The sequence below is a fragment of the Rana temporaria genome, chromosome 9 (assembly GCF_905171775.1).
Source record: "Rana temporaria chromosome 9, aRanTem1.1, whole genome shotgun sequence".
In the NCBI taxonomy this organism is placed as follows: Eukaryota; Metazoa; Chordata; class Amphibia; order Anura; family Ranidae; genus Rana; species Rana temporaria.
The window spans coordinates 31215851-31341062 of record NC_053497.1 but is presented as its reverse complement, the minus strand read 5'-3'; the positions used below and the strand labels follow the sequence as shown (position 1 = coordinate 31341062).

The window sequence follows — 125212 nt, the reverse complement described above, 5'->3', positions numbered from 1 at the left end:
GTGTTTACAACTGTAGGGGGGTGTGGCTGTAGGTGTGACGTCATCGATTGTGTCCCCCTATAAAAGGGATGACACGATCGATGCAGCCGCCACAGTGAAGAACGGGGAAGCCGTGTTTACACACGGCTCTCCCCGTTCTTCAGCTCCGGGGACCGATCCCGGGTCTCCAGCGGCGATGCCGACGTATATGTGCAGGAGGCGGTCCTTAAGTGGTAAAGGGCCCAGAGGTCCCCAGGGCCCCCTTTTAAAAAATAAATAAATATATATTTTTTATGTATCTTTTTCTTTTTATTAAAGGGCCCAGAGGTCCCCTTCTTTTATATATTTTTTTCTTTATTTTTTCTCCCCCCCCCCCCGCTTCTCAATTCGCGGCAGCAAACCCCCCCCCCCCCCCCCCGGTTCTCTGCTCCAGGGGGCCCATGCCTGGAGCTGTGTAAGGGGCCCCATAATTCCTGATGGCGGCCCTACTTGCGGGTTCCGCAAACTCAATGTTCACCGGTGGCCCGCGATTGCGGTGTGGAGAGGCAGAATGGAGAGATGCCTATGTAAACAAGGCATTTCCCATTTCTGCATAGTGACAGGACAGAGATCTACTGCTCCCAGTGATCGGGAGCAGTGATTGCGGTCATTGCTGTCATGTCACTGGTAGCCCCCCCCCCCACAGTTAGAATCACTCCCTAGGATACACTTAACCTCTTGATCGCCCCCTAGTGTTTAACCCCTTCCCTGCCAGTGTCATTTATACAGTAATCAGTGGTCTGCACTGATCTAGTAAATAGAAACAATCCTTATGTGTATAATAATATAAAAGATCTATATAAATATATAAAACAATTAGCGCTGCACAAACTGTTGGCGCTATATAAATCCTGTATAATAATAATAATAATAACAATCAAATCAAGTGTATTGCAATATATGCAGTTTATATATATATATATGTATGTAGCGCCCTGCTAATGATGAACAGGCGCTGCTTAAAATTTAGTGGGGGTCTGAGCTGTTATTTGGCTCAGACCAGAGTGATTAACCACTTAAGCCCCGGACCAATATGCTGCCTAAAGACCCAAGGAGTTTTTACAGTTCAGGACTGGGTCGCTTTAACAGACAATTGCGCGGTCGTGCGACGTGGCTCCCAAACAAAATTGGCGTCCTTTTTTCCCCACAAATAGAGCTTTCTTTTGGTGGTATTTGATCACCTCTGCGGTTTTTATTTTTTGCGCTATAAACAAAAATAGAGCGACAATTTTGAAAAAAATGCAATATTTTTTACTTTTTGCTATAATAAATATCCCCCAAAAACATATATAACATTTTTTTTCCCCTCAGTTTAGGCCGATACGTATTCTTCTACCTATTTTTGGTAAAAAAAAAAAATCGCAATAATCGTTTATCGGTTGGTTTGCGCAAAATTTATAGCGTTTACAAAATAGGGGATAGTCTTATTGTATTTTTATAATTTTTTTTTTTTTACTACTAATGGCGGCGATCAGCAATTTTTTTTCGTGACTGCGACATTATGGCGGACACTTCGGACAATTTTGACACATTTTTGGGACCATTGTCATTTTCACAGCAAAAAAAGCATTTAAATTGCATTCTTTATTGTGAAAATGACAGTTGCAGTTTGGGAGTTAACCACAGGTGGCGCTGTAGGATTTAGTGTACACTTAGTGTGTGTTTACAACTGTAGGGGGGTGTGGCTGTAGGAATGACGTCATCGATTGAGTCTCCCCTATAAAGGGGATCACTCGATCGATGCAGCGCCATAGTGAAGCACGGGGAAGCCGTGTTTACATACGGCTCTCCCCGTTCTTCAGCTCCGGGGAGCGATCGCGACGGAGCGGCTATAAACAAATAGCCGCGCCGTCGTCCCGGATCGCTCCCCGAGGGGACCCGACCGCCGCGTGTAGCGGGGGGGGGGGGGTCCCGATCGGACCCCCGACCCACGTCTAGGCAGGCACGTTGATGTGCCTGTCCGTGCCATTCTGCCGACGTATATCTACATGCGGCGGTCGGGAAGTGGTTAAAGGCAATTTAGCCTCTGTTCCAGCCATGGATGTGCTGGGAGTGATCCACCGTTGATCTCCTGGGGGTGTTAATACCACCCCAGGCCAAGGGTGGCAGCAGCGGGTCATGGTATATTGAGTGTCCCCCTCAGCAACGATTAGTGGGAGTGGTTAGCCTACAATGCATGCTGGGGAGGGGTCCTTAAGGGACAGATGCCATTGGTGCGGGGTTCCATCCGTTCGCGCCTCGTGGCCCGCCTGGCCGGGGGTGCGTGTTGTGAATCCTAGCTCCGGGACCACGTTGGCCCGGGGCTGCGGCTTCGTCTGGTGGGCCCAGTTGGTTGTACTGGATGGACTTGTGTCTTTTTTCAACCTGACTAACTATGTAACTATGCAAGATACTCCTTTATGCAATCTACATCTACAACACTTTGGGGGTTATTTACTAAAGGCAAATCCACTTTGCACTACAAGTGTGTAGTGCCCCCTTTACTTTCAGAAAGGGCACTACGCTAAAGTTAGTGGGAGAATGAGAGAGATAAGTTGCTCTCATTCTTGATTTTGTTAAATTTGGCTGTCGCCAAATCCTGGATTGTCCTGTGGGTCAGTCTGTGCGTCCAGAGATAATGGTCTCATCTCTGGATGGCAGGTGGCGCCAGAAGGATCCAGGCGGAGCCGCTTCTTCCCAGCAGCCAATGAGAGGAGTTGAGCCTCGCTGTGCATGCTAGGAGGGGGTATTTCTGTGGCGGAGGCCGTTGTTCTGGGTTCTTCGCGGGTTCCTGGTTCCAGGTGCAGCACCCACCTTTAGGGTGTGCGCACATCGCGGGCCCCACCACTATGGCCTACCTGGCCTGGGGTCAGACTCTGGACCCTCCTGGCCTGGAGCAACTGATGCCACAAAGGGGCCCCAGTGACCTACTGGGTCCCCACTTCTACTGAGGAGATCCCAGGCTGTATGCCGTTCGGTGGGGGATCGGCTTGAGGAAAACCCAGAGGCAGGTTATCCAAAAGGGCTTGAACGAACCATCAGGGATCTGGTGACTGGACATTGACAGGTACACTTGCACTGTCAACCGGTGACCATAACGTGATCTATTGGGAAGATTCGCTCTGCTGTTCACATTGTCAGCATTGAGCCTGTGGCAGAGGTTTCATCTGGCATCCTAATTTAATCAGAGCCAAGTCGGTGGCAGAGACTTGTTTTTCCCAGCAATCTAAAGTGACATCTCGGCTGCCAGGCCTGTGGCAGAGGTCTGTCCGGGGGCACTTCATCCACTCTGGCTAGAGTGGCGACATATCGTTACAGTTGTAGAGAAGCAGGACTGCTTTTCCTTATCCAAGGCCTGATACCGCAGCGTTCCTTTATTTTATCAACCTTTTCTGTCTACCTCAAGTTGATGTTGGTCGTGTTGGACCAAGAAATAAAGCATTCAGAAAACTTCATCTGCGGACTGGACATTCAATTACTGCTCTACTCACTACCTTCACCCCTAGACATCACATAGAGGTAACTTAATACGCCGATCCCAAAACAATCAGCGGCTCCTGAGGGGGTAGCGCTACAAGTGCACTGAAAGTGCACTTGGAAGTGCAGTTGCTGTAAATCGCTATAGATCTGAGGGGAAGCTCTGAAATGAGGGGAAGCTCTGCTGATTCATGTTCAAGCTAAAATGCTGTTTTTTATTTTCCTTGCATGTCCCCCTCAGATCTACAGTAACTGCACTTCCAAGTGCATTTGTAGTGCAACGTGGATTTGTCTTTCGTAAATAACCCCCTTTGTGTTACTTTCCAAAGGAACTGAAAGTTTTTAATCCTTAAAGTGGTTGTAAACCCACTATTTGGACTTTTATCTACAGGTAAGCCTATAATAAGGCTTACCTGTAGGTAAGGAGAATATCTCCTAAACCTGCACGGTTTAGGAGATATTCCCCCCGCAATGCGGGCGGCGCATGCGCAGGGGGGAATCCACGGCTGAAGGACCGGCATCCGCCGGACCCTGCCGCTTTTAAATCTCCCGCGCGCACGCGCGGGAGTGATGTCATCGCCGCTCCAGCCAATCACAGCGCTGGAGCGGCGATACCCGGAAGACACGCCGGAGCAAGATGACATCCTGCTCGGCGTGGACCAGGTAAGTGGTACACACCTCGTTCCGAGGTAAGTATTTCATAATAGGCTAGTATGCGGTGCATACTAGCCTATTATGCCTTTTGCATTGCAGGTTTGGGGGAAAAAAAAAAGTTTATGCGGTTTACAACCGCTTTAAAGTGATAGTTCTCCTTTACCACAAAACTGCCTATGCAGATAAGGGGCATCTGTATATAAAAACAAACTGTGCATCTCTGACTAAAGTTGAATAAAGCCCTTGCTATAGGTGTGGCATACCTTATGAAATCTGACTAGAATACTCCCAGGACATTGCTAATTGAGGCCTAGTCACTGCTCACCTCCAAATAAGCTCTCAAATGCTGAGCTCTGAGCTACTGCATTATGGGAGAGAATGAGTTGTGTGAGGGGGGTTTGAATCAGAGAAAAAGCTCACTCCTGTGATGGTGGAGGTGAGCAGATGCAACCAGGCCTCACTTAGCAACACTCTGGGAGTAATTAGCAACGTTCGGGGAGTATTTTATTCAGGCTTCATCAGGTATGTAATTTAATTACACCTATAGCAAGGGTAATCAGAGCTGCACAGTTTGATTTAGGGCCAGTTCACACCAGACGCAGTTCCGTTCCATTCTGTGTGCATTTTTTCTGCACAAAATGCATGCACAGTGTTTTCCATGTATTCCAATGGCTCTACTTCACACCATGCAGTCAGTTTCCGGTCAGTTTTTGCACCACAAACTCACTGCATGGTTTGAACTAGAGCCAACGGAATACATGGAAAACTCTGTGCATGCATTTTTAGTGCAGAAAAATGCACACAAAACTTTACGGAACTGCGTCTGGTGTGAACTGGCCCTTAGGGGGCTTTTGCATCTTTCAAATAACAGAGACTGTCAGTGGTCTGGAAGGAGACCAATCTAGAGTTGCACATAGGAAGTTGTCCCTGGTTTTGTTGCTATCCAGTTGGACATCCCATAATTCCTTATTCCAACCAAGTTAATTCCCTGTCTGGAGAAAGTATACAAAATGTTTGTTGCCTGGCTGTGCAGGAGTAAGGAACCCGATAATCTGCAACCCTTGCTGGAGTAATGCTACATATACCGTATTTATCGCGGTATAACGCGCTCCCGCGTATACCGCGCACCCCTAAAGTGGCCCCCAATCCTGTGGAAAAAACGTTTTTTTTGTACTTACAGTTTTGGTGTCTTGCGCGGCGTTCATCGGCGGCCTCGTCGGGTCCGGCATCCTTCTGCGGCTTCGGTTGTCCTCTTCAGCGGGTCCGGTGTCCTCTTCGACGGGTCCAGTGTCCTCTTCGGCGGGTCCGGCGTCCTCGCGTCCTTCCCGCCACGAGTTTGAATACTGCGCCGGCATATACCGAGCGCAGTACACTTGTGAATCTTCGGGCAGGCTCGGTAAACTGTCGCGCTGACGTCCTGTACGTACAGGACGTCAGTGCGAGAGGCGCCGAGACTGCCCGAAGATTCACGAGTGTACTGCGCTCGGTATATGCCGGCGCAGTATTCAAACTCGTGGCGGGAAAGCGGGTATCGGCGTATATCGCGCACCCACGATTTTGCACTGATTTTCAGGGCAAAATAGTGCGCGGTATACGCCGATAAATACGGTACATAGTTACATTGGTCTAAGCTTACTGAACTACGCTGACAATTGTGTATTTTAATGATGCTCCATAATTGGTAGGAAGTCGAAGTGTACAATCTTTGTTACACTTGACTTGGATTATTGCAGATTTACTATTAGCCTGGAGCAATGTTGACCTAAACATGTATTTACCACTATAGGGTATTATGTTTCCCTTCCACTAGGCACTAGGTGTGTACGTGTCGTACGTGTCCCTAACAAACAAGGGGCCCACTTTCCTGCCAAACAAATATTAACTCTACAAAACAATGCTACTGAAGAAAGATGAGGCCCAGAATGGCTCATGCCTCTACAATAGGTAACTGTATTCCTGTATGGAGAAGACTTAAGGTGGATGTGAACTTGTAGCCTAGAATAGATGAAGCCTTCTAATAACATTGCATTATATCATAACTCCCATCACCCCTGAGTTCCAGAATTTGGGGAATGGATTCTGGTATTTTTGTGCCTGGAAACCAATATTTCCGCATTGGGTGGGTTGTGGAGAATAGAATTATTTACAGGCGGTCCCCTACTTACAAACATCCGACTTACAAACGACTCCTACTTACAAACAGAGGGAGACAACAGGAAGTGAGAGGAAATCTACCCCTAGGAGGGGAAATTCTCTCCTGTTATGCCGCATAGACACGATCGGAATTTCCAATGAAAAAAGTCAGACAGAATTTTTTCATCGGATATTTTGACCATGTGTATGCCCCATCGGACTTTTTCCGTCGGAAATTCTGGCGAACATGTTGGGCCAGATTCTCAAAAAAGCACCTATCTATAGGCGGGCGTAGCGTATCTCGGATACACTACGCCGCCGTAACTTAGTGAGGCAGGTCCCGTATTCTCAAAGAACTTGCGGCCAAAGTTACGGCGGCGTAGTGTAACTGTGCCGGCGTAAGCCCGCGTAATTCAAAGTAGGCTAGTGTGGGCGTGTTTTATGTTAATGTATCGTGACCCGACGTGATTGACGTTTTTAACAAACGGCGCATGTGCGCGCATGCTCAGTATTACATCCAATTTTCAAATTAAATTACGCCCGCTCAATGCCTAGTTCACGTGAACGTAACTTACGTCCAGCCCCATTCACGGACGACTTACGCAAACGACGTAAAACACGACGCTGTTTTGACGTTTCCGACGTCCATACCTAACATGACTTACCCCTGCTTTATGAGGGGTAACTTTACGCCGGTGTATGTCTTACGTAAATGACGTATCTTGCTACGCTGGGCGCACGTACGTTCGTGAATCGGCGTATCTAGCTCATTAGCATATTCGACACAGAAATCTACGGAAGCGCCACCTAGCGGCCATCGTAAATATGCAACTAAGATACGACGGTTCAAGAGACTTACGCCTCTCGTATCTTATCCGAAATTATGCGTAACTGATTTTAAGAATCAGCCGCATAGATACGACGGCTCTCATTCGGACTTATGGCGGCGTACATGGCGCTACACCGTCGTAAGTCCTTTGAGAATCTGGGCCGTTCTCTTTTTTTCGTCTGTATGGAATTCCGACGAAGAAAAAAACATGCATGCTTGGAACAATTTGACGCATGCTTGGAAGCATTGAACTTAATTTTTATAGGCTCGTCGTAGTGTTGTACATCACCGCGTTTTTGACGGTGGGAATTTGGTGTGTCCGCGTGTATGCAAGACAGCTTGAGTGGAATTCCGTCGGAAAAACCCATCTGAGTTTATTCCGACAAAAAAAACGGTTGTGTGTACGCGGCATAAGAGTTAATATGGGAAAAAGGTGTCTCCACTGATGCTTTATCACCAATCCTTGTTTCCCTAATAACCCCAAATTTTCTAAATCCAATTGTCATAGGGACAGAAAGTGAGGTGAAATCTTCTGAACAGGGGCACAGACAGTAAAACAAATGTTATAGGGGTGATAACCCTTCCTTATGCTATCCAAAAAGCTTAAAAATAGATTTTTTGGCTGGAGCTACACTTAAAAAATTTACCTGTTCCGATTTACAAACAGATTCAACTTAAAGTGAAGGTTCACCCTATAAAACATTTCTAACAATACATCCAGCCCAGTCCTGCATATAAAATGACACTGACCTTTTTTTTTATTTGCCGTAGATATCGTTTAGCCGTGGAATTCACCGCGGCTTCCGGGTAGGGAATCCCGCGGAGTGGGCGTTCCTATTGTCATGCCAATTGATTGACATGCTAAATGACAGCGCACACAGCGCGTCACGACTTCCCGAAGGAAGCTCGGGTCGGCTCGGCTCTATTCGGCGCCGGTAGAATCTAGGATTACGAGCATAATCAGTTCCAGGAGAATGCTCGTAATCCAAAGTACTTGCATATCAAAGCGAGTTTCCCCATTGAAGTCGATGGAAACTAAAATAATTTGTTCCACATTGACTTCAATGGCATGCAATACCGCATGCAGCCAGAGGTGGGGGGGGGGCGCTGGAGAGCCTCTGAAACAGATAGAAAGGCCCGTGGACAGCATGGCTGAAGTTCAAACCGAGCATCAGAATGGGCATGAAAGGGGAATTTAAAGCCAAGGGGATTCTATTGGACCCTTTCTGTATAACCAATGGGACTAGACTGGGGTGTCCCGTATCCCTGCTACTTTTTGCTCTCTCTCTCTCTCTTGAGCCCTTCATCTGTACAATTTATCTAAACCCGGACATCACTGGTGTTAACTACTTTATTACTGGGCACTTAAACCCCCTTCGTACCCAGACCAATTTTCAGCTTTCAGCGCTGACGCATTTTGAATGACAATTGCGCGGTCATACAACACTGTACCCAAATTATATTTTTATAATTTTTTTCCCACAAATAGAGCTTTCTTTTGGTGGTATTTGATCATCTCTGCGATTTTTATTTTTTTCGCTATAAACAAAAAAAGACAGAAAATTTGGAAAAAAACACAATTTTTTACTTTTTGTTATTTTAATATCCCTATTTTATTTTATTTTTTTAATATTTTTTTCCTCGGTTTAGGCCGATACGTATTCTTCTACATATTTTTGTTAAAAAAAAATTGCAAAAAGCGAATTTGATCGGTTTGCACAAAAGTTATAGCACCTACAAAATAGGGGATAGATTTATGATTTATTTTTTTATTTTTTACTAGTAATGGCGGCGATCTGCGATTTTTTTTTATTTTTTTTTTTTTTTTTTTTTTTTTTTTTTGTCAGGCCTGCGATATTGCAACGGACATATTGGACATTTTTGACACAAATTTGGGACCATTCAAATTTATACAGAGATCAGTGCTATAAAAATGCACTAATTACTGTATAAATGTGACTGGCAGGGAAGGGGTTAACACTAGGGGGTGAGGAAGGGGTTAAATGTATTCCCTGGGTGTGTTCTAACTGTGTGGGGGGAGGGGACTGACTGGGGGAGTTGACCGATGCTGTGTCCCTATGTACAAGAGACACAGATCGGTCTCCTCTCTCCCTGACAGGACGTGGAGCTCTGTGTTTACACACAGAGCTCCACGTCCCTGCTGTCACCGCCGATCGCGTGTACCCGGCGGACATCGCGGCCGCCAGGTACACGCATCGGCTTCCCAGCGATGCGCCGGCACAGTGTTTACCGCTGGGGAGCGCGCGCGGGTAATGCACAGAAAAAGACGTCCACTCGGCACTTGAGAGCCGCGCTGTGGACGTCTTTTGTCTATAGCGCGGATCTCAAGTGGTTAAAGTCAGCGACACATAACATAAAGTATCGGCTATGACTTGCTGATTTTCCCTCTCCAACCTGTCGGTGTCCTTTCCGTGTCCCATGTCTTTAAACTCAATTTCCCCCCTCTCCTGACCAGAGCCCGCGATTGGTTAGAGAGTTGGCATTGGGGCTTGCATTCATGGTTGAGAAGATGTAACCTTCTCAAAATGTGTATTTTACCCAGGGCTTTTTATCGGGGGGAACTTGGTGGAACTCAGTTCCACCACCTCTGGCTTAGACCCTTGGGGGGGGGGGCTGCTCAACACAATCACTTGTAAACACAGAAGTCCAGTTTCTGTGTTTACAAGTGACAGCTCTGCACTCTGTATGTAATGCAATCCTGGCATTCAATGCCTCTTTAAGACTCTCATACTGTTCGTGAAATTTGACTGACCACACCCACTATTTCATGTGATTTGGAGGGTGTGTGTGGGTGGAGGGGTTTTGGGGGGCCGTGGTTGAGTTCCAGCACCTATTAAAAGGAAATAAATATTGCGCTTGTCTAAAAAAAGAAAACAAAAAAATATATGCTGCTACACAACAATGTGACAAAAATTGCAAAAGTGATAAATATAAATGTAGCGCTAATGATTGTGGAGAGACCTCAGTGTCTCACTAGGTACATATAGTCACTGGATGTGAAACAGTGAAACAGATGTAGCGCCCCCTTACTTTTCAGTACGGGCGCTACGCTGAAGTTAGTGGGGAATGGGAGGATTAGTTTACTCCCATTCACAGTTTATGGAAATTTAGGCTGTTGCCAATTTTCAGAATTTGTCCTGTGGGTCAGTCTGCGCTCCGGGGGTGCGTTATCACGCCCCAGGCGGCAGCTGGCGCTAGAGGGTTTCTGACAGACCCACCTTTTCCCAGCAGCCAATCAGAGGAATGCTTCCCTCGTTGGGCAGGGCATGCTGGGAGGGGATATATATCGGTGCAACCGCCTTTGGGCTGTTCTGTTCTGTGCGGGGCCCGAGTTCCAGGTGCGGCATCCACCTTCAGGGTGCGCGCATCCATGGGCCCCGCCACCGTGGCCTGCTTTACTGAGGTCATGCACCATACGGAATCTCATCCCAACCTAGAGAGGGGCCCCAGCGACTGGCTGGGTCCCAACCTTCTGCTGAGAGGATCCTAAGCCGGGAGCTGTACGATGGGGGATTGGCTCGGGAGAACCTAGAACCAGAGGTTGTCCAGGAGGCCTCGATGAACCATCGGGGATCCAGTCACCACACCGTATGATAGGTATGCTGAGCTGTCAGTGGGTGACACTATCTGAACTGACTGGGAGGATTCGCTCAATCTAATTTCACAAATCTCAAATTGTCAAGCCTGTGGCAGAGGCCTGTTCCTCCCAGTGAATCCTTAAGTGGCGCTCCGGCTGCCAGGCCTGTGATAGACGCCTGTCCGGGGGCACTTTACCCACCCTGATTGTGGTGGCGACGAATTGGGTTACATTATTGCTGAGAGCAGGCTTGCTCTCTTTCATATCCAAGGCCTGATACTAAAGTTTCTCTACGCTCATCAACTTTTCTCTATCGTGTGTCATGTTGATGTTGGCCATGTTGGGCCTTGGAATAAAGCATTGAAAACTCAAATTGACGTCTGGACACTTTCTCTTTATTCACACTCACAGCTATCACCCCAAGTCAAGAAGGTAACTTAAATAGGCCGATCCCAAACTAAACAGCGGCCCCCTTCGGGGGTGAGCGCTACACAGATATATACAAAACAATAAAAAAAAATGAATATGAGTGAATGTGCTAATAAGTCCACCAAAAGAAGAAAAATTAAAAACAAGACACCAAGCTGGGCACAGAGCCACGCTGCAAACGTGACATCACAACGTCGCAACTGTCACCTGGAACGCAGCAGTGGAGCAAAATATTGGTCTCATCACCCCAAATGACTTTGTGCCAGAAGGTTTGAGGCTTGTCTCTGTGCTAGTTGGCGTATTGTAAGCGGGATACTTTGTTTGTGGCATTTGTGTAGCAATGGCTTTCTTCTGGCGACTCAAAAGTCGTCAGAAGAAATATAACCTACTTTCCATGCATTTTTTTATGCAGAAAAAAACACACTGGACTGCATGTTATGTAGACTGGTCCTACTGCGAATTTGCCACAATTAGCGTTTTGCGTTATTTATGTTTTTTTTTTTTTTTTTAATGCAAATTTGTTGTTGGGCAGATTGAAATATGCAAAACACAAATCGTGTTAAAAACGCACTACATGTTTTTCTGCAGCTTATCCATTGAAGTCTATTGAACCAAAAAAGCATTGCTAAAAAAAATGGCCCTGACCCTTTAAAAAAAAGGCATTCATGTGAACTTGTTCTAAAGGAACACGCTCGCATCAATACATTTTTGGGTCTGTGCGTTTTTGGAAAGGGTCAGCGATTTTTTTTTTTTAACCACTTAAGACCCGGACCTTTAGGCAGCTAAAGGACCCGGCCAGTTTTTGCGATTCGGCACTGCGTCGCTTTTAATGACAATTGCGCGGTCGTGCGACGTGGCTCCCAAACAAAATTGGCGTCCTTTTTTCCCACAAATAGAGCTTTCTTTTGGTGGTATTTGATCACCTCTGCGGTTTTTATTTTTTGCTCTATTAACAAAAATAGAGCGACAATTTTGAAAAAAAAAATCAATTTTTTACTTTTTGCCATAATAAATATCCCCCAAAAATATATATATGAAAAAAAAAAAATGTGCATTTTTTTTTTTTTTTTTTTTTTTTTTTTTTTTTTTACTACTAATGGCGGCAATCAGCAATTTTTTTCGCGACTGCGACATTATGGCGGACACTTCGGACAATTTTGACACATTTTTGGGACCATTGTCATTTTCACAGCAAAAAATGCATTTAAAATGCATTGTTTACTGTGAAAATGACAATTGCAGTTTGGGAGTTAACCACAAGGGGGCACTGATGGGGTTATGTATGACCTCATCTGTGTTTCTAACTGTAGGGGGTGTGGCTGTAGGTGTGACATCATTGATTGTGATTCCCTATATAAGGGAACACACGATCGATGACGGCGCCACAGTGAAGAACGGGGATGCTGTGTTTACACACAGCTCTCCCCGTTCTTCAGCTCCGGGGACCGATCGCGGGACTCCAGCGGCGATCGTGTCCGCGAGTCCTGTGGTCACGGAGCTTCGGACCAGGTCGTGTGCACGCGCCCGCGGCACGCGACCCCACGGCTGGGCTTAAAGGGCAACGTACAGGTACTTTGATGTGCCCAGCCGTGCCATTCTGCCGACGTATATCGGCGTGAAGGGGTCCTTAAGTGGTTAAACACAAAACGCTGCTTTTTTGGTTCAATAGACTTCATTGGAGAAGGTGCAGAAAAGCATGTAGTGCGTTTTTTTTTTTTACCGCTTGCCGACCGTATACTGTACATACAAAAATAGCCTGGTCATGAAGGGCGGGTACGTTTTCCGGAACTGAAGCGCATTTACACCTCAGGATTTTGAATCTCAGGTGGATGTTTTGTGATTCTGCCTGCGATGTCAAAGCGCCGAAGTGTGAATGACAAATCGCAGAAAGCACATTTGAGATGCTATTCATTTGAATGGCACCTAAAATCGTGGTGCTGCCGTGACTGTCGTGCGATAAATCGAATCACGTGAAGCTTGACGCCCCATAAAAAGTTCAGGAGCTACTTTTGGGCGACATACCTTATGCAATGCGGGTTGCTGCGATTGCAGCTTGATTTATCGCGGCAGAACCGAACCCCCGATTTTCGGTGCCATTCAAATGAACGGCATCTCAAATGTGCTTTCTGCAAGTTGTCATTCACACCTCTGCACTTTGAAATTGCGGGCAGAATCGTGGCAAATCTGCCAGCGATTCAAAACGCTGAGATGTGAATGCAGCCTTTTGCTTTTTGCAGAAATTTTAACCACTTGATTACCGAGCCTGTTTTTCAGATTCAGTGTTTACAAGACTAAAACATTTGATTTGCTAGAAAATTACTTAAAACCCCCAAACATTATATATATATTTTTTTCTAACACCCTAGAGAATAAAATGGCAGTCATTGCAATACTTTTTGTCACACCGTATTTGCGCAACGGTCTTACAAGCGCACTTTTTTTGAAAAAAAAAAAACTTTTTTTGAATTAAAAAATAAGACAACAATAAATTTTGCCCAATTTTTTTATATATTGTGAAAGATAATGTTACGCCGAGTAAAATGATACCCAACATGTCATGCTTAAAAATTGCGCCCGCTCGTGGCATGGCGTCAAACTTTTACCCTTAAAAATCTCGATAGGCGACGTTTAAAAAATTCTACAGGTTGCATTTTTTGAGTGACAGAGTAGGTCTAGGGCTAGAATTATTGCTCTCGCTCTAACGATCGCGGGGATACCTTACTTGTGTGGTTTGAACACCGTTTTCATATGCGGGCGCTACTCGCGTATGCGTTCGCTTCTGTGCGCGAGCTCGTCGGGACAGGGCGTTTTAAAAAAATTTTTTTTTTGTTTTCTTATTTATTTTTATTTTGTTTCATTTTTTTACACTGAAATAAAAAAAAAAAATTATCACTTTTATTCCTATTACAAGGAATGTAAACATCCCTTGTAATAGAAAAAAGCATGACAGATCCTCTTAAATATGAGATCTGGGGTCAAAAAGACCTCAGATCTAATATTTAGACTAAAATGCAAGAAAAAAAAAAAATATTTGAAACTGTCATTTTTTCAAATGACAAAAAAAAAAAACGTTGCTTTAAGACGCTGGGCGGGAGTGACGTTTTGACGTCACTTACGCCCAGCAGAGCTATGGGGACGGGTGAAGGAGATTTTTCCCTCACTCGCAACCCCAGTCAACAGCCGAACAGTCCCGATCGCCTCCGCGCTACCGACGGCTACGGTAAGCGGCGGAGGGCGCGGGAGAGCGGCGGGAGGGGGGGGGCCCCTCTCCCGCCACCGATAACGGCGATCTCGCGGCGAATCCGCCGCGGAGACCGCCGTTATCGTTTACAGGACCGTTGGCACTAAAGATGGATACCTCGGTTGTGGCAGCAGCTGCTGCCATTCCCGAGATATCCATCTTTAAAAACAGGACTATGGGCCAGTAAGCAAGTGGTTAACATGGGTTCCTATGGAACATGGGCACTTTTCATTTGCATTTTTGTGCCTCTGCGTTTCTGGACGCATCAGGCACTTTTTTAAATGCAAATCGCGGCTGCTTTTTTGGTTTAATAGACTTCAATTGAGAAGCATGTAGTGCATTTTTAGCACGTTTTTGATGCATTTTGCATTATTTTATCTGCCCAACAACAACAAAAAAGAATAAAAGCATTGAAAACGCATCAAAAATGTGTCAAAAACATTTGATGCCCAAGGGCCCCATTCACAGACACCAATGCATTTTTTCATGCTTTTTGCCAAAATGCAGGACATTATTTTTAACATGGGTTCCTATGGGACACGTTCACATCAATGCATTTTTGTGCCTCTGCATTTTTGGAAAGGGTTAGGGACTTTTTTCGTCGCAAAGCTTTTTTTGCTTTTTTGGTTTAATACATTTTAATGGAGAAGCTGCAGAAAAGCATGTAGTGCATATTTAGCGTGTTTTTGATGCTTTTTGCATTATTTATTCTGCCCAACAGCAAATTGGCCAAATAAAAAAAAAAGCATATAAACCCCAAACGCATATCGCCTTTTCGGACATGTGTTTTTGATGCAATTTTGATTCTTTTTATTTGGCCAATTTGTTGTTGGGCCGATTAACCACTTAAGGACCAAGCCTATTTTTGACAATACTTTGTCACACAGTATTCTTACAAACGCAATTTATTTGGAAAAAAATACACTTTTTAGAATTAAAAAGTAATAACACAAAAGTTATAGCGTCTACAAAATAGGGGATAGTTTTATGACATTTTTATTAATATTTTTTTTTTTTACTAGTAATGGCGGCGATCAGCGATTTTTATCGTGACTGCGACATTATGGCAGACACATCGGACACTTTTGACACCATTTTGGGACCATTGTCATTTATACAGCGATCAGTGCTATAAAAATGCACTGATTATTGTAATCATTACACTGGCAGTGAAGGGGTTAACCTGTAGGGGCCGCTGAAGGGGTTAAGTGTGTCCTAAGGAGTGATTCTAACAATTAGGGGAGCGTGGCTACAAGTGACATGTCACTGATCGCTGTTCCCTATGAGAGGGAGCAGACGATCAGTGACCTGTCACTAGGAACAACAGGGAGATGTTGGGCCAGATTCAGATACAAGATACGACGGCGTATCTCCTGATACGCCGTTGTATCTCTGAGTGCGGGCCGTCATATCTCTGAATCTGGCCGTCGTATCTATGCGCCTGATTCAGAGAATCAGTTACGCAAAGATATCCCTAAGATCCGACTGGTGTAAGTGTCTTACACCGTCGTACCTTAGGCTGCATAATCACGCTGGCCTCTAGGTGGCGCTTCCGTATAGTTACGCGAGGAATTTGCTAATTAGGTATTTACGCCGATTCAGAAACGTACGTTCCGCCGGCGCATTTTTTTACGTTGTTTACGTTAGGCTTTTTTCGGCGTATAGTTACCCCTGCTATATGAGGCGTAGCTAATGTTAAGTATGGACGTCGTTCCCGTGCCGAGTTTTGAAATTTTTACGTCGTTTGCGTAAGTCGTTCGCGAATAGGGCTGGACGACGTTCACGTCGAATCCAATACGTCCTTGCGGCGTACTTTGGAGCAATGCACACTGGGATATTTCACGAACGGTGCATGCGCCGTTCAAAAAAACTTAAAAAACGCAGGGTCATCCTAAATTTAAATAATACACGCCCACAACATCCCCATTTGAATTAGGCGGGCTTACGCCGCCACACATACGTTACGCTGCCATAACTAAGGGCACAAGTTTTTTCTGCATACAGAACTTGCGCCCAAAGTTACAGCGGCGTAACGTATCTAAGATACGTTACGCTCGCAGAAAGATGCGCTCATCTTTCTGAATCCGGGCCGTTGTGTTTACACTGACATCTCCCCGTTCTTCAGCTCTGTGACCCGATCGAGTCACGGAGCTCGCGACAGGGTCGCGAGTGTGCCGCCGGTGGCGCGTGCACGACCACACAGCGGCAAAGTAAAGGGGACGTATATATACACCCATTTGCGCAGCCCTGCCATTCTGTTGTCGTAAAAACGTATGCGTTGGTCAGCAAGTGGTTAGGTTCGATTCACACCTATGCATGTTGCTTTTGAGCGTTTTTGCGGTGCCTGCTGCGTTTTTCGACACGTGTTATTATTTATATTTTTTTTAGCCAGCAATTTTTATTTTTTACATTTCCTTTAACAACCAGCTATAAACAGGTTAAAAAAAAAAAAAAAACGCAAATCGCGGCAAACTCGCACCGATAAAAGTGATCTTGCAGTGAATCCGCCATTGAGACCACTTTACCACTTTTGTCCCAAAGCGGACCGCCCTCCGTTAGCTACCATAGTCCCAGTTATTTTTTATATCTGCTGCCCTAACAACGGCGTTTTGCTTTTAAAAAAGTCTCTGACCCCAAAAACGCAGAGGCACAAAAATCGGATTGATGTTAACATGTTCCATAGGAACCCATGTTAAAAAGCATGTCCTGCGTTTCTGCAAAAAGCAGGGGAAAAAAACGTGTGAACCGAGCCTTAGCTCTAGTAATCAGCATTACAATCTTTGCTGTGCTTAGTTTGCATTTGAATAGCAGACTGGCTACCAGGCTTGTCCTCCGTGACACACTGCCCCCCTCCGATGCTTGGGACACATAACACAATGGCGGTGGAAGGGTTAACGTCTAGGCTTGTACAATGAAAAGCTTCCCCAGGAGGGTGCAGTGCCCCTTTAAATCCAGCATGCAAGGACAGGAGGGTGGTATGAGAGAGGAAAGGGATAGGAACAGGAAGGGGAGGAGAAAGGACTGGATGGACCTGCGTGTGGGGAGGTAATGTGCCTTTAAATGAAAAGGGGGAACTAGAGAGTGGGGTGACTGGGGCAGAGAGGAGGGGGCCGTAGAAGACGGGTCGGGGGGGTGTCACAAATGAAAACTTTCTGTAGGGTTCAGGTTCAGCCTGGTGACCCTTTCTAGTGCAAGGAGCCATGCTGAGGCCATGCTACGTTCTTAACTACTTCCCAGCTGGCCACTGATGACCCCACTCCGCTATTCGTAGCATAGCCGCCCACGTAACCTCTACTAAGGATGGGTCGGTTTCCTCGTAAGTAAGACTGTAGTGAAGTCGGAGAAATTATTATAAGGTTCAATTAATGTTAGCATCAAACTATAAAGATCTCCTTACCTGTATAAAGGTTTGTTTCTGAATCTGCGTCCCATTAATGGAGATCGCAAAGGATCCGGACTGTCCAAGTCTGCCGAGAAAACTTTGGGTTTTACTGCCCCTTTAAAATATATGTTACCTAATCAATAAATTACATATACGTGTGACGTCCTTTTTTTCCCAAAAATAGAGCTTTTTTTTAGTGGTATTTGATCACCTCTGCGGTTTTTATTTTTTGCGCTAAAAACAAAAATAGAGCGTCAATTTTGAAAAAAACAAAACAATATATTTTACTTTTTGCTATAATAAAGAACTTGGTGTACCTCAGTGTTTCTCAATTCCAGTCCTCAGGCCCCCCCCCCCAACAGGTCAGGTTTTCAGGATTTCCCTCAGATGAAAAGGCTGTGGTGATTACTAAGGCTGGGTTCACACTACTACACTACTTTCATCCTACTTTGCTCTGCTACATTGGTCCTACATTTATCCTACATTGGTCCTACATCCATCCTACTTTCATGAACAGGATACTACTTTGGTCCGACTTCAATGATATTCAATGGGCCTGAAGTAGGATCAATGTAGGACCAAAAGTAGTACAGGGAGCATTTTCAAAGTCGGACCGACTTGTGTAGGACGCTACAAGACGCTCTCATAGGGAAACATTGAACACAGAGCAAAGTAGGATGAAAGTAGTGTAGTAGTGTGAACCCAGCCAAAGGCAGTGAAACTGATCAAATCACCTGTGCAAAATAATGGAAATCCTGAAAACCTGACCTGTTGGGGGGGCCTGAGGACTGGAATTGAGAAACACTGGTGTACCTAAAGTATCTGACACACAGCACAATATTTTTCCTACACCTCCTGATTCATAAGACACAATTATTTACAGTAATAATAATGAAATTAAACAAATAATAATAATAGTCAATGTAGTGTTCCCTCAGACTAGTGGTCAGTGTAGTGCCTCTTACATTAGTGGTCAGTGTAGTACCCCCTAACACTTGTGGCTACTGTAGTTTTCCCCCTTTGCACTAGTGGTCCATATACTGTAGTGTCCCTTTACACCAGTTGTCAGTCTAGTGCCCATTACACTAGTGGTCAGAATAATGCCCCCTTACACTAGTGGTCAGTGTAGTACACCCTAAAACTTGTGGTTAGTGTAGTGCCCACCTAAACTAGTGGTCCATATAGTGCTCTCCTACACTAGTTGCCAGTGTAGTGCCCCCTTACAGTGGTAAACGCCCCCCTTACATTGATGGTCACTGAAGTGTCCCCTTACACTAGTGGTCAGTGTGGTACCCATTACACTAGGTGTCAGTGTACTGCCCCCTTACATTAGTGGTCAGTGTGATACACATTACACTAGTGGTCAGTGTAGTGCCCACTAGTGTACTGATGGCTGGCACTGACGGGGGGCACTGATGGCTGGCACTGACGGGGGGCACTGATGGCTGGCACTGACGGGGGGCACTGATGGCTGGCACTGACGGGGGGCACTGATGGCTGGCACTGACGGGGGGCACTGATGGCTGGCACTGACGGCTGGCTGGCACTGATGGCTGGCACTGACGGCTGGCTGGCACTGATGGCTGGCACTGACGGCTGGCTGGCACTGATGGCTGGCACTGACGGGTGGCTGGCACTGATGGCTGGCACTGACGGGTGGCTGGCACTGATGGCTGGCACTGACGGGTGGCTGGCACTGATGGCTGGCACTGACGGGTGGCTGGCACTGATGGCTGGCACTGACGGGTGGCTGGCACTGATGGCTGGCACTGACGGGTGGCTGGCACTGATGGCTGGCACTGACAGGTGGCTGGCACTGATGGCTGGCACTGACAGGTGGCTGGCACTGATGGCTGGCACTGACAGGTGGCTGGCACTGATGGCTGGCACTGACAGGTGGCTGGCACTGATGGCTGGCACTGACAGGTGGCTGGCACTGATGGCTGGCACTGACAGGTGGCTGGCACTGATGGCTGGCACTGACAGGTGGCTGGCACTGATGGCTGGCACTGACAGGTGGCTGGCACTGATGGCTGGCACTGACAGGTGGCTGGCACTGATGGCTGGCACTGACAGGTGGCTGGCACTGATGGCTGGCACTGACAGGTGGCTGGCACTGATGGCTGGCACTGACAGGTGGCTGGCACTGATAGATGGCACTGATTAAGCAGCACTAATGAGCACTGACGGATATCGGGCACTGACAGATGGCGAGCACTTATAGGCACGAGAGGATTTATTTTTCTATGCTGCCTCTGCGACGCCCACCTTGGTACACCCTGCACTCGGCCTCAATAAAGCAGCAGCGGACATCTTGTTACACCCAACCCGAACTACATGGGCTGGGTGTAACAAGATGTCCGCTGCTGCTTTATTAAAGGCCGAGTGCAGGGTCTACCAAGATGGGCGTTGCAGATTTTCAAGCACTGACAGTGTAACGGCAACACGGAGCGCCACTTCCTTTACCGAATGTGACGGCTCCGGTCGCCGATGGATCATGATGCGGCTGCAAGCTTACCAGCCTGAGGACTCTCCGCTACGCCCCTCGCTTGCTGACTCCGCCCGCTGACTTCTCCCATCCCAGGTATCGGCAAAGGCATCGGGAGCATTTGCGCGAGTACAAGTACTCGCGCAAATGCTCGGTATCAGTCCCGATACTAGTATCGGTATCGGGACAACCCAAGTTTAAATCCACTACAATATACCTAAAGCCCAAACTGTTTGTGTAGTCTTGGATATTTTATTTTTATTTATTAGAGATGCCGCAGGCATCATTCAGATATCCCTGCACAAAGTCAAGGACGTCCATAGACGTAACTTGGGCGGAAAGTGGTTAAAAGAAGAACGTTTATCAGGGGCACATGGAGGATGGTAGAGTAATGTAGGCTATAGATAGCGCATACAATCCAAATTCTAATTTATTTTTATTTTTTTCTGAATCTGCTTTGAACTGTTTCTTTTACTTATGCCTCATAATTTTTCTCTTCTATTCAGGACAAATTGTTACATCTCAGATGACCCCCAACAAACGCAATGGAGCATTGATACGTTGATTCATGTATGAATTATCAAAATACTTATGTTTCCATGACTATCTTTGGCCTTCTTCCCTCAAGTCGAAGTTGCTTTAAGTCACCAAAGAAAAAGAAACTGCGACGTCATCCACTGAAATTGAGGAGCTATTGAACCCACCTTGCTGGCTAAAAGGACTTGATCAAAGATGACATCTGCCGGTGACATTCTGCATTTCCAACTACCCGGCCATGAAGCAGCCACTCTCCGAAGCATGAACCAGTTGCGTTCAGAGGAACGCTTTTGTGACGTGACTATCCTTACTGAAAGCCTTAAATTTAGGGGCCACCGAGTGGTGTTGGCAGCTTGTTCTCCATTCCTCAGAGATCAGTTCCTCCTAAACCCAGGCTCTGAGCTCCCTGTTTCTATCATGCACCGATCCAAAGTGGTGTCAGATCTTCTACTTTCTTGTTACACTGGGTTGCTGGAATTTCCTGTCAGAGAAATCGTCAATTACTTAACTACCGCTAGTTATCTGCAGATGGAACATGTGGTAGAGAAGTGTCGCCAAGCCTTGTGTCAATTTATTGATCCTCAGATAGGCCTGAGGGATGCTATTAATACGAACAGGAGCACACCGGCTCGAAATGCTTCATCTACAACAACGGGCCCAAGTCGTCCAGCTGATAATTCTAGATCTTTGAAATCGGAGGTTAAGACGGCAGAAGACAGTGAAGAGGAAATGTTGATGATGGCGGAAGAAGAAGACGACGAGGAGGAAGACGACGATTCAACCTCAAATCTCTGCATTGTAAAACTGGAATCTGTTTCGAGTGATGGTGGAGGGGAAAGGGAACAGAGGTCTTGGGATAAAGAAGAGCAAAACTTGACAGCGCAGTCAGAGGAAGCCTTGGTCAACTCTACTGTAGAAGGTGGAGAAACAGGAGATGGAGCTATCCAACGAGGTGGTATTATGAAGGCAATCTATAGCGATGAAATGGAAAGTGCAGAGGGGGTACTTATTATTCCAAGTAGCTATCATGAAGATGAGGAAGAGACTATAGAAGGGGGCATGGGTGGCTGCCAAAGCAGTGTTTTGATTGATGGATCTCCAAGAAATGCATTGGGTGGATTGGCATCACTGGGGTCGATGGTCTTGGGAGACTCCCGGATAGGAATCAAACGAACTTTAAGATGCTGCAAATGCGAGGAGACCTTTCAAGGGGTAGAGAAGCTTGTGTTCCACATGCGGGCACAGCACTTTGTCTTCATGTGCCCACGCTGCGGGAAACAGTTCAACCACAGCAGCAACCTTAACCGCCACATGAATGTGCACAGAGGGGTAAAATCTCACACCTGCAACATATGCGGCAAATGCTTCACGCAAAAATCAACGCTCCACGACCACCTTAACCTCCACAGCGGGGAGCGACCATACCGCTGTTCCTACTGTGACGTCAGGTTTGCCCACAAGCCCGCCATAAGACGCCATCTTAAGGAGCAGCATGGAAAGACCACAGCACAGAACATCATGGAAGCTGGTGTGACCGAGATGAACATCATGCTGGGTTGTGGGACTGGATGAGAGGACATTACATGGACCTACGTAGGAAGCAAGTTTGAGCTTTAAAGAAGTTTTGTTCACTTTGTATTTGCACTAATCGACTGCTAGGTGTACCTTTTTTTTAGGCCTAGTGACTTTTTACAACCTCTGTGGACTGCCAGTTTCACATGTTTAGCTCTGTAAAATGGTTACGATGTTGTTTGACTAGGTTTGGCAGCTTCAGGGCCCTCAGCTAGTTTTGGAGAACGATAAAGTCTACCATGCATTGCCAGAAGCTTTCTTGGACCTGCCTTTGTCTATGTTAGAAACTACCACTGCCATCTTGTTAGGTTCTTCTGTAGCAATATTAATAGGAACATTTAAAATGTACGTCCAGCCAAAATGGTTTTAGTTTTGGATAGAGAGGAATGATTAGATCTCCTCTTGAGTTTTACTGCTAGCAAGTGCTCAAGATTTCCTTCATTCTCTTCACTTGCTGCCCTTTTGGCAACAGATTTACCAGACAGGAAGTGAGGGAAAATCTCCACCTGCAACTCAGCCCAGGTTCACACTGGGTACGATTTGCTTCGATTTGAGATGCGATTTCACTTGTGAAATCGCATCTCAAATCGGCGGCATTTGCCGGCAATGACACTGTCCTAATCGGTGCGACGCCGCATCTGCGGCGCTGCACCGATTTCAAAAAGTAGTTCCTGTACTACTTTTTGCGATTTAGGGCCGCGATTTACATAGACATCTGTGCAGAAACCCGCACAGATGTCTCTTAAATCGCGGCCGAAATCGGGACTGGTGTGAACCAGGGCTCAAAGTCACAACTAGAAATGTGAGTAGGGTCTTTGTCCTTGTAGATTCTTCACTTCCTCTCTGGTGACACTGTTGTCACAGGCACGGCAAGTTATGCTGCGTACACACGATTGGATTTTTCGTCGGAAAAACCTTGGATGGTTTTCCTGACGGAATTCCGCTCAAGCTTGGCTTGCATACACACGGTCACACAAAAGTTCTCTGAACTTTCGTCCGTCAACAACGCGGTGACGTACAACACTACGACGACCCGAGGAAAAATAAGTTCAATGCTTTTGAGCGTGCGTCGGAATTTTGCGCGTCGGAATTGCTACAGACGATCAGCTTAAAAAAGTTCGATGTGAGCTTTTGAATGGAAATTCCGACCGTCTGTATGCTCCATCAGACTTTAGCTGTTGGCATTTCTGCCAACAAAAGATTGAGAGCTGGTTCTCAAATTTTCCAACGTCTGGTTCTCAAACCGAACGTCTGTAGCAATTCCGAAGCGCAAAATTATGACGCATGCTCGGAAACAATTTGAAGCATGCTCGGAAGCATTGAACTTAATTTTTTCGACTCGTCGTAGTGTTGTACACCACCGAGTTCTTGATGGACGAAAGTTCAGAGAACTTTTGTGTGACCGTGTGTATGCAAGCCAAGCTCGAGCAGAATCCTGTCGGAAAAACCATCCTAGGTTTTTCCGACGGAAAATCCGCTCGTGTGTACGCGGCATTAGAGGTCAAACAGAGCCCTGAATAGCAGTAAACACCTGGCAGGTATACATATCATTGTGACCCAAATGAAATTTATAGGTGCTGCTTAAGGCTCCACCTGGGTCCTCTTATAGCGGAGGTTCCGCCCAAAATTTTTTTTTTTTTAAAAAGCCAGCAGCTACAAATACTGCAGCTGCTGACTTTTAACAAAAATTGACACTTACCTGTCCAGCGCGCCCGCGATGTCGTCAGCCGAGGACGAGCAATCGCTCCTCCCTCGGCTGCACCCGCCGCCATCCTCCGTTAGGGAATCGGGAAGTCAAGTGTTGCGGTTTCACTGACCGGTTCCCTACTGCGAATGCGCGATTAGCGCATCGCGCCATCACTGGTCCCCGCTCTCTCCTGGGAACAGTGTGTTTCCCAGGAGACAATGGGGGCTGCGGGTAGAGGCGTATTCCCGGAAGTGGGTGCAAATACCTGTCTTAGACAGGTATCTGCATCCCCTCCCCCCTGAAAGGTACCAAATGTGTTTCCGGAGTTGGGGGAGGGTTCCGAAAAGCAGAAGCTCCATTTTTGGGTGGAGCTCCGCTTTATGTAGCAATCGCTTGGCCTGCAGACAAGGACAGAGCTCGTCCCAACTCTAGACATTTTATGGAAAATGGAAAATTCTTGGAAAACCCAAGGTGTATGACAGCCTCAGTCCAGGCTCCAATTAGGTCATGCCCCCAACGCGTTTCACTCTGCCTACGGAGTTCCCCATGACTAAGCTCTGTGGGCAGAGTGAAACACGCTGGGGATGTGGCCTGGTTGGAGCCTGGACTGAGGCGGTCATACACCTTCTTATGATGTTTTGCTGAGATGTGTGACTTCCAGGACTTTTCCCTTTTCCATTAGGTGTATGTATCATTTCATACTCTATCCGTAACGAAAAATCTAAGTTTTTAGCTGGATTTTCACATTAATAAGGCAAAGAATATTGTGCACAGTGAAGCAACCCAAAATAACCAATCAGAATTGTTCTTTTACTGATGATAAGACTCCTGTAACGTGCAATCTGATTGGATGCTATGGGTTGAGAACTGTGAACATCTTTGGTTCTGATACTGCAAAGCTAAAGCCCAACTCCAGCCTAGAGTGGGGACAATTTGTCAAGTTTTTATTTTTTGTCTGTGTCCCCAGTTGAGATATTTCTTTAACGGGGACAAAAACACATTTCTTGTAGAGCGAGAAATGGTGTGAATTTCTGATTTTTTTTTTTTTGCTGCCTGTGCCTTCCTGTCTTGGTGACAACCGTTGTTCCCGTTTCTTGTCCTGGAGTCACATGGACAGGATATGAGGAAAAAACTCCTTAACGAAGTCAAAGACAGAAATAAGAACTTGATACAATTTTTAACTCTTCTCCACTCTCTCCAAAAGTAAATAAAGGCCCGGATTCACATACATCGGCGCATATTTATGCCGCCCGCCGTAGGGTATCTCTTTTACGCTACGCCGGCGCAACGCACAGAGGCAAGCACTGGATTCACAAAGCACTTGCTCCCACTCGCTCTTAAAGTGGAGGTTCACCCTATAAAAAAATTCTAACATTATATCCAGCCCAGTTCTGCAAATAACATGACACTGACCTTTTTCTTTTTTTCCCTGTAGATATCGTTTAGCCATAGAATTCACCGCGGCTTCCGGGTAGGGAATCCCGCAGGAGTGGGCGTTCCTATTGGCATGCTAAACGACGGCGCACACAGCGCGTCACGACTTCCCGAAGGAAGCTCGGGTCGGCTCGGCTCATAGATATAATGTTAGAAATTTTTTATAGGGTGAACCTCCACTTTAAAGATACGCTGGGTTTCCTCGGCGTAAGCCAGTGTAGGTGAAAGTGGGCGTGAGCCATGCTAATGAGGCGTGACCCCATGCAAATGATGGGCCAAGCGCTAAAGAAGTACTTAAAATGAACGGCGAATGCGCCGTCCGGTGGCCGCATCCCAGTGCGCATGTGCAGAATCACCTCGAAACAACTGCCTAAGATACGTCGAATCACTGCCTACGACGTGAACGTAACCTACGCCTAGTCATATACACGTACAACGTAAACGACAAAAGATACGACAGCTTGTGTTCCCTGGTCCATACCTTTTGCATGAGTTGCGCCTCCTATATGGGGAATAACTTCACGCCGGACGTACGACTTACGCAAACCGCCGGGGCGCAACTACGTTTGTGAATCGGCGTATCTCCCTCATTTGCATATGTGCATAGAAAATCTATGGGAGCGGCAAATGCGCCTGGCGTAAAAATATGCGCCCACGATACGACGGCGTAGGCAAGTTACGCCGGTCGTAGGAAGCCTATTTTCAGGCGTATCTAGTATTGTGGGCACGGCGCACAGATACGACGGCGCATATTTGCACTTACGCAGCGTATCTCGAGATACGTCGGCGCAAGTGCTTTGTGAATCCGGGCCAAAATGTCTGGAGTTAGGCTTTGAATCAGTCTGTGAGCTTTTCTATTAAACAGTTCAGTGTGTGAGTGTGTTTTTTTTTTTTTATTAATGACCTTGACATGTGAACTTACTGTATAGTTTGTGTGTTTTTAAATAAAATAAAAAAGTTTGAAATAAAAAGTTGTCAGCTTATAGATAACGATTTCAGAATGTATCATTTAAAAAGCACTTCAGCTCCGCAAGATTTTTGTTGCTATGCGGCACTGCTTTACTTTAACTGAAAATTGCGCGGTCATGCGACGCTGTAACCAAACAAAATTTATATAATTTTTTTTACACAAATAAAGCTTTCTTTTGGTGTTATTTGATCACCTCTGGGTTTTTTATTTATTAATATTAGGGCTGTGGAATTTAAAGATAAATTCCTTGATTAATCGTAAAACATTTTTGATCGATCAAAATTCTTTTGATCGGTACTAGTGGTGCAACGGATCGTAAATGATCCGTGATCCGAACGTGTCACCATATGCGGATCGGCACACCACGTGATCCGCGGAGCTCCGCTGCTGCTTCATGCATAGGAAAGGCCGCGGCTTCGGCCTAGCTCCCGGAGCGGCGGCCATCTTGGTCCACCCGGCGGCGGCCTAGGTGAGCCTAGAGCGGCGCGCTGACATCATCACCCTGCCTCAACTGCTCGTGTTCGGCCGGCTTCTCTGGTAAGACTAAGCAAGCACTAATCTTCCTATACAGTGGGAGAGATTTCTGTGGATTACAGTGGGGAGATGTCTGTGGATTACAGTGGGGGGGATGTCTGTGGATATTACAGTGGGGAGATGTCTGTGGATATTATAGTGGGGGTGATTGTGGATATTACAGTGGGGGAGATGTCTGTGGATAATAAAGACAAGTGTGTGTTGCCTACAGTCAAGCATGGTGGTGGGAGTGTCATGGTCTGGGGCTGCATGAGTGCTGCCGACACAGTTCATTGAGGGAACCATGAATGCCAACATGTACTGTGACATACTGAAGCAGAGCATGATCCCCTCCCTTCCGAGACTGGGCCGCAAGGCAGTATTCCAACATGATAACGATGATAACACACCTCCAAGATGACCACTGGCTTGCTAAAGAAGTTGAGGGTAAAGGTGATGAACAGGCCAAGCATGTCTCCAGACCTAAACCCTATTGAGCATCTGTGGGGCATCCTCAAACGGAAGGTGGTTGAGCGCAAGGTCTCTAACATCCACCAGCTCCGTGATGTCGTCATGGAGGAGTGGAGGAGAACTCCAGTGGCAACCTGTGAAGCTCTGGTGAACTCCATGCCCAAGAGGATTAAGGCAGTGCTGGAAAATAATGGTGACCATACAAAATATTGACACTTTGGGCCCAATTTGGAAATTTTCACTTAGGGGTGTACTCACTTTTGTTGCCAGTGGTTGGACATTAATGGCTGTGTGTTGAGTTATTTTGAGGGGACAGCAAATTTACACTGTTATACAAGCTGTACACTCACTACTTTACATTGTAGCAAAGTGTAACTGAAAAACAACCCCACACCATAATCCCCCCTCCACCGAAATGCTTTGGACCAGTGTACAAAGCAAGGTCCATAATGGATGAGCGAGTTTGGGGTGGAGGAACTTGACTGGCCTGCACAGAATCCTGACCTGAACCCGATAGAACACCTTTGGGATGAATTAGGGCGGAGACTGTGTGCCAGGCCTTCTCGTCCACATCAGCGCCTGACCTCACAAATGCGCTTCTGGAAGAATGGTCAAACATTTCCATAGACACACTCCTAAACCTTGTGGACAGCCTTCCCAGAAGAGTTGAAGCTGTTATAGCTGCAAAGGGTGGTCCAACCCAATACTGAACCCTACAGACTTAGATTGGGATGCCATTAAAGTTCATGTGTGTGTAAAGGCAGGGGTCCCAATACTTTTGACAATATAGTGTATTTATACACTGACCACCAATGATTGACAGGAGAAGGGGTTACATGGTAATATGGGGAAGGGGAGATTAGAATGCCACTGACCACCAATTATGGGGAGGGAGTTTTAGAATACTAATGATGACCAATGATAGAGGAGGGAGATTTGGAATACTAATGATAATCAATGAGGAGAGAGGGAGAGTTGGAATACTAATGATGACCAATGATAGAGGAGGGAGATTTGGAATACTAATGATGACCAATGATAGAGGAGGGAGATTTGGAATACTAATGATAATCAATAAGGAGGGAGGGAGAGTTGGAATACTAATGATGACCAATGATAGAGGAGGGAGATTTGGAATACTAATGATGACCAATGATAGAGGAGGGAGATTTGGAATACTAATGATGATCAATGATAGAGGAGGGAGATTTGGAATACTAATGATGATCCATGAGGAGGGAGGGAGATTTGGAATACTAATGATGACCAATGATAGAGGAGGGAGATTTAGAATACTAATGATGACCAATGATAGAGGAGGGAGATTTGGAATACTAATGATGACCAATGATAGAGGAGGGAGATTTATAACACTAATGATGATCAATGATGGGGGCGGGAAATTTAGAATAAAATTGATCCCCAGTGATGAGCGGTAGGTTAGAATGCCACTGATGGGGAGAGGGGGTTTTAGAATATCACTGACCACCAAACATTGGGAGGGAGATTTAGAATACTAATGATGACCAATAATGAGTGAGAGGTGGTTAGAATGCCGCTGATCACCAATGTTGGGGTAGGAGGTTTATTATGCCACTGATCACCAATGATGGGGTAGAGGGTTTAGAATTGCCCTTGATTACCAATGATGGGGTAGAGGTTTAGAATGGCCCTTGACCAACAATGATGGGGTATGGGGTTTATTATGCCGCTGATCACCAATGATGGGGTAGAGGGTTTATTATGCCACTGATCACCAATGTTGGGGTAGGGGGTTTAATATGCCGCTGATCACCAATGATGGGGTAGAGGGTTTAATATGCCGCTGATCACCAATGATGTGGTAGGGAGTTTAAAATGCCACTGATCACCAATGATGGGGTAGAGGGTTTATTATGCCACTGATCACCAATGATGGGGTAGGGGGTTTAATATGTCGCTGATCACCAATGATGGAGTAGGGGGGTTTAATATGCTGCTGATCACCAATGATGGGGTAGGGGGTTTAATATGCCGCTGATCACCAATGATGGAGTAGAGGGTTTAATATGTCGCTGATTACCAATGATGGGGTAGTGGGTTTAATATGCCGCTGATCACCAATGATGGAGTAGGGCGTTTATTATGCCGCTGATCACCAATGATGGGGTAGGGAGTTTAATATGCCACTGATCACCAATGATGGGGTAGAGGGTTTAGAATGGCCCTTGATCACCAATGATGGGGTAGAGGGTTTATTAATGCCGCTGATCACCAATGATGGGGTTTATTATGCCGCTGATCACCAATGATGGGGTATGGGGTTTATTATGCCGCTGATCACCAATGATGGGGTATGGGGTTTAATATGCCGCTGATCACCAATTATGGGGTATGGGGTTTATTATGCCGCTGATCACCAATGATGGGGTAGAGGGTTTATTATGCCGCTGATCACCAATGATGAGGTAGAGGGTTTATTATGCCGCTGATCACCAATGATGGGGTTTATTATGCCGCTGATCACCAATGATGGGGTATGGGGTTTAATATGCCGCTGATCACCAATGATGGGGTAGAGGGTTTATTATGCCGCTGATCACCAATGATGGGATATGGGGTTCATTATGCCGCTGATCACCAATGATGAGGTAGAGGGTTTATTATGCCGCTGATCACCAATGATGGGGTTTATTATGCCGCTGATCACCAATGATGGGGTTTATTATGCCGCTGATCACCAATGATGGGGTAGATGGTTATTATTCCGCTGATCACCAATGATGGGGTATGGGGTTTATAATGCTGCTGATCACCAATGATGGGGTATGGGGTTCATTATGCCGCTGATCACCAATCATGGGGTTTAATTTAAGGATTTAATGGAATTTTGTTATTGAATTGTTTTGGGACACACAATACACCTGTAAGGTGTACTTTTCATACAATATATTGCTTGTAGACAGGTTTTCCTTCAAACGGTAACAAATCACTAGGATTATTATTATCAGGGACAAGGTTTCCCACCAAGCATGGCGCCTCTGCCCTGTCATCCTTTTATCTGCAGCTCATAGTCACTATCCTGTCTGTCCTACATCGGTATTCCTCCTCGGACCCCACGTGCAGCCTCACATCGGCGTTGCCGCTTTAATGACCTTGTCGAGGTCAGTTTGAGGCTTGGTACGCAAACCGGCCAATCGCGCCGCGCACACGTGATTTTTGAAACGCAAATGTTTACAAAAGAGGTGTTCTGGGCGGCGCGAAACTGCGTATCTCCACGGCAACTTCACGGCCAATAAGGAGGCGGGGAGGATTGTTGTAGCTGGCCCACCCGCTGGTGGGCTCCCCGTCCAATCCGGTGGGGAGGAAGCCGGAAGTGAGGTCAGTGGCCGCACCGGAAGTAGTGTGTGCTGTGCAGCGATGGAGGCGGCGGGAGAGAGAGTGAGAGAAAGAGGGGAGGGATGCCGGGGACAGACATGCGGGGCGAATGGGAGAGCGGAGGGATATGTGGGAAAGGGGAGTCCAGGGGCACCGAGTGTGAATTAAGGAGACCCCCATAATGGTAGATGTGATAGGGGTGGGCAGGTGTCTGGGACCTAGGAGGGGGCCAGCACAGGGCTGCATGCAGTCAATGAGAGGCAGGAAATGGACTGTGAGGGCTGAAAGAGGAAGAATGTAGAGAGTGAGGGGGAGAGAAGAACAGAGTGATGGAGGAATAAGAGGACTGTCTGTGCAAAAGGTGATCAGGAAGAGAGGGGAGGGTATAGGGGTAGTAGAAGGGGGTACGTATGAGGTGGGTTTAGTAGACTGGGTATGAGAAGAGGGGGAGGTGGGTATAGTGGTAGTATAAGGGGTATGAGGAGAGGGGGGTAGTAGAAGGGGGGGATATAGGGGTATGAGGACAGGTGGGTATAGGGACAGTAGAAGGGATATGTGGCAAGGAGGAGGTGGGTATAGGGGTAGTAGAAGGGATATGTGGCAAGGAGGAGGTGGGTATAGGGGTAGTAGAAGGGATATGTGGCAAGGAGGAGGTGGGTATAGGGGTAGTAGAAGGGGCATGAGGAGAGGTGGGTATAGGGGTAGTAGGAGGGTTATAGGGTTGGTAGAAGGGGTATGTGGAAAGGTGGGCGTAGTGGCGGTAGAAGTGTTATGTGGAGAGGAGGAGGTGGCTATAGGGGTGGTATGTAGAGAGGAGGGTGTGGGTATAGGTGTGGTAGAAGTGATATGTGGAGAGGAGGGTGTGGGTATAGGGGTGGTAGAAGGGGTATGTGGAGAGGTGGGTATTAGGGTAGTAGAAGGGTTATGCAGAGAGGATGATGAGGTGGGTATATGGGTTGTAGAAGGGTTATGTGGAGAGGAGGTGGGTATAGGGGTTGTAGAAGGGGTATGTGTAGCGGTGGTTGTATGAGGTGAGGTGGGTATAGGAATGGTAGAAGGGTTATGTGGAGGGGATGATGAGGTGTGTGTATAGGGGTATGTCAAGAGGAGGAGGTTGGTATAGGGGTGGTAGAAGGGTTATGTGGAGGGGATGATGAGGTGGGTATAGGGGTTGTAGAAGGGGTATGTGGAGAGGATGATGAGGTGGGTATAGGGGTAGTAGAAGGGGTATGTGGAGAGGATGATGAGGTGGGTATAGGGGTGGTAGAAGGGGTATGTGGAAAGGAGGAGGTGGGTATAGGGGTGGTAGAAGGGGTATGTGGAGAGGAGGAGGTGGGTATAGGGGTGGTAGAAGGGTTATGTGGAGGGGATGATGAGGTGGGTATAGGGGTGGTAGAAGGGTTATGTGGAGAGGATAATGAGGTGTGTATAGGGGTATGTCGAGAGGAGGTGGGTATAGGGGTGGTAGAAGGGTTATGTGGAGAGGATCAGGAGGTGGGTATAGGGGTTGTAGAAGGGGTATGTGGAGAGGAGGAGGTGGGTATAGGGGTGGTAGAAGGGTTATGTGGAGGGGATGATGAGGTGGGTATAGGGGTGGTAGAAGGGTTATGTGGAGAGGATAATGAGGTGTGTATAGGGGTATGTCGAGAGGAGGTGGGTATAGGGGTGGTAGAAGGGTTATGTGGAGAGGATCAGGAGGTGGGTATAGGGGTTGTAGAAGGGGTATGTGGAGAGGAGGAGGTGGGTATAGTGGTGGTAGAAGGGTTATGTGGTGAGGATGATGAGGTGGGTATAGGGGTGGTAGAAGGGGTATGTGGAGAGGAGGAGGTGGGTATAGGGGTGGTAGAAGGGTTATGTGGAGAGGATGATGAGGTGGGTATAGGGGTGGTAGAAGGGTTATGTGGAGAGGATGATGAGGTGGGTATAGGGGTATGTCGAGAGGAGGTGGGTATAGGGGTGGTAGAAGGGTTATGTGGAGAGGATCAGGAGGTGGGTATAGGGGTTGTAGAAGGGTTATGTGGAGAGGATGATGAGGTGGGTATAGGGGTGGTAGAAGGGTTATGTGGGGAGGATGAGGAGGTGGGTATAGGGGTGGTAGAAGGGTTATGTGGGGAGGATGAGGAGGTGGGTATAGGGGTTGTAGAAGGGGTATGTGGGTATAGGGGTGGTAGAAGGGTTATGTGGAGAGGAGGTGGGTATAGGGGTGGTAGAAGGGTTATGTGGAGAGGAGGAGGGTATAGGGGTGGTAGAAGGGTTATGTGGAGAGGATGAGGTGGGTATAGGGGTGGTAGAAGGGTTATGTGGAGAGGATGAGGTGGGTATAGGGGTGGTAGAAGGGTTATGTGGAGAGGAGGAGGGTATAGGGGTGGTAGAAGGGTTATGTGGAGAGGATGAGGGGGTGGTAGAAGGGTTATGTGGGGAGGATGAGGAGGTGGGTATAGGGGTGGTAGAAGGGTTATGTGGAGAGGATGAGGAGGTGGGTATAGGGGTGGTAGAATGATTATGTGGAGAGGATGAGGAGGTGGGTATAGGGGTTGTAGAAGGGGTATGTGGGTATAGGGGTGGTAGAAGGGTTATGTGGAGAGGAGGTGGGTATAGGGGTGGTAGAAGGGTTATGTGGAGAGGAGGAGGGTATAGGGGTGGTAGAAGGGTTATGTGGAGAGGATGAGGTGGGTATAGGGGTGGTAGAAGGGTTATGTGGAGAGGATGAGGTGGGTATAGGGGTGGTAGAAGGGTTATGTGGAGAGGAGGAGGGTATAGGGGTGGTAGAAGGGTTATGTGGAGGGGATGATGAGGTGGGTATAGGGGTTGTAGAAGGGGTATGTGGAGAGGATGATGAGGTGGGTATAGGGGTGGTAGAAGGGGTATGTGGAGAGGATGATGAGGTGGGTATAGGGGTGGTAGAAGGGGTATGTGGAAAGGAGGAGGTGGGTATAGGGGTGGTAGAAGGGGTATGTGGAGAGGAGGAGGTGGGTATAGGGGTGGTAGAAGGGTTATGTGGAGGGGATGATGAGGTGGGTATAGGGGTGGTAGAAGGGTTATGTGGAGAGGATAATGAGGTGTGTATAGGGGTATGTCGAGAGGAGGTGGGTATAGGGGTGGTAGAAGGGTTATGTGGAGAGGATCAGGAGGTGGGTATAGGGGTTGTAGAAGGGGTATGTGGAGAGGAGGAGGTGGGTATAGGGGTGGTAGAAGGGTTATGTGGAGGGGATGATGAGGTGGGTATAGGGGTGGTAGAAGGGTTATGTGGAGAGGATAATGAGGTGTGTATAGGGGTATGTCGAGAGGAGGTGGGTATAGGGGTGGTAGAAGGGTTATGTGGAGAGGATCAGGAGGTGGGTATAGGGGTTGTAGAAGGGGTATGTGGAGAGGAGGAGGTGGGTATAGTGGTGGTAGAAGGGTTATGTGGTGAGGATGATGAGGTGGGTATAGGGGTGGTAGAAGGGGTATGTGGAGAGGAGGAGGTGGGTATAGGGGTGGTAGAAGGGTTATGTGGAGAGGATGATGAGGTGGGTATAGGGGTGGTAGAAGGGTTATGTGGAGAGGATGATGAGGTGGGTATAGGGGTATGTCGAGAGGAGGTGGGTATAGGGGTGGTAGAAGGGTTATGTGGAGAGGATCAGGAGGTGGGTATAGGGGTTGTAGAAGGGTTATGTGGAGAGGATGATGAGGTGGGTATAGGGGTGGTAGAAGGGTTATGTGGGGAGGATGAGGAGGTGGGTATAGGGGTGGTAGAAGGGTTATGTGGGGAGGATGAGGAGGTGGGTATAGGGGTTGTAGAAGGGGTATGTGGGTATAGGGGTGGTAGAAGGGTTATGTGGAGAGGAGGTGGGTATAGGGGTGGTAGAAGGGTTATGTGGAGAGGAGGAGGGTATAGGGGTGGTAGAAGGGTTATGTGGAGAGGATGAGGTGGGTATAGGGGTGGTAGAAGGGTTATGTGGAGAGGATGAGGTGGGTATAGGGGTGGTAGAAGGGTTATGTGGAGAGGAGGAGGGTATAGGGGTGGTAGAAGGGTTATGTGGAGAGGATGAGGGGGTGGTAGAAGGGTTATGTGGGGAGGATGAGGAGGTGGGTATAGGGGTGGTAGAAGGGTTATGTGGAGAGGATGAGGAGGTGGGTATAGGGGTGGTAGAATGATTATGTGGAGAGGATGAGGAGGTGGGTATAGGGGTTGTAGAAGGGGTATGTGGGTATAGGGGTGGTAGAAGGGTTATGTGGAGAGGAGGTGGGTATAGGGGTGGTAGAAGGGTTATGTGGAGAGGAGGAGGGTATAGGGGTGGTAGAAGGGTTATGTGGAGAGGATGAGGTGGGTATAGGGGTGGTAGAAGGGTTATGTGGAGAGGATGAGGTGGGTATAGGGGTGGTAGAAGGGTTATGTGGAGAGGAGGAGGGTATAGGGGTGGTAGAAGGGTTATGTGGAGAGGATGAGGGGGTGGTAGAAGGGTTATGTGGGGAGGATGAGGAGGTGGGTATAGGGGTGGTAGAAGGGTTATGTGGAGAGGATGAGGAGGTGGGTATAGGGGTGGTAGAAGGGTTATGTGGAGAGGATGAGGAGGTGGATATGTTTGGAACGGGATTGGTTGGAAAGGAGTGTGTAAGGAGTATGATGTATCTATGGAGGAGAGGAGGAAGGATGTATTTGTGTGGGCGATATGAAGGAACGAGAGTGACTTCTAATGGCTTCTACTGCTTCTCATCCAGGCATTGCCTCCAAGAGAGTTGGAAAGAGACAGTCCTCATGAAGAAGGCACCATGGGACTTTCAGGCAGTGCAGACAGAGGTATGTATGAAGTCTGGAACCTACTGAGGGGAATTTACTGCACTTCCCCTTTTCCTTCTATAATGGAGAGGGGAGGTGTTTAGCAGCCTAGGGTGACAACTCCATTCCTCTATAGAAACAGTACAGTGACTTGGCATTGTCACTGGTAGGTTGGGACATTGTACTGTATTTGTTCTGGTGCCCCTTGGTCACAGCACAAGCCAATGCCGGCCTATAGATTTGCGCTGATCGGCTAGGGGGGGATAAACAAGGCAAAGCTCCATTCTGAAGGGGGAAGGTATGGATTTTGTGTCCCTGCATAAAATAAAATCCCTTCCCTTAGCAGCACACATAGTAAACACAAACCGTGGTTAGGCACACATTTAACCCTTTGCTCACCCCAGATGTTGAATCTCTTCCCAGCCAGTGTCCAAATAGTAGTGACAGTGCATATAATTTAGCACCGATTACTGTATTAGTGTCACTGGTTCCCACATGTCCGCCACAATATTGCAGTCCCGCTATAAGTCACTGATTGCTGTCATTACTAGTATAAAAATTCCAATATGTAGCAGAATACATATTGTCTTAAATTGTTAATTTTTTTTATTGGATATGTTTGATAGCAGAAAGTAAAAAAATATAATTTTTTTTTTTCAAAATTTTTATATTTTTTTTTGTTCATAGCGCAAAAAATAAAGAATGCAATGGTGAGCAAATACTAACAAAATTAATCTTGAATTTGTGGGAAAAAAAATATAAATTTTAATTGGGTACATCGTTGCATGACTGCGCAATTGCCAGTTAAATTAAAGTGGAGGTTCACCCAAAATATCAATTTTTAACATTAGATTGAGGCTAATTTTAGTAAGCAGAATCGGGTGTTTTTTTTTTTAAATGAATCTAGTACTTACCGTTTTAGAGATAGATGTTCTCCCGCCGCTTCCGGGTATGGTCTTCGGGACTGGGCGTTCCGATTTGATTGGCAGCCTTCCGACGATCGCATACAGCGCGTCACGAGTTCCCGAAAGTAGCCGAACGTCGGTGCGCAGGCGCCGTATAGAGCCGCACTGACATTCGGCTTCTTTCGGCAACTGGTGACGCGCTGTATGCGACCGTCGGAAGGTTGTCAATCAAATAGGAACGCCCAGTCCCGAAGATCATACCCGGAAGCGGCGGGAGAACATCTATCTCTACAACGGTAAGTACTGCATTTATTTTAAAAAGAACACACAATTCTGCTTAGTAAAATTAGCCTCAATCTAATGTTAACATTTTTTTTTCGGGTGAACTCCCGCTTTAATGCAGTGCCGTATCACAAAAAATGTCCTTGCCATGAAGGGGGGTGGGGGGGCTAAATATTCTGGAGGTCAAATGATTATCCTTTAGTAGATGAGTTTTAAAACAAACCACAGTCCCTGCAGTTAGAGGTCAGTGAGGGAGTCATTCATAGGTAGATATACAGGACTCTGTTATGGGGGGCAGAGGACACTACATTAGGATGCTGGTATGCAGAGGAAGAAGACACTACTGTATTGGGGGGGGGGGGGTGGAAGACACTACTCTGGGGGGTATGATGTGAAGGGGAGCAGAGGACACTACGGGGGGGGGGCATGGGCACAGGACACTATACTCTGTTTTCATTGGGGGCTTGATGGTTTTATTTAATTTTTTTCTAAAAGGGTACTTTTTGCGGTCATTCACTTCACCGCTCCTTGTCTCTAGCTATTGTTTAACCACTTAAGGACCGCCGCATGTACATATACGTCGGCAGAATGGCACGGACAGGCACATCCACGTACCTGTACGTCCCTGCCTAGACGTGGGTCGGGGGTCAGATCGGGACCCCCCCTGGTACATGCGGCGGTTCCCGTGGCTGTCCGAGCGATCCGGGATGAGGGGACGGCTGTTCGTTTTTGTCCGCCCCCTCCGGATCGCTCCCAGCCAATCCGCGCGCTCCCCCGTGTGTCACTTCCTCTGCCTGTGTAAACACAGGAGGAGGAAGTGATGTGATCTCTCCTCTCGGCGGTATTTTCAACCGCCGCTGAGGAGAGATCACATCACACAGTGAGTCTGCACAACACTACACTGACACCAGTACACGCAGGCACATTTAACCCCTTGCGATCACCCCACCCCCCTGTCACAGTGTCACTGAATGCAGTGATTATATATGTACTGATCACTGCATTTAGTGTCAGTGTGACAGGCAGTTAGTGTTAGGTCCAGGATAGCCCCTGTACCCCCCCTAATAAAGTTTTAACCCCTTGATCACCGCCCTAGTTAACCCTTTCACTCCCTATTGCCAGTGTCACTAAGCGATCATTTTTCTGATCGCTGTATTAGTGTCGCTGTTCCCGCTAGGTAGCTATTTTTTTTTACTAAACGCATGTGGCTGAATAAATTTTGGCCTAAATGTTTGACTAACATTTAGTTTATTTGATTTTACTTATAACAAAAAGTAAAAAATATTGATTTTTTTTCAAAAATGTCGCTCTATTTTTGTATATAGCGCAAAAAATAAAAATCGCAGAGGTGATCAAATACCACCAAAAGAAAGCTCTATTTGTGGGAAAAAAAGGACGCAGATTTTGTTTGGGAGCCACGTCACACGACCGCGCAATTGTCTGTTAAAGCGACGCAGTGCCGAATTGTAAAAACCCCTTGGGTCATTCAGCAGCATATTGGTCCTGTCCTAAAGTGGTTAATGCTAGCAGAATCTTGTATTACCGTTTGCTTGAATTTTTAGGTGGTGAGGCTGCTATTGAAGTGACACTGGATGGGACATCGGGAACCCCAACTCCTGAGGAGGTGTCGGTGGTGGTGGCATCAGGGGACACTGAAAAAGAAAACCATGTCTTCTTGCCTGCAGGCCGAGGACTGCCGGGTAAGGCAGGTAAAGTAAATCTTTACTTAAATTGTAGTAGGAGAGTTGTAATTTTCAGCAAGAATTTTAGATTATGAAATGTTAAAGGGGTTGTAAAGGTTTGTTTTTTATTTTCTAAATAGGTTCCTTTAAGCTAGTGCATTGTTGGTTCACTTACCTTTTCCTTCCATTTCCCTTTTTTCTTTGTCTGAATTTCTCACTTCCTGTTCCTCCTTCTGGTAAGTGAACCAACAATGCACTAGCTTTAAGGAACCTATTTAGAAAATAAAAAACAAACCTTTACAACCTGTTGCTATAGTGACTGCTATCCATACTTTGCCCCCTTTGAGGTGATGCTCCAACTAAATATTTTTTTTTTTTTCTGTCTTTTGGATGTTACATTGTTGGAGTAGGCGGGAAAGTAGTCCTGCTTTAATGCAGACCTTCACTCTAAAGATCATGTTGTGCTATCCTGCATCCCCCCCCCCTCTCTTACAAATACAGAATTTTGTTAAAAAAGAAAAATGTCTATTTATGCTGCAAGTCCAAGTTTTTTGCCTAGGTGAGACTTTTCCTCTGCCCCCTGCATGTGTGCATATGTTTGGGACCCCAGAGAGCCCTGGAGCACAGGTGCGGTTTTCCCCTGCCATCTGCCGAGGGAGGGGGGGGAATAGGGGGTCGGAACCATCTGGCTCTGGGATCTGATTTAACATTCTGCTTTAGAGTAAAGGTGGTTTGCATCACAGCAGTGAAGTAGCTTTCATTCTTTGCACCTGTTGTCGTGCAAATTAAAAAACAGACTGTGAGCAATTTATTTTTATATGTGTCAGTCATCTGAAATCTTTTGTGTTTTCTCTGCCAGGCCATGCTTCCAAGTCTTTCCCAGCACCGACTTCCTTGACCTCTTCACCACTGTCCAGCAGAGCCAAAATGTCCCTGACTGGAGGTGCTAAGATGCCGCACACATCACAGAGCCTGGCCATGAGATTGCTGAATATGAACAGAGAGGGAGCAGACAAGGTGCACCGTGCCAGAAAGACCATTCCACGGGCAGGCAACGTGAGTGTCAGGAAATCCCACAGAGCAGCTATTATTTTTTAAATATTCTCTGTCTGTCGGTCTGTTCTTCTCAAGCTACCCAAAAGCATGAGCGTTCTTATTACAAGTCAGAAGATACATTTTGTATGGCATTTAACTGTTAGTCACTTTACCAAGTACGGGCAAATGGGCAGCAAATTTGTAATGGGGTCAATCCCGACCCGCTGATGCTCCCCTTTCCGTTTAAAATCCAAATTAGGTAAGTAGTTTTGTCACCTTCGGTCATATGACACTAGAGGAGCAATGCAAAGAAATGTCACCAGCACACCAATGATTCCTCAAATGGGTCCAAAGCTTTATTATGTGGTCACATGGTACATACAAAGGCAATGTAACGTTGCCTTTGTATGTACCATAAAACCACATAATAAAGCTTTGGACCCATTTGAGGAATCCTTGGTGTGCTGGTGACATTTATTTGCATTAAGTGTCTACGGTTCCCAGCCCAGGGTCACTGCAGCACCCACTAATACTGAAAAGCCACCTTCAGGATTAACCCCTTAGGTTCCACAGTGAGTATAACAAGCATGCTTTACTGCATATACAGACTGATTTTTACTGTTGTGGGTTTAGTAACACTTTAACTCTCACCTGAAGAGCACTTGACTGAGAGACCCGGGGATTGTGGGAGATGTAGTTTCTTTACAGGAAGTGTCAGTTCGCAGACTGTAGACGAAGGAGATGCACTAACCTGTTTAGTGCCTCATGTTTGAGCACAAACTGAAACTTCTGAGAGCAGCATGTGCACGCTTACTGTTCTATAGACTGTGCTACCAGGGCAACAAATGCCAACCTATAGCTATATAACCAATGCAGTTCTTATTCAGGTGAACACAAGGTGCAGGTAGGAATGTTTTTAATGCCTTTACAATTTATCAGGGGACTTTTAAAGCTGCCAAAATATTTATAATCCTGCTTATCCAGTCTAGTAGTTTACACCTCCAAAATTCTGAATAGTCAGGCAGGTGACACCTATTTTTTCTGGTTCACCTTTGTAGCTCCACATATCACTTCTCCAACTGGTGTCTGCTCATTGGACAATAAATCAACATCAGCACACTGTTTTTTATCGAATGATGAGGAAGGTGATACAGAAGGATGTAAAGCCAAAGCAGAAAATAGTGTCAACAGCCTCGCTGTGCATTGTGGCAGAGATGTAGGAATCAAGAGTTGCTGAACAAAATTGCAAGTTCTTTGGCAGATAAAACAGTTTACATTTATCTATTTGAATTGAGTGTTTACCTGTTTGGCTAGAATTTTGGCTTTGAATGAAAACTCCTTTTCTTCTGTCCTTGTATAAAGCCATGTTCCTGTATTTCAGATGGGGGATGGAGGGCATATGACTGATGGAGAAAAGCAGATCCAAAAGAAAGACTCTGATGGTCAGAAGAGGGACAGTCCAGGTATGAAGGATCAGTTCACTAACATATCTGGAGGAGAGCCATGTATGGTTGTAGCACCGTTTTATGATGGTTGTGTTTTTCTCCCCAGATTCTACACAGAAGAGGACCCAGAGCTCTGATACACTCGCCAATAAATCCAAAGAAGGGGAGGTGAGAATATGAAAGTTGTAATGAATGTTGGAAGGCTGGTTGACTAAGAGTAATTGTCCCATCACTATGTGTGCTTTTGAAACGTGGAGCTTGCATCTGTGGAATATTTCTGAGCTCTTACATTGCAGCACGCGTTTGTTGCTGCATCTCGGCACACAATGCTGTTCTGTCAACACAATTTGAAAATTGAGCAACTTGACCCCCAGGCCTTTTGTGGCGTACGTGGGACCAACGCGTGCATTCGCCTTTGCGTGTGAGCAGGGGGGATAGGGGTGCTTTAAAATGATTGTTTTTTTTAATGGCTTTTATTGTTTTTTACTTTTATTTTTTATGGAGAGATTTGGGATCTATAAGACCCCAGATCCCTCCCTGCCATTAAAAGCATTCAAAACACCAAGATCAATATAATCAAATGCTTTTCATTTTTAAAAATGGCACTGTTTACATCTGGGTAACTGGAAGTGATTTATGCTCATTACTTCTGCGTTCCTACAGTCATGCTCGAAATTGTTGGCACCCCAGGAATTTTTGCAGAAAATCAAGTATTTCTCACAGAAAAGTATTGCAGTAACGCATGTTTTGCTATACACATGTTAATTCCCTTTTGTGTGTATTGGAACAAAACAAAAAAAAAAGGGAGGGGGAAAAAAAGCAAATTGGACATAATATCACACAACTCCAAAGACGGGCTGCTCAAAATTCTTGGCACCCTTTCAAAATTGTGCATAAATAAGATTGTTTCAAGCATGAGATGCTCCTTTTAAACTCACCTGGGGCAAGTAACAGGTGTGGGCAATATAAAAATCACACCTGAAAGCAGATAAAAAGAAGAGAAGTTCACTTAGTCTTGGCATTGTGTGTCTGTGTGTGCCATACTAAGCATGGACAAAAAGAGGAGAAGAGAACTGTCTTGAGGACTAGAGAACCAAAATTGAGGAAAAATATCAACACTCTCAAGGTTACAAGTCCATCTCCAGAGATCTAGATTTGCTTTTGTCCATAGTGTGCAACATTATCAAGAAGTTTGCAACCCATGGCACTGTAGCTAATCTCTCTGGGCGTGGATGGAAGAGAAAAATTGATGAAAGGTTGCAACGCAGGATAGTCCGGATGGTGGATAAGCAGCCCCAAACAAGTTCCAAAGAAATTCAAGCTGTCCTGCAGGCTCAGGGAGCATCAGTGTCAGCGTAAACTATCCGCCGACATTTAAATTAAATTAAACGCTATGGCAGAAGACCCAGGAGGACCTCACTGTTGACACAGATATAAAAAAGTAAGACTACAGTTTGCCAAAATGTACTTAAGTAAGCCAAAATCCTTCTGGGAAAACGTCTTGTGGACAGATGAGACCAAGATAGAGCTTTTTGGTAAAGCACATCATTCTACTGTTTACTGAAAACGGAATGAGGCCTACAAAGAGAAGAACACAGTACCTACTGTGAAATATGGTGGAGGTTCAATGTTTTGGGGTTGTTTTTCTGCCTCTGGCACTGGGTGCCTTGAATGTGTGCAAGGCATCATGAAATCCTGAGGATTACCAAAAGATTTTGGTTCGCACTGTAGAGCCCAGTGTCGGAAAGTTGGGTTCGCGTCCGAGATCTTGGGTCTTCCGGCAGGACAATGACCCCAAACGTACGTCAAAAAGCACCCAGAAACGGATGGCAAGAAAGCGCTGGAGAGTTCTAAAGTGGCCAGCAATGAGTCCAGATCTAAATCCCATGAACACCTGTGGAGAGATCTTAAAATTACTGTTGAGAAAAGGCGCCCTTCCAATAAGAGACCTGGAGCAGTTTGCAAAGTAAGAGTGGTCCAAAGTTCCGGGTGAGAGGTGTAAGAAGCTTATTGATGGTTATAGGAAGCAACTGATTTCAGTTATTTTTTTTTGCAAAGGGTGTGCAACCAAATATTAGGTTAAGGGTGCCAAGAACTTTGACCAGCCCATTATTGGAGTTTTTTGTGACATTATGTCCAATTTTGCTTTTTTCCTCCTTTTTTTTTTTTGTTTTGTTTTGTTTTGTTCCAATACACACAAAGGCAATACACATGTGTATAGCAAAACATGTGTTACTGCAATACTTTTCTGTGAGAAATACTTGATTTTCTGCAAAAATTCCTGGGGTGCCGACAATTTCAAGCATGACTGTATATCCTAGATCCGCCTCTGTTTGCCTCTGACTAGCCGGTGGAAGCGCCGGCTGGGTCAATCAGGGCTCCAAGTGGGACGGGAGATCCGTGGAAAACCGCGGAAGGTGGAGAAAGTCCTCTCCCGTAGCTTGTAAAACTGATCCAACATCTAGTTGGCTGCTAGGATTGCTTTTAAAAGAAAGCCGACTGTCGGCTCTAAAATTATGTAGTCTAATAAAAAGCTTTTAGGGGTTATGTGATCACAGATTTACCCCATCCCATCTTTTTTTTTATTGAGGACCAGACACCCTATTAAACATATGATTAGCTGACAACCATGTGAACATGTCCTCCAATTCTCTCTTGGAGCGCTCTCTAGCCGCTTCTGTTCTGTGGGCCAGGGTCAGAAGGACAGGAAGTAAATTTTCCCCCCAGTGTGGATACAGACAGCAACTGACAGCGATCCATCCCTTCTCCATTGTATTCCCCATTTCATTGTCGAAATCTTAGAATAGTCTTCAATAATCCCCATCGCTGGGATGTAAAGTGAGGTTAGGACAAAGAGGCAAAAGCCCTGCCCCTACAAGATGGCCACTTCCACACAGAGGCACAGCCGCAGGGAGACCAAAGGCAATACTTGTAAATCAGTCTTTAGGTCTGCTCATTCATTTCAGAGGGCTACCCTACGTGCGGAAAATGCAGCAAGGAAGTTCAAGTACAGTACGCCCTTGGATTGCGAGCATAATTCGTTCCGGAAGCATGCTTGTAATCCAAAGCACTTGTATATCGAAGCAAATTTTTCCATAGGAAATAATGGAAACTCAAATGATTTGTTTTACCACCATTTATTCAAAGGTCCTTCAGTCTATAGTCCATATAAAAAGATTATAGCAATGTGATAGGTTGTGTAACCATAAAATGTCCATCCACAAGGGGATTAGAAGCAAAATCCAGCAGGAGCTACAGAGTATAAAAGAGAAGAGACGCCTCTAAGTGTAGCAATATGTTTACATTTATTGAAGGTTACTCGCATGGTTGATGATTAAAAGAGGCACATCTAAGTATGCAGGGATCCGGGGTAAAGCGATCCAAATAGACCAACCTCACTGCCAGCTCTCACCGCTATCAGTCTGCAATTGAATGAATGAATGAAAAACTTATATAGCGCGGCACATGCAAACTGAATCGCCTCCGTGACCGGGAAGACTACCCTGCAGTAGAGCGATCTGAAAGCAAGGCTTGAGCCGCTCATGGAAGGGAACGACATCAATGGTGGTGCAGAGGATGGTCTATGGATGGCTTTACCCCAGATTCCTGCATACTTGGATGTGTCTGTTAGTCATCAACCATGTGAGTTTCAAAATGTTGTACCTTCATTGAATGTAACCATATTGCTACACTTAGAGGCTCCTCTCTTCTCTTTTATACTCTGTTGTGACGTGACGCTACTCTTATATCAAGACAAAATGTATTAAAAATGTTGCTTGTTTTGTAAAACACTCTCAAACCAAGTTAGTCTCAAATCAAGGTTTTACTGTATTTTTTCATTTTATTTTTTGATCTTTGTGCATTAAAGGGGCATTTCTTTTCTTTTTTTTGTGCATCTTGTTTGCCGCTTTTGGGGCGCCATTGACGGTGAAATACATAATTTGTGTAGCGCAGGGACATGCAAAAAAAAGTGTGTGCAGGCTGCATTACCAATGTTTTTATTTGTTTTGCTTATTAAGGATCCCTTAGTGGCTTCATCTGCGCCTGGATCGTCCCGGGACCTGGATGGGGCAGAAGTGGAAGACTGGGAGCCAGATGTTGGAGCAGAATTCAGCCTGTTTTATGACAGCCTGTCAGTAGAGGAACAAGGGGACAGCGACAGTAAGGTGAGTGCAGTTAGAATTAGGAAGCTGGAGGAGCATCCATTTTTAGCTGCATACTGACTCTTCTTGCTGTCAACAGGAAGACGAGGAGGAGGAAGAGGATGGTTCTGGGAACCAGTCAGAGAGAGTAAGTAGTGATGTGAGATTTCTGCTTCAGAATGATGTGACACCTGCTCCTTGGTATTCCCAGACTGATATTAGCTCTACTCTGTTCCTTTCTGTACAGAGTACGAGCAGTCTAAAAAAGAAGAGTAAGAAGAAATGGAAGATGGAGAAGGCCTGGCTCAAACCAACAAGGAAAAGGAAGAGGAGAGACCGAGAGAAACCTGGCCCAGGTGAGGACAGGAGAAAGCAGAGGCTTGGATAGGGAAACTTAGGGGATGGGGAAAGTGGTCAGGTGGATTTAGTTTCAAATGTTTTAGGGAGTTTCCAGGGAAAGTATAAGTATTATAGTGGAGAAACCCTCTTCTACAGTGCCTGGATTTCTTTGGGCTGAATTTTTTTTATTTTTTTATATAGAGGTGTTTTTGTGATAAGACTTTCAAGCACTACCACAAGACCGGTATCATGTTTGCTAGTGGCTTGAGGCAAGAGGAGTCTGAGCTCTATTCCTAACCTGATTATATCCAAGGTTACCCCCCCCCCCCCCTTTTTCCCCCTTTTTTTTTTTAAGGCTGAACTCTAGGCAAATTACATGGCTGAAATCCATATGTAATACACTAATAGGAACATGCAGCTTGCAAGCAAACGGTTATTGCACAAATCTCAACAGTGACTATATGCCGTATTTTTCGATCCATAGGACGCACCTGACCATAAGACGCACCTAGGTTTTAGAGGAGGAAAACCAAGAAAAAAAATATTCTGAACCAAATGGTGTACTAAAATATTTTCCAGTGCCCATGAAATGCCGCCTGACCATTGCCATAAATGCAGGGTGACCTGCAGAGTGACCATTGCCATAAATGCAGGGTGACCTGCAGAGTGACCATTGCCATAAATGCAGGGTGACCTGCAGAGTGACCATTGCCATAAATGCAGGGTGACCTGCAGAGTGACCATTGCCATAAATGCAGGGTGACCTTATGTTATCTCATCTGCCTGACAGAAGAGCGGCCGAATGCTCTGTCTTTTGTCGGGCACTGTCAGATTACCTGGCCCCCACGGGGGGTATGGTTGTCTGTCCGCGCTCCCTCCTGTCTCTCTTCCGGCGGGGAACATTGGCGGTGGGGGGGCGGTGCCAACGGCCGTGAGGGGCAGAGCCTGTCATATATTCGCACCATAAGATGCAGAGACATTTTCCCCCCTATTTCGGGGGGGGGGGGGGGGTGTGCAAGTGTGTCTTATGGTGCGGAAAATACGGTAAATCAATATGCAGCGCCACAAATATCATAAATTAAAAATCTATATAAGGTCCATGGAATAGCTAGTGTTATAGATGAAGCAATCATCTTTTGAGGAAAAGAGGAAGCTGTAGGGGCATACAGCGCAAAACGGTGTGATTGAATGAACAGCCTGCTTGCAAATCCTCTGTGTGGGCACACACTGGTTGTACCATTTTATTTATATAAAATTATTATACTCTCACTATATTTCCAAAAGTATTGGGACTCCTGCCTTTACACAAACTTTAATGCTTTTTTAACACAAGGTTTAGGAGTGTGTTTATGGGAATGTTTGACTATTATTCCAAAAGTGCATTTGTGAGGTCAGGCACTGATGTTAGACGAGAAGGCCTGGCTTGCAGTCTCTGCTCTAATTCATCCCAAAGGTTTTCTTTTGGGTTGAGGATAGGACTGCAGGCCAGTCAAGTTCCGCCACCCCAAACTCACTTATACATGTCTTTATGGACCTTACTTGCAAGGAATTCAAGACTAAACCTATTTTTTCAGGGCACTGTTCATGCACTTTTAATCTTTCTAGATGTTTGATGTTGGAGTCAAAGACAAATTGAAGCACTTTCACAGCATTCTTTGTAAAAATACAGTCTGACTTTTTGAATAAATAACATGATTACATTTTTTTTTCTTTTTTTATTGCCTAGAGTTCAGCTTTAAGTGTTTTTTTTTTTTTTTCTTTTTTTTTCAAGTAAATAAAAAATGTGAGATGTCCAAAAGCTAGAGTTGACGCTTTCTGATTTACAAATATAACTGAATTGTTTGATAAGCCGAGGGGGCCTAATACAGCAGTTTTTCTTATACTGGAAGGGGGTGTGGCTAATGTAAATGAGGTTCACAGTCGTAGTGTGTTTGGAAGGGCTAGCAGAAGTACAGAGATATACTGGGTTAATGGTTCTCCACCAAGCTGCAGAATTCTTCTATAACATCTAAAAGCTTATCCTTCACAGCCTTCCCCATGGTGGTTGACAGAACCCTTAGAGCTGTTTTGTGATTGGCTGGCTGAGCTGCCTATCAGCTGGGACATGCCGTTACAGAATGCAGAGAAGGTAGCTTCTGGCTACTGTGCTGTGGAAGTAGGTGCCAAGGGTGACTTTGAACGTTTTTTTAAAGGTTGACTTGTGAAAACTGCAGCAGGGTGAAGTTCCTTTTATAAATTGGTTGAGGGGGTTGGAACAGGTTTATAAGGGCAGTAGGCAAAACCGGTTGTTTCCATCCTAGTCACAGATCTACCGCCCTACTTGTTGCCCCGCTCTTTTAGCTGTCCCTTCCGTTGGGGGATCACAAAGTGAGTACACAGAGGTGCCTCTGGGATCCTTGGATCTGCCCAGCGAGGGGGCTCTGTCTCCCAACCACACAGGTACATTTTTTTTACCCAGTCACCTAACATTCACTTGCTGCTGTGCATGTCAGTGCTACATCTTCACTTATATCCCCCCACCCTGCACCAAAGCTTGCATCAATCCCTGGAATTTCCTCTTCACTGATCCGGTGGCTGTTGCTGAACTTTTTTTCCATTATGTCTTCTGTGCATTGCACTGTTCTTTATGCACTCGGTTGACCTTGGTATCTTCTCTCAGGTGTGTGTAACGAATCAAGCTCCATGGACACTGAACGTTTTGAGGAACTGCCTTTGTGCAGCTGCCGTATGGAAGCTCCCAGTGTGGAGAGGGTGTGCGAGCAGGCCAATAATATGTGTATGGCTACTGAGAGCATAGATGGAGAGGTAAGGTTACCTGTATACTGTACCAGTAGAGGGTAAGCGGTAAGGATGAGCTCCGGCGTGTTCGCACATACCACATGCAGAGCCCCACAGGAAGTCGGCACTGCGCTGTGCTAATCACAGGCAGGGAGACATATATATGAGAGTGGACAGTCCACCTAACAGTCCCGATGCTCAGCTGCAGAGATCAGGAAATGTCTCCCTGCCTGTGATTAGTGCGGCGCTGACTTCCTGGCGGGCTCTGCATGTGGTATGTGCGAACACGCCAGAACTCATCCTTAGTAAGCCAGATAACTGTATTTTTATTTTTTTATTTTATAGTATAGGAATAGCAAAATCTATTCTGCCCGACAGAGGGAGGTTGAAGTAAAAACATCAGATCTCTTTAAGTTTGTCTTCCTTTTTTAATTTCTCTAGCTGAGCGGTTGCAATGCTCCCATTACTAAACGTGAGACAATGCGTCCATCAAGTAGGGTCCCTCTTATGGTGCTCTGTGAAAACCACCGCGCCCGCATGGTCAAACATCATTGCTGCCCAGGCTGTGGCTATTTCTGCACCAGTGTAAGTACCTAGTGATGAATGTGACCACCTCTGCCAGGGGTATGTGTAATGTACAGAATATACTCACATATTTGTCTTCTACAGGGAACATTCTTGGAGTGTCATCCTGACTTCAGGATAAATCATCGCTTTCACAGGGCCTGTGTCTCTCCTCTGAATGGAGTTATCTTCTGCCCTCACTGTGGGGAAGATGCCTCAGAAGCGGAGCAGATTACCATTGCAAAGGCGGACACACCAATCCCAGTACCTGCACCACCCCCGCATGATGGCAGTGCCCCTGGAAGGGCTGACACCACACAGCCCAGGTGAGGATAGTTTTCCATGCATACAATCATGCCTTTTCTTAAAAATCCTCTTAGTGCTGACATTCTTCTGGCATGTAAGTGGGCAGGCGAATCATATCATAGTGTGTTGACTATTTTCCTTACATCATATTTATGTAAAAAAAATGACATTTTAAAGTTATTTTGTAGTTGAAAAAATATTACAAATGCATTTTAAGGTTATTCTAAAGAAAATGTTCTTTATTAAAAAAAAAAAAAAACATGTTCTACTTGCCAGCTCTGTGTGCAATGGTTTTGCACAGAGCAGCCTAGATTTTCTTCTTTTTGGGTCCCCTGCCGGTGGTCTTTGCTCGCTCACTGGAGCCATTCTGTGTGGGGGCACCCAAGCTGAACCGCAGCCCAGTGTGTCCAATCGTACACAGAGCCGCGGCCCCACCTCTCTCTCCCCCTCATTGACTCAATGACTTTGACAGCAGTGGGAGCCAATGGCGCTTTGCTGCTGTCTCAGCCAATGAGGGAGAGTCCTGGACAGCCGAGTCTCTAGTGCACATCACTGGATTGAGATGGGGCTAAGTTAGGTATTAGGGGGCTGCTGCAAACGGAAGGCTTTTTATCTTGATGCATACAGGGAGTGCAGAATTATTAGGCAAGTTGTATTTTTGAGGATTAATTTTATTATTGAACAACAACCATGTTCTCAATGAACCCAAAAAACTCATTAATATCAAAGCTGAATATTTTTGGAAGTAGTTTTTAGTTTTGTTTTTAGTTTTAGCTATTTTAGGGGGATATCTGTGTGTGCAGGTGACTATTACTGTGCATAATTATTAGGCAACTTAACAAAAAAAAATATATACCCATTTCATTTGTTTATTTTTACCAGTGAAACCAATATAACATCTCAACATTCACAAATATACATTTCTGACATTCAAAAACAAAACAAAAACAAATAAGTGACCAATATAGCCACCTTTCTTTGCAAGGACACTCAAAAGCCTGCCATCCATGGATTCTGTCAGTGTTTTGATCTGTTCACCATCAACATTGCGTGCAGCAGCAACCACAGCCTCCCAGACACTGTTCAGAGAGGTGTACTGTTTTCCCTCCTTGTAAATCTCACATTTGATGATGGACCACATGTTCTCAATGGGGTTCAGATCAGGTGAACAAGGAGGCCATGTCATTAGTTTTTCTTCTTTTATACCCTTTCTTGCCAGCCACGCTGTGGAGTACTTGGACGTGTGTGATGGAGCATTGTCCTGCATGAAAATCATGTTTTTCTTGAAGGATGCAGACTTCTTCCTGTACCACTGCTTGAAGAAGGTGTCTTCCAGAAACTGGCAGTAGGACTGGGAGTTGAGCTTGACTCCATCCTCAACCCGAAAAGGCCCCACAAGCTCATCTTTGATGATACCAGCCCAAACCAGTACTCCACCTCCACCTTGCTGGCGTCTGAGTCGGACTGGAGCTCTCTGCCCTTTACCAATCCAGCCACGGCCCATCCATCTGGCCCATCAAGACTCTCTCTCATTTCATCAGTCCATAAAACCTTAGAAAAATCAGTCTTGAGATATTTCTTGGCCCAGTCTTGACGTTTCAGCTTGTGTGTCTTGTTCAGTGGTGGTCGTCTTTCAGCCTTTCTTACCTTGGCCATGTCTCTGAGTATTGCACACCTTGTGCCTTTGGGCACTCCAGTGATGTTGCAGCTCTGAAATATGGCCAAACTGGTGGCAAGTGGCATCTTGGCAGCTGCACGCTTGACTTCTCAGTTCATGGGCAGTTATTTTGCGCCTTGGTTTTTCCACACGCTTCTTGCGACTCTGTTGACTATTTTGAATGAAACGCTTGATTGTTCGATGATCACGCTTCAGAAGCTTTGCAATTTTAAGAGTGCTGCATCCCTCTGCAAGATTTCTCACTATTTTTGACTTTTCTGAGCCTGTCAAGTCCTTCTTTTGGCCCATTTTGCCAAAGAAAAGGAAATTGCCTAATAATTATGCACACCTGATATAGGGTGTTGATGTCATTAGACCACACACCTTCTCATTACAGAGATGCACATCACCTAATATGCTTAATTGGTAGTAGGCTTTCGAGCCTATACAGCTTGGAGTAAGACAACATGCATAAAGAGGATGATGTGGTCAAAATACTCATTTGCCTAATAATTCTGCACTCCCTGTAGAATGCATTAAGATAAAAAAAACTTCTGCCTTTTATAACCTCTTTTAAATGGTATTAAATGCTACATTTGCATATAAGTGCAATCTGTTCATCTGCTGAAAGTTTTCATAGTAGATTGATGCATATAAAAGCACCTACACATAGATTACCGGTATATCTAAACTCTCAGAAGAATAAAGTTAAACAATAACTTTAGCGTTATTTAAATGACAATGGGCCCATAAATATTGGAATAACCAGAGTCTGTGAAAAAGCATTAAATCCATTGTTATCTTTACAAGCAGTTTTTTAAAGGGGGTTGTAAAGCTTCGCATTTTTTTTTTTTCCACCTTAATGCATCATTAAGGTGAAAAAACATCTGATGCTTACAAGCCCCTCCGGTTTACTTACCTGAGCCCTCGAAAGTCAGACGTCGTGAACGCGCTGGCTACTCGCCCCTGTCTTCAGGCTTTTCTCTGCTCTTCGTTGGAGATTGATAGTAGTGCAGCCATTGGCTCCCGCTGCTGTCAATCTCATCAATGGGGGGGCGGTGCCAGGTGATACAGTCGGCTGCTATCGCCACCTGCTGTATCACGGGCCCACAAGCTAACCCCCTCAGGAGAGAGTTTGCCATGAAGGGTGTTGGCTCTTGCAGGGAGGAGCCGAAACAGCCGCCGAGGGACTCCAGAAGACGAGGATTGGGGCCACTGTGCAAAACGAGCTGCACAGTGGAGGTAAGTAATGACGTTTGTTTTTTTTTTGTTTGTTTTTTTGTATTTGAACTTTTACAACACCTTTTTTAAGTTCTAAATTGTAGATTCTGCTACTCCTTACCAGTTAAGAAAATAAACTTTTTGAGCTTTGACGGACTTTCTGCTTTTAGCGCCCGAATGAGTGGTATGGGGGATGGCAAACGTTCAATTGTAGAGGACTATCTTGATATCAATGGGGAGACTCCAGGGCCTTCTATCGTCCTTCCATCAGGAGCGTCTCTCAGCGCCGCTGGTTTGCCACCTGGTCCTGCACGTGACGCACTGCAAAAAGCCTTGGCGACCCAAGAGACTGACAAGTATGAGAACCCTTTTTGTGTTTGTAAACGCTTTCTTTATTCACCCCTCTCTATCTTTTTCTTTATTTTCACACCTTTTTTTTTTTTTTTTCAACTTTACCCATTTACATTGTTTTTCTTGTGTGAATGATGAGAGTAATAACTGCCTTGTCTTTTCAGTTTAGCTCAGCAAAAGAGAGATCGCAGGAAGAAGATCCGCTACAACTCTCGGCAGCTCTACCTGAGTGTGAAGGCTGGGGAGCTCCAGAAAGTGATTCTTATGCTAAGTGAGCAACTACATATTTAAAGCGGAACTAAAGAACTCAATACTCCCCTTTCCAGCGGTCTTGCGTCGGCATCTTCTCCTGTGTGCTGGTCTTTAGCTGTCTTCATTGGCTGGCATCGGATGAATTACTCCTGCGTGTGCGCGGGAGGCTGTCATTTCAGCACACAGAAATCAGCCTGACGCTTAAGGCTGAGCCGCATGTGAGAAGACGGCGAGCAGGTAGGGGCCTTTTTTTATTGCAGAAGACATTACATGCCCCCTTCTGCAATAAAAGCCTGCCTGCTTGCTGTTACAGTGTAACTTCAGTTTGGCTTTAACACCTTTCTTCCGTGTTTGACATGAAAATTTGTATCTTGTGATTCATACTCTAGTGGTGGGGATGAATTGTGTGACTAAAAGCCAGCTCCTCTTGTTTTGGGTGGTTTGACTTGTGTAGGTTTCTGCTATTCCAAGAATCCATTGGTGAGATTGTCTCAGTGTTTTGGGTCTCCACATGTTCTCAGCACCTGTAATGAAGATGTCCCTTACAGATGGACTTCACAAGTCATTTTGCTTCTGTTCACTGAAGATGATGGGATTAATGTAGGTAATAGCTCTGGAGGCAGTTGGAACTGACAGGGGTTTGGATTCCATTGAGAAATGCAAAAGGTGTGCTGTGTGTTGCCTCTTATTAAGGAGGTTATGCAATTTTCCTGAATTTACAATACATTCCCTTTTCAATAAAAAAAATAAATGTATTGTAAATTCAGGAAAATTGCATAATCTCCTTATTAAAGAGGTAACTGGCAATACACAGCATGCCTTTTGCATTGCGTAAGGGGAATCCAAAGCCCTGTCAGTCTCCTCTTTTTTATTTTATTTTTATTTTTTGCCATCTGTGTCCATAGAGGAGATTCACCTTCACTTCCTGTACCATAGCCAAAACAGGAAGTATGAATCCCAAGGTCACCCGAACTAATGTCCCCATTGGAGGATTACCCCTCTTAATGTTCTGGTGTGAAACCAAAATTGGTGATTTTCTTCACTTTTGATGATAACGGTGAACAAATGGGGTGAATCTCCCCGGTAGCACAGATCACAATAAAACTGATGTTCTAATCTCTATTCAAAATAAAACAAGTTTTGGCTATAGTTACAATTTAAGGAAAATTCTGTGGCTGTTGATGATCACTTCTGGATAAATGTTGGCAATATTTGCACTGGGGCTTAAGCCAATCAAAAAAAAAGAAAAAGAAAAGCATCACCTACATAAATAGTGCGTTTTTATACACCGCTGTGTCCCACTGCCTGTTCAGTCTCTCGCTCTCTCGCCAAGCTATGGCCTCCTGCAGAATCCTGGCTAAATGTTCATGTTCCCTGTCACTCTGTGATTCTATTCACTGGGCCCTACATCAGTACAGGACCAAGTATCGATTTCAGGGCCAGCAGATGGAAGCACAGCTCAGGACAGGAGACTCTGGAACCAACACTCCCAGAAGTGTCCTAATGTGAAGATTTTGCAAGGCCACAGCTCTTCAAGAGCCAAAATGAGGAAAAGGTGGTTGGAACAGGGGAGTATAAATTCTTTTTTGCAGGCGGTGCTTTAAAACTCTGCAGCCACAAAGCCAGCATAAAGCTCAGTATATGATGTCAATAGTATTTGGTTAGTATCTATTCCTCCCATCTCCTTTACTGGGGCATATGAATTTGCCTGTTTTATACATCACCCACTCTGTCCCAAAAAAAAGAGACAGAGAGGTAAGCTTTAATCACAGATGCTTCACTTATTGGAGCCATGATTTTTTTTTTCTCCTTAAAGTGAGACCAAAGGCATACTTTCTTTTTATAGAAATTACATGCATGTCATACTTGCCTGCTCTGTGCAGTGATTTTGCACAAAGCAGTCCCAAACCTCCTCCTTCTCAGGTCCTGCACTGGCACTCCTGGTCCTTTCCACCCTACTTGGTGCCCCCATAGCAAGCCACTTGCTGTGGGGGCACTCGTTGGGGCTCGCGCCTGAGTCCATCGCAGTGGTTTTGTACAGAGCAGCCCCGATCCTCATTTTGGGTCTGCCACTGGCGCTCCTGGCTGCTTGTTGTATGGGCACTCGTGCGGGCTCCCTCCCAAGCCCTGCTGTGTGTCCAGTGACAGAGCGGGTCTCGGCCCCTTCTCACTGGCTGTGATTAAGAGCGGTAGCCAATGGCTCCTTCTGCTGTCTCTGAGCGAATGAGGGAGAGAGCCGAAGAGCCTCTGCTCTTGTGTACATCACTGGATCGAGATGGGGTTCAGGCAAGTACAAGGGGGGGGGGGGGCAAGCAAGCTGCACACACAACATTTTTTACCTTCATGCAAAGAATGCATGAAGGTAAAAAACCTTCATCTTTTAGAACCACTTTAAGATGATGGCTTTAATATTGTCGGCAGTCTACTCCACAAACTCAAAAAAAAAAAAAAAAAAAAAAAAAAATGCATTGTCCTTACTCTCTGTGCCTTTTGTAATTTGTCTCAGCGGATAACCAGGATTCCAGTTTCCTGAATGACCAGCAGTTGAAGAGGAGTCCACTGCATGCTGCAGCACAGAGGGGAAGTGTGGAGCTCTGCCATGTTCTTGTGCAGGTAACTTGTCTTCTCTGACAGACAGATATGCTCTGCCCCATTTACCTCTTTTGTGTTTTTCATGTGCTTTGCTGTCCTTTTCAGGCTGGTGCCCACATAAACGCCACTGACAAAATCCTCCGCACCCCTCTTCTGGAAGCTGTCGTGAACAATCATACAGGGGTTGCCAAATATCTGTCTCAGCATGGAGCTTGTGTTTACCACAAGGTAATGGTAATGCCACTGGCTCGCTACTCTTAGAGCAAACACTGCTCATCTCATTCTCCATTTAAGCTAATCGGGTAGATATTTCACCACATACCATGAAATATGACACAAATGTTAAAAATCTGCTTAAAATTTTACCTTGCAACGCTATTGAAAGTAGAATTTTATGAATATTTTTAATATTTGTTATGTGGTAAACTATCTATCTGATTACCTTAAGTATCACTGGGGGGGGTGTATATTGTTGCAGAGATCGTGAATCGTTTATATCACATAGTTCAGTTTTGCAGCGTGAGTGGGGATTGTTTGAAATTGTATGACATCTCATTCTTTACCCTCGAGATCTGCAATCTATTCCCTAGCCTTACTTCTAGCTTACTGTTTAATTAGTGGTATTTGAATAGAAACTGTTCTAGAACAGCTATCAGACCAATCTTTGTTGGATCTGACGGAATTTAAAGTGGATGTAAACCCTCCATACACCCAGTGAAGTGAACAGCCTCAGATGAATCAAATCTCTCTACATAGGTTTTATATGTATATATGCTGTCTTCACATTTATATACTGTTTAAAAAGTTGAGAACGTGTTAGATTTTCTCTTTCTGGTTAACACAGAGGGCATACAGCCAAGATGGCTAACATTGCTGATTGGAGGAAAGGCACACACCCCCTCTCCTCATAGGTAGAGACTCTCAGGCCGGAATCACACTTGTGCGGTGCGAATTTCATCCCTCTTATCTCTGCAGAGAGATAAGAGAACTGTTCAGCAGATCCATTGCGTTTCAGCTGCAGATTAGCTGCGGATTTGGAGACCTGGGAGGGGGAGGGGGGAAATGTATTGAGCTGAATGAGACAAATCAAGAGAAATTGACACATCTGCGAATCAGCTGCGTACCCATAGAAGATAATGGGCCTGAGCCGCACCGAAATGCCTAAAATACGCAAACGTTTTTTCTGCAAAGCGCAGTGCGAATGCATCGCACATATGTGAACCAGCCTCATTGAAAACAATGTATTTAGAAATGTTCTGCGTATTGGATGCAGTTTAAGCCGCACTCAATTCGCATAGGTGTGAATCCGGCATTAGAGCAGTTTTGTAATAGGAGCTGCGCTCTGCTATTCTATTTTAGCAACCTCCTTTGACAAAAGATTCTGGCTGCTTTTTGTCTAAAAAGTCAAAAAATATGTCAGGAGTTCTGAACGGTTCCTCTGTTATCAGCCTGAGAAGAGAGCTATAAGACTTGGCTCATTGAAAAGAGATGACAAAATACTGCAGATATATGTGCCCAGCTCAAATTTCATGAATCTGCTTTACATTCTCTTTAAGGGCAGAGAATTAGACTGGGTTCACACTGGAGAACACGGCGGCTCACAGCAGGAGTCCGGTGCGTCTCCATTCACTGTTTCATGTCTGATTTCAGCATGTTTTTTTTGGCCGAAATTCGGACCTGAACCTGACCAAAAGACGCACAGGACTCCAGAGAGCCGGTCACAATCTCCTGACATGAATTGGATGCAGGGAAACTCGCATCCAATTCTTAACAGTGTGAACCCAGCTTAAACATTTACTTTTAGTCTGAATAGTGATACCACCCTCCTTTTGTAGCATGGTGTGGTCACAAGGGCATGGGGATTTTTTTTTTTTTTTTTTTTAACCAATCTTTAGATGGATAATTTCTCTTTTTTTTGCACAAATTTTGTTGTTTTGGTGGAATTGCCAATTTTTAACCTATTGCACTTTTTCAGGAAGAGGATGGCTCAACCTGTCTTCATCATGCAGCCAAGAGTGGTAATCAGGAATTGTTGAGCTTTCTTCTGGCTACAGGCCAGGTCAATGTGAATGCCCAGGTGAGAGCACAACCCTTACAATGTTTGGTGTTGTTGTATACTCCCCATCAAAACCTTCCTAATTACCTGTCTTTGGTCTGTTTAGGATAATGGTGGTTGGACACCCATCATCTGGGCAGCAGAACACAAGCACATCGATGTCATCCGTACGTTGCTGACTCGGGGGGCGGATGTTACCCTGCAGGACAATGTGAGTATATATGTCTTGCTGTTGGGATCCGTAATGTGTGTGTTTTTTTGTTTTTCATAGTTGAGTAGTTTTTAGATTCATAGTTGAGAAAATATCTATCCTTTCCTTTGTAACAATCCTCTTATTTTTGGGATATGCAATGAAACGAGACACTTGAAAACATCCTGATTTTAAAAGATTTCTTCAGTCATTGTCCAGGACAAAAAAAAAAAAACCTGAGAGCTGATTGGCTGTTGGATGGAATTTCAGTCGGTTCAGTAAGGCCCGGTTGAGATTCAATCCATCTATGGGCAGGCTGTTTGTACTGAAGTCGATCCATCGATCAGCTTCAGTACAACCTAGAAACAAGTTTCTACCATGAAATCCAGCATACTAGCGTGAGCTACAGTATGCCTTTATTTTTTATTTTTTTTGCGCCGTACTCAGCTTAATCCTGTAGTTAAGTTTTCAGACTCCCCGCGGGGAATGGGCGTTCCTATGCAGAGGGGAACATGATTGACGGCCGGCTATGGCGCGTCACACTTCCCGAAAATAGCCGGAGTAGGACTCTGCTCTTCACGGCGCTATACGGCGCCTGCGCACAGACTAGGAGCTGACTGCACAGGCACCATGAAGAAACAGAGTCCTATTTCGGCTATTTTCGGGAAGCGTGACGCGCCATAGCCGGCCGTCAATCATGTTCCCCTCTGCATAGGAACGCCTACTCCTCGCGGGGAGTCTGAAACTTAACTACGGGATTAAACTGTGAGTACGGCGCAAAAAAATAAAGGCATTCTTTAGCTCGCGCTAGTATGTTGGATGGCATGGTAGAGAATTTTTTTTTTTTTTTTTTTTTAGGGTGAACCCCCGCTTTAAGTGGTAGTAAACTCAGTTTGTACAAAAACTCGCTGACGGGCAGGGTTTTTATAACGGAGACCCTAGCAGTATCTTCTTTCATCAGCCCTCTGCCTGTCAGCGAGCAATGTGATCTGAGATGCACATGTGCAGCTCAGACCACATTTACGGCCCGCTCTGTGTACCACTGCCATGTGACTCTTGTGCACATGCGCAAGAGTGACATCGCCCTGGCACAGCCAATAAAGCGTCCGAATGTCGCAAACCTGGAAGAAAGACCGTGCGAAGATGAAAGCAGCAGGGGGGCAAGGGAGAGTGGTGAGAGCGCAGTGCTCAAGGGCTGCGTTTTGTAGGTACCGTATTTATCGCGGTATAACGCGCTCCCGCGTATACCGCGCACCCCCAAAGTGACCCCCAAACCTGTGGGAAAAAAAGTTATTTTTGTACTTAGTTTTGGTGTCTTGCGCGGCGTCCATCGGCGGCCTCGTCGGGTCCGGCGTCCTTCTGCGGCTTCGGGTGTCCTCTTCGGCGGGTCCGGCGTCCTTCTGTGTCGTCGGGTGTCCTTCTGCGGCGGGTCCGGTGTCCTCTTCGGCGGGTCCGGTGTCCTCTTCGGCGGGTCCGGCGTCCTCGCGGCGTCCTCCCCGCTTGTTTCCCGCGCCGAATACTGCGCCAGCATATGCCGAGCGCAGTACACTCGGGCAGGCTCGGCAACTGTCGCGCTCACGTCCTGTACGTCCAGGACGTGACCGCGGAAGAAGCCGAGACTGGCCGAGCCTGCCCGAGTGTACTGCGCTCGGTATATGCCGGCGCAGTATTCAAAACTCGGCGCGGGTATCGGCGTATATCGCGCACCCACGATTTTGCCCTGATTTTCAGGGCAAAAAAGTGCGCGATATACGCCGATTAAATACGGCAAGTCTGTTACTGTACTAGTATGCAGTGTATACTAGTACATTATGGCTTAATGCTGCCGGGGGGACCCATAAAAAAAAATCAGTATAGCCTTTACTCCCGCTTTAATAGTTATTATTTCTGCTTTGCTGTACTGGCGTGCTAGTTTTGAATCCTGCCCAGGACACTATCTGCATGGAGTTTGCTTGTTCTCTAAGGGCTCATTTACACTTGACTTCAACACACATCAAAGTGCCTACCGCTTCAACATGCTTTTATGTGTTTTTAAAGCTTCGGCGGTGTTTCGATGAAGCTTTAATGATGCTTCCGTTGATGCTCTTTTGAAGCTTTGTTGAAGCTTGGCAGGTGCTGTGTGTCATACCTGAAATTTCTCCAAAAGCTGAATTAAAGCCTCTCAAAAGCTTTAGGTCCTTCAAGCGAGCTTTGTCATAGACTTTTATGGAGGCTTTGAAGTACCACTAAAGCTACGTGGGGTATAATTTTTGAAGTGAAGCCGAAGCAAAAGTGGGTGTAAACAAAACTGTAAGTGAACCATTTTATCTAGTGACAGGAGCTTTGATTGCCGTTCAGGGAGCTTTAACAAAGCCTATCCGAAGCCTTGTTTTTGAAGCAAGTGTAAGCTAGCCCCTTCTGTGTACTGTGGTTTCCTCCCGCACTGGGATTATTGGTTCCTATCTAAATTGACCCTAGTGTGTATATGTATGGAAAGAGATGGGGACCTTAGCTTATAAGCACATAGAGGGCAGGGACTGATGGGTACAGTATGCAAAGTGCTGTGTAAATTGGTGGCGCTATATAAATGCCTGTAATAAAGCTGAGAATACAAGCAGACACCTTTTTTTTCAAAACTGGAATATCCCTGGCCTTTACATAACTTTTAGGACATGCCACAACCCTCACCAACACTTCCAGAGGTGCAGGAGAGGTGTGAGTTTTTTCTGCTGCTGCTCTTGCGCTATTCATTTAATTTCTGCATATCACAATAAAGCTGAGCTCCACCCAAGAGGAGAAGCTCCGCTTGTTTGCTCCCCCTCTGCTGCCATATTTGGCACCTTTCGGGGGGAGCGGATACCTGTCAGCCAGGTTCCCACTTCCGGACAAGATTACCGCAATCGTGTGGTGATCTACGCAATTTCTTGCCCCTCCTCCTACTCGAAAGCAGCTTAACCACTTAAGGACCGGACCAATATGCTGCTACATGACCCAAGGGGTTTTTACAATTCGGCACTGCGTCGCTTTAACAGACAATTGCGCGGTCGTGCGACGTGGCTCCCAAACAAAATTGGCGTCCCTTTTCCCCCACAAATAGAGCTTTCTTTTGGTGGTATTTGATCACCTCTGCGGTTTTTATTTTTTGCGCTATAGACAAAAATAGAGCGACAATTTTGAAAAAAAATTCAATATTTTTTACTTTTTGCTATAATAAATATCCCCCAAAAACATATTTAAAAAAAATGTTTCCTCAGTTTAGGCCGATACGTATTCTTCTACCTATTTTTGGTAAAAAAAATCGCAATAAGCGTTTATCGATTGGTTTGCGCAAAATTTATAGCGTTTACAAAATAGGGGATAGTTTTATTGCATTTTTTTTTTTTTTTTTACTACTAATGGCGGTGATCAGCGATTTATATATTTTTTTTTTTTTTTTTTTTTTTTACGTGACTGGGACATTATGGCGGACATTTCGGACAATTTTGACACATTTTTTGGGACCATTGTCATTTTCACAGCAAAAAATGCATTTAAATTGCATTGTTTATTGTGAAAATGACAGTTGCCGTTTGAGAGTTAACCACAGGTGGCGCTGTAGGAGTTGGGGTTCACTTAGTGTGTGTTTACAACTGTAGGGGGGTGTGACTGTAGGACTGACGTCATCGATCGAGTCTCCCAAAAAAGGGATCACTCGATCGATGCAGTGCCATAGTGAAGCACGGGGAAGCCGTGTTTACATACGGCTCTCCCCATTCCTCAGCTCCGGGGAGCGATTATAAACAAATAGCCGCGCCGTCGTCCCGGATTGCTCCCCGAGGGAACCCGACCGCCGCATGTAGCGGGGGGGGGTCCCGATCGGACCCCCCACCCGCTAGAAGGCAGGGACGTACAGGTACGCCAATGTGCCTGTACGTGCCATTCTGCCGACGTGTGTGTGTATATATACATGCGGCGGTCGGGGTTAAACTTGCCTTTTCTTTACTACCCTGCCACTCCTTGGTGGAGCTCACACAGCATGTAAGGCTATTTCTCTGCCCCTTGTGACAGTGATGGGCCAATCACCAGTGCAGTCATGCAAGAGAAAAGTCGCCTCCCAGTTTTTACCTAAAACCTACCCAAAAGTACTTTTGGTATGCATGTCTGCTCCCAGAAGTAATGTAAGCAGCTGTGGAGCAAAGGGAAGGTAAATATAGGCTGCTGTGGGGATTAGCCATAAGTTGAATCTTTTTTCTTTGCTCTTAATATGCAAAGTACTGGTTCATTCTTTAGGACAATAGCGTTGCTAATACAAAATGTGTACCTACTGAAAATGTATATGATTTCCTTTTACTGCCGAGCTTTGTGTAAGGGGTGGAAACATATAGTAACTTTACTATGCATCTGATCCTTGGATACTAAACGGTTTGTAATCGTAATTAAAGACAGAAGTTTAGGGATCATTTCTGTAATGTATTTCGTCTCTTACACAGGAGAAAAACATCTGCCTGCACTGGGCATCCTTTACCGGCAGTGCCGAAATTGCGGAGGTTCTCCTTAATGCACAATGCGACATACACGCCGTGAACTTCCATGGAGACACACCCTTGCATATTTCAGCCCGGGAGGGCTTTATCCACTGTGTCAAGTGAGTACCCAACTGTGTTGCCAAGCTGCTACTCTTGACAATCGGTATGTGAAAAGAAAAATGGAATGCAGTTTGTGAAATTGTAAAAAACCACAGCATGTCTCCAAGCATTCTGTTTTATAGCTAAGGCAAACCATACATTATATATCTTTTTTTCGTTCAAGCAGAGGGTTGAAAAAAAGAGGGAATCCTTCCTGCAGCACTATTGTGTTTTGGCCATAGCCAGCGGCACTGATCGCTTGGAAAAAAAACGGACAGGCTCGTTGTACAGTAGTCAATCAACAGGTCGAAGTGTGTAAAATCAGCTAGCTCATACATGGATCGAAATTCAGCCTGGTCCCTGCTGAATCGGACACATTTTAATCCATATATGGCTGGCTTTAAAGATATACTCCTTTTTTAACCTGCTTCTGAACAGAGGTTGCAGTTGATACATATTCCATTGCTCCTTTGCAAGTGTGATGCTTGCGCTAAACCAGAGGTCCCCAAACTTTCTAAGCAAAGGGCCAGTTTACTCCCCTTCAGACTTTAGGGGGCCCAGACTGTGACTGTGGGAGTAAACGATACCCCATCTTTGGTATTAGGGGGATTAGTTGGTGTCATTGGGTCGGCTAGTGCCCCGTTGTGGGCCAGGGGGGACGGCTAGTGCCCGTTGTTGGGGGCCAGGGGGGATGGCTAGTGCCTCGTTGTTGGGGCCAGGGGGGGGGGGGGGCTAGTGCCCGTTGTTGGGGCCAGGGGGGGCGGCGGCTAGTGCCCCGTTGTTGGGGCCAGGGGGGGCGGCTAGTGCCTTAAGGGCCGGATAAAGGCAAGCAAAGGGCTGCCGTTTGGAGACCACTGTGCTAAATTATGGATCTTCAAAGCGGTAGAACTATATAATTTGACTTAAATATTATGGTTTCCCTTTTAAAAACATTTTTTTTCAGTTGTCTTTCTATTGTCCTTTTTAGTCTCTTCCTGTCTCGTGGGGCGGACACAGAAGTGCGTAACAACGAAGGCGACACACCATGTGACCTTACACTGGAGCACACCGATGTCTGGTACGCCTTACAGCTCAACCGCAAGATCCGGCAAGGGATCCAAAACAGAGCTGTACGCACTGAAAGGATTATCAGCAGGTGGGTTGGGGTAATCGGTGGTGGCTTTATGTACGCTTGCAATGGGTGAAATGCGATTCGTATTGCAGTTTGCTGAGCTAAAAATATGAAAGTAGCTTCCTGTATCTGAGTGACCGTTGTGAATAAATTTACCTACTTCTTGCATTCTCCTTCTATTGTGTATTTTTATACATAGTTTTGGCAAAATGAAGGCCACTTTTTCCATCACTGGGTAGACTGTGTACTTAGTAGAGTAAAACCCGATCTGTGGAGTGATTGCTAGAGTAGCAATACTGATATCATCGATTTCTTTCATTCACAGGGATATTGCACACGGATATGAAAATTTTCCTATTCCTTGTGTAAATGGCATAGATGAGGAGCTTTCTCCCGAGGACTATAAATATGTATCGGAGAACTGTGAAACATCAGCCATGAGCATCGACCGTAATATCACCCACCTCCAGGTATTGCATGGCCTCCTTTTCTCTCTTTTCCCATCATGCTCTCTGCATCTTACTGACTCTTCCTCTGTATACAGAACTGCAGCTGCCAGGATGACTGTTCATCTAGTAACTGCCTGTGTGGACAACTGAGCATCCGATGCTGGTATGATAAGGTGAGAGATTATATTATGTCGTCATTTCTCGGTTGGTACAGAGTCAGCGGGGTATAGGCCCCTCTCCTAGAGGGTGGGGTCAATAACTACCGAAATAAAGAATTTAAACTTTTTGCCTTCTAACGCCCCCTGCTTCATATCGGCCACAGTTCTTTAGTCAGTGGACCATGTCACATATGTACAAAAGAATAAGGCGCCCATAGCAATTATATACTTCCTTTTAATATTTAATCTTTAGAAAATCACCTCTGGATACTTTAGACAATAGATATGTTATGTATGCATATGCAAAAATGTATTTATTTCCCATTTTTTTTGTCTTAATATCAGGATGGCCGTCTGCTTCAGGAATTCAACAAGATTGAACCTCCACTCATTTTTGAATGTAACCAAGCCTGTGCCTGCTGGCAATCATGTAAAAACAGAGTTGTGCAGAGTGGCATCAAGTATGTATACAAAGGACAATGCCAACAGTGATACTCCCTAGCTTCCTGAGCTGTATAGGAACGGGTCAGTTATAACACTAGTTCTGAACTGGTTTACCAAAGCACAGGGGAGAGCACAGACCTGTATAAGTAAGGCTTATGTACGATGGATAGGTTAATGTTGGGAATTAGGACAAAGTTGAGGGTTTAGGAGTTAAGAGTTGAGCTGTTTTATTTTTTTGGCGTTCCTGTTTAGAGTTGCTATTTGCCTCAACATCATGCTGACTTAAAGTGAAACTTTAATGCCACTCTTGCATTTTTTTTGAGGGGGATGGTTGTTCAGCAGGTACCTCATTTTGGTAGGTACGCTCTTGCACCCACCACTACCCACAACCTCTCGGGACACGTCACAGGTCTCAGGAGGCTGTGGGACTATTCACACAGTGTAGCTTGCACACGTGCAGTGGAAAGCAAGCTGTGAAGCCGCAAGGAGTCACAGCCGCCTTCCCATACTAAGGCCTCATGTACACAAGACATTTTAAAAAATGAGCTGCAAAGCCAGTACCGACGCCAGAAAAAAGGGGCTGTAAAAACCCGCTTTTAGAAGCGTTTTGTAGTGGTGTTCGCGTGCATTTAGGTGTGTTGGCGTTAAGCGGCGTTTCTCTGCCATCTTCTATTTTCCACTCCCAAATTCTTAATGCTGTATACAGCTGCCTCAGGCATTTTTATACCTGTAACACTGCTGCTCCAGAACGCACTGGCCCTGGTGTGTGTGTGTGTGTGTGTGTGTGTGTGTGTGTGTGTGTGTGTGTGTGTGTGTGTGTGTGTGTGTGTGTGTGTTTTCTTTATCGTACATCACGGGACACAGAGCAGCATAGCCATTACATATGGGTTATATAGTGTACCTTCAGGTGATGGACACTGGCACTCTCCGACAGGAAGTTCCCTCCCTATATAACCCCCACCCATAGTGGGAGTACCTCAGTTTTTTCGCCAGTGTCTTAGGTGTTGGTGCACGTTGAAGGTTGTGCCTGCAGTTTGTCCTTGGGACCAGGGCCAGCCGACCGGATCCGTCCAAGGTGCTTCATAGCCAAAGTGGACGGTACCCGGGCCCCAATTCGTGGATGGGGTTTTGCCTATAATGCCTCTCCTTGGAGGGCTGGACTCTGGGTTCCAGGACTGGGTTTTTTAACCTATGGATACCTGCTGCCAGTAGTGCTGTATAGGTCCAGGTGTGTGGTGTTCCTGACTTGGACCCCGGTCCCTGAAGGTCTATGACCATACCCACGGTGAAGGGGGAAGATTGGGCCTCTTGCATGAGCAATACCCTGCGGCGTGGAAAGGTAAGCGGGGGGCCTACGGAACTTGGTTTGTCAGTGGGCTCCCCACAGGGGACTCTGGGGAAAAGCCTTTTTTATGCCTCTGTGCATGGGCTAAAGAGAAACCACAAAGTCTGCATGACTGGATGGCTCAAACACCCAGGTATACTGTTCCTCTGGCTGGGCTAATAGACTGCTGCTGCTGCTACAAGGTGTTTTTGCTCCATGAAATGTAAAGGGGAGCATGTCAGGTTTAAATTACTTCCTGATGTCTGTGTGTCTCCAGCAGCTCCCGGGCTCCTCTCCCCACACGGATTCTGCTTCCTGCTTCCTGTAGAGCGGCGTCAGGAGCGCGCGTGCGCGCGCACTGTTATAGGCGCCGACGCTGCGTGGAGGGGGCGGGGGACGCCCAGGGAGTTCCCTCCCCTCTGTACATCAGAGGGAAAACTCTATTTAGCCTGTCAGTTTGCTGAAGGCTGTGAAGGGACACGGAGCAGCGATGCTGAGCTGAGCAGGATAGGTTTGCCTATGTTATGCTGACACAGTGACACCTAGTGGCCGTTTTTTTGTACACACCTTGCTAAAGAGCTGTTTAAGCTCAGATTTTCTCTGAAAAGCCGGTGTACTAAGTAGCAGTCAGAGTACTTAGTATTTGGTACTCTCTTAGCCCAGCATTAAGGGAAGCAATATTAGGATATGATTAAGCCCTTGGGGCTCAATATTGCTATCTCTTGTTAGGTTTTGGGAAGTTTAGTTTCTGTCTAACATTACCCTAGCCTAATTTTTTTCCTCATTTATTTAAATGTGTGTTTTTCTCCAGCTATTACAGTTAGTTGTATATTAGCGGAGTATCTCAGATTTGTTTATTATGGCTCCTAAGGGTGCAGGGAACGCTAAAAATGCTAAAGGTGTTAAAAAGCCGAAGGGTTCCCCATCGGGCTCGGAGGATATTTCCCAGAATCCACCTGCCCCTACCTCCCCGGAGGATCCGGAGGTGGCTGCCCTGGGTGAGCCATCAGGGTTGCTAGGTGCTATGGCGGGCCCTATTCAACCAACTCCTTCCTATGTCACGGAAGAGATGTTAGCCTCCACCTTGGGTGGATTTGAAAAAAGGATGGCCGCTCTTATTACGGCCTCTTTATCCGGGAAGAAGCGGGCTAGGTCCCCGTCTCCCAGGTTTGAATCTCCTGAGGAAGATGTCCTTTCCACTGAGGAATTGGAAGATACAGGAGACCAGGCTGAGGATCACCTGGACCATTTAGGTTCTGAAGATTCTACTATAGAAGAACCTTTTTCAGCTTCTCACGCAGAAAAATTGTGGGTTCAGTCCTTAACGGATATGGTGCGGTCAGCTTTTAAAATGCCTTTGCCTCAGCCTCTGGCCTCCGCTGTGTCCTCATTGGGCTCCCTAAAAGCGCCCCAAGCCAACCTGGTGTTCCCGGTCCATCCTTTGTTAAAGGACCTGATATTTCAGGACTGGGTTAAGCCAGACAGGATTTTTTTGCCTCCTAAAAGGTTCGCAGTTATGTACCCTTTAGAGGAGGAGTTTTCGAAAAAATGGGCTGTCCCCACTGTTGACGCAGCCATATCATGTGTCAATAAAGCTTTAACGTGTCCAGTGGACAATATTCACATGTTCAAAGATCCTGTGGATAAAAGGCTTGAGACCTTACTGAAGGCATCCTTTGCCACAGCGGGGGCAGTGGTCCAGCCAGCTGTAGCTGCCATTGGCGTCTGCCAGGCTTTAAAGGACCAGGCCAAGCAGGCCCTAAAGGACCTCCCGGCTCAACAGGCTCAGGACTTAGCCGATCTACCTAGAGCTTTATGTTTCGCGGTAGACGCTATCAAGGATTCAATCCAACAGGCGTCCCGCCTATCCCTGTATTTGGTCCACATGAGAAGATTACTTTGGTTAAAGAACTGGTCTGCAGAAACCCCCTGCAAAAAGCTCCTTACAGGATTCTCCTTTCAAGGAGAGAGATTGTTTGGAGAAGATCTTGACAAATATATTCAAAAGATCTCTAGTGGTAAGAGCACCCTTTTGCCGGTTAAGAAAAGGTTCCGAGGTCCCTCTTTTAAGCGCCCAACCTCTCCAGTTCCAGGGCCCTCATTCTCTAGGCAGTATCGACGGCCTCCTGGACGCGCATCTGCAAACAGGCCACAAGGGCAAGCTGCAGGGAACAAGAGACCGTGGAACCGTAAGCCGGTTAAGGCTGCCCCTAAGGCAGCCTTGTGAAGGGGCGCCCCCACTCTCTCGAGTGGGGGGAAGACTCCGGTTATTCTCGGAGTTGTGGGGGGCCCAAGTTACCGACCAATGGGTTCTGTCCTCAGTGACTCAGGGGTACAAGCTGGAGTTTCGGGAGTTCCCCCCTCCTCACTTTCAAACGTCAAGACTTCCAGGCGACCCTCAGACAGGCATCACTTCTGTCCGCCCTAGAGCGACTCCTATCTCAAGGAGTGATTATGGAAGTACCAGCAGGGGAGCAAGGACAAGGGTTTTACTCAAACCTCTTCGTTGTCCCGAAGCCAAACGGCAACGTCAGGCCTATACTGGACCTAAAGTCATTAAACCGCTTTTTAAGAGTCCGGTCCTTTCGAATGGAGTCCATTCGTTCGGTGGTGGCCGCCCTCCAAGGAAAGGAGTTCTTGGCCTCCATCGATATAAAGGACGCATACCTGCACGTTCCGATTTTCCCAGGCCATTACAGGTATCTGCGTTTTGCCCTAAACTATCGGCATTATCAGTTCGTGGCTCTTCCGTTCGGACTAGCCACGGCCCCTCGGGTTTTTACGAAGATCCTGGCCCCCGTATTAGCCATCCTAAGGGAACAGGGCATTCTGATCATGGCCTACCTAGACGATCTTCTGGTAGTCGACCACTCAGCGGCCGGCTTAAATCGGGCAGTGTTGCTAGCAGTAAACTGCCTAGAGTCCCTGGGTTGGGTTCTAAACCGGGACAAATCGGCTTTACAGCCCACAAGAAGGTTGGAGTATCTAGGTCTGATTTTAGATACAAGACAACAACGGATCTTCCTGCCCCAGTCCAGAGTGGACTCGATAAGGGAGTTAATCCACATAGTCCTAAGCAGCACAAGGCCATCTATACGCCTCTGCATGCGCCTGTTGGGAAAGCTAGTGGCCACCTTCGAGGCAGTGCCCTATGCCCAGATCCATTCTCGGAGGCTACAGAGAGCAATTCTCACGGCCTGGGACAAAAGACTCCAGGCCTTGGATCTTCCCATTTCCCTTCCCTATGCGGTAAGGCAGAGTCTGTGTTGGTGGCTAGTCACAAAAAATCTTCTGAAAGGAAGATCGTTCAGTCCCCCCTCATGGAGGATAGTAACCACGGATGCCAGCCTATCAGGCTGGGGTGCAGTCCTAGACGATTTAACCCTACAGGGGAAATGGTCAAGGGCAGAATCAGCCCTACCCATAAATGTCTTAGAGATCCGAGCAGCTCGGTTGGCTCTTTTGGGCTGGACGGAGGTTCTGCAGGGCTCCCCAGTAAGGGTACAATCCGACAATGCCACTGCCGTAGCTTATATAAACCACCAGGGTGGCACCAGGAGTCAGGCAGCCCAAAGGGAGGTAGATCGGATCTTTTCATGGGCAGAAGCCCATGTCCCCTGCATCTCAGCTATCTTTATCCCCGGGGTGGACAATTGGCAAGCGGACTTCCTCAGCCGCCAACAGATGTCCCCAGGGGAGTGGTCCCTCCATCCCGAAGTGTTCCAGGTCATTTGCCGGAAGTGGGGTACTCCGGAGGTGGACGTTATGGCGTCCAGATTCAATGCCAAAGTAGCAAAGTTTGTCTCTCGAACGAGGGATCCATTGGCCTGCGGGACAGATGCCTTGGTGTGCCCTTGGCATCAGTTTGCGCTAATCTATGCCTTCCCTCCAATACGGATGCTACCCCGTCTTCTTCACAGAATTCAAAGGGAACGCAAGCCAGCGATTCGCGTGGCCCCAGCGTGGCCCCGAAGACCTTGGTACTCCTTGATAAAAAGGATGACCGTAGAGGAGCCTTGGGTCCTCCCTCTACGTCCGGACCTCCTCTCACAAGGGCCATTCTACCACCCTGCCTTACAGGCCCTAAATTTAACGGCCTGGCGGCTGAGTCCCTGATTCTCAGAAACAGAGGCCTTTCAGGGCAGGTCGTTTCCACCCTTATAAACGCAAGAAAACCAGTTTCCAGGTTAATATACTATAGGGTGTGGAAGGCCTATATTACCTGGTGTGAAACCAGGAAATGGGATCCCCGCAAATATACCATTGGGAGAATCCTGGAGTTTTTACAGTTGGGAGTGGAAAAAGGTTTGGCGGTCGGCACAATCAAGGGGCAGGTGTCTGCCTTGTCGGTCTTCTTCCAGAGATCTTTGGCTGCCCATTCCTTAATGAAATCCTTTTTACAAGGTGTTATTCGGGTGAATCCCCCGATTAAAGCTCCCCTGTATCCTTGGGATCTAAATTTGGTTCTATCGGCCTTGCAAAGGCAGCCCTTTGAGCCCTTGTCCGCGATCCCTTTGGTCCTTTTGACTAGGAAACTAGTGTTTCTGGTGGCCATGGCATCCGCCAGAAGAGTGTCGGAGTTGGCAGCCTTGTCATGTAAGGCACCTTATTTATTATTGCATAAGGACAGGGTCGTTTTGCGGCCGCTTCCGTCCTTCCTGCCTAAGGTGGTATCAAATTTTCACCTTAATCAAGATGTGATTCTTCCATCATTTTTTCCAAAGCCTTCTTCTAAGGAAGAGAGGTTACTACATTCCTTGGATGTAGTTAGAGCTGTAAAGATTTACTTGGAAGCTACAGCCCAGATTCGTAAGACGGACGTCTTATTCATTCTGCCGGAAGGGCCCAAAAAGGGCCAGGCAGCGTCTAAGGCCACTATTGCTAAGTGGATTAGGCAGACGATTATTCAGGCCTATGGCCTGAAGGGGAAGAGTCCACCCTTATCGGTTAAGGCTCATTCCACTAGAGCTATAAGTGCCTCTTGGGCAGCGTATCACCAGGTCTCTATGGCTCAGGTCTGCAGGGCAGCAACCTGGTCATCTGTCCACACATTTGCAAAATTTTATCAAATGGACGTTAGGAGGAACGCTGATTCAGCCTTTGGGCAGGCGGTACTACGGGCCGCAGTTTAATCTCCTCTTGTCCGGTGGCACCTCCTGTTTGGTTTTTTTCTGGTTGTCTCCCTCCCCTCATGGAGCATTGCTTGGGGACATCCCATATGTAATGGCTATGCTGCTCTGTGTCCCGTGATGTACGATAAAGAAAAAGGGATTTTTATTAACAGCTTACCTGTAAAATCCTTTTCTTGTAGTACATCACGGGACACAGAGCTCCCACCCCTCTTATGGGGAATTTTGGGATGCATATTGCTTGCTACAAAACTGAGGTACTCCCACTATGGGTGGGGGTTATATAGGGAGGGAACTTCCTGTCGGAGAGTGCCAGTGTCCATCACCTGAAGGTACACTATATAACCCATATGTAATGGCTATGCTGCTCTGTGTCCCGTGATGTACTACAAGAAAAGGATTTTACAGGTAAGCTGTTAATAAAAATCCCTTTTTTTCTTCTTTTTTTTTTTCTATGCCACTTACAGCTCCTAAAAGCCTGTGTGTGCATGGACACACAGAATAACAGAGAGGTGTTTTTAGGCTGTAAAAAAAAAACTACCCTAGGAGCAGCTGTAAAAATGTCCTATGTGCATGAGGCCTAAACATGCCGGGAACCTGAAGACCGGCCCAGGTGAGGACAGTGCTGGATCCTTGGACAGGCAAATATCTGTCTTTTTATTGAAAGCCAGCAGCTACAGTATTTGTCGCTACTGACTTTTTTTTTATTTTCTTACAAACACCCTTAACCACTTGCCCACCAGGTAAATTCTGGCACTTCTCTCCTTCATGTGAAAATCACATTTTTTTTGCTAGAAAATTTATCAGAACCCCCAAACATTATATATTTTTTTTTAGCAGACATCCTAGGGAATAAAATGGCAGTCATTGCAATACTTTTTGTCACACCGTATTTGCGCAGCGGTCTTACAAGCGCACTTTTTTTGGATAAAAATCACTTTTTTGAATTAAAAAATAAGACAACAATACATTTTGCCCAATTTTTTTATATATTGTGAAAGATAATGTTACGCCGAGTAAAATGATACCCAACATGTCACGCTTAAAAATTGCGCCCGCTCGTGGCATGGCGTCAAACTTTTACCCTTAAAAATCTCGATAGGCGACGTTTAAAAAATTCTACAGGTTGCATTTTTTGAGTTGCAGAGTAGGTCTAGGGCTAGAATTATTGCTCTCGCTCTAACGATCGCGGCGATACCTCACTTGTGTGGTTTGAATACCGTTTTCATATGCGGGCGCTACTCGCGTATGCGTTTACTTCTGCGCGCGAGCTCGTCGGGACGGGGCGCTTTAAAAAATTTTTTTTTGGTTTTCTTATTTATTTTTATTTAGTTTTATAATTTTTTACACTGAAAAAAATAAAATAAAAAGAATTGATCACTTTTATTCCTATTACAAGGAATGTAAACATCCCTTGTAATAGAAAAAAGCATGACAGGTCCTCTTAAATATGAGATCTGGGGTCAAAAAGACCTCAGATCTCATAATTAGACTTAAATGCAAAAAAAATAATAAAAAAAAAAAAATGTCATTTTTTCAAATGACAAAAAAAAAAATGTTTCTTTAAGAGGCTGGGCGGGACTGACGTTTTGACGTCACTTCCGCCCAGCAGAGCTATGAGGACGGGTGAAGGAGATTTCTCCTTCAGTCCCGTCCCCGCTCAGCTGCCGGACACATCGGATCCCCTCCGCCGCTACCGACGGCTCCGGTAAGCGGCGGAGAGCGCGGGAGAGCGGCGGGAGGGGGGGGGGCCCCTCTCCCGCCACCGATAACGGCGATCTCGCGGCGAATCCGCCGCGGAGACCGCCGTTATCGTGTACACCACCGCCCCCTGCAAAGATGAATATCTCGGTTGTGGCAGCAGCTGCTGCCGTTATCGAGATATTCAACTTTAAAAAGGAGGACGTCTTTTTGACATGGGGCGGTGGTCAAGAGGTTAAGGATCCTCCTTCTTAGTTTTTGGGGTCACTAGCCTGGATCAAGTATACAGCAAGTTAAGTCCGCAATGACAAAACTCCTGATCTGCAAATTTGTTTTGGGGTCAGTAAAAGGGTTTGAAGTCATTAGATTAGCATAAAAACAAGGCAGCCCACAATTTCAGGAGAGGTTATCAAAGCAGCCTACATCTTTTTCTCAGGACCGCCTTCCTTTATGTGTATAGATTAAGGTAGAGGTGGGAGGTTAGGTTGTTTTAAAGAAGCTCTGTCAATGGTGGGAAGGAAGGCAACCTAGAGGTGCTACATAGATCTCAGGCTGTTTTGACAGAGAACATTTTGACATATCCTACCAGTACCAACGCTTTACTGTCTTCTCGCCATTGCTATTGGTCAGTAAGGCTACCTATCGTAGTGACGTGTCAATGGGAATGTGTGGGCATGGGCGGTTGATTCAACTTGCAGGTCCACCCAAAGCTTAGTAAGGCCCGGTTTAGACTTCTGCGAAACTGGTTTTCCAGTACGACTTCTTTAAAGCGGATCTCCACTCTAAAGTGGAGTCCCACTGATCGGAACCCCCCCCCCCCCGGTGTCACATTTGACACCTTTCAGGGGGAGGGGGGTGCAGATACCTGTCTACAGACAGGTATCTGCACCCACTTCCGGCCCTACGATGCGGGCAAAAGACGGGTTTTTCCCTTGCTTCCCGTCCGTCCCCCGTTGTATGCTGGGAACACTCGGCTCCCAGCACACAGCGGGAGCCAATCGGCGGGCGCAGCGCGACTCGCGCATGCGCCGTAGGGAACCGGGCAGTGAAGCCGGAGCGCTTCACTTCCTGGTTCCCTCACCGTGGATGGAGGGGGGAGCAGCAGGGTGACGAGCGATCGGCTCGTCATCTGCTGCGATCGGCGCTGGACTCCAGGACAGGTAAGTGTCCTTATATTAAAAGTCAGCAGCTGCAGTATTTGTAGCTGCTGGCTTTTAATATATTTTTTTAGTGGCACATCCGCTTTAACTGATGTCAGTGCAAATCGTGCCGAAGTCAGACCAAAAGTAGTGCAGGAACCTTTCTTTTCTAAGTCTGAGCGATTCAAGTCGCACTTATAACTGTTCTATTGCACTCAATGGTTTGCAACTTTTGATGTGACTCAACATTGGAATGCATGTCACATCGGTGTAAACCGGGGCTAAAACTACAATCAAATCTTGGTGTAAATCCCAAAACTGACCAAGGGATCTCCATCTGGCATTCAAAACGTTTTGGTACATCTTGTTCCGTCTGCTCTACATTTGCTAGTGGGATCTGTTATTGGGTGATTACCTGTATTTCTACAGTAAGCTACAAGACTTCTCTCCTGCAGGGTCCGGCTCCAGTTATACCGTACAGCGAAAATGGGTTGGGGAGTGAGAGCTCTGCAGGACATTCCACCAGGATCTTTCATCTGCGAGTAAGTGTTTTACATATACAAATGTTCTCTTAACCACTTCCATACAGGGCATTTTGACCCCCTTCCTGCCCAGACCAATTTTTAGTTTTCAGCGCTGTTGCACTTTGAATGACAATTGCGCAGTCATGCAACACTTGTACCCAAATGAAATCCTTTTTTTTTTTTTTTTCCACAAGTAGCGATTTCGTTTGGTATTTGATCACCTCTGCGGTTTTTATTTTTTGTGCTATAAACAAGAGCGTAAATTTTGAAGAAAAACGCAATATTTTTTGATTTAATAAATATCACAATTAAAAAAAAAAAAAAATTCCCTCAGTTTAGGCCGATGCGTATTCTTCCACATAGTTTGGGTAAAATTGATTGGTTTGCGCAAAAGTTATAGCATTTACAAAATAGGGGATAGATTTATGCCTTTTTTTTTTTTTTTCCTTCATGACAATTGCAGGCTCATGGCAACACAGAATGTCTCATCTGATCACTTTGGGGGTTTATTGCATTTTTGTTCGTTGTTTTTTTTTTCTCTCTTGGATGGTAAATTTGTTTCCCAATTCCTGCTGCAGGTATGTAGGAGAGTTGATCTCGGACGCAGAAGCAGATGTTCGAGAAGATGATTCCTATCTGTTTGATCTGGACAATAAGGTGAGTGGTGGCTTCTGTATAAGATGCTTAAAGATCTTTACAAAGCAATATAATATTCATATCTAAAATGTTCATATGAAATTGCCCTTCTATGGTCTGCAACTCCTCTGTAAACATAATATACATCTGTGATGTCCCTTTTTATTCCTTCCCCATGTGCATGTCTTTGAATCTTGGCCTTGGTTTAAATGGTCGCTCCTTTTGCACGCAGAGTGCATATGGAAATTATTCACAGCGCTTCACCTTTTCCACATTTTGTCATGTTACAGCCTTACTCCAAAATAGATTAAATTCCTTTTATTTCCTCAAAATTCTACAAACATTACCCCATAATGACAACATGAGAATGAAATTTGTTTGAAATCTTTGCAAATTTATTAAAAATAAAATGGGAAAAATATCCCAAGTACATAAGTAATCGCAGCCTTTGTTCAATACTTTGTTGAAGCTCCTATGGCACCAACTACAGCATCAAGTCTTTTTGAGTATGATGCTTCAAGCTTGGCACACCTATTTTATTTTTATTTTTTGGGCAGTTTCTCCCATTCCTCTTTGCAAGACTCATCAGGTTGGATTGGGGGCGTCAGTGCCCAGCCATTTTCAGATCTCTCCAGAGATGTTCAATTGGGTTCAAGTTTTGGCTCTGGCTGGGCCACTCAGACATTCACGGAGTTGTCCCGTAGCCACTCCTTTGTTATCTTGATTATGTACTTTTGGGACTTGTCCTGTTGGAAAATGGACTTTCAAAAAGGTTTTTCTCAAGGATGTCTCTGTACATTGCTGAATTCATATTTCCCTCGATCCTAACTAGTGCACTAGCAGGACTGTATGGAGCAGTGCGTATACCTCTCCTGCCCATTGAAATCAATGGGCACCGCAGTTATACCTCCTCTGCAGAGGCGCTTTGCGGTGGTTTTAGCCCTTTCTTGGCCGCTAGCGGGGGTAATAGCACCGTGAAATTCATGGTAAAGTGCCACTAAAAATGGTGCCGCTTTACCGACGTCGCACCCACTGCCCCAGTGTGAAGGGGCCTAAGGCATATGCTCTGCCCATAGAAGGAAAGAGACGGCATTGTCTGTGTTGAGTGTATTCTGGAATTGCTCTGTTTGAGTTTGAGTGACTTCATGCATACAAGTGTTCTTGTTGCTCGGCCTAGGGAGGAACAAGATTAAGACTTTTATGTCAATGTTTTCAATTCTCTCCAATGCCATGTTGAATTTAGCAGGGAAGTGTCTGCATGGCCATTGGCCAGGCTCTTTAATACAGATCATTATACAAGTAATGTATGTAGACCTTTCGTTTCACCCAGCATTGTAGGTTCCAATACTAGAATGTCAGTCTTGTATTTCATTATTTTTTTGTGTAAAGTGTGGATTACAAAAAAAAAATAACTGGATGACTGAAATATGTAGCATCTGCAACACAATGGAACGATTTTTTTTTTTTTTCTTCCCAGGATGGAGAGGTATACTGTATAGATGCCAGATACTATGGGAACGTCAGCCGTTTTATTAACCATCTGTGTGAGCCCAACCTCATCCCAGTGAGGGTCTTCATGTCCCATCAGGACTTGCGTTTTCCACGTATTGCCTTCTTCAGTGGAAAGGACATCAAAGCTGGAGAGGAACTTGGGTAAGAGAAAGGGGGATAATGCCCTTTTTAAAATCAATAACTCTAATTTCAGAATATAAAGTGACCCTGTCATCAATATAGAATATATAAAGTGACCCTGTCATCAATATAGAATATATAAAGTGACCCTGTCATCAATATAGAATATATAAAGTGACCCTGTCATCCGTATAGAATATATAAAGGGACCCTGTCATCCGTATAGAATATATAAAGGGACCCTGTCATCCGTATAGAATATATAAAGTGACCCTGTCATCCGTATAGAATATATAAAGTGACCCTGTCATCCGTATAGAATATATAAAGGGACCCTGTCATCCGTATAGAATATATAAAGGGACCCTGTCATCCGTATAGAATATATAAAGGGACCCTGTCATCCGTATAGAATATATAAAGGGACCCTGTCATCCGTATAGAATATATAAAGGGACCCTGTCATCCGTATAGAATATATAAAGGGACCCTGTCATCCGTATAGAATATATAAAGGGACCCTGTCATCCGTATAGAATATATAAAGGGACCCTGTCATCCGTATAGAATATATAAAGGGACCCTGTCATCCGTATAGAATATATAAAGGGACCCTGTCATCCGTATAGAATATATAAAGGGACCCTGTCATCCGTATAGAATATATAAAGGGACCCTGTCATCCGTATAGAATATATAAAGGGACCCTGTCATCCGTATAGAATATATAAAGGGACCCTGTCATCCGTATAGAATATATAAAGGGACCCTGTCATCAATATAGAATATATAAAGGGACCCTGTCATCAATATAGAATATATAAAGGGACCCTGTCATCAATATAGAATATATAAAGGGACCCTGTCATCAATATAGAATATATAAAGGGACCCTGTCATCCGTATAGAATATATAAGGTGACCCTGTCCTCAAAATAGAATATATAAGGTGACCCTGTCCTCGGTAGAGAATATATAAGGTGACCCTGTCATCGGCAGAGAATATATAAGGTGACCCTGTCATCGGTAGAGAATATATAAGGTGACCCTGTCATCGGTAGAGAATATATAAGGTGACCCTGTCATCGGTGGAGAGTTCAACATAAAGATGTTGCCTGTAAAGAAAAGTAAAAACACTTATCTTTCCTCCTGTCCACTCCACAGAACTCTGCTTTGTTGCTGAGGATTTGTCCCCTGGGGGGTTTGCCAGGGAAACAGACATTTTTAGGACTGTCGAGTTCTTTTTTTTTTTTTTCCTCCGCTGTTCTCACTGGTTCCTCTTGCCAACCTCAAGTGGCAGGAAGAACACAAAGGACTGACACTCCCGGAAGTGTTGGTGTCGCAGCAGAGCGCAAGTGATGATTTCTCAGCAATGGGAAGTAGTTTTTGCATTTTTTTAAAGCAGTTGTAAACCTTAAATTTGCACTTTTACCTACAGGTAAGCCTATAACAAGGCTTACCTGTAGGTAAAAAGAATATCTCCTAAACCTGTACGGTTAAGGAGATATTCCCCTCGCAATGCGGGTGGCGCATGCACAGGGGGGATCCACGGCGGAAGATCCGGCAGCCGCCGGACCCTGCCGATTTTAAATCGCATGCGCGGGAGTGACGTCATCGCCGCTCCAGCCAATCACAGCGCTGGAGCGGCGCCGCTCCAGCCAATCACAGCGCTGGAGCGGCGATACCCGGAAGACACGCCGGAGCAAGATGACATCTCGCTCGGCGTGAACCAGGTAAGTGTTGTTCACCTCGTTTTGAGGTAAGTATTTCATAATCCGCTATTATGCGGTGCATACTAGCTGATTATGCATTTTGCCTTGCAGGTAAAAAAAAAAAAAAAAATTATATATGCGGTTTACAACCGCTTTAAACCGCTTCCATACCTGGAAAATTCTGGCATTCCTACATGTAAAAATAATCATCCCCTTTTTATTTTTTTGCAGTTTTTTGGGGGGGGGGAAACGCTTTCATGAATAATAAAAAAAAACACTAAAGTTAGCCCAATTTTTTTTTCTACAGTGAAAGATGTTACATTGAGTAAATAGATACCTAACATGTCAAGCTTTAAAATTGTTCACACTTGTGGAATGGCACCAAACTTCGGTTGTTAAAAATCTCCATGGGCTACGCTTTAAAAATGTTTACAGGTTACGAATTTAGAGTTATAGAGGAGGTCTTGAGCAACAATTATTGCTCTCGCTCTCAATGTTTGCGGCGATACCTCACGTGTGGTTTGAACGTCTTTTTCATATGCAGACACGACCTATGTATGCAAGATTTTATTTTATATGTGCTAACTGACACTTGTCTGTCTGTTTTCAGTTTTGACTATGGTGACCGTTTCTGGGACATCAAGAGCAAATACTTCACATGCCAGTGTGGGTCTGAGCGGTGTAAACACTCAGCCGAAGCGATCGCTCTGGAGCAGAGCCGCCTCGCCCGATTGGAGGTTCCTGAAACGGTGCCAGTGTCCGTTATCCCTCAGACTGTGTGATGCCAATAGACTCTAAACTGGGCTTCACATACATCCGACACCGTTCGTTCTTTTATGACCCTTTGTAAGAGTGTCACAACTCCATTCAGCTACTTCCTGCCATGACCCCCAACACAAACCGTCTTCTCTCTTGTCCAAGTAGTAGTCTTGAGACCATCAGTCTATTACCCATTCTCTTGCCACATCATTGTCTTGTAAATCGTCCAGTCTCACAAATAAAAATAAAGATTGTGACTTTTTTATATAAAAACATGGCTCATTGTTTGCAGCTCGTATATGGACCATGTCCTTCAACTGTGAAGTATTGCAGAGTTCATATTTTTTGTGAATGGATGCAAGCCAGAGGCATTTATAAAGGTCACACAACATCCAGGTGAATGTTAAAATGGTACAATTACTCTATGGCCCACCTAGATCCAATTCTTGCTGCATTTCAGAATTGTGTAATAAAGTATACCAAAACTCAAGAACAAAAATCTAAAATATAGCATACAAGTACTCGAATGTGGTGGCTGCATTTGTTTTCATTTTTTTTCTGGCTTTCCCCCCCCCCAAGCATTTTCACCTAGTGTTCCTGCCAATAATGCACTTTCTTTTCTAGGGTGACCATGTTCACTCTCTGTATTGCAGTGTTCATTTTGGCAGCAAAATTCGTTTTTTTTTTTTTTCTTGTCTAAAGCCTCGTTCACATGATCAGATTTTCTGCGGACAAAGCGTCAGACTTTTGCCTGAAAGGCGTTGGCCAGGAACTTGTCTTGCATACAAACGGCACACAATTGTCGGTCAACAAACGCAAACGTAGTGACGTACTATGTGGTTTTTCAGTTCTTTAGCGCCACCCTTTGGGCACCTTCTGCTTATGTTGTGTTTGGTGAGCATTGCTTCTGAGCATGCGTGTTTCTACTTTGGACTTTTGTCTGACTGTTGTCCACGAAATTTTTTAAAGCCTGCCACCCAACATTTTGTCTGCGGGAAGACAAGAGGCACAGTGCATGCATGCACTGTCGCTGCTCGCCATCCTTGTGGCCTCCTCAAATGGTGACGAGACAATGCATGCATCCTTGATCAGTAGCCACTGGTGTTTGGCGAAAAAAAGTCAAGCTCCGGCGGCGGCAACAGGGCAATTGCTCCCCCCGAGAAAATAGCGAGCGGGTGACCGAGCGGACGGGCAGGCTGGGGAGCAGTAAGCAATCATGCTGGTGGGCTAGTGTGTGATTAAGCAAGCAGGTATTCTGAGTCAGGAAGCCGATTTCCCTCTGAATATGCAACTAAAGTGACGTTGTGTCATCTTGGTACACCCGCACTTGTCCACAGTAAGCCTAGTTGGACGTCGGAAAGCAGACCTCTTTATACACCCACCCGGAGTTTTGCTTTTCACAGTTATTTTTAACAGTAAGCCCAACTTATATTTCACTATATAAGCTGAGTTAACTGTTAAGAATAACTGTGAAAAGCAAGACTCCGGGTGGGTGTATAAAGATGTCGCTTGCCGACTTCTAACGCTAGGCTTACTGTGGACAAGTGTGGGTGTACCAAGATGGCCGCAATGCAACATGACTTTGGTTGCATATTCTGATGGGTAGCAGGTTTCTGACATCTCTCACCGCCCTCCCTCACTCTGGGACACAGCCACTGGCAAGTGACAATACGCATCTGGTGGCAAGAGACATTGGCAAGTGGCAATACGCATCTGGTGGCAGGCAACAGGAAGTGACACACTGGGGGCTCCCACTGATTCTGCATTATGGTGAGTTGAACTATTTAATTTTATATTACAATGTAATAATATAAATAATGCGCTTCAATCATCCTAACACCATAACAACCATGGCGCCGTGATGATTGAAGCGCTAACACCAGCCATTTTCTCCGATAAATTGCCCTCAAATTTTCTGGAAGTGCCCCTCCCGAGACTAGACTCTAGATCCACCCCTGGGTCTGATCTGTATAGTTGTATATAAAATGCACTATTTAACTTTTAAAAAAATCTTTCCCAGTGCTAAACCTTTGGTCCAATTTCTAAATTGCTGCATTTGTAAATTTCAAAAGCCAATATAAAGGAATAGTAGTGGTAAAAAAAAATACATGTTTTTTTTTTTTTAAGAATTCTCCTTTAAGGGGTGTGGCAGGGGGCGTGTCCTATGCCTGCATACATTTGCTAATGGGTGTCCCTCGTTCCCATCTCAAAAAGTTAGGAGGTATGCCTTTAAGGGTTTGGCATCTGTTATTTTATGTCTTGTGTACTGAGGTGTTTATAGGTCAGTGAAGATCAATTTGTTTACATACTGTAGCATCAATCATGCAAAAGCCGTGCTTACTACAGGATTCTAGTTGCATAGACAAAGAATGAAGTAGACAAGATTATCCTGTCCTTTTTAATATGCAACAAGAAAGACTAGCAATGCGTACAAAAGTCTATTGTTGTCAATTTTGTGCAGCAAAGTAATAGACAATAAATAGCTAAAAAGCACACACTCCCATATATAATGGAGGACAAAGGTTGTACACAATGATATGCAGGGGGTCAATATACACACTCTAGTCTAGATATATAAATTTGGTCATTACACTATATCACCAAAAGTATTGGGACGCCTGCCTTTACACACACATAAACTTTAATGGCACCCCAATCTTAGTCCGTAGGGTTCAATATTGAGTTGGCCCACCCTTTGCAGCTATAACAGCTTCTACTCTTCTGGGAAGGCTGTTTAGAAGTGTGTCTATGGGAATGTTTGACCATTCTTCCAGAAGTGCATTTTTGAGGACTGGCATGGATGTTGGACGCAAATGCCCTGCTTGCAGTGTCAGCACTAATTCATCGCAAAGGTGTTCTATAGGGTTGAGGTCAGTCAAGTTCTTCCACCCCAAACTCGCTCATCTATGTCTTTAGGGACCTTGCTTTGTGCACTGGTCAAATCATTTGGTGGAGGGGGGATTATGGTGTGGGGTTGTTTGTCAGGGGTTGGGCCATCCCCAAACTGTTCCCACAAAGTTGGGAGCATGAAATTGTCCAAAATGTTTTGGGATGCTGATACCTTAAGCGTTCCTTTAGGTGTCAGCATACCAAGACATGTTGGAGAATTTCATGCTCCCAACTTTGTGGCAACGGTTTTGGGGATGGCCCCTTCCTGTTCCAACATGACTGCACACCAGTCCTGACCTCAACCTGATGGAACACCTTTGGGCAAAATTAGAGCGGAGACTGCGAGCCAGTCCTTCTCATCCATATCGGTGCCTGACCTCACAAATGCACTTCTGGAAGAACGGTCAAACATTCCCATAGACACACTCCTAAACCTTGTGGACGGCCTTCCCAGAAGAGTTGAAGCTAATATAGCTGCACAGGGTGGGCCAACTCAATATTGAACCCTACAGAGACTGGGATGCCATTAAGGTTCATGTGCGTGTAAAGGCAGGTGTCCCAATACTTTTGACAATATTGTGTGTGTGTGTGTATATATGTATATGTGTATATATATGTGTGTGTGTGTGTGTGTGTGTGTGTGTGTATATGTATATATATATGTATATGTGTATATATATATATATATATATATATAATATATAAATTATACGCACTCACGTACATACACTCTTTCTAAAGTATACATAAACCGTAATAATCAACATGTCCTCAACTGTGGCAAAGCAACAGATGAATAGAATGCCAATCTTAAAATTTCTGAGATAATCTATACCCCCCCCCCCTTTTTTTTTCAACCATTCTAACAGCAGTCATGTGACCCATACCTCCCAACTTTTTGAGATGGAAGTGAGAGACACCTATTAGCAAATGTATGTAGGCATAGGACACACCTCCCCTGCCACGTCCCCTTAAAGGAGACTTAAACAAAAAAATGTTTTTTTTAGATAAACACATAAGTGCTTTATTTTTACCTCTACTATTCCTAAGTATTGGCTTTTGAAGTGTATGAATGCAGACATTTAGTAATTGGATGAAAGGTTTAGCACTGGGAAACACTTTTTGAAAGATAAATAATGCATTGTATATACATCTATATCAGTGGTTCTCAACTTACTAGTGCCGTGACCCCTTGATACAATTTCCCAAGCACCCAAGGCAAGACAAGTAATTAGCGCCCCTAACCCACGGACATTTAGCGCTCCCTGAGTGCCTTCCACTCTTATAGTATTAAAACCCCTTATGGTACATTTTAGGATGTACCACTCTTTGTTCTCCTTTCTTTCCCATTCTCGCTGTCCTAATTCCTTGTTTTTTTCCCCCCATCCCTCCCTCTAACCGTCTTTCTTGCTCTTTTTTTTCCTTTCTTTCCCCCTTTTTTTTTTTTGTTTTGTTCCTCCCCCTCTTATCTCCTTCCTGGGAGAACAGTGCAGGCTTCATGAACAGGCCAGGATTTGGTGACCCCTGGCAAATGATCATTTGACCCCCAGGTTGAGAACCACTGATCTATATAGATCAGACCAAAATGAGGGATAAATGAGGAGGAATGAGGGACATTGTTCCAAATTAGGGACAGTTGGGAGGTATTTGTGACCCCCCCTTTACAATGCAGGGCTGCACAGTACTTGGTTGCATCGCTTCCTGTCACTGCCTACAAGCCCAGCAGCAGCAGCAGCATACAGCATGAACACACCCACCTGTAATCTCTTAGGGGCAGGCCTACAGGGGTTACAATGCTGCCACTGCAGTAAAATACATCATGTCAGCATTGTCCCCATTAGAATGGAAGTGATAATATCTGCATAGCTAGTTGTATATCAAAAAGTGTTTCCCAGAGCTAAACGTTTCATCTGATTTCTAAATTGCTGTATTTGTAAATTCCATAAGCCAATATAAAGAAATATTAGTGGTAAAAAAGCACTTGTGTGTTTAACCAATCTTATTTTTTATTTTTTTTGTACAAATCTCCTTTAAGGGGGCGTGGAAAGGGGTGTGTCATATACATACTTTTGCTGATAGGTGTCCCTCATTCCCATCTCAAAAAGTTGGGAGGTGTGTATCTGGCAGGATCAATGGTTGATATCATTAACCACTTGCTTACTGGGCACATAAACCCCCTTCGTTCCCAGGCGAAATCTCAGCGTCCGGCACTGCGTCGCTTTAACTGACAATTGCGCGGTCGTGCGACGTGGCTCCCAAACAAAATTGGCGTCCTTTTTTCCCCACAAATAGAGCTTTCTTTTGGTGGTATTTGATCACCTCTGCGGTTTTTATTTTTTGCGCTATAAACAAAAAAAGAGCAACAATTTAAAAAAAATATATATTTTTTTTTACTTGTTGCTATAATAAATATCCCAATTTTTTTTAAAAAAACTATTTTTTTTCTCAGTTAAGGCCGATACGTATTTTTCGACGTATTTTTGTAAAAAAAAAAAAAAATCACAATAAGCGACTGGTTTGCGCAAAAGTTATAGCGCCTACAAAATGGGGAACAGAATTATGATTTTTTTTATTATTTTTTTTTTTTACTAGTAATGGCGGCGATCTGCGATTTTTATTGGGACTGGGATATTGCGGCGGACGTATCGGACACTTTTGACACAAATTTGGCGCCATTCACATTTATACGGCGATCAGTGATATAAAAATGCACTAATTACTGTATAAATGTGACTGGCAGTGAAGGGGTTAACACTAGGGGGTGAGGAAGGGGTTAACTGTGTAGCCTGGGTGTGTTATAACTGTGTGGGGGGAGGGGGGTGACTGGGGGAGGTAACCGATGCTGTGTCCCTATGTACAAGGGACACAGATCGGTCTCCTCTCCTCTGACAGCACGTGGAGCTCTGTGTTTACACACAGAGCTCCACGTTCCTGCTGTCACCTACCGTGTCACCGACGATCGCGTGTACCCGGCGGACATCGCGGCCGCCAGGTACACGCATCGGGTCTTCGGCGATGCGTCGGGACAGTTTTTACCCGCCGCGCGCCACCCAGTGGCGCGCGCGGGTAATGCACATAAAGGCCGTTTTTAAACGGCCACTTGGCACTTGAGAGCCGCGCTGCGGACGTATTTCGTCTATAGCGCGGATCTCAAGTGGTTAAAATGAAACCAAATAATTGGATGTAACACTGCAGAAGTGCATTGCCTGGCCCTATAACCTTCAACATTTTGCATTTAGGGTCACTTTAGCCTCATAAAAACTGAACAGTAATGTGGAGAGTGATGTTGTTTGGAGGAATCACCCTTGATTCAGATGACTGCAAAAACGCTCAGCTGAAAGGAAAAAAACAAACAGTTGCGAAATGCATTTCTTTCAGCAGCGATTAATGTATTGAGCACACAAAGAAGTGGAGCATGTGTTGCTTTAAGTCTACAATCATCATTAATACGCTATTGGCACATGATAAAGAATGACTCAATCAAACATAACAACATAAACTCATTGATTTACAAGGACAATCATTCACTTTTGACCAAGAAAAACTGATACAACTGTTCTTTAACCACTTAAGCCCCGGACCAATATGCAGCCTAAAGACCCAAGGTGTTTTTACAGTTCGGGACTGCGTCGCTTTAACGGACAATTGCGCGGTCGTGCGACGTGGCTCCCAAACAAAATTGGCGTCCTTTTTTCCCCACAAATAGAGCTTTCTTTTGGTGGTATTTGATCACATCTGCGGTTTTTAGTTTTTGCGCTATAAACAAAAATAGAGCGACAATTTTGAAAAAAAGCAATATTTTTTACTTTTTGCTGTAATAAATATCCCCCAAAAACATATATAAAAACATTTTTTTTCCTCAGTTTAGGCCGATACGTATTCTTCTACCTATTTTTAGTAAAAAAAATCGCAATAAGCGTTTATCGATTGGTTTGCGCAAAATTTATAGTGTTTACAAAATAGGGGATAGTTTTATTGCATTTTTATTTTTTTTATTTTTTTTTACTACTAATGGCGGCGATCAGCAATTTTTTTCGTGACTGCGACATTATGGCGGACACTTCGGACAATTTTGACACATTTTTGGGACCATTGTCATTTTCACAGCAAAAAATGCATTTAAATTGCATTCTTTATTGTGAAAATGACAGTTGCAGTTTGGGAGTTAACCACAGGTGGCGCTGTAGGAGTTAGGGTGCACCTAGTATGTGTTTACAACTGTTTGGGGGTGTGGCTGTAGGAATGACGTCATCGATCGTGTCTTCCCTATAAAGGGAATGACGCGATCGATGCGCCGCCATAGTGAAGGACGGGGAAGCCGTGTTTACACACGGCTCTCCTCGTTCTTCAGCTCCGGGGAGCGATCGCGACGGAGCGGCTATAAACAAATAGCCGCGCCGTGGTCCCGGATCGCTCCCCGAGCGGACCCGACCTCCGCATGTAGCGGGGGGGTCCCGATCGGACCCCCCACCCGCTAATAGGCGAGGACGTACCTATACGCCCATGTGCCTGTACGTGCCATATTGTGGACGTATATGTACATGCGGTGGTCCTTAAGTGGTTAATAGATTAGTGTGGGAAAAAAAATGACTGCAAAGTCTATGCAACCCAAAAATGTAATATAGTACAGATTAGCAATCTTTAGGCTGCATTCACACCTCGGCGACAAGTAACGCCGCGTATTTTGCCGCGATTTGTGTAATATTTTTTTTTTTTTTTTTTTTTTTTAAACAAATCTTTCCCATTGCTGTCTTTGGCCGAACGCCAATGCCGCCTGAAAAAAAGGGTCCGGGACTTGTTTTCAGGCGGCAGGCGTACCGCGTCTATGAGATGTGAACCATCTCATAGACGGCAATGGGAATTCGCCCCTCCAGCGTATCGAGCGTCGGGCGTTTTGTCGCCAAGGTGTGAATGGAGCCTCAGATATGATGGCTGCATTCGTTTTATTTTTTTCTCTTTCTGGATTTTCCCTTGGTGATCCTGCCAGTAACACCCTTCCTGTGCTATGCTCACTCTCTGTAAAGCTGGCCATGGATGGATTGATTGAAATTTGGCCAATTCAGCAGGGACCAGACAAATATTGAGCCATGTATGGTTAACCCCTGTTCCTCCCTGTTAAGCCTTGTACACACAATCGGATGTGCTTGTTCCTGAGCCCTGCCCCCTGCTCTTTCCTCATTGGCTGTGATTGACACATAGACGTGCGCACAGGATTTGCCTGGGCACACCCTAATCACTCTGTGTGGTGCAGATTCCCCCTGTTTAGACCCCTGATATTTCACTTAAAAATTTGTGAAAAACAAATAACAAAAATAATAAAAGTAGAAAAATACTGACACCATCCACTGCCCTACTTACACTCCCCATTGCTCGACTGACATTATCCACTGACACCATCAGTATAAATACACATGCACACACACATGTTTGAGGTGGACACCCTAATGCAATAGGCTGTGTACACCTATGACATAGGTGTGCGCAGGGGGTGTGCCTGGGCACACCCTAATCACTGGTGTCCATAAGCATATGGCTCTGTGTGCAGGTTCTCTTTCAGCACCCCCCAAATTCACAAACCATGTTTGAGTGTCTAAAGATTTTTTTAATCACTTGTCCAAAATAATTAGTGTGGTATATGTAAGGCAGGGGACTTTTCCTCTAATTTGTGGAGGGATACAGAAGCGCAGAATTTAATAGTGACAGGGACACCAAACTTGGGGAGCACTGAGAGGGGACCCAGGACTACAACATGGTAGATTACCTAGGCAAGCTGGCCAACCTCAAAATCAGATATATTGTCACGGGTCCCCTCTCAGCGCTCCCCAAGTTTGGTGTCCCTGTCAATATGGTTCAAGAGCAGTGCCATGTCAAGCTGACCAAGATTTCCCATAGATGCCTATTGTTAAAAAACAGGAGCAGTGCCATGTCAAGCTGACCAAGATTTCCCATAGACGCCAATGTTAAAAAACAGGAGCAGTGCCATGTCAAGCTGACCAAGATTTCCCATAGACGCCAATGTTAAAAAACAGGAGCAGTGCCATGTCAAGTTGACCAAGATTTCCCATAGACGCCAATGTTAAAAAACAGAAGCAGTGCCATGTCAAGCTGACCAAGATTTCCCATAGACGCCAATGTTAAAAAACAGAAGCAGTGCCATGTCAAGCTGACCAAGATTTCCCATAGACGCCAATGTTAAAAACCAGGAGCAGTGCCAGGTCAAGCTGACCAAGATTTCCCTTAGACGTCAATGTGTCTACGTAAAGTGAGTGCACGTAAAGTGTAATACCTGTACAAAAAAAAGTATCCATTTTATTCTATTTGTCCTATTTAAAATAACACAAAAATCGTAATTGTGATGGAATGCACAGCAAAGTTATTTGCAAATATAATGAGTATTTTTGTTCTTTCAATTTTGCACTTTTTTTTTCTTAAAGTAGAACTATAGGCAATTTTTTTTTTTTTTTACATTTTGAAGAGAGTAAGGGAGGGTTATAACCCCTGTAAGGTTTATTTTGGCCATCTTTATCTCATTACGGAGATTTATCTTTACTTCCTGTCCCATAGCCAAGCAGGAAGTGAGCGGAAATCCCTGCAAATTAAAGCGGATGTGCCATGGGAACAAAATATTAAAAGTCAGCAGCTACAAATACTGCAGCTGCTGACTTTTAATATTAGGACACTTACCTGTCCTGGAGTCCAGCGCCGATCGCAGCAGAGCACGAGCGATCGCTCGTCACTCTGCTGCTCCCCCCGCCATCCACGCTGAGGGAACCAGGAAGTGAAGCGCTGCGGCTTCACTGCCCGGTGCAAATACCTGTCTTTAGACAGGTGTCTGCACCCCCCTCCCCCCTGAAAGGTGTCAAATGTGACACCGGAGGGGGGGAGGGTTCCGATCAGCGGGACTCCACTTTAGGGTGGAGGACCGCTTTAAGGTAATCTCGTGGGGACCCCCAGGGCATCAGAACTAGTGTTCTCATTGCAATATATTCCCCCCATTACTGTTCTGGGGACAACCCAAAATTTGGGATTTTCTTTTACTTTCAATGATAATGGTAATCAGGACAATTAGAGAGTGAAATGGGGGCACAGACAGCAATAAAAACTGACAAGTGTTCTAATCCATCTCCCCTCTACCCAAAGCGGAAAAAAAAATTCCTTTCGTTATACTTTAATGTAACATTAAAAGAAGTTTAAATAAATAATGGTTAAAATAAAAAAGTCAGCAGAAAATATGTGTTAGGGCCCTTTCACATGTACGGACAAACGGTCCGTTTTTTACAAGTCCGTTTACGGACTTGTAATGCATCCCTATGGGATTGCAGACATTAGCGGATGATGCATCCGCTAACGTCCGCAAACATCCGCTTTTGCGGACGGAAGAAAACCCTATTTTTCTTCCGTCTGGCGGAACGGATCGGATGAATACGGACACACGGTCCGTATTCATCCGATTCCCCATAGGGGAGAGCGGAGGAAAGACAGGGCAGTCTCTGCAGAGTGTGCGGGGACCGCCCTGTCCGCCGACAGCTCAGCGGGGATTTACGGATGATCCCCGCTGAGCCGACGGACACACACGGGGCGGATCAATACGGATCCGCTCCGTGTGAAAGGGCCCTAAAGGGAAGAAGTTAATTTGAGCTGATTAGGGAAAACAAAGGATTAATATAGGGTTAAATAGGAACAAAATGTATTTAAAAAAAATGTATTTACTTATTAAGTTTCTTTAACTGACATCTTATGAAGATCGAAGCTCATCCCTTTGATCTTTAAAAACAGAATCAATGATCAGTCTTTTGGTAGAAGCATCCCTTACAGCTGCTGTATTCCCACAATTGCCGGCTATCATTTGACAGTTGGGCACTGCTGGCATGTCAAGTGCAAGGGGTGGAGCAGAAGCACAGGGCATACTACATATGCCCTATGTATTTAGATGAAGTTTCTTTGACGTATGTAGCACGCCCGATGTCCACAACTGGTTAATGGTACACAGAAGAAACTTTAAATGAGATTTGTTGTAATTTTGACAGAAAACAAGTCTATAGGTGTAAACACAGAGACAGCAGGAGGGGCAGAGATGGGACTGGCTAAGGAGGAACTTCAGGATTAATAAGTCTCAGCTGCCACTGTCCGTCCAATCCTCACAGCTTTTTCCTATAAAAAGTATTAGCCAGAGTCATTTTGTTTATTCATCAGAAAGCATAGGAAAGGCAAGATCAGATAAAAACAACAAGACACAATTCAGGGGTCAGAGTAACCAATCCACTTCCAGACCACCCCATAGCAGATATATTGCTACATGGCGACTCTCCTGTGCAGAATCATGTATTTACACGTGATTCTGCACTTCTGCCTAAGGGGCGCACATGTGCGCCACCGAGCCTCTTCTGCTGAAGCAGATCTGCGGGGTCCCAGGCACTGGATGTCCGCCAGCACAGAATGGAGCTCTGCCTATGTAAACAAGGCAGAGCTCCGTTCTTGTGTCTCTGCAAAGCAGGAAATAAAATCCACCACATACAGTACATAACACTGGTTAGGCACACATTTAACTCTTTGATCACCCTAGGTGTTTAACTCCTTCCCAGGTATTGTCATTAGTACAGTGGCAGTGCATATTTCTAGCACTGATCACTGTATTAGTGTCACTGGTTCCCACAAAATGTCAAAAGTGTCAGATTGTCAGCCGCAATATCGCAGTCCTGCTGATCGCCTCCATTACTAGTAAGAAAAAAAGAAAAATCCAGTATATATCCCATAGTTTGTAGACACTATGGGGTAGATTTGCTAAAACTGGTGCACTCAGAATCTGGTGTAGCTCTGCATGGTAGCCAGTGGCGTATCTAGGGTATGGCAGCCATGGCAAGTGCCATGGGCGCCATATGAAGGGGGCGCTGTTGAGTGGCTGGGCAGCAAGGCACTTACCAGGGTCTGAGGGTCTCTTCTTCCCTCCTCCTGAGCATAGGCAGGATCTCCTTTTCAGCACCTTTGCTAATGGACAATGGCAGCTCTATCCCTGCTGCGTTCAGCCACAGCCCTCCCCTGTTCTCCCAGGGTCTCCCATTCCATCTGGTCGGATTGGCAGCGCACAAAGAAGAAGGAGGAACATCAGTTTCTCCCTCTCCTCTGTGAAAACCATACCTCCCAACCCCCCCGGATTCTGCGGGAACTTCACGCACAGACTGCATCCTCCCGCAGTCCCGTGAAGGGGTTAACTTTCCCGCACAGGAAGGAGAAGAAAAAGTTCTGACGGGAGACAGTGCAGTGGTGAGTGGCAAGAACTTCACTGACAGGCTGTGCAGTGGTGAGTGGACATCCATCCACGGCAACCACCCGCGATCGTCGCGCCCCCCCGATCGTCCGCCCCCCGCTCAACAACTTGATTGGCAAGAACTTCACTGACAGGCTGTGCAGTGGTGAGTGGACATCCATCCACGGCAACCCCCCCCCCCCCGCAATCGTCGACACCCCCCCCCGCGATCGTCCGCCCAACCCCCCCCCCGCTCCACAACTTCGATACTTCGATTTTTCCGCCGACCCCCCCTGATCAGTGGATTTTTAAAATATTAGGTGATGAAGATTTCATCACTTCCAGTATTGGTTCTGCATTTACCTAGCCTTGGAGGGCAGAGGAGGGATCTGGGGTCTAATAAACCCCAGATTTCTCCATAAAGAGGATATGTCACTACCCAAGGTATCACAAGGGATGATAAATATCACTCGTTTTGTTAGCTGTTTTTTTTTTTTTGTTAAGGTTATCTGAAAGATGGGGTTCAAATCTTTCGACAGGGGCGCAGTTTAAGTGCTTGCCATAGGTGCCATTTTCACTAGATACGCCTCTGATGGTAGCCAATCAGCTTCTAACCTGAGCTTGTTCAGTTAAGCTTTGTCAATAAAACCTGGAAGCCGATTGGTTTCTATGAAGAAGTGAGCCGGATTTTACACTCCCCAGCTTTAGTAAATAAACCCCTTTAACTTTTGCGCAAACCAATACCTTTATTGCGATTTTTTTACCAAAAATATGTAGCAGAATACAGTACACATTAGCCTAAATTTATTAAAAAAAAAAAAATGTAAATATGTTTTTTAGCAAAAAGTAAAAAATATTGTTGATTTTTTTGTTTGTTTTATAGAGCAAAAAAAAACAATGGAGATCAAATACCACCAAAAAAAAATATATTTGTGGGGGGGAAAAAGGCAAATTTTATTGGGTACAGCGTTGCGCGACCACGCAATTCGTTAAAGTAACACAGTGTCGTATCGCAAAAAATGACCTGGTCGTGAAGGGGGGTAAATCTTCCGGAGGTCAAGTGGCTATCCTAAAAACGTGAAAGTTGTCAATCTGACCATGTACTCGCTTCAGCAGAGAGAATTATTTTTAGGCACGGAACCGGAACGTTAGGAGGAATTGGCAAGTCATGTGCTTCCTGTACTAAAAGTTAATAACAAAACCTCTTGTATTTTTATAAGAAACTTCCCCGTTCCTGAGTGCCTGCTGATCCTTGTTGCTGTGATTGAACTTTGAGTTGAAAACGTAATAAAGTTATAAATGTACAAAGAGGACGGCTAATCCCAAACTTTTATTTGCATCTGGTGTTTCCCTTTAGCAGTGCAATGGGACTATTTATATTATCGTTCATTGGGTTGTGTACCATCAAGACCTCGGTCATGTCCAAGTGCCACCTCTAGTAGTGCTAGAAGGCTCATCTAAGCGACCATGTGCTGTGCCCACACTGTGGCTTGAGGGTAACCATGATCATGCTTTTAATAAATATTTATTATGGGAGCGTCTGGAAAAAAAACACACACAATGCGTATTTTTGCAAGTTTTTTCAGGTGCTCCCATTGTAGCCTATTTATTTTCCACACAAATAGAGCTTTCTTTTGGTGATATTTATTCACCAGTGGGCTTTTTTTGCTAAACAAAGACAGAATATTTGGGGTAAAAAAAAAATAATAATTGGCAAACAGGTAGTTTTTCTACTTCACTGATGAGGCTGCACTGATGGTCGTTGATAGGCTGCACTGGTAGGCAGGCAGCACTGATGTGCACTTATTGGCAGCACTGATTGGCGGCATTGATGGGCACTGGTAGGCAGCACTGATGAGGAGACACTGATGGGCACTTATTGACAGCACTGTGGCACTGATGGTCATTAATAGGTTGTACTCATGGGCATTGATGGGCACTGGTAGGCAGCACTGATGAGGAGACACTGTTAGGCACTTATTGGCAGCACTAATGGGCACTTATTGGCAGCACTGATGGTAATTAATAGGCTGCACTGATGGGCATTGATGGAGATTGGTAGGCAGCACCGATGAGGCACTGATTGGCAGCACTGATGGCCACTTATTGGCAGCACTACGGCACTGATAGTCATTAATAGGCTGTACTGATGGGCACTGGTAGGCAGCACTGATAAGGAGACACTGATGGGCACTTATTGGCAGCACTGATGGGCACTTATTGGCAGCACTGCGGCACTGATGGTCATTAATAGGCTGCATTGATGGGCACTGGTAGGCAGCACTGATGAATGAATGAATGAATGACTTGTATAGCGCTACTCATGCGAACTGAATCGCCTCTGGGTGCTTTTTCCAGCCAGTGTCTGCTTGGCTGGTGCGGTCATTTTACCCCGTAGGATCGTGACACGTTTGGGACACACAGTCATACACACATATATACATATATACTGGGCCAATTTGGACAAGATCCACTTTACCTACCAGCATGTCTTTGGAGTGTGGGAGGAAACCCACGCAGGCACAGGGAGAACATGCAAACTCCAGGCAGATGGTGTCACGGGCGGGATTCGAACCTGCGACCCTTTTGCTGCTAGGCGAAAGTGCTACTCACTACACCGCTGTGCTGATGAGGAGGCACTGATAGGTACTGATTGGCAGCACTGATGGGCACTTATTGGCAGCACTGGTGGGACTGCACTGATCAGGACACTGATAATCAGTGCAGATGTCTTTTTTACACAAGCCGGTTATCGGCTCTCTTCTCCTCTCTTTATGCAGTCAGCACGAGGAGAGGAGTGCCGATAACAGGTTTCTGTCTACATCCATGATCAGCTGTGATTGGACACAGCTGATCACGTGATAAAGAGCCACTGATTGGCTCTTTGCCTCAATCTGTGATCAGCAGCATCTGGAGAACACTGTAATCACAGAACGCGCCGCCCGTGCCCCGCAGCAGGTGCGCTCATGGATCTAGCCGGCCGCACCGTAGCCATCGTTCGGCTATTGCCTGGTCGGCAAGTGGTCAAAGGGTAACTCCACTTCTCATGGAAGAAAAATAGCATATAAAATAATATAGCAAATACAAGTGCGACACAAGTCATGTTATAATTGAATGCTATTCAAAATGACCTTTTCTTTTCAATCTGCAGTGCTGTAATTTTCTGCAAAATGCAATATGGCTGCCTGGAGGCCCTCTGTATACAGATGGTGTACAGAACGCCCCCCCCTGATATGGCATTTCCTGCTTGTGTGATTGACCTAGAAGTCTGCACTAAGATACAAGTCAGATTTTGGGCATCCCCTGCAACAATAATGTCATTTTTGGTGAGATACTCCCAAAGGGAAATCACGTCTAAAGGGATGCAGACCCTCCAACTTTCCTCATTGGAATCCAGCTGATTGATAGTTAATAATAATAATCAGAATTCCAGCACTCTCTCTGTTGTGGTTGCCTGTATACACCTAATAAAGCTGTACTGAATCTGCTAGGAGTGGGTGTAACCCTTTCCTGTGACTCACTGTGCAGTCTGTTTAATCTGATCTCCCTGCTATTTATGTCATTTTCTTCAGCATAGCTGTAAATCAGCCTAAAAAAACTTAAAGCGGTAGTTCACCCTGACCCACATGATGTTACCATCGAGACAGGCATTGTAGCGCGAGCTACAGTATGCCTGTCCCGATTTTTTTAACCCCGTACTCACCTCGTAGTCGTCCATCGTAGATTTCGGCTCCCGCGGGGAATGGGCGTGCCTATGGAGAGGGAGGATGATTGACGGCCGGCCCTGGCACGTCACTCTCCCCGAAGACAGCCGGAGTAGGTCTCGGCTCTTCACGGCGCGTGCGCACAGGCTATGCGCACGCGTCGTGAAGACCAAGCCTATTTCGGCTATTTCCGGAGAAGCGTGACGCGCCAGAGCCGGCCGTCAATCATCCTCCGTCTCCAGAGGCACGCCCATTCCCCGGTATCTTCGATGGACGACTACAAGGTGAGTATGGGGGGAAAAAATTCGGGACAGGCATACTGTAGCTCGCGCTACAGTGCCTGATTTAAAGGTAAAAGAAAAAAAAAATTTTTTTTTCCTGTCGATAGGGTGAACCCCCGCTTTAACAAAAAAAACAGCTGCTCTGACTTGGAGCTTGATTGCTGTTTGGTGGCAAGTGGACAAAATTATTTTTATTTTTTTTCCGAACACAATACATGGGCCTATACATAAGGGCCCTTTCACACTGGTGCGTTTTTGCCGCGCTTTCGCGGTAAAAATAGCGCTATTAAAACGCTCCCCATGCCCCTCTCCATTGAAATGAATTAAAAACGCGGTAAAATCGCAGTGTTTTGCTGCGATTTTAACACTCCGTTTTTACAGCGGTTTTTAATTCATTTCAATGGAGGGGGCATGGGGAGCGTTTTAATAGCGCTATTTTTACAGCGAAAACGCGGCAAAAATGCACCAGTGTGAAAGGGCCCTAAGAGTACAGTACAGTACAGTGGAATGTATCTTAAGGCTGCGTTCACACTGAGGAGCTTTAGGCTGCATTCACACTACAACGTGGCGTATTTTACCGCGAATTGCCGCGACAAATATCGGCGTTTTGTCCCGCGATTTGCTGCGACAAAACGCGGTAAAATACGCCGCAGTAACATACACAGGAGGGGTGATCTACATTGTCGGCTATGGCCGAACGCCGAAAGCCGCCTGAAAAAAAAGGTCCGGGACTTGTTTTGGGCTACAGGCGTTTCGGCGTTCGGCGTGGAGATGTGAACCATCTCCATAGCCGACAATGTAAACTCACCCCTCCAGCGTATCAGGGGCTGCTGCGGCGTCGCGCTTCAGGCGTATATACGCCTAGGTGTGAATGGGCACTTACAGGCATTTTAGCGATAAAAATAGCGCCTGCAAAGTGCCTCTCCTCTCAGCCCAAGTGCTTTTACACTGGAGCGGTGCGCTGGCAGGACGCCAAAAAAAAGTCCTGCAAGCCGCATCTTTACAGCGCCTCTGCCCATTGAAATCAATAGGCAGCGCCGCCGAAGTGCCGGCAAAGCGCCACTGCAGCGGGGCCTTGCGGGTGCTTTTAACCTCGCTATCGGCCAAAAAGGCCCGGAAAAACTACAGTAAATGCTGCCGCTAAAAATAGCGGCTTTACCGCCGAAAACCCCCAACGCCCCAGTGTGAAAGTAGCCTAAAAATCTGGAAGTTCACATGTCAACCATCTTTGATTCCCACCTGTAGTCTATCACACATCCAGTGGTATTTGCTGTCACAAAGACTGGTGTGTAGCGGATTCCTGGTAAATGTTAATGATGATGTTTTGTAATCAAGTCATTGAACAGGTAAACCAGCTTCTCAGTTAGAAGTTACGGTTGGCTCTTCACACACCTACAAATAGCTGACTGACTCATCTTGCCGTTATTACTGCTTATGCCGGAAATCTACAAGCTGCATTAAGCAAGCACCAGGTAAGGTAAGCCTTATTATAGGCCTTATTATAGGCTTACCTGTAGGTAAAAGTAAAAAAAATTACTTTACAACCGCTTTAAAAGCAAAAAAAAATCAAAAATATTTAATTTTGCCTTAAAAAAAGAAAAATATCCTGTCGGCCAGAAAACAGGAAGTGATGTCAGAAGCCGATCCAGTCCTCCAAGGGCATAGAGCCGAGTGGGGACTATCTCTGGTAAGCTCAGAAACGTCTGGGAAGCGGCACGGGGGAGGGGTTACAGCACCTCTCCAGCGGCCTATAAAAGTGATCCTGTGGCGAACGCCTGTAGAAAAAAAGATATCTGGGTTATGACAGCTGGTAAAGACGTACATTTACAGTTAGGCGTTAACCACTTAAGACCCGGACCAAAATGCAGGTAAAGGCTTTAACTAACAATTGCGCAGTCGTGCGACGTGGCTCCCAAACAAAATTGGCGTCCTTTTTTTCCCACTGTGCAAGTTTAGGAGATATTTACAATACCGATAGGTAAGCCTTACTATAGACTTACCTATAGGTACAAAACCACCAGGGGAGTTTACTTGCTCTTTAACCTCTTCCCATCCCAGCCATAGTAATATGACGGCCGCAAGGTGGCTATGCTGTCCCAGGTGGCCGTCGCACCAGCAGTGCCACTGGGAAGCCAATGCTCGTGCCTGGGGGCCGTGATCACTCGTCACAGAGCAGGAACGTGGATCTGTGTGTGTAAACACACAGATCCACATCCTGTCAGGGGAGAGGAGAACTGATCTTCTGTTCCTTGTAGGAACACCGATCAGTCCCCTCCCCCCACAGTTAGAATCACTCCCTAGGTAACACATTTAACCCCTTGATCGCCCCCTAGTGTTAACTCCTTCCCTGCCAGTCACATTTACACAGTAATCAGTGCATATTTATAGCACTGATCGCTGTATAAATGTGAATGGTCCCAAAAACGTGTCAAAAGTGTCCCATAATGTCGCAGTCACGATAAAAATCGCTGTCTCGCCGCCATTACTAGTAAAAATGTTTTTATAAAAATGCCATAAAACTTTCCCCTATTTTGTAAACGCTATAACTTTGTGCAAACCAATCAATAAACGCTTATTGCGATTTTTTTTTTACCAAAAATAAGTAGAAGAATGCGTATCGGCCTAAACTGAGGAAAAAAAATATTTTTTTATATATTTTTGGGGGATATTTATTACAGCAAAAAGTAAAACATATTGCATTTTTTTCAAAATTGTCGCTCTATTTTTCTTTATAGCGCAAAAAATAAAAACCGCAGAGGTGATCAAATACCACCAAAAGAAAGCTCTCTTTGTGGGAAATAAAGGACGTTAATTATATTTGGAAGCCACGTCGCACGACCGCGCAATTGTCAGTGCCGAATCGCGAAAAGTGGCCTGGTCATTAAGCAGCAATGTTATCCGGGGCTAAAGTGGTTAAAAGGGATATTTATTATAGCAAAAAGTTAAAAATATTGTGTTTTTTTTTTTCAGAATTGGGGCTCTTTTTTTGGTTTATAGCGCAAGAAATAAAAACCGCAGAGGTGATCAAATACCACCAAAAGAAAGTTCTATTTGTGGGGAAAAAAATTATCAAAAATTTCATTTGGGTAAAGTGTTGCAATACTGCGCAATTGTCATTCAAAATGTTTCAGCGCTGAAAGCTGAAAATTAGCCTGGGCAGGAAGGGGGTGAAAATGCCCGGTATTGAAGTGGTAAAAAAAAAAAAAGACATACATGTTATCCTGGCAGAGGGGCTGACAGTGATTGTGAGCCCCTTTAATTGAACAATGTCAAGAGGCTGATTGGCTATAGGGTGACCATGGCCCAGATTCAAGTAGAATTGCGCGATATTTGCGGGGGAGCAGGGCAACGATTTTGCCCTGCGCCCCCGCAAATATTTTGCGCTGCCCTGGATTCACGGAGCAGTAGCTCCGTGAATTGCGAGGGCGCGCCGGCAAATTTGCCCGGCGTAAGCGCACGCAAGTTAAATGATCCCGCGCCGAGCGTACAGTGCATGCTCCGTCGGGAAACTTTCCCGATGTGCATTGCGGCAAATGACGTCGCAAGGACGTCATTTGCTTCTAAGTGAACGTGAATGGCGTCCAGCGCCATTCACGTTTCACTTACGCAAACGCCGTGAAATTCAAATTTCACGGCGCGGGAAGGCCAGCTATACTTTAGCATTGGCTGTCCCTACTATTAGAAGGGGCAGCCTTGCGCTAAAAGTAGCCGTACGGAAACTCCGTACCTGGCTTGCGCAGGGCAAGCTTGTGAATCAGTGGTAGTATGCAATTTGCATACTACACGCTGATACACAATGGGAGCGCCCCCTAGCGGCCCCCGCAAGAATGCAGCCTAAAATCTGCGAGGCATAAGAGCCTTATGCCGCGCAGATTTTAGGCTGCAGTCGGTGTAACGAGGTTCCTGAATCAGGAGCACTCGTTACACCGGAGCAAGTAAGCACTTGCGCTGCGTAACCTATGGTTGCGCGGGCGCAAGTGCTTCTTGAATCTGGGCCCATGTGTCCTGGATTGCCCGGGACAGTCCCGCATTTTGCAGGTCTGTGTTCTGTGCTTGTGTTCTGCCGGTGGGGAGAAAAACACAAAGATCACTGCTGGCAGCTATAGATACCGGCAGTGATCATAGGAAAAAACTTGACAGGCTGGTGGTACTGAAGTCAATCGATGGATTGACTTCAGTACCACCAGCCTGCCTATAGAGTGATCGAAATTCACTTGGTTCCTACCGAACTGGCTGACACTTGGTTCGTCTATGGCTGGCTTACCGCCAACATTATATAGGGCACTGCCCAATAAGAGAGCCCGAGTAGGATGACGGAGACCTGACACCTGATATTACAAACATGAGTCACAGAACACCTGAGACAAATCCTCTCACTCTCTCATTATTGCACATAATTACAGGCGGTGGATTAAGGTCAGCTCAGTGTCATATGGAAACATGGAGATGGCAGCAGATTGCACTGTGTGGGGGGTATTGGGGGGGGGGGGTATAGCACGACTCTCCAAACTTTCTAAACAAAGAGACAGTTCACTGTCATTTACACTTTAGGGGGGTGAGCGGAATGTGACCAGTGGGAGTAGAAAATTATATCAGTGGAAAGAATAGTGCCCCATCATTGGTGCCCATGGAAGAAGAGTAGACCGGGCATACGGTGTGTGCAGTGTGCTCAGTGCTGGGTGTACAGTGCCTTGAAAAAGTATTCATACCCCTTGACATTTTCCACATTTTGTCATGTTACACCCAAAAACATAAATGTATTTTATTGGGATTTTATGTGAGAGACCAACACAAAGTGGCACATAATCGTCAAGTTGAAGGAAAATGATAAATGGTTTTCAACATTTTTTACAAATAAATATGCCCCCCTGAGTCAATACTTTGTAGAACCCCCTTTCTCTGCAATTACAGCTGTAAGTCTTTTTGGGGATGTCTCTACCAGCTTTGCACATCTAGAGAGGGACATTTTTGCCCATTCTTCTTCTTTGCAAAATATCTCAAGCTCTGTCAGATTGGATGGAGAGCGTCTGTGAACAGCAATTTTCAAGTCTTGCCACAGATTCTCAATTGGATTTAGGTCTGGACTTTGACTGGGCCATTCTAACACATGAATATGCTTTGATCTAAACCAGAGGCGATTCAGTTTGCATGTGTTGCGCTTTACAAGTCTCTCACTCACTCACTCACTCAGGGGCACTGCCCGAGGGCCCCATGTCACTAGGGGGCCCCATCAGGGTTGCCAGCTTCAGAAAAACCAGGGACAGTATGTACAAATCTGTGTTTCTTTTTACATCTTCATTACCGGGCACTTAAACCCCCTTCCTGCCCAAACCAATTTTCAGCGCTGACGCATTTTGAATGACAATTGCGCAGTCATACAATACTGTACCCAAATTATATTTCTATAATTTTTTTCCCAAAAATAGAGCTTTCTTTTGGTGGTATTTGATCATTTCTGCGATTTTTGTTTTTTTGCGCTATAAACAAAAAAAGACAGAAATTTTTGAAAAAAAACACAATATTTTTTACTTTTTGTTATAATAATATCCTAATTTTTTTTTTTTTATATATTTTTTTCCTCAGTTTAGGCCGATACGTATTCTTCTATATATTTTTGTTAAAAAAAAAATCGCAATAACCGTATTTTGTTATAGCGCCTACAAAACAGGGGATAGATTTATGTTTTTTTTTTTTTTTTTACTAGTAATGGTGGCGATCTGCGATTTTTTTTTTGTCAGGCCTGCGATATTGCAGCGGACATATCGGACACTTTTGACACAATTTTGGGACCATTCACATTTATACAGCGATCAGTGCTATAAAAATGCACTAATTACTGTATAAATGTGACTGGCAGGGAAGGGGTTAACACTAGGGGGTGAGGAAGGGGTTAAATGTGTATCCTGGGTGTGTTCTAACTGTGGGGGGAGGGGGGTGACTGGGGGAGGTGACCGATGCTGTGTCCTTATGTACAAGAGACACAGATCGGTCTCCTCTCTCGCTGACAGGACGTGGAGCTCTGTGTTTACACACCCAGATCCACGTCCCTGCTGTCACCGCCGATCGCGGGTCCCTGCGGACATCGCGGCTGCCAGGCACGCGCATCGGCATCTCAGCGATGCGCACAGTGTTTCCCCGCTGCGCGCCCCCAGCGGCGAGCGTGCGGGGAATGCACATAAAAGGACGTCCACCCAGCAGTTGAGAGCTGCGCTATGTGGACGTCTTTTGTCTATAGCGCGGCTCTCAAGTGGTTAAGAAACCTCTGAGGGCTTCACAGAACAGCTGTATTTATACTGAGATTATATTACACACAGGTGGACTCTATTTACTAATTAGGTGACTTCTGAAGGCAATTGGTTCCACTAGATGTTAGGGGTATCAGAATAAAGGGGGCTGAAGACAAATGTCCCCCACACTTTTCACATATTTATTTGTAAAAAAAAATGAAAACCCTTTATTATTTTCCTTCCACTTCACAATTATGTGTCACTTTGTGTTGGTCTATTACATGACATTCTAATAAAATACATTTATGTTTTGTGTTGTAAAATGACAAAATTAAGTAGATTTCAAGGGGTATGAATACTTTGTCAAGGCACTGGTTGGTGTGCGGTATGCTCGGTGTAGTCTCTCTCTATCTCGGTGTGATCAGTGCTGGGTGGATGGTGTGCGGTATGCTCGGTGCTCGGTGTTATCTCTCTCTCTCAGTATATCTCGGTGTGATCAGTGCTGGGTGGATGGTGTGCGGTATGCTCGGTGTTATCTCTCTCTCTCAGTATATCTCGGTGTGATCAGTACACACAACTTCTGGGAGTCTAGCAGGAGAAGAGGGCGTGTCCCGAGCAAAAGGGCGGAGTTCACCCAACTGCAGGTGAGAACGGGGCGTGGCTAGCTGGAGGGGCGGGGCAGGCAGGGCTGCGGGTACCTGACTGGATTACCGGGAGTCGGTGAGAGCGGACGGGGCACCGGGAAGATGGCGGAGGAGTACGGTGAGTGTTCCCTCCATACTTCCCTTACTATATCCACCTTCCCCTCCGCCGGATGGAGGAGTCTCCTCACTCACTCACTCAGTATACCGAGATATGTTTGTCAGTGTACTACCTCTGTATATACAGGACTACTACGTCATCACATACACCTCAATATATCACCTGTCCTCCCATACAACTCTATATTCCCTCCTCCCCCATCTATAACACCTTCCTAGATTTCCTATCCCTATATCAGTAATGCCTTCCTACATCACCTGTCTCCCCCCCCCTCCCTAGATCACCTGTCCCCCCCCTCCCTAGATCACCTGTCCCCCTCCACACATCACCTGTCCCCCCCCCCCCCTCCCTAGATCACCTGTCCCCCCTCCACACATCACCTGTCTCCCCCCCCTCCCTAGATCACCTGTCCCCCTCCACCTCCCTACATCACCTGTCTCCCCCCTAGATCACCTGTTCCCCCCCCTTCCTACATCACCTGTCTCCCCCCACCTCCCTAGATCACCTGTCCCCCCCCTCCCTAGATCACCTGTCCCCCTCCACACATCACCTGTCTCCCCCCCCTCCCTAGATCACCTGTCCCCCTCCACCTCCCTACATCACCTGTCTCCCCCCTAGATCACCTGTTCCCCCCCTTCCTAGATCACCTGTTCCCCCCCTCCCTAGATCACCTGTTCCCCCCTCCCTAGATCACCTGTTCCCCCCCTCCCTAGATCACCTGTTCCCCCCCCTCCCTAGATCACCTGTTCCCCCCCTCCCTAGATCACCTGTCCCCCTCCACCTCCCTACATCACCTGTCCCCCCTAGATCACCTGTCCCCCTCCACCTCCCTAGATTACCTGTCCCCCCTAGATCACCTGTCCCCCTCCACCTCCCTAGATTACCTGTCCCCCCTAGATCACCTGTCCCCCTCCACCTCCCTAGTTCACCTGTCCCCCTCCACCTCCCTAGATCACCTGTCCCCCCCCTCCCTAGATCACCTGTCCCCCTCCACACATCACCTGTCTCCTCCCTAGATCACCTGTCCCCCTCCACACATCACCTGTCTCCCCCCCCTCCCTAGATCACCTGTCCCCCTCCACCTCCCTACATCACCTGTCTCCCCCCTAGATCACCTGTTCCCCCCCCTTCCTAGATCACCTGTTCCCCCCCTCCCTAGATCAACTGTCCCCCTCCACCTCCCTACATCACCTGTCCCCCCTAGATCACCTGTCCCCCTCCACCTCCCTAGATTACCTGTCCCCCCTAGATCACCTGTCCCCCTCCACCTCCCTAGATCACCTGTCCCCCCCCCTAGATCACCTGTCCCCCTCCACCTCCCTACATCACCTGCCCCCCCCCCTAGATCACCTGTCCCCCTCCACCTCCCTACATCACCTGTCCCCCCCCCCCCCTAGATCACCTGTCCCCCTCCACCTCCCTACATCACCTGTCCCCCTCCCTAGATCACCTGTCCCCCCTAGATCACCTGTCCCCCTCCACCTCCCTAGATCACCTGTCCCCCTCCACCCCCCTAGATCACCTGTCCCCCCCTAGATCACCTGTCCCCCTCCACCCCCCTAGATCACCTGTCCCCCCCTAGATCACCTGTCCCCCTCCACCTCCCTAGATCACCTGTCCCCCCCCTAGATCACCTGTCCCCCTCCACCTCCCTAGATCACCTGTCCCCCCCTAGATCACCTGTCCCCCCCTAGATCACCTGTCCACCTCCCTAGATCACCTGTCCCCCTCCACCTCCCTAGATCACCTGTCCCCCTCCACCTCCCTAGATCACCTGTCCCCCTCCCTAGATCACCTGTCCCCCCCTACATTACCTGTCCCCCTCCACCTCCCTACATCACCTGTCTCCCCCCCCCTACATCACCTGTCCCCCCCCCCCCTACATCACCTGTCTCCCCCCCCCCTACATCACCTGTCTCCCCCCCCCCCTACATCACCTGTCTCCCCCCCCCTACATCACCTGTCTCCCCCCCCCCTACATCACCTGTCTCCCCCCCCCCTACATCACCTGTCTCCCCCCCCTACATCACCTGTCTCCCCCCCCTACATCACCTGCCCCCCCCCCCTACATCACCTGTCTCCCCCCCCTACATCACCTGTCTCCCCCCCCTACATCACCTGTCTCCCCCCCCCTACATCACCTGTCTCCCCCCCCCCTACATCACCTGTCTCCCCCCCCTACATCACCTGTCTCCCCCCCCTACATCACCTGTCTCCCCCCCCTACATCACCTGTCTCCCCCCCCTACATCACCTGTCTCCCCCCCCTACATCACCTGTCTCCCCCCCCTACATCACCTGTCTCCCCCCCCTACATCACCTGTCTCCCCCCCCTACATCACCTGTCTCCCCCCCCTACATCACCTGTCTCCCCCCCTACATCACCTGTCTCCCCCCCCCTACATCACCTGTCTCCCCCCCCCTACATCACCTGTCTCCCCCCCCTACATCACCTGTCCCCTTCCCTCTCTAGATCACCTGTCCCCCTCCACCTGCCTAGATCACCTGTCCCCCCCTACATTACCTGTCCCCCTCCACCTCCCTAGATCACCTGTCCCCCCCTAGATCACCTGTCCCCCTCCACCCTCCTAGATCACCTGCCCCCCCCCCCTATAATAGACATTAGACCTGTATTAGGAAAATATAAGATTGGTGATAAGATCTGCCCATACTGTAGGTAGGTTGTATTATCTCGCTGTGACTGATTCCTTGAGGTGTCACCAAACAATATTTATATCCCGTGTCCCCAGTGATCTCTTTTTCCATCTCCTCTGATCAGTGATCTCTTTTTCCATCTCCTCTGATCGGTGATCTCTGTCACTTGTCACATTTCTATAAGTGTTCCCTCTTCTCTCTGCTGGTTCTGTATGTAAAGCTTTACCGACTTTCTCCACCACCTTCTCGTCATAACCCTGACCCCAGTACAACCAGTTCTACCTGTCCCCGTCCCACCTGTCCCCGTCCCACCAGTCCCCGTCCCACCTTCCCATCACCCAAGTCTCCTGTACTGCCCCCTGCCAGACACCCAGGAGCCGGGTACAAAAACCATCTCCACCACAAATTGGGCGCTTTTATACGGCTAATAAAGCGTGATTGACTTTGTTTTCTCAAAGAGTCTAATGAGTCCTCCTAATTCCTTGTTGAGTTCTACAAGTACAACAATGTCTCCACAAGAGACCAGCTGCCCTAATGCTGCTCATAGAACTCGACTGCCTTTGTTTTCTCCAAGTGTCTAATGAGCCCTCCTAGTTCCTTATTAAGGTCTACACGTAAAGGAATGTCTCCACAACAGACTCTCCTAGCCAGGGCTACTGTTATAAATCACAGGGGCCCCATACAGCCTACCTGACACCCCCGCCCCCCCGGCTAAAAGTGACTGAGGACATTTCAGTCCCTTTCTCTGCAGCCTCAGCTGCACAGATGAATGAATACGAAGCACTCTGAGGCTTCCTGCTCTTTCACAAACAGAATCATACTAAACACTGTTTACTATGCTTTAGTGATGAACGGACACCGGAGAGATTGGTACTGATCACTCACTGTGTTCATTCATGAAAGGAAGGGGTCAGTAAATGACATAGTTGCCGCCACCTTTCCCTTGTCCTCCTTTCCAAAACATCACCCAGTGTGCCCGCAGCAGCTGCCAGTGGGGAGGAGCGGAAGGGACACACACAGGGAAGCCTGGGCAGCATGTGTTAGACCCCTTTCACACTGAGCAGCCCATAGCATCGGCTGGAAAATGCTGCTATTTTTACTGCCGACGCTATGGGCGGAGTTGCAACGCATTTCTGCCGCTAGCGGGGCACATTTAACCCCCCGCTAGCGGCCGAGAAAGGGTTAAAACCGCCCCCAATGCCCTGCTGAAGCTGCCCTGAAGCAGGGCATTGCGGGAGCGGTATAGCCAGGCTGTCCCTTTGATTTCAGTGGTGGAGGAGGAGCGGTATACACACCGCTCCTTCACCGCTCCAAAGATGCGGCTAGCAGGACTTTTTTTTTTTTATCGTCTTGCTAGCGCAACACTCCAGTGTGAAAGCCCTCGGGGCACTGTCTGACACTGGAGACAATAGAGCAGCACTTTTAGGGCAGATTGCAGGCGCTATTTTTAACGCTATAGCGCCTGCAATACGCCCTCAGTGTGAAAGGGGTAGGGAGAGGGCAACAGGAGGGAGGGAGAGGAGAAGAACCTGGCAATGCTGCAGGAGGAGTCAGAAGATCAGTGTCTGCAAAAAGACAGTGGGGTAGATTCAGGTAGCTTTGCGCTTTTCTTACGGAGGCGCAGCGTACCGTTTTGCCGCTGCGCCTCCGTAAATAACCTGCGCTATGCTTGATTCACGGAGCAGTAGCTCCGTAATTTGCGTGAGCGCTCCGGAAAACTGCCCGGCGTAAGCGCGCGTAATTTAAATGATCCCATAGGGGGCGTGGATAATTTAAATTAGGCGCGTTCCCGCGCCAAGCGTAGAGCGCATGCTCCGTCGGGAAACTTTCCCGACGTGCATTGCGGTAAATGACGTCGCAAGGACGTCATTTGCTTCTAAGTGAACGTGAATGGAGTCCAGCGCCATTCACGATTCACTTACGCAAACGACGTAATTTTCTAATTTCGCGACGTGGGAACGACGGGTATACTTAGCATTGGCTGCGCCTGCTAATAGCAGGAGCAGCCTTACGCGGAACCCGACGAACGCAAACGATGTAAACTGCGTACGCAGGGCGCGCGTACGGTTGTGAATCGGCGTTAGTATGCAATTTGCATACTCTACGCTGATCACTACGGGAACGCCACCTAGCGGCCTGCGTAAGAATGCAGCCTACGATACGACGGCATAAGGAGCCTTATGCCAGTCATATCTTAGGCTGCAGTCGGCGTATCGAGGTTCCTGAATCAGGAGCATTCGATACGCCGGCGCAAGTAAGCAATTGCTTTCTGAATCCACCCCAGTACAACCAGCCCTCCTGCTCAGCAGCTGCCCCGGGGCCCCTCTTTTGAAGTGATGGGGCCCAGTACAGGAGGGCTGACTGTACTGCCTTATCAGCGGCCTTGCTCCTAGCCCTCCTAGTTCTTATTTCAGGAATACAAGTCGATTAGTGAGATGGATTCAGTAGTTTGGCAAAAGAAAATGGGCAGGGCTTGCACCACCCAGTCTACAGGAAGGAGAACCACCAAAGTAAAGCTCAAACTTTTGGGCCCCTGGAGTATTAGACATTTGCCCATTATGACACACTTACCCAACAAAGCGACGCGCCATTGGCCTCAGTCTTCTGGGTTTAGAGTTTTTGGCCATCTTGATTGGCTGGGCTGGGATGACATAAAGGGCCAGATTCTTGTAGATCGCCGCATCTTTGCGGCGGCGTAACGTATCTCATTTACGTTATGCCGCCGCAAGTTTTACGAGCAAGTGCTTGATTCACAAAGCACTTGCCTGTAAAGTTGCGGCGGCGTAGCGTAAATCCTCCGGCGCAAGCCCGCCTAATTCAAATGATCCGGGTAGGGGGCGTGGATCATTTAAATTAGGCGCGTTCCCACGCCGAACGTACTGCGCATGCGCCGTCCCTAAAATTTCCCGATGTGCATTTCGCTAAATGACGTCGCAAGGACGTCATTGGTTTCAACGTTAACGTAAATGGCGTCCAGCGCCATTCACGAACGACTTACGCAAACAACGTAAATTTTCTAATTTCGACGCGGGAACGACGGCCATACTTAACATTGACTGCGCCTCATATACCCAGGGGCAACTTTACGCGTCGCAAATCTTACGTAAACGTCGTAACTTCACTGCGTCGGTCGGGCGTACGTTTGGGAATTTATGTATTTTGCTAATTTGCTTACTCGATCGGGAAAACGACGTCGGCGACACCTAGCGGGGGAAAAAAAAATTGCATTTAAGATCCGACAGCGTAAGAGCCTTACGCCTGTCGGATCTAATGGTTATCTATGTGTAACTGATTCTATGAATCAGGCGCATAGATACGACGGACAGACTCAGAGATACGACGGCGTATCAGGCGATACGCCGGCGTATCTCTTTTGAGAATCTGGCCCAAAGTCTACACAGGTACACTGGCGTTACTTTGTCCCAGCACTGAATCATGCCTAGACTGTAGGCTGAGCATGCGCGGCTCTGTGTACAGTTACAGAAAAGTAAGCGCTGACAGTCAGGGAGAAATATCTGCGACTGAAGAGACTTATGTTGTCATAAAAAAAAAAGCCGATCTGTCAGCAGGTTAAAAAAAAGAAAGATTTTACATCCTCTGTAAAAGCGGAGTTCATTTCTAGCAGATCAATAGGAATGTTCCTCTACTTGCAGGATCTTTAACCACCTCAATACCGGGCACTTTCACCCCCTTCCTGCCCAGGCCGATTTTTAGCTTTTAGCGCTGTCACACTTTGAATGACAATTGCGCGGTCGTGCTACACTGTACCCAAATTACATTTTCATAAACCCCCCCCCCCCCCCCCCCCCCACAAATAGAGCTTTCTTTTGGTGGTATTTGATCACCTCTGCGGTTTTTATTTTTTGCGCTATAAACAAAAGAAGAGCGACAAGTTTGAAAAAAACACAATATCTTTTACCTTTTTGCTACTTTTTTTGTTTTAACAATTTTTTTCCTTAGTTTAGGCCGATACGTATTCTTCTACATATTTTTGGTAAAAAAATCGCAATAAGCGTATATTGATTGGTTTGCACAAAAGTTATAGCGTCTACAAAATAGGGGATGGATTTATAGCATTTTTATTATTTTTATTATATTTTTTTTTTTACAAGTAATGGCGGGGATCTGCAATTTTTATCGTGACTGCGATATTGCAGCGGACAGATTGGACACCTTTGACACTATTTTGGGACCATTCACATTTATACAGCGATCAGTGCTATACAAATGCACTGATTACTCCTATTTCATTCCACATTGTATCTCGATTGGCTCACCTGATGCCTACCACTGATTACAAAGAGTGCTTTTTATTTTTATTTTTATTTTACTTTTGTACTTTTTTTTTTTGTTTTTCTGTGTATTTTGTTGGTCTTTTCCTGTTGGAAAATTTGCAAAATCAATAAAAATTGTCAGTTTAAAAAAAAATTAAAAATGCACTGATTACTGTATAAATGTGACTGACAGGGAAGGGGTTAACACGAAGGGGCGATCAAAGGGTTAAATATGTGTCCTAGGGAGTGATTCTAACTGTAGGAGGAGGGGACTCACAAGGGGAGGAGACCGATCGGTTTTCCTCGGTACAAGGAACACATCATCGTTCTCCTCTCACCTGACAGGAAGTGGATCTGTGCGTTTACACACACATCCATGGTCCTGCTCCATCACTGGTCAATCACAGGTGCCTGCCCGGCAGACATTGCGGCCGCCGGGCACGTGCATCGGGTTCCCAGTGATGCAGCGGGAGCGAGCGTGTGTCCCCTAGTGGCGCGGGAAGGAGAGGACGTCATATGACGCCCGTCCAGAATGAGAGCTGCACCGTCCGGCCGTCATATGACGGACAGCGGTAGGGAAGCAGTTAAAGACAGGTTTACACTAGTGCAAATTGGGTTTCTCTGCATACAATTCACATAGCAGAAGATTATGACTGGGTCTCTATGGAGCTGGTTCATATATCTCCGCAGCGGCTCCAGTGAGAATTGTACAGGAGTCCTGTGTGTCTTTTGTTCAGTGGCGGCTGGTGCTCAAAATTTTTGGGGGGCGCAAACGGAAAAAAAATTGCAGCCTCACTGTGCCCATCAAATTCATCCACTGTGCCATGAATTGTCACCACTGTACCATGCCATCAAACGCAGCCACTGTGCCATGCCATCAAATGCAGTCACTATGCCATCAAACGCAGCCACTGTGCCATCAATTCGCACCACTGTGCCATGCCATCAAATGCAGTCACTATGCCATCAAACGCAACCACTGTGCCCTTTAATTGTTGCCACTGTGCCATGCCATCAAACGCAGCCACTGTGCCCTTTAATTGTCACCACTGTGCCCTTTAATTGTTGCCACTGTGCCTATTGATGTCACTGTGCCCTTTAAATGTCCCCACTGTGCCCATTGTCGCCACTGTGCCCATTGATGTCACTGTGCCCTTCGTCGCCGATGTGCCCTGTAAAATTCCCCTTTCCCCCCCGCCCGACACTTACCTTTACTGGAGTCAGCCATCCACGTCCTCGACTCTCGATGTCTTCTCCCGCCGTCGATGACGCTTCAGCCAATCAGGTTACCGGTAGCCAGAACCGGCCAACCTGATTGGCTGAGACGCCTGTCAGTCTTATCCAAGGAACGCACCCCCCGTGCGTTCCGAGGATAAGCTTCCGGGGACCCGAGGGCTGTACTCGGAAAGCCTATCAGAGCCACTGGCTCTAATAGGCACTTCCGTACATCCAACCAGCTGCTGTTATTCAGATGGTCGGCGCTCCTGTCCGGCCATCTGAATAGAACAGCGGCAGCGGCAACAATAACATAGATTCGTGCAATGCATGAATCTATGTTATTAGACTCAGTGGCGGTGAGAGCCAGAGGGGGCGGCGCTCCAGCGCCCTCTATGGACGAACCACCACTGCTTTTGGTCCATTTCAGGTCCGAATTCAGACAAAAATTCGGGCTGGAATAAGACCTGAACCGGTGAATGGAGACATACTGGAGTCCTGCTGTGATCTCCAGTGTGAACCCAGCCTGAAACTTCATGTTTTATTTCTTTTTTTAAATTGTTTATTTATATTGTGAGAGAGGTCCACATGGACCACAATGTTACAGTACAATACAGAAGATGTCACACACATACAAAAATGTTACTGCTGTTAAACATGTCACGACTGTATATCACAACTACTGACAACAGTACATAGCATATTAGGCCCCTTCCACACGAGGCGGACTCCGTCGCCACGGAGTCCGCCTGCTCCTGCCAGCTCAGCGGGAGATCAGTCCGTTATCTCCGCTGAGCTGGCGGATGACAAGCTCTTCTCTGCTCACTGAGCGGGGAGGGGCTTGTCGGGTGCCCCTGTTTCCTATGGAGAGATCTAATGAATTCGGATCGGGTCCGATGTCAGCAGACATGTCTCTGCTGACATCCGACACTCCATAGGACTGCATGGAGCGGCCTGTCAAAACTGACAGGTGGACCTGAACGGTCCGATCGTTTGAAAGGGGCCTTAGACATAATAGTTACGTCAAATCGAAATACTCCATGTTTTATTTAACTTTAAAGTGAAACTTTACCCATAACAACTTGATAAAAATATAAATAATGCTCTTTAGCAAGATACCTAAATCCCACATTAGTAATTACCTGGTAATACACTTCATATTTAAGATTATTTATGAACATATAGGATGCTCATGAAAATATGGAAATCTCTAGGACCCATGGCTGGATGTACCTGGCATGCCCTGGCGGATCTGGTCATGGACAGGCTTCTTTAGGTTTAATGTCGGCTGAAATTCATAGTATTGTTGTTATGCTGGTAATAGAGACGTGGTCATGTAATGTTCCTTATATATGTTAGAACTTTTATATCGGCGGCATCCTCTCCGTGGTACTTATTCTGTTGCTAAAAGTGTTTTCTTCAACCGTAAATAGAAGCTTTCTTTGGATAAAAAAAAAAATTATGCTACCAAAATTAGTAAATTGCCTCCAGGATTGCTCCTGTTTCTTCTTGCTGGAGGCAAGCCTAGAGCCCCCTGAGCAGCAGTAACTTCTTTTTTTTTTTTTTCTCGTGTGTGAGTGTGCAAATTTCTGTTTGTTCCCAAACAAGACAAAAAAAAAATACAATATACATAAGTGTATACTTCAGTTACAACTGTAAATACAGAACAAAATGCACAATAGAACAAATCAGCACTAGTGGTCAGTACGATTCCCAACATTTATAAATCTAAAATATGTGTATGTCCTGTTCTTTTCTTCAATAGGACGCATTTATATGCATGATCTCCGATCCACGTTTTTGGATTTTGTGTTACGTAGTGCATGTTTACGCACCTTTTGGGTGCTGCATACAGTTTTTTTTTCTTCTTTTTAATATGGCCATTTGAGTGTGTATATGTATGTGTAATTATGGTGTATATATAGTGTGTGTGTGTGTGTGTGTATATATATATATATATATATATATATATATATATATATATATATATATATATATATATATATAATGCAACACTAACACCTTTGACTTTTTGTTCATTTATGGTGGTTACAGTGACCTACCTAGTTCTTGCACAGCTCCTCTGCCAACTGTGCCGTTCACCCTTATACATCCAATATACAGTGTGTGTGTGTGTGTGTGTGTGTGTGTGTATATATGTGTGTGTGTGTGTGTGTATATATACACACACACACACACACACACACACACACACACACACACACACACACACACACACACACACACACACACACACACACACACACACACAGGTCAGGACTGCACACACCCGGCATGTAACTTGATTTTGCAGGTGCAGAGCAGGCAACGGAAATCACCCAAACTCTCATTTATTGATTTATTTATTTATACAGTACAGACCAAAAGTTTGGACACAACTTCTCATTCAAAGAGTTTTCTTCATTTTCATGACTATGAAAATTGTAGATTTACACTGAAGGCATCAAAACTAAATATAAAAATAAATAAAATATATTTCATATTCTAGGTTCTTCAAAGTAGCCACCTTTTGCTTTGATTACTGCTTGGCACACTCTTGGCATTCTCTTGATGAGCTTCAAGAGGTAGTCACCTGGCGCAGCACCCCATCACTCTCCTTCTTGGGCAAATAGCCCTTACACAGCCTGGAGGTGTGTTTGGGGTCATTGTCCTGTTGAAAAATAAATGATGGTCCAACTAAACGCAAACCGGATGGAATAGCATGCCGCTGCAAGATGCTGTGGTAGCCATGCTGGTTCAGTATGCCTTCAATTTTGATCAAATCCCCAACAGTGTCACCAGCAAAGCACCCACACACCATCACACCTCCTCCTCCATGCTTCACGGTGGGAACCAGGCATGTAGAGTCCATCTGTTCACCTTTTCTGCGTCGCACAAAGACACGGGGGTTGGAACCAAAGATCTCAAGTTTGGACTCATCAGACCAAAGCACAGATTTGCACTGGTCTAATGTCCATTCCTTGTGTTATTTACCCCAAACAATTCTCTTCTGCTTGTTGCCTTTCTTTAGCAGTGGTTTCCTAGCAGATATTCTACCATGAAGGCCTGATTCACACAGTCTCCTCTTACCAGTTCTAGAGATGTGTCTGCTGCAAAAGGTGGCTACTTTGAAGAACCTAGAATATGAAATATATTTTCAGTTGTTTCACACTTTTTTGTTATGTAGAATTCCACATGTGTTCATTCATAGTTTGGATGCCTTCAGTGTGAATCTACAATTTTCATAGTCATGAAAATAAAGAAAACTCTTTGAATGAGAAGGTGTGTCCAAACTTTTGGTCTGTACTGTGTGTATGTATATATATAAAATATATATATATCTCTAAGTCCAAGCACCTTGTAAGTTTATTAAGAGAGAAAAAAATCTCATCAAAGAGACATCAAAATAGTAAAAATAACAACATTTTGGAAGTATTAAGATCTTTCATCAGGTATAGCAAGCATGAAAATCAGGTTCTAATCACATTTAATATTTAACAAATTCTCTCAACTGTAAATTGGCAACACCTGGATAGTCTTTAAGATAGTCTAAGGCCCCTTTCACATGGGGAGGATCCACCAGCTTAGCGGTAGATCGCTCCGTTGATCTCAGCTAAGCCGGCGGATGACAGGTCCGTCTCTGCTCACTGAGCAGGGAGGGTCCTTTCAGAACGCTGCTGATTCCTATGGAGGGATTGGATGAAAACGGACAGCATGTCTGTTTTCATCAGATCTCATTCGTTCCGAACTGCCAAGACGATTGGCGAACGAATGTCTGATTTTAGCGGATCGAACGGCAGACGGGTGTCAGCGGACACATCTCCACTAACACCCACCTACCCATACGAGTCAATGGGTGGCCCGCTCGGATCCACCTGAAAACGGACAAGTTGATCTGAGTGGGAATGGGATTGTCGTGTGAAAGACCTTTTTCACACTGGCTGTCAGTTTTTCAGGTGGACCTGATTGGACCCTCTATTCACCCCTATGGAGCGGCGGATGTCAGTGGTGCCATGTCACCTGACACCCACTGCTATCCAGTCTGATCCTGTCCGCAAAATCCAGATGAATGGTGGTCCTATTTTCCATTTATCTGGCAAGTCGCATATGATTGGATGAAAACTGACGTTTTCCCATGATTTTCCCATAGAGGAGAGCGGGACTGGGTTAGTCTCTCTCTGCTTAGCACAGTGAGGGGAGATAGACCTGTAATCCGCCTGATCAGCTAAGTGATCCCCCGCTAAGCAAGCAGAGTCCGTCAAACGAAGGGGCCCGTGTGAAAGGGGCCTAACATTACAGCTAATATTCAGCAGATACACAATTTAACAGTGTTTCTGATTATTCATATAAACATCTGAAAAAAGAAACAAAATATTTATAAAAGGAGATGTAAATCATAATGTTTATTCAAACCCCTTGGATAAATTGTATCTAGTTGTGAAATCCAACTTGTTTCCATCTGTTGCAACAACGTTAAGGCCTTATGCGCACTGGACGTTTTTTTACGTTTTTACAGTAGCTGTTTTTGGCAGTAAACGTTTTTTTCTACAGTCATTAAACTCCCCATCATGTTATCCTATATGTCCATGCACACATAGGCTGTTATCAGCAGTTTTGGGCGGTGGCATTTTTGAGCAGTATAAAATCCCCCAAATTTTTTTTTTTTGCTGTAAAAACGATCTAACGCTGATAAAAGTTGATTAAATGCTCAAAAGCGTGACTCACCAGTGTTTTTGGACATTTTTAATCCATTGAAGTAAAAAATATATAAAAAAACGCTAACACAGAAAAACACTATTGCAAAAACGTTGAAAAACATTTAAAACTCACTGCAAAGCTACTGGGGTTTTTATAACGTGATTTTAACGTCCAGTGTGCATGAGGCCTAAAACTTACTGTTTCCCCCTCTCTTCAGGCCGGGTTCACATATGCGCGGCTGCGGTTCCCATATGTGTGGCGCGTCCCTGTTTACCGGTTCAGGTACAAATCTGGTCCGAGTTTTTGCCTGAATTTTCACCTGAGCCAGACCCAGACCCAGACACGCACAGGACCTTTTTTGAAAGTGGACTGCGGCCGCCCCGGACCTGTGTGAACCGGCTCCATCGCATGCAATGTCAACTGGATGTGGAGAAACCCACATCCAATTCGTACATATGTGATCCCAGCTTTAGTCGTGGTATGTGGTCACCTACTATAAATCTTAACTGGGCTACAGTCTGGCCACCCTGTTTAAAATGCTTGGCAACTGGTAACTCCGACTGACTATGGTGAACGAATAGAGGATTTGTATGGCTGAAATCGCATGTGATCGACACCACAAGTGCGAATCGCATGCAATGTCTGTGTGAACCTCAGTTCACACCTAAACCGCCCTCGGATTGCACAGGAACGCTCCGTTTTAAGGGATGAATCAGGACTGAATCTTTGACTGAATTCGGTCCTTAAATGGAGCCAAAGACACGCAGCCGCCCCGGAGATACGGGAACCCGTCACATTCACCTGCTATGTGAATTGGATGTGGAGAAAATCACATCCAATTCGCATAGGTGTGAACCCAGCCTAATAGTCGCTCCTGTCTCACTGATGCCTCACTCACTATGCAATTCACACACGTCCTCTGGCTACGGGGTACCGATCTAAGCACTGCAGGTGGGTGACAGCTGAGTGTTACCTGGCTCAGAAGAAGAACTACATTGTATGTTGGCCTCAGTTCCATTTTTTTGAATTTTGAAACAAGATTTTTAATAGATCGTATTGAAAGTTTTTTACTGTTTGTCCCCGAGTTCTTCTTTCACAGTGTGATACTAAAGTGAACTCGCTCACCAAATTCCATAAACTAAACGGACCGGATTGTTATATGAGAGCTTTCACTTTTTTTCTCTCCTCTTCTGCATATTCTCCAGACTTCCGTGTTAATAATACAACAATAGAACTTTACACCTCATTCTTTATAGTATATAATGTTAATAGCTCAGATATTTGTATGCATCCTTCCTGTACCTTCATCAAAGAGCCAATGAAATTTCAGTTCAGGCTATGAGATAATTGCCTGCCCCTCTGCTTATAGGCACTTTCAGGGCTCCGGTGTGATTGATATGCCCCTCCCCCACACATGGCATGCAAACCTTGACTTTTTTAATTGAGTCGAGCAGCGGTGTACCCCCTACAGAGACGTACAGGTCATCTTGTTTGGTTGGCTAGGTTGTACTGTCTTTTCATGCTACTCGAAGCTAAACTAAAATAAAGTTGTCTGTTTGCTGGCTCCACCCCCTTTTGCATGCCCATGTATACCCCACCTTTTTAATGAAGCGCCCAACAAATGCAGCCTCACCAGCGTCCATCGTTGCTACGGAGTCCGCCTGCTCCCGCCAGCTCAGCGGGAGATCAGTCCGCAGATCTCCGCTGAGCCAACGGATGACAAGCTCCTCTCTGCTCACTGAGCGGGGAGGGGCTTGTCGGGAACCGCTTTCTCCTATGGAGCGATCTGATGAAAACGAGCAGCATGTCCGTTTTCATCAGATCTTACCCGATCCGCCATGGACGGATGGGGACGTGCCCCCATACGTCTGTTTTTAGCGAATCAGATAGGGTCGGATGTCAGCGGACCATGTCTCCACTGACATCTGACGCTCCATAGGGATGCATGGAGCGGCCGTTCAGGTCCGCCGTCAAAACTGACAGGCGGACCCGAACGGTTCGTCCTTGTGAATGAGGCCTTATTCTCCTCTTCTCAAGAGAGAATAAATTCAGTTCCTCTAATCTTTCCTCATAGCTGAGCTCCTCCATTCCTCTTATCAGTTTGGTTGCCCTTCTCTGCACTTTCTCCAGTTCCCTGATATCCTTTTTGAGAACTGGAGCCCAAAACTGAACTGCATATTCCAGATGAGGTCTTACTAATGATTTGTACAGGGGGGCAAAATGTAATCTCTCTCTCTGGAGTCCATATTTCTCTTAATACAAGAAAGGACTTTTCTCACTTTGGAAACCGCAGCTTGGCATTGCATGTTATTATTGAGCTTATGATATACCAAAACCCCCAGATCCTTCTCCACTACGGATCCCCCCAGTTGTACTCCCCCTAGTATGTGTGATGCATATTCTTAGCCCCCAAGTGCAGAACTTTACATTTATCAACATTAAACCTCATCTGCCACTCAGTCGCCCAATTAGACAGAGCATTGAGGTCAGCTTGTAAATTGGAGACATCCTGCAAGGACATTATTCCTCTGCATAGCTTGGTGTCATCTGCAAAGACAGAAATGTTACTTTTAATCCCAGACCCAATATCATTTATAAATATATTAAAAAGTAAGGGTCCCAGCACTGAACCTTGGGGTACACCACTGATAACCTTGGACCATTCAGAGTAAGAATCATTAACCACGACTCTCTGAATTCTGTCTTTTAGACAGTTTTCTATCCATTTACAAACTGATATTTCCAATCATGTAGACTTTACCTTACACATGAGCCGTGAACACCTTCAGCCTTTACAACCACTTTAATTTCCTAACTTCAAACGACTTGCCATGCCTCTTACTAAATACCTTTTGACTGTCTACTTTTCAAAAAGGGGTAATTTAGGGGGTATTTGTACTGTCCTGACATTTTAGGGTCTCAAGAATTGAGATAGGCCGTCAGTACATCAGGATTGATCAATTTTCAAATAGAAACCATAGTTTGTAGACTCTCTAACTTTCTGAACTGTCATGTTACATGAGTGATAGGCTGTTTTTATGCTGCAGGAGTGTCCCTGCCCTACTTGAAAAGTCAGGTACCCCCTTAGGGATAATTTTTGCCTTGTGCTCTGTGCTTTGCTGAATCTTGAAGTGCATTTGAAATGCATGGACAAAAAAAAGCATTGAAAATTGAATTTGATTTCAATAACATCGCTCATAGCAATGTGCTGGGGGAAAAAAGTCTTGAGTGCATTGCTATTGAAGTCAAATGTAATCTAAGCAAAAAGCATCCAAAATCCATGTCAATACATTATACGCTAACACATGCCTGCTGGTTTGAATTTTACCATTGCTAAAGAGCAGGCATCTGATGATGTCCACATGTAGGAGTGTTAGGCTTATGTCACACGGGTGACATGAGCCAAGTCATCATGAATAATCACCATGTAGAGGTACCACCACTGATGAACCACCATGGAGAGGCATTCCCATGCCTTTTGTAGAAACACTCCTTTGCAGTCCTGGAACGCTTTTAAGATCTTCCTTGCTAGGTAAGGCACAGCAATGGAGCAGCCCCAGAAACATTGATAAGTTAGACCAGCCTTTCTCATCCTTTACAACACAGAGGTACCCTTGAAATAACTTTCCGTTCTCTGGGAATCCCTGCTAAAATGACTATTGGGTAGATTCAGTAAGAGTTAGGCCGGCTTATCAGTAGATAAGCCGACCTAACTCAGAATCTACGCCGACTTATGTTTAAGTGTATGCTCAAACAGAGATACGCTTAAACATATCTAAGATACGACGGCTTGCGCCGTCCTATCTTAGATTGCAATATTTCGGATGGCCGCTAGGTGGCGCTTCCATTGTGGTCGGCGTAGAATATGTAAATGAGTAGATACGCCAATTCACGAACGTACGCCCGGCCGACGCAGTACTTTTACGCCGTTTACGTTAGAGATAGGCCGCCTAAAGTTAGAGCTTAGCCCTACATGGAATAGTAATGTTAAGTATGGCCGCCGTTCCCGCGTCGAAATTTTTACGTCGTTTGCATAAGTCGTCCGTGAATCGGGATTTATGTTGTTTACGTCCACGTCCAAATCAATAGGCCCGTGCGGCGTACTTAGCTGCAATGCACACTGGGAAATGTAGGCGCCCGGCGAATGCGCAGTAAAAAAAAACCGTCAAAAACGTAAGGTCAAGCCTTATTAACATAAAACACGCCCCCCTTACACACATTTGAATTCGGCGCCCCTTTAGGCTACGCCGCCGTAACATAGCAGGCAAGTACATTGTGAATCATGTACTTGCCTCGCTAACTTACGGCGGCGTAGCTTAAATGCCTTAAGCTACGTTGCCGCAAAGTTGCGGCAACGTACCCGAATCTAGGCATATATCTCCAACTCATGGAACATTAGTGTGATGGTCAGTGGGAAGAATGCTCATTACACCAAACACATGTTCCAAAGACCCTCTTCCCTAGACCCTCTTCTCGGGGACATAGTCCTTATTGCAAAGCAAAGGTACTATCCACAAATATAAATGCAATCACTGTTACATAGTTACATAGTTAGTCAGGTTGAAAAAAGACACAAGTCCATCCAGTTCAACCACAAAAAATAAAAATAAAAAAATAAAAAACACAGTAAAATCCTATACACCCAACTCCATACCCACAGTTGATCCAGAGGAAGGCAAAAAACCCCAGCAGAGCATGATCCAATTTGCTACAGCAGGGGAAAAAATTCCTTCCTGATCCCCCGAGAGGCAATCGGATTTACCCTGGATCAACTTTACCTACAAATCTTAGTACTCAGTTATATTCTGTACATTTAGGAAAGAATCCAGGCCTTTCTTAAAGCAATCTACTGAGCTGGCCAGAACCACCTCTGGAGGGAGTCTGTTCCACATTTTCACAGCTCTTACTGTGAAAAAACCTTTCCGTATTTGGAGGTGAAATCTCTTTTCCTCTAGACGTATAGAGTGCCCCCTTGTCCTCAGTGTTGACCGTAAAGTGAATAACTCAACACCAAGTTCACTATATGGAACCCTTATATATTTGTACATGTTGATCATATCCCCCCTTATTCTCCTCTTCTCAAGAGGGAATAAATTCTGTTCCTCTAATCTTTCCTCATAGCTGAGCTCCTCCATGCCTCTTATCAGTTTGGTTGCCCTTCTCTGCACTTTCTCCAGCTCCCCGATATCCTTCTTGAGAACTGGGGCCCAAAACTGAACTGCATATTCCAGATGAGGTCTTACTAATGATTTGTACAGGGGGGCAAAATTATATCTCTGTCTCTGGAGGCCATACCTCTCTTAATACAAGAAAGGACTTTGCTCGCTTTGGAAACCGCAGCTTGGCATTGCATGCCATTATTGAGCTTATGATCAACTAAAACCCCCAGATCCTTCTCCACTACAGATCCCCCCAGTTGTACTCCCCCTAGCATGTATGATGCATGCATATTCTTAGCCCCCAAGTGCATAACTTTACATTTATCTACATTAAACCTCATCTGCCACTTAGTCGCCCAATTAGACAGAGCATTGAGGTCGGCTTGTAAATTGGAGACATCCTGCAAGGACATTATTCCACTACATAGCTTGGTGTCATCTGCAAAGACTGAAATGTTACTTTTGATCTCAGACCCAATATCATTTATAAATATATTGAAAAGTAAGGGTCCCAGCACTGAACCTTGTGGTACACCACTGATAACCTTGGACCATTCAGAGTAAGAATCATTAACCACGACTCTCTGAATTCTGTCTTTCAGCCAGTTTTCTATCCATTTACAAACTGATATATCCAATCCTGTAGACCTTACCTTACACATGAGCCGTGTGTGCGGAACTGTATCGAACGCTTTTGCAAAATCCAAATATATCACGTCCACAGCCACGCCTCTGTCCAGGGTTTTACTTACCTCTTCATAAAAGGAAATCAGGTTTGTCTGACAACTTCTGTCTTTCATGAATCCATGTTGTCTGCTGCTTAAATAGTTTGTTTCCAGCAAGAACTCATCCATGTGGTCTTTTATTAAACGTTCCAGTATCTTCCCAACTATAGAAGTTAAACTAACAGGTCTATAGTTACTTGGTAAAGACTTTGTTCCCTTTTTAAATATGGGCACCACATTGGCCCTGCGCCAATCCAGTGGTACTATTCCTGTCATTAATGAGTCCCTAAATATTAGATACAGTGGCTTTGAAATGACAGAGCTCAACTCACCTAGGATCCGTGGATGGATGCCATCAGGTCCAGGTGCTTTATCCACCTTTATTCTGTCTAAATATTTCTGGACCATATCACTTTTGAGCCATTGTGGATTTGAGGCTGTGTCACTCCCACCCCCATTTTGGACATGAGCTCCCCCATGCTCCATTGTATACACAGAGCTGAAGAAAACATTTAATAAATGTGCCTTTTCTTTGTCCCCAGTCACCCACTCTAGATTATTTTGTAAGGGGCCTACATGCTCAGACTTCACCTTTTTACTATTAATATATTTAAAGAATTTTTTTGGGTTTGTCCTACTATCTTTTGCAATCTGTCGTTCATTTTGAATTTTTGCATCCTTGATTTCCTTTTTGCATATCCTGTTATATTCTTTGTAACATTTAAACAACACTAGTGTTCCTTCATTTTTATATTTTTTTAAAGCTACTTTCTTATTGTTTATAGCTTTTTTAACTTTGACCGTGAGCCACATAGGTTTTATTTTTAGCCTTTTAAACTTATTGCCCATGGGAACATACTTTGCAGTGAGGTTCCACAGTCTTTTTGAAGAATTCCCATTTCTGTTCTGTGTTCAGCTGTGCCAATAGTCCCTCCCAGTCCAAGTTCTGGAGAGCAGCCCTCATCCTTGGAAAATTTGCTCTCTTAAAATTTAGTGTTTTAATATTTCCTGTATGTATTTCTTGCTTATAGTTAACATTAAATGAAATCATGTTATGATCACTGCTACCCAGGTGTTCCTTTATCTGAACATTAGTAATAAGCTCTGCATGGTTTGAGATTATCAGGTCCAACAGGGCATCATTCCTAGTTGGGGCCTCAATAAACTGCACCATAAAATTGTCCTGCAATAGGTTTTTAAATTTTTGTCCTTTAACTGTCCCAGAAGTGCCATTAATCCAGTCAATTTCTGGGTAGTTAAAATCCCCCATTATTATCACCGTCCCAGCCCTTGCAGCCCTTTCCATCTGTGCAAGGAGCTGAGTCTCCACCTCCTCATTAACATTGGGTGGTTTATAACAAACTCCAATGATTAATTTTGAACTACGCACATCTGTATGCAGTTCCACCCATAATGCCTCAGCCTCATCACACTCTCCATCAACCAGGTTCTCTTTCACGCTTGCTTTGAGGTCACTTCTCACATAGAGACAGACCCCTCCACCTTTCCTTTTTACCTTGTCTTTCCGAAAGAGAGCATAGCCAGGAATATTAATAGCCCAGTCATGTGAGGATTGAAGCCAAGTTTCAGCAATACCGATTACATCATAGCTCTCCTCATGCACCAGAGCTTCCAGCTCACCTGTTTTGCTTGGCAGACTTCGGGCATTGGTGTACAAACACTTAAATGTATTGTTACATTTTTCTCTGGTGTTTTTCATATAATTTATAGTAGTACAAATGGCACTATTATTTCCAATGGCTGTTTGCAACATGGGAACTTTCTTGTCACCTGCCATAACCCTCCCCCCATCTATCCCCATTCCACTCTCCATTAATGTCTGACCACTAACTGACCTGTCTGCTCGATGTAATTCTAATTCACCCTCCCCCCTCAATCCTAGTTTAAATACTCCTCCAGCATTCCCATAAACCTCTCCCCCCAGCACAGCAGACCCCCTTCCATTCAAGTGCAAACCGTCTTTAGCATATAGGTTGCACCCCAATGAAAAGTCAGCCCAGTGCTCTAGAAACCCAAATCCCTCCTTCCTACACCAGGTCTTTAGCCATGCATTCAGCTCTCTAATCTCCCCCTGCCTTTCCTGTGTTGCGCATGGCACAGGCAATATTTCAGAGAATATCACCTTGGAGGTCCTTCCCTTCATCTTGCAGCCTAGTTCTTTAAATTGATTCTTAAGGAGCCTCCACCTTCCATGTATACTGTCATTGGTTCCAACGTGGACCAAGACAGCTGGGTCATGCCCAGCCCCTCCCAGTAATTTATCCACCCGGTCCACCACATGCCGAACCCTGGCACCAGGGAGACAGCAAACCATTCGGTTGAAGCGATCCTGGCGACAAATTATTCTATCAGTCCTTCTGATTATAGAATCCCCTATTACCACCAACTGTCTAGGCCTACCTGCACTCCCCTCCCCACCTCTACTAGATGGGTTGCTCTCCCGGCTGTTAGGGGTAGCAGTAACATCTAGGGCTGCCACCTCTGTGTTTGCCACCTCCACATCATCACCCAACTTGGCAAATTTGTTTTGATGCACAAATACAGGACTGGCCTTCCCTTTCTTCACGCCCCTTCCACTCCCTCTAACTGCATTAACCCATCTCCCTATCTGATAATCCTGACTTTCCCCTCCACCCTCCACATCAACCTTACTGACCACTTGCTCAGCGAGCAGAGGACCCCTTTCAAGGTTGTCATTTCTACCCAGTGTTGCAACTTGCTCCTCCAGATCTCTAATACGAGCTTCCAGAAGGGCAACCTGCTCACATCTGTCACAGCGGTATCCATCTTGGAGCTGTTGCACCAATTTTGCATACATGTGACACACTGTGCACTGAGCAAAACCTTCAACCCTGCTAGCACTCATTTCCCTGTTACAATATAAATTACTTGTATGAAGATTAAGATGATACTTACAGTTTTAGAAGACTCCTGTCTTAACTCTTGTTTTAAACTCCTGGTTTTTAACTCTTCCACTTGTATTCAAAAATTCCACTTCTGATCAGAAATTCCACACCAGATCTCAGCAAGGAGCCAGCTCTTATGGAGTTTTTTTTTGTTGTGCTATAGTTTTACAAAACACAAAAAATATCAGCTCACTGCACAATCTGATGGCGAGTAGGAGTCTTAGGTTTGCCTGGTTCAATCCACAGGGATGCTTACAGCCCACAGCTCTGTGTCCATGCCGCTTACAGAAGGCTCTGGCATGCTGGGCTTTTGAACCAGCCTCTTGGCGCCTGCACACAGGTGTCCTGCATTGCGCACGGGCACTATCAACCACTTTGTTTCAACATAACAGCAGTTCCAGCTTTCACCCATTACGGCGGGCAAGTTGGGCCAACCTTCAGGTTTACCAAGGGTTTTATTAGAGAAAACCTCATACCTGGACCTGTAGAAGACTGTGCCAGAAACTTTTCTTGCCACAGATGTATTAGTACACCAAAGTCTGGATCCCAGAGCCCAGACCTCCGCAGAGAGACATTACAGCAGTGGTTCTCAACCTTGCTAGTGTCGTGACCCCTTACTAAATTTCCCAAGTCGTGGGGACCCCTAATAGTAAAATTATTTTCGTAGCGTGGGTTCTCAGCACTCAAGGCAAGACAAGACAAGTAATTTGCGCCTACGGACATTTAGCGCTCCCCGAGTCCCTTTCACTCGTACAGTATTAAAACCCTTATGGTACATTTTAGGATGTACCACTCTTTCCCTTTATTCACCTTTCTTTCCCTTTTATATGTCTCTATCCTAATTTCTTGTTTTTATCCCTCATCCCTCTCTAGACCTCTTTCTTGTTTTTTTCTCTTATTCTTTCTCTCACTTTTTCTTTGTACCTCCCCCTCTTTTCTTCTCCCTTTTTATGTATTCTCTATTTGTATTCCTTCTCTTACTCCTTGGTGGGGGGGAATGGGATAAGCAGCAGTTCTGGCGGGGGGGTTTGGGATGAATGGCAGTGCTGGTGGGGGGAATGGGATGAGTGGCAGTGCTGGTGGGGGGAGTTGAAATGAGTGGTAATGCTGGGGGGAGTTCTGATTGGCCAACTTAGGTGCTCTTGATCAAGGTCATCTGCTGATCTGAGATCTGTAGTGGGGACTTTTAATGGCAACTATAATCACAGGTAGTGTTACTGATTGTGTCTCCGACTTTGTGGTGTCTCATAGCAGTGATAGCTATGCTGAAATCAGGAGATAGGGTCTCCTCCAGCCCCTCCCACTTCCCATTCCTCGCCAGTTTGCTGACTTCTAGTCTCTGCCCCCCAGTCATGCCGTGAACTGAATGGGCGACTGCGAAATGGGTGAGTGGGCGGGCTGCGGGCTCTAGGAACAGCCCAGCTGGGTGGCCACATGCTCCAGGGACAGCCCTGCTGGGCGGCCGCAAATAGGCTGGGAGAGCGGTGCGGGCTTCAGTAACAGCCCAGTATTTGGTGACCCCTGGCAAATCATCATTCGACCCCCGAGGGGGTCCCGACCCCCAGGTTGAGAACCACTGCATTACAGGCAAACCTCATTTCTTCTTTACACAAGGCTCAGGTACCAACCATCTTAGGCTTTTGATATCGGCCCAAGGAATGGATCAGGTTATAGCTCCTAGGTCTCCGCAGCCAGACCATCAAAAGAGCATTTTTCTTCTTAGCACATGTTCAATGAGACCAACCACCTTTAACACTGGCGAAAAAACTGAGGTACGCTCCATTTGGGAGGGGTTATATAGGGGTTGCCAGTGTCCAATCACCTGTG

General features: G+C 45.8%; 3 protein-coding genes across 6 annotated transcripts in view; all 3 read left to right on the top strand.

Annotated features, from left to right (window-relative positions):
- Window positions 1-4496: 4496 nt before the first annotated feature.
- On the top strand, window positions 4497-22587 carry ZBTB12 (zinc finger and BTB domain containing 12). 2 transcript variants are annotated; one of them, XM_040323073.1, is made up of 2 exons: window positions 4497-4650; window positions 20735-22587. In XM_040323073.1, the coding sequence occupies exon 2, from the start codon at window positions 20961-20963 to the stop codon at window positions 22335-22337; it is 1377 nt and encodes a 458-aa protein (XP_040179007.1). In that variant the 5' UTR covers window positions 4497-4650; window positions 20735-20960; the 3' UTR covers window positions 22338-22587. The 2 variants fall into 2 exon arrangements, with proteins under 2 accessions (XP_040179007.1, XP_040179006.1); XM_040323072.1 differs by lacking the exon at window positions 4497-4650 and adding an exon at window positions 17298-17403.
- Window positions 22588-30624: 8037 nt separating this feature from the next.
- Window positions 30625-78903, top strand: EHMT2 (euchromatic histone lysine methyltransferase 2). 3 transcript variants are annotated; one of them, XM_040323069.1, is made up of 28 exons: window positions 30625-30772; window positions 35471-35549; window positions 38278-38424; window positions 39257-39453; window positions 40814-40895; window positions 40984-41045; window positions 44897-45043; window positions 45120-45167; window positions 45267-45375; window positions 47699-47797; window positions 48018-48163; window positions 48578-48721; window positions 48806-49026; window positions 52055-52240; window positions 52400-52506; window positions 54994-55100; window positions 55185-55307; window positions 57055-57156; window positions 57242-57346; window positions 61774-61928; window positions 62876-63043; window positions 63345-63489; window positions 63564-63641; window positions 63972-64087; window positions 73819-73905; window positions 74466-74544; window positions 76001-76176; window positions 78478-78903. In XM_040323069.1, the coding sequence occupies exons 2-28, from the start codon at window positions 35522-35524 to the stop codon at window positions 78647-78649; spliced, it is 3336 nt and encodes a 1111-aa protein (XP_040179003.1). In that variant the 5' UTR covers window positions 30625-30772; window positions 35471-35521; the 3' UTR covers window positions 78650-78903. The 3 variants fall into 3 exon arrangements, with proteins under 3 accessions (XP_040179003.1, XP_040179005.1, XP_040179004.1); XM_040323071.1 differs by having other exon boundaries at window positions 30679-30832; XM_040323070.1 differs by lacking the exon at window positions 47699-47797 and having other exon boundaries at window positions 30763-30832.
- A 22741-nt stretch (window positions 78904-101644) lies between these two features.
- Window positions 101645-125212, top strand: part of SLC44A4 (solute carrier family 44 member 4) — a 150835-nt gene continuing 127267 nt past the window's right edge. The window contains exon 1 of the mRNA XM_040323068.1: window positions 101645-101733. Within this exon, the coding sequence (XP_040179002.1) occupies window positions 101718-101733 (16 nt within the window). The 5' untranslated portion in view covers window positions 101645-101717. The remainder of the gene's footprint in view (window positions 101734-125212) is intronic.

Coding starts and splice junctions, on each gene's coding strand:
- ZBTB12 (XM_040323073.1), top strand. CDS start 20,961: ATGACATCTGCCGGTGACATTCTGCATTTCCAACTACCCGGCCATGAA.
- EHMT2 (XM_040323071.1), top strand. CDS start 30,812: ATGGAGGCGGCGGGAGAGAGA. Junction 45,044..45,119: donor AAGGGGACAGCGACAGTAAG/GTGAGTGCAGTT, acceptor TGCTGTCAACAG/GAAGACGAGGAGGAGGAAGA. Junction 57,347..61,773: donor ATGTTACCCTGCAGGACAAT/GTGAGTATATAT, acceptor TCTCTTACACAG/GAGAAAAACATCTGCCTGCA.